The 144,179-nt window shown below is 37.6% G+C and overlaps 1 protein-coding gene across 3 annotated transcripts; it reads left to right on the top strand.

Moving 5' to 3' along the window:
• The first annotated feature begins 63,647 nt into the window (after positions 1–63,647).
• MAP3K7 (mitogen-activated protein kinase kinase kinase 7) lies at positions 63,648–127,099 on the top strand. Of its 3 annotated transcripts, XM_081095092.1 has the most exons (17): positions 63,648–63,946; positions 79,092–79,202; positions 82,100–82,165; positions 82,627–82,672; positions 83,757–83,895; positions 86,011–86,135; positions 88,627–88,755; positions 90,941–91,071; positions 93,852–93,933; positions 96,328–96,458; positions 97,062–97,191; positions 99,862–99,942; positions 103,729–103,793; positions 117,635–117,743; positions 122,740–122,801; positions 123,485–123,600; positions 125,376–127,099. In XM_081095092.1, exons 1-17 carry the CDS (start codon positions 63,827–63,829, stop codon positions 125,554–125,556), a joined length of 1,824 nt encoding a protein of 607 aa, XP_080951218.1. In that variant the 5' UTR covers positions 63,648–63,826; the 3' UTR covers positions 125,557–127,099. The 3 variants fall into 3 exon arrangements, with proteins under 3 accessions (XP_080951218.1, XP_080951219.1, XP_080951220.1); XM_081095093.1 differs by lacking the exon at positions 99,862–99,942; XM_081095094.1 differs by lacking the exons at positions 96,328–96,458; positions 97,062–97,191; positions 99,862–99,942.
• Positions 127,100–144,179: the final 17,080 nt, after the last annotated feature.

Here is a 144,179-nt window from a genome sequence, read left to right as displayed (position 1 = left end):
TCCCATAACAATAAAAACAAACAAACAAATAAACAAAAGAATTGCATCTATTCATTGCTATATTGGTTATCAAATCCTACAATTCCATTTCCAGCCTGGAGGCAGAGACAAAGAAAATGATAAGGACCAGAATAAAGGTCTGATGGACTTCAAGCTAGTGTGCTTAATAATCTTCCTTTGTTCTCACCACCATGACTGGAGAGCTGCCACACCCAATCATAGACCATCCTGACCAGCCCCTGCCAGTGTTCTAAATCTCATTCTTTTCATTTATTTGTTCTTACTTTTCCAATGTGTCACCAGAATCTAGTTCCAAAATTTACTGGATGCCACTTAAGGTCTTCATAAGTTCAAATAAATGTGATCCTAGATTTAAAACTAACTAAAAAATTTAACAGCTTTATTGAGATATAATTCACATGCCACACAATTCACCCATTTAAAGTATATATTTTAATAGCTTTTAGTATATTTACAGAGATGTACAACTATCATCACAATTTCAGAACATTTTCATATGAGCAGAATCATAATATGTGGTATTTTGTATCTGGCTTCTTTCATGTAGATATCATTTTCAAGGTTTATCTATGTGATAGCATGTCTCAGTACCAATTCCTTTATTTTTATTTTTAATTGTAAAATATACATAACATAAAATTTACCATTTAAACTATTAAAAAATCAATCAACTGCTCTAAGTTTCAAATTATTCATGAGTAAAATAACTCCTGCCCTACCTTCATCACAGGCTTGTCATAAGGATTGCATGTAACAATGTCTATGAAAGTATTTTGCAAACTCTAAAACATAAATCATATGATGGTGTCATTACCATTACAGTAGTTGCCCCATTATCCATGATTTCACTTTCCACACTTTCAGTTACCCATAGTCAACCACTTCAAAATATTAAAAGGAAAATTCTGTAAATTAACAATACATACATTTTAAATTGTGCATCATTCTAAGTAGTCACTTTATCTCATCACATAGGCATTGTATCATCTCACATCATCACAAGAAGGTGACTACAGTACAATAAGATATTTTGAGAAAGATAACCTTTATTACAGTATGTTTTTATAATGGTTCTATTTTATTATTATATATTGTTGTTAATCTCTTACTGAGCCTAATTTATTAAAAAACTAAACTTTAGCGTAGGTATGAACGCATGGTAAAAAAAAAAAAAAACAGTATATATATAAATAGAGTCTAGAATTATCCGCAGTTTCAGGCATCCATTAGGGGATCTTGTAACATAAACTCTGTGGATATGGGGACGGGGGGGGGGCTACTGTATATGACAAGTAGCTGTACAATCAGATTCAAATCACAGAAAAGCAGACTGCACTCAGTTAAAAATCCTATATAATAAAGAGCTAATATGCTAATTAGATCAAACAGCAGAACAACTGTCCTGACAAAGCCAGGGCTGTGAGGACCAGCTGGGGCTGTGAGGGTCAAGCCCCTTGCACAAATTTTGTGCATCAGGCCTCTAGTATATACATAATGCACATGCAGTGAATAGTAACCAAACACCAACAGGATGAGGGCAGGGAATAAAAACCAACTGAAATGTTTACCCAAGTTGTTCTTGAGCAGATGGAAACCACAAGGTCTCTGCCATACTTCATATTCTCTGGGTCTCCTATGTTTTAGGAGACAGCTTGGGCCCTTCCACTTTTCAATCCTTGATATGGTTTTCAACCACTTTTGCTACACTGAGAATCACTGTGTTAAAGTTTGCTGACATCCAGCTCTCAGGAGCCTAGACACTTGTGCAATCTTAGAAAACATAGAATATGAATCATGATTTTCTTTAGTGTCTGTGTTAGGCCCATAAAGGTTTACATTTAAATTCTAACTACAGGCTCGCCTGTGTTGGCCCTGTGGAACATTGTTAATCTGGGAGACTTGAAACTTTTTTGAAGGCAGTGGCGTGGCAAAATAAACTTTCTTATAAACAGGAGGTAGTAAAAAAAACCAGAGATATCAGGGAAAGTCATATGGAAATTAATATAGAATCACACAGTACTTCTAGAAAACACTTGTCATAATAATTAAAATTACTTCAAGGTGCCTTGCAATATATGAAAGTACTAAATAATAATTGCAAAACCGGGTAAGTGTTTGATGACAGATATGGAGAAAAGATGAAGTGTCACAGATAAGTTTTCTTTTATTTTAAAACCTAATGTAATAGAAATAAATTATGGATCCCAAAGAGGCATACAAATTCCAAAACTCAGCTAAATATTACCAAGAGACATAACAAAGTACTTTAGGGCCTATTCTGTGGCTGCTTTCTTTACAAAATTCATGGAATCTATTTTAACTCTAAACTGTTAAAACAATATATAACTTGAAATTGCACTAAATTTCTTCAGTAGTTAAAAGTGGTATCATTAAAACCAAAATGTTTTTATGATAGCATAGACAATTCAATTCCTAATTGCACAATTTTAAATGATGATACCTAAACCCATAATGCCCAAATTAGTGTTGTATGTAAATACCAAAAATAATTCAAGAGTTAATTTTATATTTAGTAGACTATTTAGTTTCTTCAATTACCCATGTCCATGCTGGTGTATAATTTTCTTAAGTCATCTTACAGGTTTTCCTTCCAACAGAGCTCTACCTTTGTTATTTTGTTTGGCTATGTCAAACATCGAGGTTATAGTCTGTTCCTTACCTTGAGAAATGTGTGTGCTACTGAAAGCTAAAATACCAACATGTATTTATAGTGTGTTAGGCTTCATACTCTGTTAGGCTGTGGTAGACACAGAAGATGGACGCCACACAAGATCAGTTGAAAATCAAGTCTATAGATAGCTAAATTGTGATACAGAATACAAATACTCTTGGAAATCTAAGGAAAGAAGAACACTAAGGAATGAAATAGTTAACTATAATCTCCCTGGAACAGAGGACTTGAGTTGATTTTTTTAAAGGTAGTGTGAAAAAAAATGAGCATAAAAGAAAAAAGAAAGATAACTCATGGCCATGGAAACAATGTGGTGATTGAGGAGGTGGGGGGAGGGGAGAGTTGTGAAAGAGGGCATGGAGAGAATAAATGGTAATGGGAGAAATGAAACAAAATAAAAAGATAGTGTAGGATTCAGAGGGAAAGGTACTAGATTTTCAAGTGGGGAAAGGACCATAATCAAATTTTTTAACGAAATCAGTCAGAAGTCTAAGCTGATGGGAGATAAGGGGTGATGTTATAAGGTAATGAAAGATAAGCCTGACTAAGTAGAAATCATTTTGTAGAATCTTGATAACTTGAAAAATAATTCAGACTTAATGCAATAGGCAAAGGGGAGCCATTAGGCTAGTTCTGAACAAGGATATAACATAAAAGATTAGTGATTAAGGAAGCTTCAAGTGATAATTATATGCATGGGGTTGAATGGGAATGACTTGAAAGCTATGACACCAGTCACCAGTCACTTATAATCTAAATGGTAGTATCAGAATCAGGAAGAAAAGATACCAGACTGAATACCTGTAAGAGAATTCACTGGCTGTCTAATTCAAAGCCCTCCTTTGTTCAGATGTGAAAACTGAGCCTTTGGAAGGTTGTACAAGTCAATCATCTTCCCAGTTAGCAGCAGAATCAGGTCTAAAACCTAGGTTTCTAGAAAATTTTTGAAGAAATTGCAGGACTTGGTAATAAGCAAGTTTGGCAACCCTATCTAATAATATATAAACATGGTAATTGACCATACCTTCGCTACGCTTCCCATTGGCTAATCAGGGTGATATGCAAATTAACTGCCAACAAATATGGCAGTTAATTTGCATACATAGGCGCAATGCTGGGAGGCGAAAGGGGAAGGACGTTAGAAGCCGTTTGCCACTGATGGTGATCAGAAACCCAGGCAGCAGACAAGAGCCCGGAGGCAGGGCAAAGGCAGCCCCTGGCCCGTAATCGGAGAACTGGGGCTGCCTTTGCTCACCCCCTGGCCAGTGATCAGAGAAGCTGGCGGTGATTGGTGATCGGAGAAGCTGAGCGGGGCAGGGCAGAGGCGGCTGCCGGCAGCCGCCTCTTCCCTGCCTCCCCCCAACCCCCCCGGCCGGTGTTCAGAGAAGTACCTGTATTTTTTTTTTTCAAAGTACCTATATTTTTAATAATTTCTTGACATGGTAAAAGAATTTTACATTATGATCCAAGGGTGGTGGGGTGAGAAGGAGCAGCAGAACAATCCAACAAACAAAAAGGGAAACAGAAATGCATGGGGGAAGGGATTTGAAGGGTGGGCAGGGGCATTGCCCAACTAAAATGCAATTGGTTTGTTAGTGAGTACTATTCATGGGAAGACAGCATCCTGACTCCTTCTCTATACAGCATATTGGGAGTAAAAATGATGCATCCAGGTGGAAATATGATTAGGGGTTGGAAGACAGACAGGGAAAGAAGAAGTCAGAAATAGACACTGAGAGAGTCACTGGCTGGCTGGCTGCAAATACTGACTCTCCAGTAGTGATAGAATAAAAAAGTGGGGGATATCTCTGGAAGATTCAAGAGATAGGGGGCAACTCTTCTATGGCTTTGACTTGCCCAGCAGATTTCCACATACACACATGTACATGCCTATGTTTGCATGCACACACATATACACATAACTGACTGCCCTCCCTGGAAGCACAGAAGAAGAAGCCGCCCACCCTTGGTCCAGGCACCAGCGCCTGCGGCTGGCTGCAGCCCAGAAGACGGACAAGCCACTCGCCCGAGATCCCAGGCTGCAGCCACCTGGAGAAGCTGCCAGCCCTGTGGTCCAGGGCACCAGCACCTGTGGCCAGGGAAATAGGTTCCCTCTTCTCCTACTGCAGTCATTACTTCAATATTCCCCTTCTGAATTGCTCTCCTGTGCTGCAACCCAACTCCACTTTTCATCGGAAGGATACGGAACAGAGAGAGCAGTGTTAAAAGCTTACATTTTTAAGCTGGTAAGGTTGGTACTTAAACATATAAATGGAAAACTAGAGTCCTTAAGGTAACAAAGGCTACAAAGGACAGGGACAGCACATGACCTATTATATCCAGCAATCCATATGGGGACTGAAAACTTTGCAATGATGACAATTAGTGAAGATATGAATCAAGTAAAATAGTTGACAGGGACAATTCTTCCATCTTTGAAAATATCTACATAAATCTGTTTAAATAGATTTTCATCTGCATAATATAACACATTCTGACAAGACCTCCAGCACTACCAATGTGGTCAGTGTTGTGCCGATAAATGTTTAATAACTGAGGGACCCCCCCCCCCTCCGAGTGCACATATTTTTGTGCACCAGGCTACTAGTAATAATAATAAAGATGAAAAGCACAAAGCTTACCTCTGTGACTTAGAGTCTAGAGGTGAGTGGTTTAACAGTGCCACAATTAACCTTGAGGGAGTTAAGAAAACTAGGTTGGGGGGAAAACTGATGACCAAGAATCTGATTATGAAGAATTGCAGGTGATTGTAGAATATCTAGGTAGACGTGTCCTGCAATAATTGGAAATAAGAAACTGCTGGGAGCTAGCAGCACAGTTCTACAGTTGCTGCCCAGACCTCTCTCCAGACATCTGGTTTCATCATATATCCAATCACTCATCTGACACTGGCACCTCCAATTTAAATTGGCCAAAACTGAATTAATTATATTAATTCTATACCTGGATTAGTACCATTATCCATGCTGTTCATTCACTGGACAAAGATTTATTGTCACTGACGTCACAAACATAGGATTCATTTTCATCTCCTTCTTTTACCTCATTGGCTCCAGCTGGTCAGTGACCAAATCCTAGTTGGTTTTGCCTCCTTTCTATCTGTTCATTCTTATTACTGCCATCTTGGTTTAGACGCCTGTCATCTCATGTCTGGTTTATGGCAATAGTCTCCTAACTGGTTTCCTGGATTCCATTTTAGCCTCCCTTCATATAATTAATAGAATTGTCTTCTAAAATGCAAATCAGATCATCATATTACTCCTGTACTTATAATTCTTTAATTACTATTCTTATAGTCTATATAGAGTTTGAGACCCTCACAATTTTATTCTTGTTTTCTAGAGCTCCAAGCAATGGAAATGTATGGAATTATTGAAATATTTCTATCCAGTTTACATCAGTATCTTTGATTGGGTAACTCTCTTCTTGGAATACCTTTCTCTCCAAATCTCCCCTATTCATAGTTTCCACCCCTTCTAACTGCTGAACAACTACCCCTATTTCAAAACTGAACTAAAAAAATGATCTTATCTATATAAACTTTTCTGATCTTCCCTCACCCATTAGAATCAAAGAGCCTCTCCTGTGTGTCTTCTTTGTACAGAACCCGTATTACTCCATTGCAAGTGAACTTGAATGTTTTATATCTTCTTATGGACTGGATGGTCTTTGAAAGCAGAAACTATATCCTATTCACCATTGTATTTCCTAAAAAAGAGCCTTGTTAACAGTGGGTATTTCCTAAAGGTCTGCATTTATGCATTGTATAGACACCTGAGATTGATCTGAATAAAGGTAACATTTGAAGGATACTAGACATGCAAAATTCCCAAAAGGGGTTGCTTCAGAGACCTAGATAACAGTTAAGGTTCAAGAATAGCTAAAGAAGTCATTGGGCGGGGGGGGGGGGGGGGGGGGGGGAGACAGAAAAAGAATGAAAAGTACTTTCTAAAAATCCAAGGAAGAAAAGCTTTTTAAAAATGAATGAGAGGCCAAAACCGGTTTGGCTCAGTGGATAGAGCGTCGGCCTGCGGACTGAAGGGTCCTGGGTTCGATTCCAGTCAAGGGCATGTACCTGGGTTGCGGGCACATCCCCAGTGGGAGATGTGCAGGAGGCAGCTGATCGATGTTTCTCTCTCATCGATGTTTCTAACTCTCTATCTCTCTCCCTTCCTCTCTGTAAAAAATCAATAAAAAATATATTAAAAAAAAAGGAATGAGAGAAAATCATTCAAAAAGAGTTAAAAAAATTAAAGATATTTATAATACCATTACTCTAACAATGAAAAACTGAAGACAATCCAAACCTCCAAAATAGGGCACATTCTGACATAGACTATAAGATGCCAATATAGGGTTAATTATAAAATATAGGCAAATCAGTACTCATGTAAAATAATGCTAAGTGAAAAAGTAGAAGATAATGTTGTACAACCCAATGATTACGATCTTCTTTTTTTTTTTAACCCTCACCCAAGGACATTTTTTCCATTGTTTTCTAGAGAGTGGAAGAAAGGGAGGAGGGGGAGAGTGAGAGAAACATCAAAGTTAGATAGACACATCGCGATTGGTTGCCTCCCCAATGCACCTCTACCCTGGGTAGGGAACCTGCAGCCAAGGTACATACCCTTGACCAGGAATTGAACCTGGGATCTTTTGGTCCATGGGCCGACACTCTAACTACTGAGCCAAATCAGCCAGGGCTACTTGTGATCTTATTTAAAAATACATGAGCTTAAATTAAAAAGCTGAAAAGGAATGAACATACTGTACTAAATAAAGGAATTAAATAGATTTTTTTCTGAAATATGTATGTTTCATTAAAATGTTAACTTTTTAAAATGCTGGGTGTTAGTATTAAATTCAATTTTAAAAAGGTCAAACAGTTATTTATAATCATGAATTACCTTGATAGTTACTACTAAAAAGTATATAGCATTGGTTCCTTTTACAAAGGAACTAAATAGTACATAACAAAAGCCATAAAGTCATGGCTTAGTAAGTTCAAATGTTTGTTTTGCGGGTTTTTTAAACAAAGCATACCTGCACTGATCAGCATGTGTTATTTTATGCTTGTGGTGGCCCTCTCTTTAAAACACATATAAGCATATATGGAAGACCTAATTTTAGGAGTAAAAGTGTTCAGAATACCAAGTCCCTTTATTTCTAACCAGACACCTATCCAAGGCATTACTGAGAAAAGCAATCATGAGATAAGATAAGGTTTGGGAGTAAATAACAGGTGGCACTAGAAGGAATATACCTCAGTGTAATAAATGTTATACAGACAAACCCACAGCCAAGATCATACTTAAAGGGGAAAAACTAAAAGTGTTTCCCTTAAGATCAGGAATAAGACAGGGATGTTTACTTTCACCACTCTTATTCATGGTATGGAAGTTCTAGCCATAGCAATCAAACAAGAAGAAGAAGAAAAAAAGGCATTCTAATTGGAAAGAAGTAGAGCTGTCATTATTTGCAGATGACATGATACTGTATATAGAGAACCCTAAAGATTCTACTAGAACTAATAAATAAATTCATTAAAATAGCAGGATGCAAAATAAATATCCAGAAATCAATTGCATTTCTATATACCAATAATGAACTATCAGAAAGGGAAACTAAGAAAACAATCCCGTTTACAATTGCATAAAAAAAAAACCGGTTAGGCTCAATGGATACAGCGTCGGCCTGCGGGCTCAAGGGTCCCAGGTTTGATTCCAGTCAAGGGCATGTACCTTGGTTGCAGGCACATACTCAGGAGGGAGTGTGCAGGAGGCAGCTGATTGATGTTTCTCACTCATTGATGTTTCTAACTCTCTATCCCTCTCCCTTCCTCTCTGTAAAAAATCAATAAAATATATTTTTTTAAAAAAACAACCTTGGAACAAAATAAACTAACAAAGTAGAGACAGACTCATGGATAAATAGAACAGACTGATAGCTGTCAGGGAGGAGGGAAGTAGGGGCTGGGTGAGATGGTTGAAGGGATTAAATAAAGAAAAAAAAGAAAGACTCCTAGATACATACAACAGTATAGTGATTGCCAGAGGGAAGGGGGTTGGGGAGGTAGAAGAAGGTAAAGGGGGATAAATGGTGATGGAAGGAGACTCCAAGTGGGATGGTGAACACAATATAATATACAGATGATATATTGTAGAATTGTATACTTGAAAACTATATAATTTTATTAACCAATGTCACTACAATAAATATAATTTTTTAAAAAAAGAAAGAGATGATAAAAATTAATAACATAAACCATGCTTATCACCCTGTCTGGTATATAAGAGGCACTCATTCATTACTTTATTCATTCTAAAAGCACATGCTGAACTTGCAGAGTACTCTTCCATGTGCTGGAATGTCTCCAGCCTCACAATGTTTATGTTGTGGAGATCAGTCAATAAGTATGTAACACAAAAATAGTGACATCCCTCACTATCTAAATCAAACCAATTACTGACAGTGTATTAGGTAGCAATTATTTTTAGGGGGAAGGAGTAGCAAATTTTCGATAATGAATTATTTTCACAAATACTATCAGAACTACTCAAACATCTATCTATTTAACAACATATCAAGGATATTTACACAATATTTAAAAATAGTTTGAAATAGCAGGGCAAAATTAAAACACCATAGACAGGCAAGGCAAATTAATGAATCAAATCAAGCTTGAGAGCACATGCTTGCCCATAAGAGAGCAGTAGCTACTCAACTCCATGACTGGTTGCTCTAAAGAAATACCAGCACAATGTTACTACAGCTTCACATTAAACAAGACAAGGAAGAAATACAGATTGAAATCATCCAATTTTAGGGCATTGGAAACTAAATAGAAAATAAACAAATGGGACTACATCAAAATAAAAAGTTTCTGCACAGCAAAAGAAACGATTAACAAAACAACAAGAAAGCCCACTACATGGGAGAACATATTTGCCAATGCTATCACTGATAAGGGTTTAACCTCCAACATTTATAGGGAACTCATACACCTCAACAAAAGGAAGATAAACAATCCAATCAAAAAATGGGCAAAGGACCTAAATAGACACCTTTCAAAAGAGGACATTCAGAAAGCCAAGAGACATATGAAAACATGCTCAAAGTCGCTAATCATCTGAGAGATGCAAATCAAAACAACAATGAGGTACCATCTCACACCTGTCAGAATGACTATCATCAACAAATCAACAAACGACCAGTGCTGGAGAGGATGTGGAGAAAAAGGAACACTCGTGCACTGCTGGTGGGAATGCAGACTGGTGCAGCCACTATGGAAGACAGTATGGAGTTTCCTCAAAAAACTAAAAATGGAACTCCCATTTGACCCAGTGATCCCACTTCTAGGAATATATCCCAAGAAACTAGAAACACCAATCAGAAAGGATATATGTACCTCTATGTTCATAGCAGCACAATTCACCATAGCTAAGATCTGGAAACAGCCTAAGTGCCCAACTGTAGATGAATGGATTAGAAAACTGTGGTACATCTACACGATGGACTACTATGCTGCTGTAAAAAAGAAAGAACTCTTACCATTTGCAACAGCATGGATGGAACTGGAGAGCATTATGCTTAGTGAAATAAGCCAGTCAATGAAGGAAAAATACCACATGAACTCACTCATTTATGGATAATAAAGAACATTATAAACTTATGAACAAAAATAGATACAGAGGCAGAGCTGCCTCGAACAGACTGTCAAACTACAGCAGGAAGGCCGGGGAGGGTGGGGGAGGGCAGGAAGAGGGGCGATAAGAGATCAACTGAAGGACTTGTATGCATGCATATAAGCATAAACAATGGACATGAGACATTGGGGGGTAGGGGAGGCCAGGGGATTGTCAAGGGCGGGGGGGAAAAAAAGGAGACATATGCAATACTCTTTGTAATACTTTAAGCAATAAAAAAAAATCATCCAATTTTACATGTCTATTGAATGAATGAGGGGACTAGTGAATAATTGGGGCCTATAGCCCCAGCTGGGCCTAATAACCACAGGTCACACATGAAGGTCATAGCTTGGAGATAGGTTTTATTTCACTTATGCTGTGTTTTGTTTTGTTTTTAATATGTTTTAATGATTTCTGAGAGCAAGGGAGAAGGAGAGATAGAAACATCGATAAGAAACATCATTGATCAGCTGCCTCCTGCACATCCCCTGCTGAAGATCAAGCCTGCAACCCAGGCATGTGCCCTGACCAGGAAGTGAACCGTGATTTCCTGCCTGGTTCATAGGTTGACGCTCAACCACTGAGTCACCATTGCTGGGCTCTTATGCAGTGCTTTTGAAAATGTTGAGCTTCTGCTTCATTCTAGGCACTGAGCTAGGCAAAAGATTAGTAAGAATTTAAGATACATCGCTCTGGTCATACCCCTGAATAAAGTTCACAGAGAAAACTGGAGAGGCCTCATGAGAAAACCAAAAGGAGGACTAGGGTGTGCCATGGCATAGAAGTCAAGGGACCATAGAATTCCAGTAGTATAAGGACTGAACAATATTGTTAGAATTGAAAACAATATTGTTAGGAAGTTATAGGTGACATTGGGGAAAGATATTTTGGGTAAGTGCTGGTGACACAGGTGCAAGAGCATAGAGACATAAAGTGGAGAAGAAGAATTAAAGGCACCAAATATGGATTACTCTTTTGAGGAGTTTAAATAAAAAGGAAAGGAAGCATTGTATAGTAGTATAGCATAACATGAGGGAAGAATTTATTTTAAGAATTTTTAATGATGATAAAAACTTGAGTAGGTTTGCAGTCTAAGGGACAGCCAATCAGAAGACCTTTTCCCTGGAAAAGAGACTAGGGCATAACATATCTATTTGAAATAGTTCACTTCAAAATATCTTCCAAGATAAAGTCTTCCAGCTCGAGAGGATAATGACAGTTACCTAAATCCAATCCACTCCACATATGCTCTTTAAAAACAAAACCATAACAATACATGAAATCAACGAGACATAAATAAAATCACACATGACCCTTCAACATTCCTAAGAGAGAGAATATTCTGAATATTAAATTGCCATTAATAGAGAAATAAACATGATATTCCAAAAAATTTCTAGAATTACTGAAAGCTTGTGGAATTAAAGTATGGGAAAAGGGACTCTGTGAAAAAGAGGAGTGTAAAACAGAGGACAGAGGCTAGACACAAACAAAAATATCCCCAGAAGAAGAAAGTCCAACACTAAGTGCCAAAATCCTGAAAACAGGACTTAGTAGTTCATAGCACCAGCTATGGAAGGGGCTAAAATGGAAGAAGGATAGAAAGTAACAACCTTCAAGAAGCACTGTTTCTGGGGAAGAATCATGCTAGAGAAAGAATGGTACCTGTGGGAGACATAGCATCCTACTTCTTAAAGTGAAATAAAAAAGAAAACTTTTAAAGTTCTACAAAAAAAAAAAAGAAACACCAATATCATCTATAATAATACAAGTATAATATGCTAATTAGACCAGACGTCCTTCTGAACATCCATCCAGATAACCTTCCAGACAAAGCCAGGGCTGCAAGGGAAGCCCGGGTCCCAGGTGCCTGCCAGCGGCCAGAGGGAAGCCCAGGTCCTGAGTGCCTGCCGGCAGCCAGAGGGAAGCTAATGCCAGCAGCCGGGGAAAGGAAGGCCTACTCTTGCACAAATTTCATGCATCGGGCCTCTAGTCCTATATAATAAAAGCCTAATATGCTAAGTGTCCAGTCGTCCAGTCAGCCATTCAACCAATCAAAACGTAATATGCTAATGATATGCTAAGGCCACTCAACTGCTCGCTATGATGTGCCTTGACCACCGGGGGACAGTCGACCAGTCACTATGACATGCACTGACCACCAGGAGGTAGATGCGCTGAGCGGTAGGTTAACTTGCTGCTTGGTTCCAGCTGATCGGGACTGATCATGCACCAGTGGGGTCCCTCAGCCTGGCCTAAGCCCTCTCACAATCTAGGACCCCTTGGGGGATGTCAGAGAGCTGGTTTTGGCCTGATCCTGCACTGCAGGCCAGGGCGAAGGACCCACAAATTCATGCACCAGGCCTTCAGTTGGTTAATAAGACTGAACGTCATTATACTTCAGGAAATAGTGCTCTTAAATTAAAAACCCTATCTAAAAAGTGCCTAGAAGTAGGAAAAATTAGTTCCATATAAAGTTGATATACAAAATTGTATTTCAGTTGATGAAAATTCTCTTGCTCCAAAAAAAATTATTTGACACAAGAAAACTACCATTCTCTCCTAACTAAATTAAATAACATCAAGTGAATATTTTGAAAATTAAGAGAAAATTAGATTTAGAAATTCAAAAAATAAGGATTTTCTTTTAAACTGAAAAAATAAGCATGGATGTTCATTAAATAGAAAAATTGATGTAAAGGACAAACCATCCCAATAAAGAAAAATAAATAATAAGTTGCCCAGGACACAACAAATTTAAATGAACATTTAATAAAGAATGATTACAAGGCAAAATAACAACCAAGAAAATTAAAATAAGATTTAAAAAAAAAACAACAGAGGAAGTTAAGAAGATCAGAGAAAAATACTTAAAATGGAAAACAGGAAAAGAGGGTCCAACATACTTATAGTAATTGGAATCCCAACAGAAGAAACACAAAATAATACACCAGAACTAAAATTTAATCAAAAAAATTTTTCTGAAAATGAGATAAAAAAATTTTACATATATAAAGGTATAACTGTATACATGAGAAAACTAAATAAAGCAGTCCCAGAAAAACTACTGTACTTCACAAACAAAGAAAAATTCTCAGTACCTCAGACAAAAACATCAAATTAGTTATAAACTACTTTTGCACACTGGCTAGAGAGTAAAAGAATTGCAAACAAATCTGGAACTCATCTTAATAGGTTTATTTTTGTGGTTGTAAAGGTATATGAATTCTTAAACTATTTTATGTGCATTGAAGGAATAAGCAAATAAGTAAATGTGTTGATGTTGCCAGAAGCCAGAGAAACACAAAAGAGACACACAAATATGGAATGGAGAAAGGCAAGTAAAGGCAACTATTTTTCCTAATTTGTCATCTTCCTTTTAATAAACAGACACTTTTTATTTTTAAAAACTCCTCCTAACAGTATATGCACATTAAGAAAAATACCTACGGTGTTATATTCCCTCAAACATATTCCTGAACTTTTCCTCACAAATATAAAATGTACACACCCCTACCCAAACCCTAGAAGGCACTGCTCATGCCAAAATGGAAGAGAGAAGGAAAGTAACAGAAAAGAAGGAGACTTCAATGAATTGTGAGGGTTAGTGAGAGAAGAGTCATACTCCCTCTGTTGTGTCTTAAACCAGTGGTCGGCGAACCGTGGCTCATGAGCCACATGCGGCTCTTTGGCCCCTTGAGTGTGGCTCTTCCACAAAATACCACATGCAGGCGCACACGTACAGTGCGATTGAAACTTTGTGGCCCATGCGCAGAAGTTGGTTTTCAGCCTGGGCGAGTCTATTTTGAAGAGGTGGCGTTAGTGTCATGATTTAATTTTATGGATATTGTAGGTAAATTGTAAGGAATTTAATTTTATCAATAAATAATATCATTATTAAGTATGATATCAAGTTTTATTCAATGTACCTATAGTTTAACTAAGACTTAAAACTTTAAATTTATTAAGTTAATTTTAGGGACCGTTGTGGAGTGAAAGAAGATGTAGTGTCGAGGATTGAGAAAGGTATGTTGAGATGGGTTGGACATATAGAGAGGATGAACGAAAGGAGATAGACGAAACAAGTATACAAGACGAGTGTGGATGGGAGAGTTGGAAGGGGTCAACCTCAGCGAATGTACCTCAATCAGGTTGAGGACGTTTTTAGCAAAGGCCAGCTTAGGAGTACCCTAATTAAGTTAATAACAATGTACCTACCTATATAGTTTAAGTTTAAAAAATTTGGCTCTCTCGCCAGCACCGGTTTTGCTCAGTGGATAGAGTGTCGGCCTGCAGACTGAAGGGTCCCAGGTTCGATTCCGGTCAAGGGCAAGTACCTTGGTTCCAGGCACATCCCCAGTGGGGGGTGTGCAGGAGGCAGCTGATCGATGTTTCTCTCTCATCGATGTTTCTAACTCTCTATTCCTCTCCCTTCCTCTCTGTAAAAAATCAATAAAACATATTTTTTTAAAAATTTGGCTCTCAAAAGAAATGTTAATCATTGTACTGTTGATATTTGGATCTGTTGACTAATGAGTTTGCCGACCACTGCCTTAAACCATACAATTGCAGTAGGAAAGGACATCAGAAGAGAGAAATATGATCCTCCTCCATGAAAAAATTAAGTATTTTCTTAGGTTTAAAAACTTTTCAATGAAAAAATGTCCTGTTGCCCAGAAGCACCTTTCTAATTAATGATCTTTAGTTTCTCAGTTAGCTTATGCTGCACAAATCCCATCTCAGTTTATAAGGAAAGGGGCATTTAAGCTGTGAACTGCAGGCTCAAAGAACAGGAAAGTTACAAGCAGGATATGAGCTGACAGCCGGAGTCCGTGGGGCCCACTCATGCTTGGGCTACAAGGATCTTTGCTCCTTGGATTGGTGGAGAGGAGTGTGTGCTGACTCAAGGTTCTAGCACTTTCTTGAAAAAAATCACTGCACAGTTACCTTTTAAATTACTGAGAATAATTGTAGGGATCAATAGAAAACACCAACCTCTAAAGTAACTTCCTATAGCATAATATGAAGAAGTAGAATACATGAAGCAGTGATGCACAGAAAATCAGGTCTCATCACTAGCTTTCTCTCTCAAGAAAATTAGTTCATCAGTTAAAGGACCAATTTGAAACATAGTTGGTTTACAAATTTTCATTTGTGGTGAAAAAAATTACAGATGGATATATTCAAACCAACATTCTAAGTAAAACTGAGACTGATTAATTACTGACAGTTAATAAAATTACAATGGAAAATTGATTTTTCACTAGTAGTTAAAAGCTATTTGCCGCATGTCAGAATGAAGACCGCCTAGGAAGCAGAAAAACATAAAACACCCACTAGAGCACCTCATTTAATCCTAAAAAGAGGAAAGAAGTTTAATACTATGTCCCCAGAAACATAACTTCTTCCCTTAACCTTTGATTTTTAACATTTACTTGCAACAACTCAATAAATGCTTGCCTCATGATTAGCCATTAATCTGACTAGCAAAACAACTTTTTCTTTTATAGCTCAATCCTGCTTGACCTAGAGATGCCACAAAACTCTATAATGTATGTGTGTGTGTGTGTGTGTGTGTGTGTGTGTGTGTGTGTGTGTTCAAGTAAATAGTTTAGAGGCCATTTCCTATCTATGGAAATTCCTGATTAACCTTCATCCCAAATGCACCCATCTCATTTCATTTTTGTATGTGTGGTTCAACTGTTCACACTGATGTGATGTCTGAATTACTGAATTACAGTGCCCTGAGCAAAATGCTATTCTTTTAAATAGAAATAAGAAAATAAACTCTCCTTGAGCAGATCAATTGGACCATGATTTTCCTCACTCAAAGGGATACACCTTTATAGAAATAGACAGCTAGGGTGCTAGCCAGCCCATCATCTTTCTTTAAAGGAAAGTCACACCTTCGGTCCTGAGTGATTGGTTTGACCAATCATTATTCTATCATCATCCTTCCCAGGTACAGACTCAAAATGTGGTAAAATTTAGATCAATTTCCTTTTATTTCATTTTTCCTATATGCCCAGGTCACATCCTCTAAATAATTCATTCATATTATCTTAAATTTTCACCTCTATATTTGCAAAATTAAAATTCAGATCCACTGTTCAATTGTCCTTCTTTTCTGTTTCTGAATAGAAATAGCTTCTGTAGTTTCTCATTTGTGTGAGACAAATTAGGTATTACCTATGTTATATTTTGCTAAATTTTAATACTTATTGTAATAAAATATGTAAAAACAAACACAGAGAAAAAATGAGTAAATAAAAGTTGTAAATACATGTTAAGACCAACTAAATATCATCAAGAGTATACAATTGTATTCTAAAGCCATATGAAGGTTTTCCTGCTAAACATTAGGCAAATTGAAATCCTCTGTCCTGTTTATTAGATAATTACATATATTTAATGTAGAAGAATTAGGAAAACACAGATATAGCTATAGAAAATTAAAATATCCCATAATTCTAGTGCCTGAGATAACCGTTAACATTTAGTTCTTTCCTATTTTAACTCTGTCCTTTTCAATTTTTCCCATTTTTATACATGTTGTTTTTTCTTACAGTAGTTGGCTTTATACTGTGTAGCCTGTTTTATAATGTACTTTCTATGTCAATAAATATAGATCAAAACATCTTTCTTTATGGCTGCATTTTATGAATTTTATGGATATCTTATTTGGATTATCCAAACCTTAAAAGATTTTTAGGTACTATTGTTTGCACATAAGTTTGACTTAATGATTGCTTTGTAATAGTTAATGCATACTGTTCAGGCTCCACTTAAAGCCTACTATTGTATAAAAACATCAGCAATAATGTTTAGCTCTTCTAGGAAACCATGCATAATAATGTAAATTCCCGCTAAATACATTTTCTTATTGAACTACAGAATTTAGTTCCTCAGGCTCGTCTTCTATCAATTAGAGTGATAAGCAGGCACTCAAAAGCTAGCTTTTCAATTATATTTTCTACCTTTCAACTGAAATGTTCCTGTCATTGCATATCGTGTAGTAATTTTGAAAAGGCTTCATCTTAGCAACCAAGTGATAACTTTAAAACCAAGAATCTGAACCAATTAATTCCTAACATTAATTACTTCTTTTAAAACAAAGGCACTTTAAAGTAAGTGACTGCAAATATACTTTTTATTCCATTATCAGTCCTTATCTCTTTTTCCCCCAGCTCACAGTTCTGTTGACAACTCATGCTCAGACTCAAATCATCATTCAAATCATAATTAAAGCATAACTCTGAACTCTGTGTGTACATGCTAATTCCATAACCACCAGATGTAAAAGCCACAGAGAGATTCCTATAGAGTATTATTAGCTGGCAAAGAGCAGAATTAAGATGCATAGAAGTATCTTCTATAGCAAGTAAATATTTTGGTTTTAATTACATTATTACCTAGTTTTATGCTACTAATTACTACAATTTATTCTATAATTGACTCTCAGAAAAAAATATTACCAGAGCAGTTCTGCAATCTTAAACTGAAGATAATATATTCTTGTGATTTTGCCTAACTCCTCAGTTTCCTTAAAAATATAATGCAATTTTTTGTAGTAGGTTTGATAAATCTTGTTCCTGTTCTTTCATTAATATATAAAGTTTTCATATAGTACTATCATTATTTGCTGATTTATTTCTCAGAAACTTTTAAAATTGTATTTTCAAGCCAAAGACAATGTATTAATTCATCTTTACTGCCCAGCACCCAGTCCAGAACTTGAAATTTAGTAGGAACTCAATTAATTTTATCAAATAAATTAATGAATTAATTCTTTAAAGTAGTCCTTTAACTTAACATCGTAAGAGCATTATTGTTAAATACTAGTAAGTATCTATTTCAGTCTTTACAGATTAAAAACCTGAAGCCTTTAGAGCAAAAGACTGAACATTAGAAACAATAACAGTTTGCCTTAGATTGAAAACAAATGAACTAATTCTGAGACTCAGCAGTCATTCATAAGCCACTTGAGCTGCCTGCCTTCTTGCAGTTTATGACCTCAGTGAAGCCTTTCTAGTGAAATAAAGCCTTGTGTTCACTCTGGGGCCATCTATTGTTCTCTTTGTAATTTGTAACAAATTTTAAAGGTTATAAATGTTTGTGCTGAAGCATAGTTGCTGAGCTGCATACATTCACACATAGGTGCCCCCCCCCCCTTTTTTTTAACTACAAGACCAGGGACTGGCATTTACTTACTTCATAACAACTTAATTGTACGTACCTTTGAACTCAGGATGTTCTTCAAATGCCATGATTTATGTCCTCCTTAGTCACATAGTAGTCAACCTCATCAAATCCAACTAGGCCAACCTCATTCTCCTAGGAGTAGTAGCTAGCAACAAAAAGTAAAAAGTTATTTCTTAATGAAACTATAGCTGGACAAACAATGGGTTACAGTTTTTCTTATAATATTAGCTGGTACCCCAAATTCTATTGCTCCCCCCTTTCAAAACTATATATACTTGAATCTTTTCAAAATAAAAAATAAAAAACCCTGATAAATTGTTGCAAATGACAGTGAAATGAGGGAAAACAATCATAAATATACAAATTTTATCTACCACTTTTAAGCCTATTCCCTTTTTCTTGCTGTGGTTTGTCTTTAATTTCTCTTGAACTAATGTGCCCTCTTATGGCTAAAATAAAAATATAATCAGAACCATAAAAGAGTGCAAACATATTAACTGCAAGAAATATTTTTATTTAAAAGGTATTTATTTGACTCAAACCTATGCCTTCAAGATTAAAATGGAAATGTCTTTAATAAATAACAAGAATATGCATTTTATCTGTTCTGTATGGTAGACAATGCAAATAAGGTGCAGCAAACAGACCTTTATCAATAGATTTGTGCTAGTTCCTATTTTAAAAAGTGTTTAATATTTGTTATTTTGTTATTAATTATGTCTATAATTAAGTCTTGCATGTATTGAAGTTGAAATATAGATTGAGATTATTCCTATTTGAATATTATAATTCAAGCATTTAATTTAAGAAAGCTATTACTGAAAAATAGATTATTTTGATTTTTTCTTCATTTTTATTTCTTTAACCTGAAATGAAAGTCTACCCCTAACCTCTAAAAACATATAAACATATGTATACAAAAAAATTAAACAGCTATGCTATTTATTTGTTCACAATTTACTCTCAGTGATCTCTTATTTTTGGCTCAATTGAAACATCAGAAAGTAATAAAGATTCAGAAATTACCCAGTTAATGTCACCTATACCAATAGTCCACTGAGCTAAGATAGGGGTTTAGGGAGAAATTGCATGGGTGTTTAAGCTTGGTTTACTAAGTCCAGGAAAGTTAGTATAGTTCTACAATACAATATTTTTAACAGGAATTTGATCAAGAAATAAAAACGTATATATACAGGAAATATAGTTAATTCTGTCTATCTAGAAGACTAGAATGAAAATCAAAGCCATAAACAGAAAATCGGGGCTGGCGCCAGGTACTGGCAGCAGGTGCAAGTGGGGCTGGCCCCGGGGTGGGACTATGGAACATGGGAGCAAAGAATTTTCAGTAACCATCAGAGGCTCGCCCAGATGACCGATGCCCCATCTTGGTCTGGGGCCCCCCGCTCACCTGCTCCACCATCCCACTACAGCCAACGCCCGCCATATTCCATGCTCTGCCACCTGCTGCTGACACCCACCATGTTCTGCATGCGCCCTCTGGTGGTCAGCGCACATCATAGCGACCGGTTGTTTGGTTGTTCGGTTATTCCACCATTCGGTTTATTTGCATATTAGGGTTTTATATATATAGATAGTCTATATTCTATACACAGTAGGTCCTTAGGTTACATCGGAGATCTGTTCCTATGGTGCAACATAATGTGATTTTCGCCATAAGTCGGAACCCACCTACATAAGTACCTACGTCACTCACACGGAGCACATACACATCAGTAATAAAGTGAAACAGTAAAAAAAAATTTAAAAGATAATTCCTGACCTTTACTTGTGGTAAATAAATAGTAAAAAACATAAAGCACATATGTACAATACGTCGAAATGACAGAACTTTTTTTTTTTTTATAAATAAATGGGAGATGGCGATGTAACCACGAAACGACATATATCGAGTCTGACGTAACCTGAGGACTGTCTGTATATGATGTTAATTTTTTATTTTAAGTGAACACAGAGTATTGAAAGGGCTGCAAGCTAGAGGCAGGAAACCTGGATCCCAGTTCTGTTTGTACTCCCAAGCAAACTTGAGCAAGCCATGAAATACTCTGATTCTTGATTGCTCGCCCTATAAAGGAGTGAATTAGATAACTTCAGATCTCCTTTCTAATTTAAAACTAAACATGCTCAAAGTCACTAATCATCCGAGAGATGCAAATCAAAATGACAATGAGGTACCATCTCACACCTGCCAGATGGCTATCATCAACAAATCAACAAATGACAAGTGCTGGCGAGGATGCAGAGAAAGAGGAACCCTTGTGCACTGCTGGTGGGAATGCAGACAACTGCAGCCACCGTGGAGAACAGTATGGAGTCTCCTCAAAAAACTAAAAATGGAACTCCCATTTGACCCAGTGATCCCACTTCTAGGAATATATCCCAAGAAACTAGAAACACCAATCAGAAAGGATATATGCACCCCTATGTTCATAGCAGCACAATTCACCATAGCTAAGATTTGGAAACAGCCTAAGGGCCCATCAGCAGGTGAATGGATTAGAAAACTGTGGTACATCTACACAAAGGAATACTATGCTGTTTGTAAAAAGGAAGGAACTCCTACCATTTGCAATAGCACGGATGGAACTCGAGAGCATTATGCTAAGTGAAATAAGCCAGTCAGAGAAAGATAAATACCACATGATCTCACTCATTTTGTGGAATATAATGAACAACATAAACTGATGAACAAAAACAGATCCAGAGACAGAGAAGCATGGATCAGACTGTCAAACCTCAGAGGGAAGGCAGGGGAGGGTGGGGGGAAGGGGGAGAGATCAACCAAAGGATTCGTATGCATGCATATAAGCATAACCAATGGACACAGACACTAAGAGGGTGAGGGCTCAAGTGGGGGGGAAGGGGGAGGGGGCCAGTGGGGGGATAAGGACACATATGTAATACCTTAGTCAATAAAGAAAAAAATAAAAATAAATAAAAATTAAAGGGCTTTTTAATAGTATATATGGCCCTAGCCTGTTTGGCTCAGTGGACAGAGCATCGGCCTACAGGCTGGAGGGTCCTGGGTTTGATTCTGGTCAAGGGCACATGCCTGGGTTGCAGGCTCGATCCCCAGTAGGGGGCCTGTAGGAGGCAACGGATCAATGTTTTTCTCTCATTATTAATGTTTCTATCTCCCTCTCCCTCTCCCTACCTCTCTGAAATCAATAAAAATATTTTTTTAAAAATAGTACATATGAAAAAAATATACAAGTATTTTATAAATGTAATCCAAAATTACAAGTTGTTAGCTTTTTAAGATAATACTTTTTTATATTTTAACACTGTATTTGACTATTTTGCAAAAATACTCAATAATATTCAGACAAATTAGGTTAGGATAAAATATCTGGTGAATGCACTTTTACACTATAATCATTGAGAATTACTGTAATTTCCATTATCATTTTCCTACTATTTATGTTACTTTTGATTAAATTATTTATCTTTTATTTTGTTTTGCTTCTTGTTATATTTTTTTACTTCTATATTTTGAAGATGGGAATTATTTTCTCCCCATAGTACCAATATTCAATAAAAGGTCCTCAATAAGATTGACCAACACAATCAAGATTGAGATTGCCAGTTTAAGAAATGCAAGCAATTAAGACCCAGGTGAATGAGTATGTTCTCATACTAAAGAAAAACTTAGACACAATATATTAAAGGGTTTAAAAGTATATGTAATAGATGTATGTTTACACCAAAGTCAATCTAATGATAAATTATTGTAATTAAAGATATCTTTGTTGATAAGGATGGAAATAACTGCCTAAAAGACCAATAGAACATACATTAGAATTGGCAGTATATTGCTCCCAGTTCTTGAATGTCATAATTCCCCACTACACAGAGAGCTAAAAATCAAGAAATGATCAGTCCAGTGGTTCCTCAGTGATTTCTCAGCATAGCCTCAGCATGGTAGAACCTCTGTTAAGGTCTCCAACAGGTTAGTGGTAGCCAGGACTGCAGCCTGTGCCAAGAAGCCACAGTGCATTGACTAGAAAAACCTCCCTTTGTCCCCATTGCTACCAGCTCTTTTTCATCCTAGTCTTCCCTGGAAGCAAGAGCAAGACTTTCTCTTCTACTATAAAAAATTGCAACCAAGGTAGAGTTCATAGGTGATCAAGTAAATGGTCAGGAAACTCCATTCCCTATCTTTACTCCCCACCTCAGTCAGATGCTCCTTTTGCCTCAGACTGCTCATGCTGGGCTCACCGCCTGGATATCACTCCTTGAAGCCACATGTAAGACCCACACCTTAGCAAGCACAATGAAGGGCACCCATAAGTGCAGCTTCATTCTGTCATTCCTGATTTGTAATACCAGATATTTTACATTGATCTCTAAGTATCTACTTCAGAACCTCCTACCTTGTACTTCCAATTTTTTATGACTCCTAGGATTGCAAACCTCTGAGATCTGCTCAGCCCTTCAAATACCACTGCTATTCTAGGCCTGCCTCCACAACCATCAGTGCTAGCAGCATGAGGAGCAGAATGGGGAATGGCTAAGACGCAGGAACCAAAATACTTGGCTTTGGACCCCAGCTTGTTTACAGTGTACTTACTAGCTTTGTGGCTTTGGATAAGAAATTTAACCTCTCTAGAAATCAGTTATCTATAAAATTGGGATGAGTAACAATCTTACATAGATGAAAATTAATCATGTTTTTACAAATAAAATACTCAGAATAATGCCTGGTACATAATAAGTTATTTAAAATGTTAGCTATTATTAGAATGGCCAATTTAACTTTATTTAAATTAACATTATTAGAATGGCAGAAGACCTAAAAAAAAGCAATTAAATTAATTTTAATGACTCAACCATCTGGTAATCTTAGTTTCTATTTTTTTAAATTAAGGTGCTCATATATCCTAGCTTCCCGGTTTAACCTTGTTGTCCTGGGGTAATTATTAGAACAACCTATTTTGTTTTAGTGTCCAGATTTGGACAATAAAGTATGTAATCACCCTAATTATGATATAGAATTCTCAGTTGTTCTCCCGTACAATTAGGAGAATGAATTAGATGGACTCTGAAATCATGTAAAACATAAGGGTTTGTGTTAAAATAGATAGTATTTTGTTAAAATACAAATGTATTTTGAACTTTGTTAAAATACAAATGAAAAGAAGAAATATATGAATGTTTTATAAATATAGTCTAAAATATTATAAAGTTCTATTAGGTTTTGTTAAGATGACATAACTTGATGGCTTTTTAAATTTTAAATAAGAAGAGTTTGAACTTACATGTGGAGATCTTTTAGTTCACTTGTTCAAAATGCGTGAGAGTCTCTCTGGAACTGTGCCCTCACTCTCCTTCAGTTCTTCCTCTCCTAGTTGCTTTCACTCCCTCTTCTTTCCCCTAGATGTGTGGTTGAGTGAGGGGTGGTCAAGAAGAGGGAGAGCGTCTTCCTCTCCTTAAACTCAACCTTCAAATCAGGGTTTTCACCCAAAAAACTGGCCAGTTTCCAATTCCAGCCTGGAGAGCAATCATTCCGATACAAATATTATCTGAACTTTTTAAATGTAGGGAAGAAAAAATGGATTTTTGCAAAGTCTTTTGTCACTGTGTGATATCTACAGAATGACAATATAAAACCTGAGAAGTGCTAACATGTTCATTTAGATCATTACTAACATTTTAAGTACTTAAAGCCAGAAATAGCTTTTGGAGGATGACAGAAATTTTTAAAGATTAGATTTAAATACACCACATGAGAACAGTTTTTATTCCTTATTTCTTTTCCCATCACACAGAATAGTTTCTCCAATTTGAATATTATACTATTTCTGTCCACCTTCAAATTAATTACATTGCTTCATTATAAATCATGGATTGATAAAACTTATAAAATTTAGACCAAATAGGTATTACTTATAAAGTATATATTGCAATCAATGCTACTTACTTAAAAAGTTGATTAATTATATAAACATAGTTCACAATTATGAAAAAGTACTTTTATATACTTCAGTAGACATGCAAAATGTAATCTTAAATATGAATCACACTATAATTGCTTGATTGTTGCAATGAGATGAAAGGAAAAAAACAACAAGAATCCTGCAGAGAACAAGAAACTGTGAAAGTAATCATAGAGGGAAATAATTGTTACATTTATGATTCTTTCGATTATGGATTATGGAGACGACTTCTTAGCAACCTCTTCCATTTCAAGACAGCATGATGTTTTATATAATAAGGCTCTGAATAAAGCAACTATTATCAATAGTGTTTGCAACTTAATTGGCTACCTTTGAAGTTAAAAGGGTCTTTTTGCTTTCTAACTTTGATTCACAGATGTATTTTAAAACATTGCCATTCTGTCCAGCTGTTTAACCTCCATTTATGTTCTTAGAGTCTCTGGAGGATAAGTGCATATATGTTTTATTAGAGCTGAGAAACATTTTCACAAGGGAGGAATAAGTGCAAATTCTATTAAACATCTGTTAGTTTATGTGTTTATCTAACATGTCTACACTGCACCCCTATCCTATTAAAATTACATTTAACATTAAAAAGAACTTCACTTTAAACCACAAGCAGAATTTCGTTAAGTTCTTAACCAAGGCTAGCCTCTAATGCCTAGCCCATTTACCAGAAATAGTACTAAGAAGGACGCATTCCCTCTTTAAAGGTTTGTCTGGAAGAAGTGTTGGTGAAGGCTGATGTTCTCAAAGGTATCTACCCCAACAAAAACACCAGTTAATGAAGATGGCTGACTGAGAAATGAATTTCACTGCCCTGGTTTAGCCAACCAAAAAGAGAGGAAGATTTGGTGTAACCAAAAAAAAGGGGGAGACTTACTAATATTAATACTGTAAAGAGGAAAGGAAAGAAGGTAAAAATGTATACCTCATTATTAAAAGGGGAGATCAAGAATTACACGACCTAAAAATCTTGTAAGGTTAAATTTGGGGGAAGGAAATACCCATCTCAGGCTAATCTCAATGATCTGTTTCACTTGATTTTCCTGCAGTGAGGTCTTCACTATAATATGACAACATCCTCTTTAATTAATGCCATAGAAAATAAGTGTTTATTTGATGCCTGTTAAGTATCATTTGATCAGTAATACCAACATAGAAAGTGTAAGAGAGTGTATTATTAGATACAACAATATTTAAAGAGCAATCCACTGATCACAAAGTGATTTTTCCCACTGTGATATCACTTCAAGTGACTTGGTGTTTTGATTGATTTCTGTTTTTTCCTGGATGATTTACGCTTATATAAAACTATTTGTAAGGAAATAAATGCAGTTGCAGGCAGTGAGGTCCAGTCTTAGATCTCACTTCATCATTCCCTGTAGGGAAGGAGTCCTTCTGTCCCTCAGCCAGTTCCTCCTGCTGCTGGCTCTACTCCCTGCTGGCCCTAAAGAAAGGTATGTTATAATCTCAGAGACATTGAAAGGCTCCCAAAAAAATCTCTCCATGGAATCCAATACTGACAAATTCCCCCTTTTATGGCTTGTCCTGCACCTCAAGGAATTGACTCCAGAAAGCCCATATTAAAATACAAATATGTTACTGGAAAATCTAATACTTTATCACCCATTATGATAGCAACACCAACTTTGTAACTTCCTCAGCTCTTTGTTAGAAAAGGCATTAAAAAATGAAGTTAGTTTTCATTCATTCAAATATATATTGTCAGCCTACCACAGCTAGACTAAATGCTGAGAATCTCAAAATAAATAAAACAGTGTCCTATCTTCAGGAAGTTTACTGTCTGGTGGGGAAGTTGGACATATATACAATCATTTTGTTGCATGTACTAGATAGGTATTAATAAGAAATAATTTGAAAACAAGAAACAGAAACACTTTGAAAACCTGGAAAAAATGAATAAATTACTAGAAGCACACAGTCTTCCAAACAGGAACAATTAGAAAACCTGAATAAACTTATGACAACTAATGAAATTGAAGTAGTAATTAAAAATATCCCAGCAAACAAAATTCCTGGGCCAGGTGTCTTCACAGGCAAATTTTACCAAACACTCAAAGAAGAAATAACACCTATCTTTATCAAAAACACCTATTCCCAAAAATTCAAGAGGTAAGACTCCCAAGCTCATTTTATGAGGCCATCATTCTAATCCCATTATCCTAATTCTTTAGATAAAGATGCTACAAAGAAAAAAAATTATAGGCCAGTATCCCTAATGAACATGGATGCTAAAATTTTCAACAAGGTATTAACAAACTGGTTCCAGCAATACATTAAAGAGATCATGCACCATGATCAAGCGGAATTTATTCTGGGGATAGAAGGTTGGTACAATATTTGAAAATTAATAAATGTGATACACCGCATAAACAAAATGAAGGATAAAAACCACATGATAATATCAATAGATGCAGAAAAAACATTTGATAAAATCCAGCACCTATTTATGATAAAAACCCTCAGCAAAGTGGGAACATATTTCAACATAAAAAAGGCCATACTAATATATGATAAACCCACAGCCAACATCATACTGAATGGGCAAAAACTAAGTGTTCCCCTTAAGATCAGGAACAAGACAGGGATGACCACTTTCACCACTCTTAGTACTAGAAATTCTAGCCACAGCAATCAGACAAGAAAAACAAATAAAAGGAATCCAAATTGGAAAGGAAGAAGTAAATTTGTCATTATTTGCAGATGACATGATTCTGTATACAGAAAACCTAATGGCTCCACCAAAAAACTACCAGAATTTATAAATGAATTCAGTAAAGTAGCAGGATACAAAATTAATATTCAGAAAATGGTGCATTTTTTAAAATATATTTTTATTGATTTCAGAGAGAAAGGGAGAGGGAGATAGAAACATCAATGATGAGAGAGAATCATTGATCAGCTGCTTTTCACACGCCCCCTACTGTGGACGGAGCCCACAACTTGGGCATGTGCCCTAACCAGGAATTGACTTCCTGGTTCGTGGGCCGATGCTCAACCTCTAAGCCACACTAGCCAGGCTCAGTGACATTTTTAAACACCAATAATGAACTATCAGAAAGAGAAACTAAGAAAATAATCCAATGTACCACCCAGGGCCATGTAATTCACTCTATCCCCATATCAATTTCTTTGAAAGAGAATCTGAAATAACTGTCACTTGAATACAATAAAGGTAGTTTCAAGATGAGCCTTGAAGAAAAGGTAAACATCTTCCAGGGGAAAATGCAACCCAAGCAGACAGAATGTCATACTCAAAGGTATGGATGGAGCAAAGTAGCCTATATAAAGATCTCTGGCCATGAAGCAATTGATTATGCTAGGAAGACAGTCAAGGACCAAATGACCAAGTACTTTTTATGCTCTGCTAAAAAGTATGGTTTTTATCCAATAATTTATAGAAGTGGGGTGTCAAATTTTTTAACCAGAGGAGGGACAAGTGCAGACTTGTGTTTTAGAAAAAAACAAAAAACTCTGACAGCAGGCAGAAGGATGAACTACAAGGAGAGTAGACTGAATGCTCCACTCAATAAGCTATTGCAATAATTCATACAAGAGATGGAGCCGTCTCAAAATAAGACCGTGACAAAAGGGATATAGAGGAAAGGAAGGATTAAAGAATATTATGAAAACAATCTAAAATATAATTAAGTCAGTTCAAAAAAACCTAAGAACCATAAGCTTCAATATGGGAAGAGAAGGAAAGTCTAAACTAAGGCCAAGGCAGATGCTAAGGGGTGCACCAGACATAGGAAGAAGAACACACTGGCAGAGAAGAGCACAAAAGATACACTTTGCATTCTTTCCGATCTTTCCTTGGGGCAGACTTTCCTATGGTCTCTGAATATTTTAACCGAAATAAAGGCAGACTCCAAATCTTCAGGATGTGAGCACCAGGGGCGGCAAAATAATTGGTAATCAAACCTTTATCAAAGGTTTACTCTAGTTATCCTGCCATTTTATTAAAATGAGTGTCAATTAGGCCTACCACAGAAAAGGACAAGAATTCATTCCTGGTGAAGCCTTAACTTGCAGGTGCCAGGCCTTGTTTCATTATGTATTTAATTAGAAGTTTTTGTGTTATGGTTTTCCCTTGAATTCCAAGAATAAAAATTTTAAAAATGAGAAATGTGAACTTCTCTGATGATCCTATGACTTTGAAGCTACATATCTGAATATATGATCTTTTGCTTTTGCATTTAGAAGCCCTGGGGAGTAACATTATCAAACTGATTAAGAATGTGTAAATTTTCGTAAGAATATTCAATCTTGGCCAGCTCAGCACAGGACACTGAAGTGACTAAGTATCAAATTAAAGATTATTCATTTTTGTGTGGAATTCACTCCAGCAAGAAATTGAACAAGGGGATTTAAAATCCAAAAACAGTAGGACCACCTCCTGAGACATTATTAATTATTAGTGGGCCTCGGTCTTTCAGTTTCTTATCTCCCTATACACCCAATACTCCCATTGCTTTAAATTATTATCATTATTTGCTAAATGCCTTCAATGTACTTGGTACCCTGGCAGGCATAGGAAAAGGTATCATACCTGCCCAGGGGTTTTTCTGCTGAAATTGCACAGATATAATTTAAGTTTGAAAATGGTCCATAGTTGTCAGTTACAGTCTTTTCTACAGGCATGGAAGCAATAGAACAAAACTAAAAGTATGTAAGTTCGTACACCTTCTTTTTTCCCCTTGGGTCTTCTTTATATTCCACAGCCTGGCCTACTACCCAGAAAACAATATCACAGAAATATGCCACAGGTCAGCCAAACCGGTTTGGCTCAGTGGATAGAGCGTCAGCCTGTGAACTGAAGGGTCCCGGGTTCGATTCCGGTCAAGGGCATGTGCCTTGGTTGCGGGCACATCCCCAGTGGGAGGTGTGCAGGAGGCAGCTGGACTATGTTTCTCTCTCATCGATGTTTCTGACTCTCTGTCCCTCTCCCTTCCTCTCTGTAAAGAATCAATAAAATATATTAAAAATAAATAAATAAATAAAAAAGAAATATGCCACAGGTCAGTAATGAGAGGCCATCAAGAGCTCAGAGTAAATGATGAACACTTAGAAATAATCCTGCATCTCACTTCTCACCCTGCTCCCTGCTGTGTGTGCTGGAGCAGGGGGTCTGTGTTCAGAAGCAATGGCAAGTGAGGAGAGTTGAGTGTAGGGTAAAGTCCCAGAGCTGACTTCCTCTTCCCTGTCCCTACCCCAACCAGTCCAAGCCATGACATTGCCAGCAATATCCACACCCTATTCAGATCTTCACATTCTCTCAGAAACCCTGTTCTTCCCAGATATATATATATATATATATATATATATATATATATATATATATATATTTCAACTCCTGTCACAAATGTCTAGAGAGAGAAGTGGAGTCTGAAACATAGCCTCTGATTTAGGTCTTTCTGTATACATTTGTGTTTCCATAACTATCTAAGTGTATAAAAGAAAGGAATAATGGAAGTAGCCTTTCAACTCTATTTGTTCCTCCAACCCTGTTATTACTAATAAAAAAATTATTTTTAAAAACTAAAACTGTTGTGTTTGTTTACCTCAAGGTCAGATAAGTGATGGGGCAAAAGCAGTGTTCAGAGCTCTATTCTACTATAGGATAAAGAAAACTCCAGGCTAAAACCACAGGAGACTAGTGTAGAAAGGAAAGCAGGAAGACCAACCCTTGGACCAATGAAGAAAATAAGAGTTGGGAGACTGGTGGAATGGGGAGGAGCTATTGGGAAATGGCCTAAGGCTGGAGAGAATCACGGGGGGGGGGGGGGGGGGGGGCAGGTATTGTTTACTCTACAGAAAGTTACCCTTGGTACATAACCCCACTGCCACTGCAACCACACAAACCATCAACAGCCCCTATAGGTCCCACCCCAGCCTCCACCAGTGGCCTTGGGATCCACCAATGGTTTATAACTCGGGTATTCCCTGCTTCCTCTGTCCAGCAGAGAAGAAGAAAGGGAGTTCTTTCTGATGGCACAAAAGAGAACCATGAGGTAGATCCAGAAATTCAATCACTGAAAGCCAGTCCCTTATACAACATCATTACACATAATGAATTATCTGAATATGAGCACATATGTTTTTTCCTTTGAAATACATACTCTTTGAAGGCAAAGCTCTTATCTGAGCATGAATACAATGAACAGTGCATATGGATATATTTCCAGAGGTAAGTACTTACATATCTACTGCATTATTGCTGACCGGCTTTACCATATGTTTTAATTCCCACTAAGCCAGCTCTTCACTCACTGCAACCCAGGAAGGCACTACCAACTATGCCCAATTCCACAACTAGCAATATCCAACTTTGCCACCTCCTCTGGTCTTCTCTTTTCAGTCTCCTCTCTGTATTCATTCTATCCTTCATGTGTTACACACACGTATTTATTACTGATGTAAGGATTATTTACTGAGTGTCTATTATGTACAAGACATTGTGCTGAGTATAGGCACAGTTAAGTTAGGAGTCCCTGGAGTTTTAGCATTCCATTCATGTCTACTCTAACCTACCAATTTCTAAAATGTCAACTAGGTCTTAGTCCACTGAAGCAATATGAATCTAAGTTCTTATTCCTCATACTCCTGACATTTGTCTAGATTCTTGAATGCATGCATAGTTCTTTTCTTACTGATCTTTTACAGTATTATTGTTTGAACCACCAAAATCCTAGCCTATTTTCTCAGAATGAACCCCAATTGTTCAATCAAATAATTTGCCTTCAATAGATAGCTCAGTGAAATTGTTTTTTTACAGAGATTATATAAAAATAACTTTAAAATGGTTATGTCCAGAGATAATTGAGAAGATAAAAAAAGAAAAAGGAGATGGAAATTATAATAAAAGTAAAATAACTAAAATCCTCAAAGTAAGAGGTACAACTGTGTCATGCTTGGTGAAAAAAAAAAAAAAACTTTTCAGGGGTAAATGAGGCAGAGGCAAGCGTTCCCTTGATCAAAAGATTTACAGCATCACCTTGCGATCTGAATAAAGTATGGTTCAGGCTATAAAAATAGAATATACATACTTCTTTACTGATTATATAGATATAGCACATCTGTAGTATTTGTACACTAATCATGCAAAATAAGTTTGTTAAATAACAGATGCTCATTTCTCAAATTTTAGCCCCATTTCATCTTTAAAACCTTGCCAAATACCTATAAAAATAAGAATAACCAGGAGGGAAGCATATTTTAAGAATAGGTTAAATGATTTACGAATGGATCAGTCCTCTCCTTTCTCTTATCCACCCAGACAAAAGCTAATATATGATTGTCAGATCTGGAATCCCTAAACGTCATAAACACAAAAGCTGGATAATCTATATATCAGGTTGGGATGTGGGGCACAGAAGGCAAGGGAGAGAGAGGCAGAGAGATTACATTTAAAGAAAACATTTCATATTACATAGTTTCTAAATGTTGGTTAAAGGAATCGTTTAATCTTACTGAAATATATTTTTTCCTAGTTTCTGTACTGCCTTAATTCTTTCTGTCCGAATTACTACTTAATTGTTATTCTTCCTTGTCAGTAAATATCCTATTTTTCCATCTTTTCTAAAGATATTTTATTCTTATATTTCTCCAGTTTTTTTCATTCTTGCCTCTTCTCCCCTTTTCATTTGTTTGTGTAATCTATTCCTCTCTCAACCACTTCATTTTTTATAAATTGTATCTTAAATCTGGTTTGTACGCAGTCAGGTTTATAGATAACAGTGGTAGTAATACAGGATGCTAAAAACAAGCATAAGAACAATAGATACATCATCCTATTTTTAAATTTTTAAATATCAGCTTTTTGTTTTTCTCAAGGAGGTTGCTACCTTACTTTCTTTTTATTGTTATAGCATGTTTACTCAGTTAAAGGTATACGCGTGAATCAACGTTTCCAACAAGAACCCAAACTCCAAGCAGGAAGCCCAGAGAATCCAGGGTCTATAGAAACTTGTCCGGCCTCCACTTTTCAATAAGAATAGATTTGGGTCTGGATGAAGTCACCCATGTGCCTCTGAAGAAACAAATGTCAGAGCGACCTATTAAAATCAACCCGGAGCTAGGTAGCAACAATGAGCTGGGGATTAGCACTGACAGCTCCCTTAATGTGATTCTTTGGGACAGGGATTAATTTAACGTGTTGCTGTCAAATGAAACAAAAAAACGAGATGGATTTACTAATGACTCTATTCTATACCACACACACTTTTCCACCCCTGATCTATGTCAGAAGGAATCTGACAGCAAAAGAAAATAATTTTTTAAATGGAAGGAAGAAGGCATTGCCTTGTCGACAAACTTTCAGGAAGAGAGTTTTCACTGGGCTCACAGGAGGATGAGCATAGGATTCGGGGCCACGTGGCGGGAGGTCTCCCTGTAGTGGAGCAGTCTGGCCACCACTACAGGGTCCCCGTCTTGGGCACAAACTTCCACGATGGCCTTCACTTCTCCAGGCCTCCTTTGGCTCCTGGTTGAAAGTAAAAGTTAGGAGGCTTCTACATTTCCCAGCTCTAAATTGCTAATCGCTCAAACTGGAGGCCCCCAAACCTGCTGGGAGTTGCAAAGAAAACTCTGCAGTGAGGCTGTGACAGAGAGGGGGCGAGTCAAAGAGCTAAGGTTGATCTTCAGCAACAGTTAAACGCTAAAGCCTCCTTAAAATAATTTGGATTCTTCTTTGTTCTCCCTAACAAAGAAACTTTAATTTGCAGCTCTCTGCGAAGAAAGACAATGCAGACAAGCCATTTTCAGGTGAAAGGTGTCTCGTCAATTAATGATCATTAAGCAATCACTAAGGATTGGCAGGAGCTATTCATCGAATAGAATGCTCATAACATGAAACTGCATGGATTTGCGATATCGACTGTGTGGGGCATTGTTCCTGGTGATTGCTTTGTTTTTACCTCCCGGGAGGTGCACACCTCCCTAGTCTTAAGTATTTGTGTACATTCATGTAGGTTCCCCTGAGGTTAGTAAACACCCCCGGTCTCCTCTGGTCGGAGTCTGGTCTCCTTGACAGGGATCGCTGTCCTCGCCCGGCGCCTGAGCCCTGAGCCTGTGGCTAAATCGGCACCCGTCAGGTGCAGCCCTCAGGGGGCATTGTTGGGTCCGATCGGCCCGAGAAGGGGGCACCCCGCGATGCCGCCGTGGCTGTGAAAACTGGCTGCGACCCAGGAAGAACCTGAAAATGACCGGGAGCGGAGAGATGTGGCCTCTCTCGCCTTTCAGCTCGCGCCTCACTCCTCGGCCCAGACAAGGGAGGGGACCTCTGAAGACGCCCCCGGGCCGCGCCCCGAAAAGTGCTCTTGCTTGGGAAGGCAATGACGGCTCCCCGCCCGGCCGGCTCCGCTGCGATCTCCTGGGGCATGAGCTCCGGTCCCGCGCGGGTCCTGGCTTCGCCCGCCCCGCGCGTCCCTTCCCCAGGCGGATCGCGGGTGTGGAGCCGAGAATCCTGGCTCTGGCACTGGTGACCTTGAGCAGTTACCCCGCCTCTTAAAATCCATGTTTATCCACCGGGTAAGCGAGACCAAAGATGCCGGCTCCGTCTTCGTTGGATACCGTTTCCTTTTCTCTGTTCTACCTTCTCTCTTCTCTGGCTTATGCTGTCACTTTCGATCCTGTGTTTTCCCTTGATTTTGTCTCTCCAATTTCTCGGAATCCTTTTTCTTTTCTTCTTTCACTTCTCTTCTCCCCACCCCCCCCCTTTCCCCCCACAATGTTCATTATTGTAGTCAGCAAATTTAACAAAGATTTGTTTCCACTTCCTGGATTCTGAGCTCTCCAAAGCAAATCTTAATCTCTGTCCGCCCCCTTCCCTGGGCCACCCCAAATAATAGGGCAGTCAAGAAAGAACTCTACAAGACACATGTCCCGTTGCCTTCCGGCCCACCCCCCAGTTCCAACCATTAAATTTCTATAATGCGGGACCCCTAACACCATCGCTGCCCTGAGGTCAGAGGCCGCTGTGACCCAGAAATCTATGCAAGGGCTCAAGCGACCAGCGTGCCGAACCGGGAAGCTGAAACCAGAACCCAGTCTTGCAATTATTCGTCTTGTTTCATACAGAGAAAAACAAGCTTGTATATGATGTTCCATACTCATGTATGAACATATTTTTAATCTTTGAATAAGCTGAAATATGCAGTATAAGAAAAAACAGCACAAGATCTACTCAAGGTTTTTTTGAAGCATGTCTGTAAAGTTTACCTATATAACTGAGGTTTATTTCAAATCAAGTTCTTAATTATTGAGGTTGGTTAGAAGAGAGAGAAAATTTAATTGCCTAAAACTTGAATTGCCTAAAAACGAAGAGCTGCATTTATACTCACTTATGGAAACATTTTAAAAGATGTCTGATAATGTCATTTCTTTACAATAACAAAAAACTACATATACATTATCATAGTACATATAGTATAAATAAAATACTGTATAGGCAAAGTTAGTATAAGAATTTCTTTTAAAGAAGCAAAAAGCTAAGGAGAGAAAAACTCTTAAAGAAGGCTAAATAGAGAATTTTTAGTTGCTTGCCAGTTACCTCAAACCTAAAAGTATCAAGTTTCCTTTGAAATTTTTCTCAGTTTTATTAGAATCTAATTGAAGATCACCTGTAAATGTTGGAGGAAGGAAGACAAGTAGGAAAATATAAATTCAACACTTAGTTTTTGAAAGAGTAAAAGAACCACAGTACCACCTTGTGGAGAAGAGGGTTTTTTTTTCATCTTCTATATTCTGGTTGTTTTATTTCCCTCTATTTCTGGCACATAGACCTACACAAATTTTAAATAAAAATTAATAAAGCTATTTAAGGCATAGGACAAAAACTTGGGTCTATATGAATAAATTATGTTAATATCATCCCTACTATTTTAAACACACTAACATGTTTATATCAAAATAAATTATAAGTTTTATCAACAAGTTAAACATAATATATGGTATTAAGAAATTGTGCTCCTACCTGGGCTGGGTGGTTCAGTTGGTTGGAGCATCGTCCCCTATACTGATGTTTCATACTCCCTACCTCTCTCTCTGAAATCAATGAAAACATATCCTTGGATGAGGTTAAAAAAAAAAAAATTGGGCTCCTAAATTACAAATAATGCCAGAAATTAAATGTTAGGCATGAAACAGTAAAAATAAAATTATGTGTACCTTTTAAAAGAAGAATAATTATTTTTAAAATTAGTTTAAATTTCACTATTAAATACTATTTATGCTTTTTAAATACGTATATTTTGTTCGGTTGTTAGGACCTGGAAAAGGCATATTCTTAGATAAAATACAAAAAAATGTTCTATTTTTAAAGTTGTTTGTCTCATTACATTTAAGATTGGCAGAGCAACAAGACATTTATAGAACCTATATTTGTTAGTTTAACAAAACTGTCCTAGTCACTATGAGGATATAAAAAGGGCATAAATCATAAAGCTTGGATTTTAAGAAATGCAAAATAAAAAGTGTTTCTCTACTCTGGTACATCTGGAAATATCTTACATGACACAAATGTTTCCTGTCCTAAATATGTTTTCTGTAAGGCATGAGAGAATTCCACGGTTACCTGTAGGCATTCTTTATTCTCTGTGCTTTAGAATCAGAGAGCTTGTATATCCCTCTGACCTTCAGGAAGGACTAAATCAAAAGCATCCTGGGAAGAGACCAGTGTATTTCAAATTGTGTTCAGCAGAGCCCTGGGGGTTGTCAAAAGATTATAAGAGGAGAAGAACATGGAGAGAGGGCCCTCACTCCCAGCTTCTACCAACTGGCTCTGCTTTTATCATTTTATATAAATCCAGTAAAGAACTGGTATAAGAAACGTCCTGATGCTTCCTGCACATTTATTAACAAATGCACTTTAAGAGCAGTCCACCAGGCTTCCACATGCCGCATTCTTTTTTTTCTTTAAAAAAAATAGTTCATTACAAAATGTATACAAGTTGATTGTTTTAAACACACACACACACTCAATTAAAAACAGAAGTATATTAAGTTAAAAATCTCTGTATCACAATTCCAACCATTCATTTCCCAATGTTAAAATAGCAGTTAACATTTTGGTTGATACCCTCCCAGAAATGTTATCTCTGTGGGCAAAGATACAGGTGTGTGAGTGCTCCCTCTCTCTCTCTCTCTCTCTCTCTCTCTCTCTCTCTCTCTCTCTCTCTCACACACACACACACACACAGATTATTTGTTTTAAGAAAACAGGATTATATCACCTTTGTTTTCTTCCTCAATCATATAATAGAAATATCTTTCTGTGTCATTACATACAGAACCTCCTAATTCTTTGTAATGACTCTATAATATTATCCAAAGTATAATTTATTTAATCTCACATCTATTGTTGAATAGTTGGATTTCTGCTTTTATATCATGTTCTTCCCCTACCAAAAATACATTTCCTACACTCTACTGCAGCGGTTCTCAACCTGTGGGTCGCGACCCCTTTGGGGGTCGAACGACCCTTTCACAGGTTCGCCTAAGACCATCAGAAAACACATATATAATTACATATTGGTTTTTTTTATTATGCTTTGATTATGCTCAATTTGTAACAATGAAATTGGGGGTCACCACAACATGAGGAACTGTATTAAAGGGTCGCGGCATTAGGAAGGTTGAGAACCACTGCTCTACTGGCTAACGTCTACACACACACAAGTTTCTGTTTTTTATGTTACTTCAAAGTAACCACACTGGAAACCTATGAGAAGCAACAATTTCAAAAATGTAAAACATAATTTCTCAATACAATATACTTCTCTACCCAAACATTTTAAACACAATAAAACAGGATTGGTGTTAATTTCTTTTCAATAAAACAACAAACATACATCCGTTTGAGATTGCTGCAATGCCTCAAGAATGGGATTTATGCTTTGTAGAGCAATTTGGCTATGTCTATCAATACTTAAAATGTGCATATCTTTCAACCTAATACCACAGTAGCTTTTCTATAGGACTATTCATACAAATTCATTAATTCATTCAACATTTTTTTTTTTTTTTTTTTTTTTTTTACAGAGAGGAAGGAAGAGGGATAGAGAGTTAGAAACATTGATGAGAGAGAAACATTGACCAGCTGCCTCCTGCACACTCCCTACTGGGGATATGCCTGCAACCAAGGTACATGCCCTTGACCGGAATCGAACCTGGGACCCTTCAGTCCGCAGGCCAGCGCTCTATCCACCAAGCCAAACCGGCTAGGGCGTCATTCAACATATTTATTGAGCCAATCTAAATGCTAGTAATTTTGCTAGATTCTCATGGGAGAGTGGTTAAAAAAAAGAAAAAAAAACCTCAGGGATGTATTTATCAGTAGGATAAATCTACACTGAATAAATAATTACATAGTATATGTGTCATTAATTGCAATAAATAGCAATAGAAAAATTATAATAAACTATTTTAACATTGGGGTTTTTTTTCTCAAAGAGCTACAAACTGTTATACAATCTCTCATTATACTTTACCTCTTAAACCCATCTTTGATAGTATATTTCTAAAGCATTCCGCGTATGTCCTTTCATTTTTTAAAAATACACCGCAATATACAGACAAACAAGCCACTTAAGTCTGATGAACCTTTGATTGACCTTGGTAAATCACTGCTTTCAGCTCACTTAATAATTGTAATCTTTGTCCCAAGTTCATTGTTAAGATACTTAGGCCTTTATGTCTTACCATCCCCTTCATTTTTCTATTAGGAATTCATTTTTACAATAAGTATAAAATAGGATTTTCAAATATTTAATAAATACTGTGCCTAAATAAAACCAAGAAAGGTAAAGCTAAATTTTTGTCTGCCAGTCAGTGCCAAACCTGCACTATTTCAAAATCATTGATGATAAGATGGTTTAGAAGAGTCCAAATTCAGTTTGGATGTACCATTGTTTAATGGATTCAAGTCTGCAGTTTAATACATGAAAAAGAATGTATGAAAGCTAACATCCAACATAAAATATAAAGTATTTGTATTGGAGGAATAAGACCTAGAAAAAAGATGTGTCCCTTATCAACAGTTTAGTTTTCAAAGATGTCATTTGGAATAGTAGCAACAGATACCAAGATGAACCCACAGAAAATGTCTGAATATATCGAGAGGACAAGTGAGATTTGGCCACTACAGGTCTATTTCTATCAGACCAAGGATGCTCCTGGGAAGTAACTCATCTTTAGGTTAGCAGCCACTTTAGGAGTACCAGTGAGGTACCAAGTGTAACAAGCTAATGTCAACACTAAGGGATACTTTTAGCCACGTTAGCAAGCTTATGTGAGATGTGTGGAGACTTCCTGAAAGCACTGGTAAGAATTTAAGAGGCCAGCATGATCTCAGAGTGGGGCCTGGGGGTTTGAGGGGAATAAGAAGGGTGGAAATGGAGGGGAGAGCATAACCAGAGAAATATTATTTTGTTTATCTTAGTGTGACCCTGTGACCCTTGGCCCTGGTGCACCCTAAGGAATGTAAGTTAAATAACATAACACAATGCCCTAACTGGGAAAAGTCATTAGGAAGTTGACACTGTGCCAAGTTCTTTCTTTCAAGTTTGGGTTGATTTTAAATTTTGGAAGCAGAGTTCTTTTCTATTTGAATCATGAGAAGAACAGATCACTAGAGAAAGATTATTTGAGGGCTCATTAATGACACTAACTGGTGTAAATCAATGTCTTGAAACTATGATGGGGGTGGGGAGGAAGAAACCTTGGCCTCTGGAGTTTGAGATAGGAATTTACAGGGAAAGGGGCATGAGGAAACTTACTAGAATGGTAGTAATGTTTTATATCTTGATTATATAGGTGCATTTATTTGTCAAAACTCAGCAAAAGTACACTAAAGAGCTGTGCATTTATTACGTATAAATTTTACCTCAAAAGAAAAAATTTAAAAAATATTGAACTCTTGTTAATGATATGAATGCTGAAGTATTTAAGGGAAAATGTACCAATGTCTGCAATTTACTTTCATCAGTGAATACATCAAAAACTAAATGCAGCCGGTTTGGCTCACTGGATAGAGCAGGCGTGGGCAAACTACGGCCCGCGGGCCGGATCCGGCCCGTTTGAAATGAATAAAACTATTCAAAAAAAAGACCGTACCCTTTTATGTAATGATGTTTACTTTGAATTTATATTAGTTCACACAAACACTCCATCCATGCTTTTGTTCCAGCCCTCCGGTCCAGTTTAAGAACCCATTGTGGCCCTCAAGTAAAAAAGTTTGCCCACCCCTGGGATAGAGCATCGGCCTGGGGACTAATGAGTCCCAGGTTTGATTCTGGTCAAGGGCATGTACCTTGGTTGCAGGCATACCCCTAGTAGGAGGTGTCCAGAGGCAGCTCATTGATGCTTCTCTCTCATCGATGTTTCTAACTCTCTGTCCCTCTCCCTTCCTCTCTGTAAAAAATCAACAAAATATATTTTTTTAAAAAAGAAAACTAAATGCATTGCCCTAGCCCAGTGGTCGGCAAACCGCGGCTCTTTGGCCCCTTGAGTGTGGCTCTTCCACAAAATACCACGTCACGTGCAGGCATGCACAAACAGTGCGATTGAAACTTTGTGGCCCATGCACAGAAGTCAGTTTTCAGCCTGGGTGAGTCTATTTTGAAGAAGTTTTATTCAACGTACCTATAGTTTAACTAAGACTTAAAACTTTAAGTAAAGTTTATTAAGTTAATTTTAGGGACCGTTGTGGAGTGAAAGAAGATGTAGTGTCGAGGATTGAGAAAGGTATGTTGAGATGGTTTGGATATATAGAGAGGATGAACGAAAGGAGATAGATAAAACAAGTATACAAGACGAGTATGGATGGGAGAGTTGGAAGGGGTCGACCTCAGCGAACGTACCTCAATCAGATTGAGGACGTTTTTAGCAAAGGCCAGCTTAGGAGTACCCTAATTAAGTTAATAACAGTGTACCTACCTATATAGTTTAAGTTTAAAAAATTTGGCTCTCAAAAGAAATTTCAATTGTTGTACTGTTGATATTTGGCTCTGTTGACTAATGAGTTTGCCGACCACTGCCATAGCTGGTCTGGCTCAGTGGATAGAGTGTGGGCCTGCGGATTGAAGGTTGTGGGCTCGGTCCCCAGGGGCGGGGGTGCAGGAGGCAGCCGATCAATGATTCTCACTCATCATTGATGTTTCTATCTGTCTCTTCCTTTTCCTTCCTCTCTGGGATAAATAAAAATATACTTTTAAAAATAAAATATTGAGGAGAAAAATTAATTCCTTGGATACAAGATTTTAAGTTTAAAAGAGGCCACAGTAGGCTAAGATTTAGTGTTTACATCCCATCTAAAACCAACAAAGAACCAGAATGAGATGGGACTGGGGAAGATCAGTCTGTCAGCTATCTCACTGCTCCAGCCTGACTTCCCCAGCACCCCAGGTTATACTGATTCTCCCACCTGGAGGGTCAATCTTTGCCTGTTTATCCAGCCATTCCATTTGCAGTTAATATGGAAACATAAACAGCTGTCCACTTTATAACCATCCCCGACTGACACACACATCGCCCTCCAAACAAAGAAGCTTAGAAGCTGACACACTTGTCCATATCTCCAGTCTTATCACTGGCTTCCATGTGGCTTCCTGAGCCTCTTCTGCCCACAGTCAGGCTTCAGATTCAACACCCCTGTGATTTCTGGGAATACTCTGGCCCTTTTAATTCCAGCTCTGGGAAACTAGTTGTAAGGGTGGAGTTTCTGTTTTGGTTCTTGTTATCTCATCAGGTTTCTGTAGTCATTCTCCCAGTTTGGTGTCTGAGGCCCAGACTATCACATAAATAGATGATGACTGCTGTACCAGAATGACCCCAGGACAGGCGGCTAAAGGAGGCTAAAAAGGGTCCTTGACTTGGAAGGCATGAGGCTCACAAAAGGGTTGAGATGATAAAAGCTACATCTAAAGAGGCAGAGATCAAGCCCCTTAGTTATGCAGCAAATATATTTAAGTTCCTACAATGTGCTAGGCACTATGCCAATCACTGAGTAATTCGGTGGTGAACAAAACAAATATAGTCTCTGACCTCACAGAGCTTACAGTGGTGAACAGGAAGTAAATAAACACTAAATAACAAATACATATACACATTATAAAAACTGCAAAAATAGGGTTCTTTGTCAGAATATTGAGGAGATCCACTTTAGAATGGGTGGGGAGTAATGTCTCTCTGAAGAAGTGTCATTTAAGCTGTGACCATGTGAGGTGTCAGGGGGAAGAACTTATCAAAATGAAAAGGAGAAGATACAAAAGTTTATGAGACAGATTAATGTTAGAGGAAAGGGAAGAAAATTTATTTGACTGGAGCAGCATGAGTAAGTGGGTATGAGTTCTTGGATATGGTTTCAGACAAGTGAGCATGGGCCAGTTCCTGGTGAAGGCCTTTGGATTTTATTTAAGTACTAGAGGCCTGGTGCATGAATTCGTGCATGGGTGGGGTCCAGTTGGCCCATCCCAATCAGGCCAGTTGGCCAGCTGCATGCATAGTGACTGGTTGTTCCGGTCACTTGGCTTTTATATATATAGATAATGGGAAACCACTGGTTTTTAGACACTGAAATGAAGTCTTCCTGAGTATTATCTGCTCCAGAAATGGCTCCAGTGCTGGGTACCAAGGCTTCTGAAATAATATAAGAATGTCAGTTCTAAGCAATCAGGAATTTTTATCTATGTTGCTCACTGCTCTAGTTCCATGCCCAAAGTAGTAGGTAAACATTTGTTGAATAAACAGTATATCTTTAAAGATAACAGATCTGCTATATGATTGTAGATTTAGGTCATACTTAGAGTTCCAATGGTTCTGTTCTCCTTTAGCATCTAACTATGGTTTTTACACCACAGACACCTCTTCTTGCTTTACAGGAAAGAAAAGGTAACTCTCTAGCACATACCCTAAGAGCAGAAAGGCTTTTAAAGGAGAAGACTATTTATTTGGTGTTTTGATCACAAGTCTTATTGGGAAAGGGAGAGTCTCCCTTACAGTTTCATATAGTCTATACAGTAAGCACTAGGAAACCTACAGTTGCGAGTAAGAAAAAAATGTAAACTGTAAAGGGTGATGGGAGAGTGTTGGTGGGACAATTGGAACTCAATGGTTCATGTAAGTAAGAATCCAGAGAAGGATACCCAGGCACCACTGAACCCAGATGCTCAGGCCTCGTCATAGGATGCTAGTTCCCTCCATCCAAGCTACAATTCACTTTACAGGCTTTGTTCTCAAGCAAGTCTTCCTAAGTGGCCAAAAGAACAGTTACTAGTAGCTCCAGATAGGCAAACTACCAGTCTAGCAATCCTAGCAAAAAGAGAATGCCACTTTCCCACAGTGCTAGCTGAAGTCTATTGGCTCTGATTCCCTGGCTTGATTTACATATTTGCCGAAGCCTTTTGCAGCAAGGGTCAAGGATCTGGAGAAGGGGCTGCACATAAATGGGTACACTAGACAAGAAATATAAATTTAGAAGGCATGGGGGAAAGTCAGGCGGAGATCTCACCCTCTAGTGGAGTGGCCCCCTGAATCTCTGGACCCATCAGCTTTTACTAGAACATACATTTGCCCTTTAGGAAAGCAAACACACATATCAAAGGTAAGGTTTGGTAAACAGTTAAAAATTATCAGGTTAGGAGATTGCCTTCAGCCATCATTGTCTCAACAGAACAATCAGTGCATAGCTTTAGCCCTAGCTAAAAGCCCAAGGTCCATCAGCCTTCTAAAGGACTTCTTGCATAATTATGACCAGCTGGTCTTAGCCTCCAGCACATATCCACTCCTGAACCAATCACTGTGGCCAAAAGAATGCACTATTTTTCATGGCCACACCTAGCTGGTGTTCCCACCACTGAAGTGGGGGAACAGTCAATTTCGCCTAGAACCCAAGTACAGAGAGGGGTCATTCTCCAAAGGAAAACGAAGATGCTTATGCCAGAAGAAGGGAAAGTGAATGTTGGGTGGACCAATAAAAAGCCAACTAAAGACTAATAAGAATCATTTCTATGTGCAAAGAATATTAAAGGCAGAGAATGACTAATAAACAATTGTGTATTTTTTTTCCAAAGGAACACATACGAGGGCAAATCTTCAAATAACAGAATCTATGTATATAAACTTTCTGCTGTTTCCTCCAGGTTTGGATGAGTGCAAATTTCAAATAAACACTCCAATCCAATACATGAACATGAAAAAAAAAAAAAAACCCTAGCTCTTAAATTATAAATGTTTACCCTGACATATGTCAGGAATACAGGAACCATTTATAAGAATTTTGTGCATTTCTAAAGAAGTTTTAACTTAATATTTTATAAATTAAGCTGAAAATTGCTGCAATGTGGAAAGCTAAATGTGGTACTTATTTCAAACTGCTAGGTGCTATTCTGCATAACATTAAGGATAATTTGTGTGTTGTGAAAACATAATACCATATACAGATGAAGTATTATAGAACTGTATATCTGAAACCAATATGATTTTATTAACCAATGTCATCCCAATAAATTAAATGAAAAAGAAAAAAAAGAATCATTTGTCTTTTGGACCAGTTATTTCCATAATTTAAAATGTATTCTGTTTTGAGCATTTTATACTTAATCAAAAACTAAAAATCTTAAGTGTAAATATCATTGAACCAGACATGAGGACATTGAAAAATGCTGATCTCAATGAGACATTAGTGGAATAATAAAGTAGACCTTGAAACAAACAAATTATACAATAATGAAAAGTTATTTTTGAATAGAATTCTTGGAATAGAAGAATGACTGAAACTGAAGAGAGAAAAAAAGAATTAAGTAGACCTACCAAAAATGCAAAATCAGTTAACTATAATCAATAGGAAAAGCTTAACAGAGGAAATATACTACAACTCTAAATCTTGCAATATAAGTACTGGGGTGAAAATTAAACACATTGAGTAAAACCAATGACCTACTAACAACTATTAACATTTGCGAGACTAGCATACATTTGCAAGAACATCATGTAAACATAGCTGGGAACTTTAAGCTTCCATGAGTGTAGAGAGTTAAAACTAAATAATGATTATTCTTACTCATTGCTATATTTAGAAAGCCTAGCATAGTGCCTGACACATAGTAGGAATACAATAAGTTTTGTCCAATTAAAGAATATATATAAAGAGATAATATGCAAATTAGCCAGGACACCGTAATGTCACAACCGTTCAGGAGGCTGTGCGCGCAGGTGGGTAGGAGGGGACTGCGTGCACAGTGAGGCAAGCCACATATGGCGCAGGCCCGCAGAGAACACCACACACGCCGGCAGTCCCACCTCTGCACGTGAGCTGCAGAGGAAACACCTTTTCTGACCACTCATTGGCTAAGCTCCCTGTACACCACCACTGCAGTGTTCTTGGTAACTTGGGTAATAAGAATCCAAGAAGGTGATCTAGGGTTTTTACACCTCACTCCTGAAGGAAAAAACGAAGGTCTGCTGCTGGAGGGGCTAAGAAATGTCATATTCTGCCCTAGCTGGTTTGGCTCAATGGATAGAGCCTCGGCCTGCCGACCACAGGGTCCGGGTTTGATTCCGGTCAAGGGCATGTACCTAGGTTGCAGACTCCTCCCTGGCTGGGGCCCAGGTCAGGGCTCATGCAGGAGGCAACCAATCAAAGTGTCCCTCTCACATTGATGTTTCTCTCTGTCTTTCCCTCTCTCTTCCACGCTCTCTAAAAATCAATGGAAAAATATCCTCAGGTGAGGATAAAAAATAAGAAAGAAATGTCATATCCTATGAAAGAGATATCTTGAAAATGCCTAAAGAAAGTTGTCATTTTTTCGTGGTAAAGGGGCTGGAGTCCATGTTGATGAAAACACCTTGGCAACTACAGCAACCAGCAGTGGCAGCAGGAGCGGGGTGATGGGGGCAGCGCCTTACCCTGATCAGCCTGGTTGCCTCCTGCAGAGGGAGGCCAGACTGTGGCTAAGGGAGTGGGCCTAAGCCATCCATAGGACATCCCCTGAGGGCTCCCAGATTGGAGAGGGTGCAGGTCGGGCTGAGGGACCTCCCCGCCTCCCATGCACAAATTTCATGCACTGGACTTCTAGTCCTATATAATAAAAGCCTAATATGCAAATCGACAGAACGGCAGAATGACATGCACTGACCACCAGGGGGCAGACGCTCAATGCAGGAACTGCCCCCAACCCGCAGGCCCCAGGCTAGCCAAGGTGGGTGCCAGCAGGGGCCCCCCCAATTGCCCTGCCAGTAGCCCCACGGAGGGAGGCAACTGGTGGCAGCGGATGTGGGGCCGGCAAGCAGGTGGCACCAGGCCAGCCAAAGCAGGTGCCAGCAGGGGCCCCCTGATCGTCCTGCCGGTCACCCCACAGATTAGCCCTGCTCGCCAGCCAGGCCTGGGGACCCCACCTGTGCATGAATTCTGTACACGGAGCCTCTAGTGGCATATATAATCACTTAACCCAGTTATTTCCATTATTCAGTGGGCTATTTGATCTGGAATTGAAACTAGTTAATCCAATAAGGCATCTACATAAATGTAAATCTACAATCAAATATGCCACTCATATGTTGGGGTATGTTTTTCAGGCCTGAAAAAGAAACAAAACCCTGCCATCTGTAATTAGTAGAGTTGCACTGCCACAACCAAGATCCTTTTTGGAGTGTTTGCAGAATACCAAGGTCTTAGTTGGGTTTCCCTTAGAACAGTGGTTCTCAACCTTCCTAATGCCACAACCCTTTAATACAGTTCCTCATGTTGTGGTGACCCCCAACCAGAAAATTATTTTCGTTGCTACTTCATAACTGTAATTTTGCTAGTTATGAATGGTAATGTAAATATCTGATATGCAGGATGTATTTTCATTGTTACAAATTGAACATAATTAAAGCATAGTGATTAATCACAAAACAATATGTAATTATATATGTGTTTTCCGATGGTCTTGGCGACCCCTGTGAAAGGGTCGTTCAACCCCCAAAGGGGTAGCGACCCACAGGTTGAGAACCGCTGCCCTAGAAGCAAATCCTAAAACAAGGATTGAGTGCACTTGATTTATTTGGAGCAGTAACCCTGACAGAGGGGTGGGAAAGTAATAGAAAAAAAGAAAGGCATCCAACACAGGGACATTGTTAAAGCAACTACCCCAGTTGACACCACAAGAAAGCTCTAGAATTATTCCAGCAAAGGGGTGAAGAACCTGAGTATGTATACCAGTGATGGTGAACCTATGACACGCGTGTCAGAGGTGACACGCAAACTCATTTTTTTGGTTGATTTTTCTTTGTTAAATGGCATTTAAATATGTAAAATAAATATCAAAAATATAAATCTTTGTTTTACTATGGTTGCAAATATCAAAAAATTTCTATATGTGACACAGCACCAGAGTTAAGTTAGAGTTTTTCAAAATGCTGACACGCCAAGCTGAAAAGGTTTGCCATCATTGATTTATATCTTTACCCCATAGATCACTGGGTTAAGGGCCATCACCTGAGGGACATTAGTTTCCACATTTTTTTCAGCCTACCAAGCATGTGGACAAAGTGGATTAAAGTTAGCCCCTCAACAAAGATGTAGTTGCTGGGCCCTTGGAAGTCAAGCTGGGATGGATGGAAAATAGTAAGAGAATCTGAGAAGATATGGGTGAGACACTCATAGTGTCTGCTACACTAGGCAAGCAACAGTAATCTCTCTATATAAAACCCTAATATGCAAATAGACCGAACAGCGGAACAACCAAACAACCGGTCACTATGATGTGCGCTGACAACCAGGGGGCATGCGCGTGAAACATGGCGGGCACTGGTCACGGCGGGATGGTGAAGCAGGTCAGTGGGGGCCCAGACCAAGGCAGGTGGCTGGTCACTGTTATGAGGGTGAGCCTCTGATGGTTCCTGAAAATTCTTTGCTCCCGCACGAGGTGGTCCCACCTGGCGCTCGCACCTGCTGCAGGGACCAGCCCCGCTCGCACCCTCAGGGCTTCTGTACCTCCCCCTGCTCCTGAGGGGCGATCAGGGCTGGCAGCTGCCTCTCACACCTGCTACTGGCAATGGCCCTGCTCGCACCCGCTGCTGGCACCTGGCGCCGGTCCCAATCACTTGCTGCCATCAGCGGGTGTGAGCGGCAGCTGCCAGCCCCGAGGGGAAATTGGGGCAGCAGTTGCCACTCGCACCCGCTGCTGGTGCTGGCCCTGCTCACACCCGCTGCTGGCACCAGCCCCAATAGCTTTGCACCGTTAGCGTGAGGGAGTGCCAGCAGCGGGAGCAGGGCTGTTGGCAGACAGAGGACCAGGGGCAATGGTGGGAGGGGCCAGGCAGGGGCGCGGAGGATGGGCCAAGACCCACCCCTGTGTCCACTGCAGCCTCGTGGCCCACAGTTCCTTTCAGGGTGCACGAATTTGTGCTCTGGGCCCCTAGTTGTTACATAGCAGAAGAGGCCCTAGAGTAAAAAATAGGATATGATAATAAAATGATTCCACTTTGTTAGTTTAATAACAAAGATGGCTTATATTGATTAATTAAGCTTTGAATTATCTGGATGTATGAGGAGGGTAAAACTTACTCTCAGATGATCATGTATAACTTCTTAGCACCAAGCTAAATAGCTTTTAAGGGCACTATTGTTAGTGGCCTCTACTGTCTACACTCAGTAAATCACTGTTGCTTGATGAAGGAGTGAATAAATGATTTATGACTGAGCTATCAAGGAACACATATGCCAGAACACAACATGCAGTCATAGCAGCCCACTTGCTATGCATTTAAATTTTTTAAAATTCACTTTTGACAACAGGGATAACTTTGATGCAGGACTTTTTCTTCTGTGAGACAGCCATATACTGTTTTAGCCATACAGTATCAAGAATAAAAATAATAGCCCTAACCGGTTTGGCTCAGTGGATAGAGTGTCGGCCTGTGGACTGAGGGGTCCCAGGTTCGATTCTGGTCAAGGACACGTCCCCAGTGTGGGGGGTGCAGGAGGCAGCTGATTGATGTTTCTCTCATCGATGTTTCTAGCTCTCTGTCCCTCTCCCTTGCTCTCTCTAAAAAAATCAATAAAATATATTTTAAAAAAAGAATAAAAATAATATATTAAACCCCAATAATTTCCCCCTAATATAAACACAATTATAAAGTAAATTAAAAATCTAAAGTAAAAAAGCATCTTGAAAGACATACGGTTATTTAACTTCTTTTTCTCTGTATGTTCAATGTCCCACATTCTTTCTCAAGATCTAATGGCATTTGAAAGCTAAATTTTTAATATAGATTTTATGTCTTATCATAAACCTCCAGTTAAATTTTGTTGCTTTCAGAAATCGTCTGTATGCCTGTTCAGTATGCTTCAGTTGGAGGTGAATTATCATTTCTGGTCCGTATTTTTCTTTACAGATTAAGCTTAAGACACGGAAATAATGTATTCTTTGTTGTTCAAAGGGGATCGATTTGAGGGTTATTAAAGTTGATAATGAGTCCTTTAAAAAAAAGTAGAAATCAATTCTGAGCAAGAAAGTTAAGGTAAGCAATATTATAAGAAACTGAAACCAAAGATGACTTCATTTTTGTTAATTTAATAAGTATCATGTGTCAATTCGAATATTATTGTTTTCCTTTTAATGAAGATGGCTTATACCAATTAATTAAGTTTTGAATTATCTGGATATATGAGGAGGTATAAAACTTACTCTCATTTAGGCTGATCAAGAATTGCTTAATTTGATCTCAGAATGAAATTTCCCTTTAGGCTATGAATTTCATCCAGTATAGACCAGAATAATGATATACTTTAAGCAACTGCCATTTATCAAGAAAACCAGAAGTATTTACTAGAATAAATTTCTAAAGAAATTTAGAGATTTAAAACCCTAATATAAACTGATGATAATATTTAATATTTTTCAACCTCCCCAAATTACCAGTATCTCCTTAATGCCATGCAGCATAACAACATTACATTTAATGCACTCATTACTTTGAGTAAAACAATAAAATGGAGTTACTGAATTTATAAAACCAAAGATTACAGCCAAAATCAAGTTGTTCTCAGCAAGGTTAATTGTCCCATGGACCCTACTGTAAACAGTTTTCAACTTTAGTTAAAAGAAATATATTACAAATCAGAACAGAATCACTAACATCAACTTTCTTCTTTGAAACAATAGGAAAATGGGCCCTCTCCTGTTTGCTCAGTGTTTAGAGCGCTGGCCTCTACACCAAAGGGTCTAGATTTGACTCTCAGTGAAGGGCACATACCTCAGTTTCAGGTTAAACTCAATGTGCGTGATGCAGGAGGCAACCAAATGATGTGTCTCTCTCAAATCAATGTTTCTCTCCCCTCCCCCTCCTTCTTTCCTCCCACTCACTCTAAACATCAATGGGAAAACATCCTCTGGTGAGGATTAAAAAATATATATATATTAAACAATAGGAAAATGGGCCCCAAATTAAAATGATACCAATATATTTTAGTTCTTCAGAATGAATTAAAATTATTTATTAAATATATGCCAGTGCGTATATATGACATTAATGGTTCTGAACTCTGACTGAGCTATGAAATAGAAAGTAAGGCTGCCTCAGTCACATCTTAGACCTACTGTATCAGAATCTCAAGGAGTAATACTCACTAACTTATCTGCAGGCTGAGGCTAACTTGTCACAACATGTTATCCATTTCTGTTCTTCTATATAGAATTCATTCATATTAACATTTTCGGGCACCACATATTTTCCAGGCACTGTACTATATATTTTCACATACTACTTCAGATACATTAAGCCTTAGATAAAGACTGACATGTTAATAGTTAACAATATTGATATGATTCATATCCCTATTAACAACACAAGGTAATTTATTTATTTTTGTTAATCTACAACTGAGGATATATATTTTTTTCCATTGCTTTTCAAAGAAAGAGAGTGGGAGGAAGGAAGGGGGAGAGAGAGAGAGACATCGATTGGTTGCCTCCCACACAAGCCCCAACCAGAGATGGGAAATGAACCTGCAACCCTGGAACCTGTCCTCGATTGGGAATCGAACCCATGACCCTTTGGAGCACAAGCCAATGGTCTGACCACTGAACAACACTGGCCAGGGCCACAAAATATTTCAATGTTGATAGGAATATAGTATAATTCACATAGCATAACCCACTTAGCTCAATACTGACCTCACTGCTAGGTTTCAAATATTAAAAATCTACACTAATGCCGAAACCGGTTTGGCTCAGTGGATAGAGCGTCGGCCTGCGGACTGAAGGGTCCCAGGTTCGATTCTGGTCATGGGCATGTACCTGGGTTGCGGGCACATCCCCAGTAGGAGATGTGCAGGAGGCAGCTGATAGATGTTTCTCTCATCATCGATGTTTCTAACTCTCTATCACTCTCCCTTCCTCTCTGTAAAAAGTCAATAAAATATATTTTTAAAAAATCTACACTAATAAAAGACAAAGATGCTAATTGACCGTACCTTTGCTATGCCCAAGCCACACCCACCAGCCAATCAGAGCAACTATATGCAAATTAACCCAACCAAGATGGCAGCTGGCAGCCACAGAGCTGGAGCAAGCCAGAGGCTTGGCTGTCCTGGCGATGGAGGAACCAAGCTTCCTGCCTGCCCTGGCAGGCTGTGGCCTCTGCAAAAGGCAACAAAGTTTCAATTACAGAAGCTAAATAAATCCCAGATACCTGCTTCCAACTAGCCTCCACTGGGAGCTTGGGTGGCTGGGGTCTGTGGCCAGGCTGCAAACAGCCATCAGTCCCTCACCAGGGCTGGCCAGGCACCCCAGCAGGGACCCCCACCGTGATCCAGGACACCCTTCAGGGCAAACCAGCCAGCCCCCACCCATGCACCAGGCCTCTATCCTATATAATAAAAGGGTAATATGCAAATTGACCCTAACAGCAGAGTGACTGGGAATGACTGGTCACTATGACACACACTGACCACCAGTGGGCAGACGCTCAATGAAGGAGCTGCCCACTGGTGGTCAGTGTGCTCCCACAGGGGGAGCTCTACTCAGCCACAAGCCAGGCTGCCAGCTGCCAGTACAGCAGTGGTGGTGGGAGCTCTCCCGCCTCCTCAGCAGTGCTAAGGATGTCCGACTGCAGCTAGGCCTGCTCCCCGCTGGCAAGTGGACATCCCTCGAGGGCCCCAGGCTGCCAGAGGGATGTCTGACTGCCAGCTTAGGCCCAATCCCCCAGAGAGCGGGCCTAAGCCAGCAGGTGGTCATCCCCCAAGGGGTCCCAGACTGTGAGAGGGCACAGGCAGGGCTGAGGGACTCTCCCGAGTGCACAAATTTTTGTGCACCAGGCCTCTAGTTTATCACATTAGCCCTGGTCAGCATGGCTATTGGTTGGGCTGCATCCTGAGCACCAAAAGGTTGCTGGTTGGATTCCAGGTTGGGGCACATGCCCAGGGTTTCGGGCTTGATCCCCAGTGAGGGTCATGCAGGAGGCGGCCAATGGATGTTGAGCTCTCACAATAATCTCTCTCTCTCTCTCTAAATCAATAAAGATATATATTTTTTAAATTATCAGATTATTTCCTTGTTTAACAATGCAAGCTAAAACTACTAGTGTGGGTTTAATAATCCATGCTAATATTGTCTTCTGCAAGGAACAGTTGTCATAATTCATTTACTAAATGTCTTATAACACTTCTAATATTTCTTCAAATATCTGAGCACTAAATATTGATTTCCCAAACTTAGCTAGAACAAGTGAATATTAAAGATTAAACTAAAACCCCCTTTGATGACTTCCTGTTTAGACTATTTCCCTTAATGTTCTGAATGCCCCTGGGCATAACTGAAAGGCCCTGTTACTTTTCCTGTACCATTGTGTTAAAGTTTAAGTGAGTTACATCATTGACTCGATTAACAGTTTTTAGAAGATTAATTAGCATCCCAACAGAAATTTAACTGAACTTTTCATTAACACCTTAATCTTGATAGTATCAATTTTCCTCTCCGAACACTCTGAATTCCCAGAGACGGCTTCTAAATATGGAGCCTCTATTTACTTAATGGAGCTTTAAACCACTGAGAGCAGCTCTGTGGGGTGCTGGGGAGCTCAGAGGAAGATGTGAAATGGGCTGCTTACGAAAAAGAATGCAAACTAGGCCCTCTCAGCCTTGCAAATTTCAAGCACTATATATCCCTTACCCTGATTGCAACTTCAGCAAAGTGAAGTGGTTTGTTTATTGAAATAATGAATAGTAGATGGCATCCATTTTAGTGGAAAGTTTTAATTTGTGATTCCCTGAGGCTGTGTGAAATGAAGCACCCTTATTTATTCCTGTAAATGAAGCCAAATTACTTCTGGAATTTCTTCAGAGAAAGACCATCAAGAACACTGATTTGACACATTAGTTTCTCAAATAAAACATTTAATGAATGTGCTTTTGTAATGAAGAACACTGTTTCTATCAAGATTATTTTTATTCCTGAAGTATGTTATTAACTGATTAAGTTTCTACTTTCAAAAACTAATGCTGAGGACATAGTTTTTGATGTCCTCAGAAACTCAGAAAATAAAAACCTCTATTCTGTCTGATTTTACATTTATTTTAGTTAAAATATCAGTTATTTCTGAAAGCAATCATTAGCACCACAATAACATCTTATTATTAAACTTCAATGAGCAAACAATTCAAATGGATTAAATAGTAGTGAGTTTTTAGAAATACGAGACTAAACTTTACCCTTGCCAAATCTTAAAAGAGAACTACCTTAAAAATTCATAATTTTAAGAATGGAGAGATTTAAATTGCCTAGGAGAACAAAACAATTTCAAAACTCTCAAATACTTAAGAAATATCCATGATAGAGAGGAGAACCAAGATGGTGGTGTAGGCAAACGCTTGTACTCACTGCCTCCCACACCACATCAAAATTACAACTAAAATACAGAACAACCATCATCCAAAACCACTGGAAAGCTGGCTGAATGGAAGTCCTACAACTAGAGAAGTAAAGAAGAAAGCACATTGAGACTGGTGGGAGGTACAGACGTGTGCTGCTTAATCGGGAGGGAGATTGCCTCTGTGGAGGCTGCCCAGAAGAGCAAGCGGTCCAAGGTCCACACCAGATGCCCAGCCCAGAGTCCCAGACCTGGGAAAACAAGTCCCTACTAGCAGTAAGAACTACCAGCTGTAAAAACCAGTTCAGACGAACTGAGTGACACACATTCTGCTAGAGACCCAATTGCTCCTCTTAAAAGGCTGGCAGCACAAACTGAATTTACAAGTTCCTGCTTTCTCTGAGCTCCAGTGGCAGGTGAGGCTCTGGGGGACCCAGACACATATGAGGAGAAACTGGACTGTCTGGCATCAGGGCAGGAACTTGGGGGCGGCTTTCTTCTAGACAGAAATATTTGCAGGGATCATTGTTCCCCTGCTGGGACCTCCCTGGTGCAGGGCTGACTGGCAGCCATTTCTGTTTGCTCTGCCCTGGTGATTCCCTGAAACCCCACCCCACCCAATTTACAACCCCACCCAAGCTGTGTGCAGCAGCTTTTGCATATAAATGGCCTGTTCTTTCTCAGGTCTAAAAACCTGTCAAACAAGTTGCAGCTGGGTCAGGGAGCCTGAAACCTATCAATAAAAGGCCCAAGACCTGGCACCGGCACCAGCACCAGCCTGCCTTGCTTCACAGCTGGGCGTCATCTGGGCACTTCCAAACCCAATACAAAGAGGAGGAATCTGCAGATCACTCTGTAGCTCCTGCTGGGTGGCCCCAGACAGTAGCTGACTTTGCACCTCCCTGGAGACCCAAGGGCCAGTGTACCCAGTGGTCAGTGTCAGACCATGCCAGATTACAACTCTTCACAACTGTGTGCCGAGCCAGCTCAGCCAAGGGATCCACAAGCCTGAGTGAGGGCGGTGAAGGATGGAGAAATGACAAAGAGAATAAGCTGGGTCTAGGTGGATCTTCCTGTGCCTGGCTGAGACTACAGAGAGAGATCCAGAGGCAAGCTGAGCCTTTATTTTATAGCCAGAAGTAAACAAGGTAGTGGTCACCATAGTTACAATGTTATGAGTTTCACTTGTTTTGGCAGCACTTGCTGCATCTCCCTCAGCCCATTAGCTTCCCAGATAAGATCTAGGGAGTGTCATAAGGTCAAGCCTAATTATGCTAAGAGGACTGTGCCCTCTAAGCTGGGACTTGTTTGTGGCTTTGCCAACAGGTCAGTCTGAGGCTTAATCCTATAGTTGTGCCCTACAATCCATAAGAGACACACTCAAGGGGCAGACTCAGTGAGCAGCAAAGCCCCACTGACGCAAGTTCTGCTCCATATGGGTGGCTCCTGCATAGGAGCTCTCCCACTGTACTCAAAGCTGGTCCTCACAGCCAATTGGCCTGGAGGTCAATCCCTCCCAGTGACACCAACAGCAATCAAGTCTCAACTACAACAAACTGTGCTTACAGCCCACAAAGGGGTGCACCTAGAGCCTCCATCTCAGGTGACTGGAGAGGCTGAGCCAAAGGGCCCTATAGAACACCTACTACACAAGGCCACTCTACAAACTCAAGGAGACACAGCAGCTCTACCCAATACATAGAAACAAACACAGGGAAGCAGCCAAAATGTGGAGACAAAGAAACATGTCACAAATGAAATGAAATGAAAGAAATGGAAGAAAGCAAACCACTGGATATAGAGTTCAAAACCATGCTGGTAAGGTTACTCACAAATCTTCTAGAAATCTCCAAAAAAATGGAAAAGGACCAGTCAGAAATTAAACATACAATGACTGAAATAAAGAATAATATACAGGGATTCAACAGTAGAGTAGAGGATTCTGAGAATCAAATCAACAATTTGAAATATGAGGAAGCAAAAAACACCCAACCAGAAGAGCAAAATAAATAAATAAATAAATAATCCAAAAATATGAAGATAGTGTAAGGAGCCTCTGGGACAATTTCAAGCATACCAACATTCACATTATGGGGGTGCCAAAAGAAGAGAGAGCAAGATACTGAAAACCTATTTGAAGAAATAATGACAGAAAACTTCCCCAACCTGGTGAAAGAAATAGACTAACAAGTCCAGGAAGCACAGAGAGTCCCAAAAAAAAAGGAACCCAAAGAGGATCCCACCAAGACACATAATTAAAATGACAAGGTCTAAAGACAAAGAGAGAATCTTAAAAGCAGCAAGAGAAAAGCAATTAGTTACCTACAAGGGAATGCCCATATGACTGTCAGTTGATTTCTCAACAGAAACTATGCAGGCCAGAAGGGAATGGCAAAAAATATTCAAAGTGATGAATAGCAAGGACCTACAACCAAGATTACTCTACCCAGCAAAGCTATCATTTAGAATTAAAGGTCAGATAAAGAGCTTCACAGACAAGAAAAAGCTAAAGTATTTCATCACCAGTATTGTATGAAATGTTGAAGGTTATTCTTTAAGAAGAGTAAGAAGAAGAAAAAGAAAAAAAATATAAACAACAAAATGGCAACAAATACATGCCTATCAACAATTAAATATAAAAAATCAAAATAAACAAATAAGAAATCTAATGAACAGAATAAACTGGTGAATAAAATAGAATCAGAGACATGGAAATAGAATGGACTGACAATTCTCAGAGGGAAGGGAGTGTGGGGGTGGGAAGAGATTAAACAAAGATCTTACATGCATATATGCATTACCTATGGAGACAGACACTAGGGTGGAAAAGGCCTGGTGTGGGTTGGGACCCGAGTGGATGGGGGGCAATGGGGGAAAAAGAGGAACATCTGTAATAATCTCAACAATAAAGATTAAAAATAAATTTTACAAATGCCATTGCTTTCTCACACCATGTAATTTTAAAAAAATAAATACACAGTATTAGAGACAATATTAAACACTGAATTTGTATAAATATTAAATATATTTTTCAAATTTTTGGTAAAAATTTTAATAACCTTTTCTTCATAACTTTTAATATAAAAATGTTTCCTTGAAATGCCTACTATCAATTCCCGATCAAGACATTTTAAGAATGAGCTCTTTGAATTCTTGATTGTCATCATCAAAGAAAACTTTGTTCATACAAGTAAATAAAAAAAGTATAAATATTTTTATAATCATTTTAAAGTTTACAAAGGTTGAAATTATGTTAAAGACTAATTATCCTTTTCTTTAAATGGCAAATGTAATGTTCAAATTCTTGTGATAATATGAATAAATGAATTTTGAAACCAGTTGAAGTTTTCATGCCAAGTATTTCAAAGACAATGATATTTTATCTGCAGGACACAGGGGCACCACCAATGCAACTGCCTTGCAGCGAGCATGGTTGGAGGAGGGATAACATTAGCTACAAAGAGAAAGGCCAGCTATCTGTAATGCCAGAGCAAAGGCTGCCTTGAAGCTGCATCTACCAGAAGACTCTACCTTCACAGACATACTCTTACCAGCCACACAAACCCTTCTAGCAGCTCCATGGTTCTGTGAAAAACCTAGGATGAAGATGTGGGATAAACTTAAATATTAAAGAAATGCATAGATTTGGGGAGCTTCTTTCCAGCAGTGTCATTGAAATGCCATAGCTATCTTCTGTGTATTGCAGTTTAGAATACAGTGCAGCAGAAAACTACTTCTGAACTTCCTGAAAAGACTATTTGATCAAGTTGGACTAGTTTGGTTCTGGGAGAAGGAGTTAAAAGTAGCATTTTTTAGGCACAGAGCTCAGCCTAAATAGACTTATGAATAATGAACATTTGTTGGTTGCATACCATTCCCTCCTTTGCACCTCCTGAGAGTCTTCAGATTTTCCTCTGGTTAGCAGCTGCTCCTTCTCAAAGCCCATGCTTCCTTAAGTTCTGGATCTAAGCTAACTAAAATATTTGCAACCTCAAACCTCGTGGCCTCCATTCCTCATTCAAGGGTAAAGTTGCCAAGGGCTTTTTCTTTTTTAAATTTCCTTTTCTTTTTCTTTTTTTATTTCCATTGCTTTCCAGAGAGTGGAAGACAGGGAGGGGGGGAGAGATAAACATCAATGTGAGAGACACATAGATTGGTTGCCTCCTGCTCACACGCAGAAGACCAACTGGGGCTGGGATACATATATGCCCTTGACCAGGAATCAAACCCGAGACCCTTCAGTCCCTGGGCCTACACTCCAACCACTGAGCCAAACCAGCCAGGGCACCAAAGGCTTTTGAAAAAGAAAGTTCCTGCTCTTTTGAAATCGCTACCAAAGAGATTCTCTCTGTCATTACATTGGAAACTGCAGTATGTCAAATGAAAAATGACCCACAGGGATGAAAAATGGGGAAAGGAAAAAATCTTACTCTTTTTATGCATAACAGAAATATGCACATAGTACAAAAACAGATATATAGGATATCTGTGGTATTAACACTTTAGAGGGCATTAGAAAAAGTCTTAAAACACTCCTTAGGGGGGCAATCCTATATAATAAAAGCCAAGCGACCAAAACGACGAAATGTCCAGAATGACCAGAGACCAGAATGACCATGGGCCCTCACCCAGCCAGCCCCACCCCCCAGTGGGAACCCCCACCTCGATGGGGGGCATGGCCAGCCTGCAAACCCCCCCGCAGCCCCTCACCCCTGCCCCCCAGCGGGGACCCCACCCCGATCCAGGGCCCCCATCAGGGCAGGCTGGTCAGCCCCCACCCATGCACTGGGCCTCTATCCTATATCATACTATATAATACTATATAATATATATATATATATATACACACATATATATATATACACATATATATATACTATGTAATAAAAGGGTAATATGCAAATTGATCCTAACGGTGGAACAACCAGAACGCTCACTTGACCAGTCACTATCAGGTGCACTGACCACCTTTTGGTCTCTTTCCCTGGCCAGCAGGCTCTGATTGCCTGATGGTGAACCGTGAGCCAGGGGTGGGTAGCGGCCCACCAGTCGCCCCACAAACAGAGGGCAATCTGCGGTGGGGGCAGCGAGCAGGAGGGGACGGCTGACCTCTCCGTCCCTTCCCCCTGCCATCAGACTCCAATCACCTGATAGCAAATGGGGAACCGGGGTGGGTGGCGGTGGGTGGTGGGGCCGGCTGTGGGCAGCCAGGGAAGATGGCCCTGATCACAGGCCAGGCCTAGGGACCATACTTGCGCATGAATTTCATGTGCCAGGCCTCTAGTAATAAAAATAAAAAGGTTGAGAAACACTGTTCTAGGGCAATGGCAAATACCACAAAAGGCAGAAGACAGTAATGGAAACTCATTTTTTAAATATTTTTATTGATTTCAGAGAGGAAGTGAGAGGGAGAGAGAGAAAGAGAGAGAGAGAGAGAAACATCAGTGATCACTGATTGGCTGCCTCCTGCATGCCTCACACTGGGGATTGAACCCACACCTGGGCATGTGCCCTGACCAGGAATCAAACCATGATCTCCAGGTTCATAGGTCAACATTCAAAAACTGAGCCACACCAACTAGGCAGGAAACTCATTATTAATGCTAGCATTAAGTTTATGGATCAAATGACACCTGAAGCCCATTCTAGCTCTGGAACTTAGCCAATAAATCCACTTTTTTGTTTAAGCCATTTTGTGTTGAGTTTCCTATCATATATAACAAGTCATATTAACTGACAAAATATGGAACTCTGCATCTGATGTATTGTTATATATGCCAATACAACAGAACACTGAAGTGGAACTATTTTAGTCTGTTTCTGCTAAGCCTCCATGAAAACAGGTGCCAGATATCCTTAAATTCAAAATAAGCCCAATAAGATGAGAATCCCATTTAGAACATGCAAAAAGATGGTGGGAATGGATCTCAAAACTCTTTTGGCTCTCATCCCCTGGATAGTGTAAAAGGGTTAAAATTGAAGACAGAGTCCAAGGTCAGAGAGGAGTTATGAGGACACTGACATAAAGTTGGGTGGGGAGAGTGCTCAAACTGGGAGGGACTTGAAGGAGACCACTTAAATAGCTTGATATGTATCTTTGGAAATTTGTAGACACACAATAGACTAGTGAACCAAAGTTGGTGTGAAATTATGAAGTCCAAGTTTCCATCCTTAACTCAGTTAAAGGGAACGCAGTAAAAAAATTGAGGTTAATTAAGATGGGTTCAGCTCCCCTCCTTCATTTCTCTATACTGACCCTTGAACAACACAGGGGTTAAGGACATTGATCCCCGTCATGCAGTTGAAAATCCATATATAACTTTTGACTCCCCCAAAACTTAACTACCTTTGGTATCCAAGGGGAATTCATTCCAGGACCCCTCACAAATACCAAAATCTATGGATGCTCAAATACCCAATATAAAATTGTGAAGATCTATGCATACAGTTGGTCCTTCACATTCGCAGACTCCTAAACACAGATCAGAAACAACACAGATAATTACTGGGGGGAAAAAAGACACCCACAGTCCTAGCCAGTTTGTCTCAGTGGATAGAACATCAGCCCATGGACTGACAGGTTCCAGGTTCAATTCCAGTTCTGGGCATGTACCTCAGTTGCAGGCTCGATCCCAACCCTGGTCAGGGCTCATGTGGGAGACAACCAATCAATGTGTCTCTCTCACATCAATGTTTCTTTATCTCCATCTCTCTCTAAAAATCAATGGAAAATATCCTTGGGTGAGGATTAACAATAACAAAATAAAACAACACCCACAAATCTGCATATAAGAGAACCCACCCAATTCTAACCCATGTTGTTCAAGGGTCAACTGTGCTTAGGATTCTGATCACAAGTGACAAAAATACAACTTGAATTACCTTAAATGAAATATGGAAATTTATCAGTTCACATAATCAAGTCACAGAATGGAGAGGTAGATTGGACCTTGGGGATGACTGAATCCAGGGACAAAAACACTGGGACTTTCTTATTAGACACTAGTGAAAAGGTATCGATGTCAGGCAGACACCCTCCCCGCCCCCCACAAAAAAAAAAAAAAGACAAGATGGTCTGCAAGCAAATAGACATGAATTGATTTTAGACTAATATGAATATCAGAAGTCAAAATTGGTGGATAAGACACAGCAGCAGAAATATTGGGGTAGATGTTCAAAATCATGTAGAAAATTCACTTTAAAATGCATCCAACAACAACAAAAAAATAGAGCCTGGCCGTTGTTGCTCAGTGGTTGAGCATCAACCTATGAACCCAGAAGGTCACGAGGGTCATGGTTCATTTCCAGTCAGGGCACATGCCTGGTTTTCGTGCTCAATCCCCAGTAGGGGTCATACAGGAGGCAGCCAATCAATGATTCTTATCATTGATGTTTCTATCTCTCTCCTTCTCTCTCTCCTTTCCTTTCTGAAATCAATAAATATATATTTTTAAAAAGATAGATTCATTTATGTATGTATGTATGTACTGGACAGATGTGATAAATCAAGCACAATAAAATATTAATGGTAGCATCTTGGTAATAAATATGTCTTCACTGTAAATTTTTCTGTATGTTTGATATTCTTCATAACAAAATGTTGGGGGTAGGGGGTTACAGGCAGAACAGCAGAACAGCTTCATGGCTATATATAGTGATTAGTCCCTTGTCAGCAGAATTCTAGTCCTAAACCAAAGGTATAGAACACACCTCTTGCATTCTAAGGAAAGGGAGGACTGGCCAAAGCTATTCATTCATCTACAACATATAACAAATATTTCTTGAGTTCTCATTTGGTAGCATCCACTGTATTAAAATCAAGGTGTTAAACCAGATATGACCTGCAGAGTCAGAGCACAAGGTTAAGAGGTGACCATTCTAGCTTGGGAATTCGTATAGAAAAACTACAGGTAAAAAATGGTTATCTCATTGACTTAACCTGCTTCAAATTGGTTTTATTAGTGCAGTAAGCATCATTTTACATGTAGAAATAAAGCTGATTTCTCACTTGGACAACTGAGTAGATGATGGGATCCTCCATGGAGACAGAAAATGCACACAGAACAAGTATGTGGTATGTGATAACTTTTAAATTTGCTTTTGGAATCTTGAAATTTACATGTTACAGCTCAATAGAGATGTCCAATGGGTTCAGAATTCTGGAAAAAACCTGAGCTCTAGGAGAGATTGGGAGTCATCATCCTAACAGTGGTATAGGTCATCAAAACCCTGAGTAAAATCATCCAGAGTATCGTGAGAAGATACTATTCTTTCATTCTTTTATCCATTCACCAAGCTCTCATCAAGTGTTTCTAGAACTATGAAAAAAAAATGAGTATTTTCCAGGAATTCATAACTTCTCTTTCTTTTTTAATCTTCACCTGAGGATATGTTTTTATTGATTTTTAGAGAGAGAAAGGGAGAGAGAGAAACATCAGTCTCTTCTGAGAGAATTTTACATCCTTGGTCCTTAAATCTTCATCTCTAACTCCAATTTTCTCATTAGGCTTCAAGCCAAACTAATGAAATAAAGAATAACAGCTAGTTTAAAACAAAAAAGTTGTGTTGATTGCACAACACAGGCCCTACTTTCCGCCTTGGAGATACATTGACCTAGGACACTGATGGCGAACCTTTTGAGCACGGCGTGTCAGCATTTTGAAAAACCCTAACTTAACTCTGGTGCCGTGTCACATAGAAATTTTTTGATATTTGCAACCATAGTAAAACAAAGACTTATATTTTTGATATTTATTTTATATATTTAAATGCCATTTAACAAAGAAAAATCAACCAAAAAAATGAGTCCGCGTGTCATAGGTTCGCCACCACTGACTCTAGTTCCTCCTGGCTTGTGAGGACCACAGTTGTTTCACAAGGAGAAAAGTGGGATGCTCTAAATGACAGCCCCTGAAGAGCGAGACAGAACTGTTAGTGTGTTATGGCTGCTGCTCACCCTCCTTTATTGCTGGTTGGAGTTTGGGGTTCATATCCAGGTGACTATCTCCATAGATTATTTAAGCCAGGCACCACTTAACTCCAGGAGCCTCTGCTTGCTGTGGACACCTGGGCTCTCCAGAACGCTGCCCACAGCCAACACAGGAGCAGGCATTTCTTCACGTGGACCTAGAGCTGGTCTCACTTCACCTCCTCCCACCCGCCTGCTTACAGCGAATATACGTTGCTGATGTACAAAGATGTCTGCAAAACTCTACAGCTACACATGCTGTCTTTTCTACCCAACCATGCTTCTTGTGATTTGGACTCCATGTCCCAAGACTGGCCTTCTTTTTGGCTAGCATTCAGGCTCAATGAAACCTTACTTAAAAATACACTTCACTGTGGAAGTCAATTTTTTTGTTTAACATTTTAATCTTGGAGTCTATTTGCTCATGTCCCCAAGATGGCAAACATTTTTTTTTCAAGGCTATTGTTAATGGTTAATTATAAATGCACGGTGCTCCACACTCTATGTGTACTATTAATGCAACCCACAACTTCAGATAAACACAATACGTTATATCAAATTATAAATATCTACTTTACCTAATATTAACTTCCGTTCCTGCGCACTCAGCCTACGTATTGCTATTCAGGTTACAGGCGCTGGCTTGCTCTGTATTATTTGCTTTAGAATCTCTCATAGTCACGGGTTGGCTCAAAGTAACAGTAGTAACTGCTTCCTTGCCTATACATTGAGGGAAACACATTTTCCAAGGATTCTTTAAAAAAAAAATAGTGCAGCTTGGTTTAGAAGTAAAACTACAAAGTAAGTTTCGTCACAAAAACAGTCCAACACGACCCCGGCTGTCTGCAGGTCTCTGACAAAACGGGAGCGGGTCCATATCATACTTCAAGAACCAGAGTCGGAACCAGAGCTTTCAACTTTCCCGCTGGTTCCTACAGGGCCAACCGCACCGCCGCTCCGTCTTGCTCTGCGCCACTTCCGTTCGCGCATTTTAAGGACGTCAGAGCGTCAGCTCTCGCGGTATCATCTGTTGCTGGGGCCCTTTAACAAAGATCTCGCGAAGTTTGTTTTACAGATCCAAGTTGGCCTCTGACCCTCCCCCACCGCACCCTCAAAACTAGTCTTCCTTTCTCTGTCTCGGTTACAACATTCTTCCCTCCCTCAGCTCTCGTCCCACCTCCCGTTTCCGATTTCAAGCCGGAACCGGAAGTCTAGTGGGCGGGGCTCAGCGGCGGAAAGCGCAGAGGAGCCGGAGCGGGGACTCGGCTGTGGCCGCTGCCCCTGTCCCTTCCACGGATCGCCGTGGCTCCAGGCTGACGGCAGGTCCGGAGGCGGGTGGGCGCGGGTCTCCCCCGGAGTGTCCGGGCGGCGGCCTCCCCGGGCCCCCCGGGCCCCGCGAGAGATCATGTCTACAGCCTCCGCGGCTTCCTCCTCCTCCTCGTCTTCGGCCAGTGACATGATCGAAGCCCCCTCCCAAGTCCTCAACTTTGAAGAAATCGACTATAAAGAGATCGAGGTGGAAGAGGTGAGCGAGGCCCGGCTAGGCGGTGCGGGCCCCGGCCGGTCCCGCCTCTGCCTAGTCCCGACTCTTACGGCGTCTCTCTCTCTGTCCCTCTGATTTGCGGGGCCCGCGGGGTTCACCTGGGGTCCTCATCGCCCCACGGAGACCGGGTGTAGAGGAGCTCCACGCGCGCCGCTGCTCCGAGGTCGCGCTCTCTGGGCCTTCCTTAGGCTTTCTCGAGTTGGATTTGAGTCATCTCAAGGGGGAAGATGAACTGGTGAGACCGTCCATCGGTTAAGGCGTAAATTCATCCCAGACCGTGGCCGTTTGGAGCGTCATTGCACCAAGACGCGGCGCTCTTAAGGGCCAAGGCTTGTCCTCTCGCTCTGCCTGGCGCGTCCTGGGCGCTCGGTAAATGGTCAGTTAATGCATCTTCATGTATAACGAGGTGTTTCCCCGAGTGTGGAATGGCTTCTCTCGCCGATTCCTTAGAGCAGTCGTCAGAATGCTAAATGTTCCGCCTTCCATTGGACTAATTTAGATGCATTTCAGCCTCAGTAATACAGGCTGGCTACGATGAAAAGCTATTTCAAGGAGCATATTCTGAAGAGATAACTAATGATTTCCGTGATCAGACACCTCTGCTAGAAAATCCGAGTCCATTCTCTGTGCTGTCGTAATTTAAGTTTAGAGCAAGGTAATATCGTGTCTTTAGTACATTGCTTCTTTTCAGATTCACAGAGGAGTAGATTGGCTCTAAGGACCATCACGTTTAGAAAAGCAAAAACTGTACATATTTTAAAGACTCGCTTTTGTAAAGGGTTAAACTTTGGTTGAAAATACTATCAGATATTATTTGTGCATCATTTTAAAAATTAAGTACTTTGCATTACATATGCCGTGAAGAACCCTGTATGTCCTATATTATAGATTCTCAGTTTTCACTACTTTCAAATTCCAAAATTATTTTTAAGTAGTGGAACACTAGAAGTAGTGAGGTAATTTTCATTTAACAAACAAGTGATTTTCTATGCATGTTTTGGAAAAATAATGTATTAATCATATTTTTTATTTCATAAGGTAACCTTAGAGATCACTGAGAACAACCTTATTTTACAAGGTAGTTATAAGTGGGATGAGAAAGGCCTTTGGGGTTAGAGGAAGGTCCAGTATATCAGCCATACCACTTAATAGCTGTGTGATTCAGAGCAAGTTTCCTATCCCCTGTGAGATTTAGTTTTCTAGCTATAAAATAGGGGTAATTTCTATTTCATTTATTTGTATAACAGAGCCTACTAGGCAATATGCAAACCACCAAACACAGTGTCTGACACATATTACTAGGAAACTGAGTTCCAGAGAGGAAGTGACCTGCTTTAAGGTCACATGGCTAAAAGAAGGACCTGTATTTTGAAAAGAGGGGGGAATTTTTTTTCGTGTGTGTTTTGTTTTGTTTTGTTTTGTTTTTCATATTGATGCTATGATAAATTACTTTTTCAGAAGTGGGTAGTTGATCCAGCTTTCATGGCTAGCATTCTTGCTTTTTTAAGAATAAAAATTCAGTGAGTCAGTATAAAAGAATTGCAGTTTTTAAATAAACATTTACGTCTACTCTGGTGAACTGTCATACTTGTAGACTACAAATTGTTATATAATAATAACTTGTACTTCATGGTCAACCAAATGCTTTCACAGACTGACATCATTTGATCCTTACAACTTTAGTTTTTGCATACTACTTTCTAAAGCATTTTACATTCTTGCTTGGAGGAATGAAAGTTACTAAGAAAACATTTTGCTGCTCTTCTCCCAAAGCCATTTAACTTCTGATTAGGTTTTTATATTTCCAAAGACCCTTCTTTGAGTTTATATAATGTTTCAACCTTTTTTTGGTATATTTAGGACATTCCTGAGATCTAGATTTTTGTTTTTAAATGAAAATTTCTAATATTAGGCAGTCATTTAGTTTTTTTTAAATATCCAGTTTATTTGCACTTTAAGGTTGACTTTCAACCTTCCTGATGTTGAAGCCATTACATAATTTCCATCATATATTCTTCCTATGCACACATTAAAAAAGTGTTACGTGATCCAGGGTGTACCATGGGTTCTCAGTAACTATTTCATGAATAAGAGAATACAGAAAGATGACCAGAAACAAAAAGTATTTTATATTGCTTTCAATATTTTATATGTACACATAAATTGCCTATAAATAAAAGAAAATCATAATCTGTATTTCTCACATAACAATGTAATTGAATCAGAATTATGTCAATTCAATTAGAAACTGTTAGAAAAACATTCCAATTACAAGTCAAATAAATATGCAATCATTTAATAGGTGTATATGTTCCTGATATTGTGACTCAGTAATATCTGTGTGGCACTTCCTAAATTCAATTCTGACATCAAATTATATAAGGCTTTAGCCTTAGAAATCTACATAGGTACTTTTTTAAAAAAGTAATTTAGTTTTTACTATCTGTATCTAAGTGTAGAGAATAAATTATGAGGTATCTACTTTGGAAACTAGCTTGCAAGAAGTGGTTAAAGGCAGTGTGGTATGGTGACAAGTATACTGAGCTGGGTATTTAAAAATTTAGATGCCATACTGATTCTGCCATAATGTAGTAATTCAGTAAATTTTAACAAATCTTCTGGGTCTCTGATTTCTCACATGAAATGAGGGATTGGACAAGATCATTTAAGATCTCTTTCCATTCTAAAATGAAAACACATTTATTGTTTCCAGTATTTATGCTTTAAGGACAGTGATCATGATCTTCCATGGAATGTAGTTGGACCAACTAATCCAAATTAGACAAGTGATATCCCCATTTTATAGATGCTGACAAGTGATCATTGAGCTTGATTTGTCAGAAGCCTTACGCCTAAAATGGTAGAGTTAGGAATTGAATTTGAGATTTTCTGAGTCAGTTGCTCTTACCACTGGATGTTCCTTTAGTTCTTCCTAAAGTACAGTAGGTCCTCGGGGTTACGTGGGAGATCCATTCCTAGGACACGACGTAATGCGATTTTTGCCCTTAAGTCGGAACCCACCTACATAAGCAATTACGTCACTCATATGGAGCACATACACAGCAGTAATGAAGTGAAATAGTAAAAAAAATTTAAAAGAAAGATAACATTTCCTGACCTTTACTTGTGGTAAATAAATAATAAAAAACATAAAGCACATATGTACATACTTCGAAATGACGGAACTTTTTTTTTTTTTTAATAAATAAATGGGAGATGGCAACATAACCACGAAACAACGTATGTCGAGTCTGACATAACCCAAGGACTGTCTGTAATCTATAACCAGACCTTATTTTTTGAATGAGGAAACAAATACTGATTTCCTTGATAGTAAATGGTCCTGAGCACTTAATGAACCTTCTCCTCCCTGCACAGTACTGCTAAGGTATTGAGAAAAATGAATAGAAGAATCTTAGGATTCTCTCCTTTGAAATTGTCACTTGTGAAACAAGAATAAACACAGAACAGTTAACACATTTCGTACCGCTCAGGAGTTTTCTTGTGTTTCGCGCGCCATCTGTTAAAGACCACTCACGAGTGTTCTCGTTTTTCACGCCCATGGAAAAAGGAGCGAATCTAGATATTTATGTAAATTTTGTTTGGTCCCTCTTCATAGAGGAAAATGTTTTACGCAGTACCATACGTTAAAAAAGTACTAGGAACTTTAATTGTTTAACTGTTTTTATAAATAAAAATGTTATAATAATTGAAAAACAACACCTAAAGTGCATTATGATGATTTAAATAACGTGCAGTTTGCCCAAAAAGGTGCGGTCCCTGGCATATGTCTTAGAGATTTCTATGCGGTACACAATGTGTTAATAATTACATTTTTAGGACCGACCACAAGTTTAAGACTATGAATCCTATATAATAAAAGGCTAATATGCAAATCGACCAAACAGCAGAACGACTGGTAGCTATGATGCGTACTGACCACCAGGGGGCAGACACTCAACGCAGGAGCTGCCCCCTGTGGTCAGTGCGCTCCCATGGAAGGAGTGCCACTCAGCCAAAAGCTGGGCTCATGGCTGGCGAGTGCAGCAGCGGTGGTGCGAGCCTCTCCCGCCTCCACAGCAGCGCTAAGGATGGCCAACTGACGGATTAGGCCTTCTCCTTGCTCAGGCCAGCCAGCAAGTTGTGGGGAGTGGGCCTAAGCTAGCAGTCAGACATCCTCTGAGGACTCCTGGACTGTGAGAGGGTGCAGGCCAGCCAGGCTGAGGGATCCCCCTGCCGAGTGCACAAATTTTATGCACTGGGCCTCTAGTATAATATAAATTGAGCACTTAAGCTATAATTTGAAAGTAGGTTTAACCCCACAAGGCTTCATTGCGTGGAAAAGAGTTTAAAACTAGATTTTGAATAAAGTAAGCATCAAAGATTGAGAAAAGCACTAAGATGAATTTTTTGCAGTTGTTTCTCTGCCTGGAATGAATGCTCTTCCCCCCAGAACTTCAAGGGCTGGCTCCTTCTCACCATTCAAGTCCCACCTCAAATGTCACTTTCTTAAAAAGCTTTCCTGAGCAACCTACATCTTTGTCACTTCTATTTATCCTTATGGTGCTTCCCAGTAACCAAAATTGTGTATCCCCCAGCAAAATGTGAGGTGCCTTATTCATACCTATAATTCCAGTGCCTAACACCTAGAAGTTTTTCTATGAATATTATTTAAATGAGTAAATGAAGTTATTACAGCATACCCATGAACACTTAGTGACCATTTGGGTCTGTTATCTATGATAAAACTAGTGGTTAAGATTAGTTAGTGATTTGGCTAAGGCAGCCTTTATATTAGAAATGAAATTTGATTCTTTTTAAAATGTTGATTTCATAACACTCCATTATACCTAGCAAATACTTTTTGTTTATCAGGAGTCAGGTGCTGTGAATAAGCCCGGTATTGGTGCCTTTGATAAAATGCTAAATAGATCATATGTGGTGTAGTTGCTTTTTAAAAGGAAGACTCACAGTGTTCACCTCAATTGTAGCATACTAGTGGCCGGGTGGACGGATTCATGCACATTGAAAGGAAATTAATTAGAAGAAATATTTTAATATCGCTATTCACCCTTTCTCTATAATAGAAGTGTCAACTAAATTCATGATCAACAATGACACATCAAGACACATGCCTGCAATTGGCACCAGCGAGAGCTTTATATGTATCGTGCATGCATATAAAGTCATCTTAGCCTTTTATATATAGAATAAACTTGCTTAATTAGACCTGTTTTCTGAATTAGCTAAACTTTTTCCAGCCCAGTGAAGCACCCCAGCTTCTCTTTCAGGTAATTGTCAGCAGCACAGCAGTAAATATCAACACAAAGCAGATTATTATTGTAGATAACGCAGGGAGAACAAAGGGCAAGATATTTAACTGCAGCGGTGTTTGACTATATTCAGCACAGTGAGAAAATCTGAAGTCATTTTCAAGGTCCACCATTTCTTACTTCTTTTCAGTCGGGTCAAGTTTCTAAACTTTCTAAATCTCCTTTTTCCGGCGAATGAAAAGAAAATAGGATTCTACCAAGTCTCCTATCTACCTACTCCAGGACTTGTGTGAGGATCAAATGAGATGAGGCATGGGAAAACGCTTCACAGACATTTGGTTAAAGTGTAAAATGTTTGCACCTGGCTATAAAACAAGTCGCGTTCCTGGGCTGAAGAAACTGCAAGGAGGCTAGTTGCTAGGGAGAGGAAGCCAGGCATTGCTACATGACATCATTACCCAGCGCCCACAGCGACCATTTCAGGGCTAGGTTGGGCTGTGGGCCGCATTTGTGCCATGGGGTCTTGGCAGCGCTGGCTGCGATTTGGTGGGTTGTCACTCTGGAGTGCTGCTGGGCCTGTGTCCCACTTGGGGGAAGCGAGTGTTGCTTTGTTGGCGCCAGGTCCGTGGTGCTGTTTCTTTGTAAATGGCCAGTGCACGTCATAGCAGCTCCTGCGTTGAGTGTCTGCCCCCTGGTGGTCAGTGTGCATCATAGCGACTAGTCGGGTGGTCGGAGGGACACTTAGCATATTAGCCTTTTATATATATACTAGAGGCCCATTGCACGAAGAGATTCATGCAATAAGTCTTCCCCTGGCTGCCGGCACTGGTTTTCTTCCTGCACCCGGACCCAGGCCTTCGCTCTTGCTGGAGCCTTCAGTCTTCGCAGCTCCGGACGGAGCCTTCAATCTTCGCTCCGCTGCTTCGCCCTATGTATGCAAATTAACTGCCATCTTTGTTGGGTTAATTTGCATACTCTCCTGATTGGGTGGTGAGTGTAGTGGAGGGACAGTTAATTTAGATGTTTGTCTATTAGGTAAGATATATACAGATATGTAGATATATAGATGAGTGAGGCACATATAATTGCACCATTTATATGTTCTTAAGCTTTATTATAGAGACGTGCAAAGGCTTTGTTTTAAAGAGAAACATGTAAAGAACTTTGGAAGTGATGTATACTTTGTAGTTTTAGGTTATGAATATATGGGCAACTGATAATAGAGAAAAACCTAATTTAATAGTAGCCTAAAAAAACTGAGTCCATATAATAATTATGGATATCCAAAATTATTTAAAAATTCTTCTTTGTGAAACTTAATGATCCTTGGTTTCAGTAGATCTGGAATGTGATCACAGTGAAAAGGTAGCCCAATGATAACTTTTATGTTGTGCATATATAGTTTAAAAGATAACACAAATATATTATTTGAAAGAAAGGCCTATTAAATGGGTCAGATGTCTTATGGCAAGCTTTGAAGACTGCATGAAAATTTCGAAAATTAGTTTGAATAATTTTTTGTGTTATCAAGTGTTTTGTCAGCCCATGACAGTTGTACTCTGCCACAGTTAATTAATAGATTTTAAAGTTCTGAAATAGTTGGAAGCTCTGAGTTCTAATTAATAAATGAAAGATCTATGCTTGTTCTATCATGTTCCAGATTTCTGGCCAGTGTAGTGGCAGCATAGCTAGGGTCTGTTCACATAGTCCAGTGGTCGGCAAACTGCAGCTCGCAAGCCACATGCAGCTCTTTGGCCCCTTGAGTGTGGCTCTTCCACAAAATACCATGTGTGGGTGCGCACGTACAGTGCGATTGAAACTTTGTGGCCCATGCGCAGAAGTCGGTATTTTGTGGAAGAGCCACACTCAAGGGGCCAAACGAGCCGCAGTTTGCTGACCACTGACATAGTCCATAGAACAGGCCAAACCAAACTGACAGCTATAGTCACTGAACTAAAAATAACATGAACTTTGGACAATTAAGAATTATTTCATAGTAAATTCAAAGAACAAGTGCATACATCTTTTTTGATTTAGTTTTGTTTAGATATTTTTTCTTTTTAATAAACTGACTTGGGTGAAAGAATGGAGTAGTCTTCCATCCTAAGGAAATTAGTTTTTCAGGAGTTGCTTTTTTTATACACACACACACCAAATTCTGATTTTTATTATTGTGCTTTTTAAAGCTATTTGCCTGGAAATATCCTACATATCATCTCTCTTATTTTTCTGTTACATTTTTTATTAAGAAATTAAATTTAAGTCTGCTTTACTACATGAGACTAAAATTGTGGACTCCAAATCAAAAGACTAAACCGTGGGTGGTGGAGATGCATATCGTAAAAAAAAATATATTGATCTAAGAACATTTTAATTTGGAAAACATTCATAAAATTAGAAGAACATATTTCTAAATTGACTCTTTTAAAACCAAAGCCCTCTTTGCATTCCTCTGTTCTATTTTTACAGATGAGCAATTGTGAAAAATATCTGAAATATTATTTCTAAGTTCACCATTTTAGGTAGATGTTTATGATGGGGGAGATACTTGTAATTTGGATGTACACCCTTTTTTACATTCTCAGTGAAAATTGATCCTTAGAGAAAGTTGTCATTCAAAATAATTGTTATGATAATGTATCAAAGAAACTTGTTTTACTCATATATGAATGCAATCCAAAAAGCATATTTGATTTGTGAACTTGAATTAGAATTTTGGTAAAGTTTTGTAGTTTAAATTTAGTTTTTTCATTATTTATCTCAGTTGCCAGTGTGTGTCAGTTTGCTATCAATGCCACTTTTTTCTATGTGGCAAGAAAAACATTGGTTTGCTCACAAGAATTCTCCTTTTTCTTTCTTATGTCCAAGATGGAATCTCATTGCTCTGGAAAATTTCCATAAATAATATCAATAGCAGGGGAGGACTCTCTGGTTTATGTGATGGCTTGCACTGAAGTATCCTGTCTCAGTGTTAATTATGTTTTTAATATAACCTAATGCAGTGGTTCTCAAATATTAGAATCACCTGAAGGGCCTGTTTAAACACAGATTGCTAGGCCCAACCCTTGGACTAAGTAATTTGGAGTTGGAACCTGATAATTTATATTTCTCACAAATTTCCAGGTGATGTTGATGCTTCTGAACCAGAGACCATCCTTTGAGAGCCATTGGCTTATTGCTTTTGCTGTTTTTATATCTGCTTCTTGAAACTCTTCTCTAGGCTTCTTGTGACACTCCCCTGGTTTGCCTGTCTCCTTATTGACTGCTCTTTCTCAGTTTCTGCAGGTTCTTTCTCTGTTTGTGTTGTTTGAAGTCCTTCAAAGCTCACCTTTGGGACCCCAGTACTTACATATTGTTTTTTGGTGATCTCATCCAATTTATTGACTAGAAATACCAACTAAATGCTGATGACTGTCCCAAGTTCTTATCTCCTGCCTGACTTCTTCTTGACTCATGTTTCCACTTTATTTCTTGGTATTTCCACCCAGATATCTTGTAGGCATCTGAAACTTTGTATGACTGAAACAGAACTCTGTGTTATTTTTTAAAAATCTGCTTGCCGAATTGGTTTTTATCCTTTATGAACTGTGTGCCTAGTCTGCGTCTTCCTCTCCACCCATTTTGCCTACATCCAAACAATCAGCAAGCTCTTTTGACTTTACCTGTAAAATATAACCCAGATCTGCCCATTTTTCTGCACTACCATCCTCACAGCTACCCTCTCTTCCTTGGGCTGCTGTAATAGCCCTCCTACCTGATCTCTGTTTGTATATTCTAGCTTCCCTCCAATCTATTTTTCACATAAGAGCTAGAATGAATTTTTTTTTATGTGAAATTATATTACATCTTTTCTCAAGTCCCTCCAATTGCTTCCCCTTGCTCTTAGACTGAAATTCAGAGTCCTTATTATGGTGCAGAGACCCATTCAGGATCTAGACTCTGCCCATCTCTCCAGCCTTATTTTTCTTCACTCTTCCCTTTTCCAACTATGCATTGCCCACACTGAACACTATTTCTCCGGGTCATTATTAAAATGTCTTGTTTCTCAATGAGGCCTTTCAGGACTACTATGTTTAAAATTGGAGTGGGGAGAGTACATGTACATGTATATACACACAAATTACGCTCCTTTTCTTCTTAGTACACTTATCATTTTCTAAAAATTATATATTTTTCTTATATCTTATTCTTTGTCTCCATTAATGAGAACATAAACAGTAAGAGCAAAGATTTTGGTTTGTTTGTTTACTTCTGTGTCTTGAGTGCCTAGCCTATATAGATGGGTTCAAATATGGTCCAATAGGGAATGAGGGTGTTTTCCCCTTAGGGCTTTTACATTACTTATTTCTTCTTCTTTGGTTGGTTCCTTGTGCCATTCATTATAAAGTTAGTAATCCTCTATGCCTCTCCCATACTATCTTGCCCTAAGTTTCCACTAATGTCTTTGTCACATCATCCTATTTTTTCCTACATGGCATTTTTTTAGAATATATATTTTTTTTATTCATCTTTGTTTATTGACTGTCTTCTTTCCCTCCCCCTTTAATTGAAAGTATATTCCATGTAGATCAGGAACATTGTCATATTTACTGCTATATTTCTGATATCCCAGAGGTATTGAAGAAATATTGGTTTCAGGAGTAAACAAATGAGGTTCATTGTTCTCTTGACATAAGCCTCACTTTCACCTCTTGAAAGCAGACGACCTTATCCCATTTCTCCCTGCTTGCTGACTAGATCAGGGGTGGGCAAACTTTTTGACTCAAGGGCCACAATGGGTTCTTAAACTGGACCGGAGGGCCGGAACAAAAGCATGATGGAGTGTTTGTGTGAACTAATATAAATTCAAAGTAAACATCATTACATAAAAGGGTACGGTCTTTTTTTTTTTTTTAGTTTTATTCATTTCAAACGGGCCGGATATGGCCCGCGGGCCGTAGTTTGCCCACGGCTGGACTAGATCTTCCTCTTTGGCTTTTACTGATTGTCAAACTTTCTATATATCTACCATCCCACAGCTTCTGATATAGGTTCCAACACTGCCCAACAACAGCCTCCTTCCTGCAACCAGAAGATTCTTTAATTTTCAGTTACCTTGCTTTTCTCTTGGCAGGATTTTTTCTGTGTCATTTCCATGTCTGCTGGAGCTGAGCAAACCTGAGTAGGGCTTCCTTCCATCTGTCTGTCTCCCTTGCCATTCTTACTCATTTGTAGCTTCCCATGTTGGCAAAGCATATTCTATGAGGCTGCCTCCTCCAAAGGTTCTTAGTGAAAAGTAGGGAGATAAATCCTTTGTGCCCTCTAATCCCTCAGCTTGTTCCAGAAGGGGAAGGGGTGGTTCTTAGCTGCTGTCATGTACTCTCATTTTGGCTTTCTTCAGCTAGGGTTTAAAAAAGTGTTTTGTTGTTTTGTCTTTAATTTCTTCTCTAGCTCACTGTTATGCCATAAAGTCAGGGGTCAATTCTTTATATATTTTTTAATTTTCACCCTTAATATCTCTACATTTATGCCATTTTAAAAAATGAAGTCATTTTTTGATATTGCAACATGATGATTTATAAGAAATATATATTTGGTCTTTCAGATGACCAAAATAAAAATTATATATATATTTGGTCTTTGTTCAGGGTTCCAGGCTCACAGCTCCCCAAAACCTCAGAATTTCATAAATGAGGAGAGCCATAAGGATGTCTTTTGTTATGTTGATGTGGTTACTGTTGGACCACACCTGAGGAAGTGGGCTGGTTTCCAGGACAACCAACCTTATGATTAGACTTTTGGAACTTTAAGTCCCACCTCCCCGACCTCCATGGAGTGCCGATGAGTTGGAGGCTGAATTAGTAGCCAATAAGAAATGATTAAATAAACCATACCCATGTAATGAAGCCTCTATAAACACCCAAAAGGACAAAGTTCAGAGAGCTTCCAGGTTGATGAACATATGATTAGAGGAGATTGTCACACAGATTGGGTATGGGAAGTTCCCATACCTTGCTCTATGCATGCTCTCTGCTGTTCCGGAATTATATTATTTTATAATAAACTGCAATCTAGTAAGTAAAATATTTGTCTGAATAGCTGCTCTAGCAAATTAATTGAACCAAAGGAGAGTGTGGTTGGTCAGAAGCATAGTCTTATAGAATTGATCCTGTAACCTGTGAGATCTGTTGCTATCTCCAGGTAATGTCAGAATTGAGTTGAATTGTAAGACACCCAGCCAGTATCTGAGAATTGCTTGGTGGTGTGGATAAACTTCCCCACCACACATTGGAATTAGTGATAAGACAGGCCGACATTTAAATTCTTTAAACATTGACTCTATGTGTCTAACCTCACACCTTTGAAGTTACAGCAGTTATTTTTTCCTATCATGTAATTCACTTTATATGTACAACCTCGGTGGGCATCTTGGACTTTATTATCATTTTAAGATCTGTTGTTCCACCATACTTATAAAATAGCTTATGGCCTAACTTGAGTCAAGACTTTTTGAGGCATGGACTCTCATCTTACACGACTATGCCTATTTTGTATTTGAGTGTTCCAAAAAATTGCTTTCTTAAGCATTGTGTTCCCATAGTTTTAAGCTGAAAGCTCAGAGTCAGCCATCATCTCAGCACTAGGTGGCACTTGTGCATCACAGTTAGTCATACATTCCTAACACAGTTTCTGCAACAAGTGCATGATCCACAAATAAAATGTTTGGAGTCCCTATGTAGACATTCCTGAGAATAGGAAAATGAAACAAGAGGAGGCCTAATAAATACTAGTTGCTTTGATGTATTTGTAAGTACATGGTTGAAGAATATAGTAAATCACTGCATAATCATTATTACATAGTAATATCAAATAGGTAGGAGGGTCTGCATCCATACCTTCTTAGCCTATGTTGCCATAAAGTTTAAATTTCATTTAGGATCTGTTTGCTATTTATCAAGATCAGTTAGAGAAATGAGTAGTGCAGCACTGGTTCATACCCAACTCCAAGTACTTATTGTTCTTTTGTAGTATTTAAGAAATGCCTGGTTTTGATTTGTGAACCCAATAGATATTCACTGAGTAAAATGTCAGCATCTCTCTTTTACTGTTAAGAAAACAGGAGCTCAAAAACCAGCATCATAACTAATAGGTAAACAGAACCAATATTCAAACTCAAGTCTGTTGGGTTCTAGAGCCCAGACATGCTCTTCCTATTATTTTGATGGTGCCAGGTTTAGCCAATACCCATTTATGTTAAAGCAACTGAATGACAAGTGCAAATTACTGATGTTGGTTTCTTTCTCTTATGAGAGGTGTGGAGTAGAGCAAGAATCTAAAGAGCAGCAAGGACCTGAGCACCCTGGGCTAGAAAGGGAAAAAGGGAAAGTCACCAAAGGAAAGACTGGCTACCAAATGTGTTGGCTTACTTTTGCCTAGCGTCAGTCCAGTTTCCTTTAAATAAACCGATGACACACAGGAGCTGAATAGTGAATTGGTACTGTAGGCTTTAAATCCTGGTTTCTCTGAATACTTACTGACCATGTGATCTTGGGCAATTTGCAAACTTGTGACTTGGTTTAACTTACCTTTAAAATGGAGGATGATTAAATGTGTCATTTTATGAAGCACATAGACTGGTACCTGGCATATGGTAAACAATAAATGTTAACCATTTGAGTGGTTTCATATATTAAGCAACATGAGAAATGTCTATAATTACCCTAGCAACAGCCAACTTTGTTATAGAAGAGTTTTGTGTCCAGGAATTTGTTCATGTAATTTTGGCTCAAGAGAAGACTCCTCCTTCAAGGGAAGATATAGCTGCTACTTTCTGAGATATAATACAGATATATATGTACAAATTAGCATTCTTAACATTCTGGTGTTAGATTGCCTGGTATCAACCAGATTGCTATTTACTAACCATATAGCTTTGGGCAAGTTAGTAGGCACTTAGTTGCCTACTACATAGAAAGTACATCAAAAATGAGAACCATATAGGGAGGTAGATTTTTTACTTAAGGAAAAATAAATAGATCCATTGGAAGTTGAAAGATTGCAGTAAATGGCACTTAAAGTTCTTTACAATGATAGAATACCATGATGGTTCTATTTTGTTTAGTTGTTATTTTTATATTATGTCAAGTCTCAAACATTTATAAAAGTAGACTAGGTTGAGAGAGCAAAGAACCCATGAGGGACCTATCAGTTAACTTCAATAATGATATAATACATGACCAATCTTTATTTTATAATTTAAAAAAAATAACTTTAATGATGTATTTTACATGTCAAAATACATGCATTTAAAGTGTTACAGTGATATGTACAAATTACTGTGTAGCCATTACTATAATTCAGTTTTCAAACTTTTTTTTGCCTTGGTAGTATTCCTCCTCCTCATTTACAGTTAATCCCTATTTCCGTGCTCAGCCCCAGGCAAACTACTAGTTTACTTTGTATCTCTATGGATTTGCCTTTGTTGGACATCTACACTAATAAAAGACAAAGATGCTAATTGACCATACCTTCGCTACACCCATCAGCCAATCAGAAGAGCATGCAAATTAACCCAACAAAGATGGCCGTTAAATTTGCATACTGCAGGTGGGGTGGGCAGCGCCCGATGCTGGTCACGGATCCGTGACCCAGAGAGGCGGGGTCGGCAGCGCCCAATGCTGCCTGTGGGATCGGGCCTGCTGTGGGCGACCCGGGGCGCCCGGCGCGGCAGGGTGGGACAGCGACATCCGTTGCTTGCCCCACTTCGGGATCGGGCCTGCCATGAGCAACCTGGGGAGGTGGGGCAGGCACCGTGGGATAGGGCCTGCCATCTGCCACCCGGGGAGTGGGCCTAAGCCAGCAGGTGGTTATCTCCTGAGGGATCCCAGACTGTGAGAGGGCACAGGTCGGGCTGAGGGACATACCCCCTCCCCGCCAGTGCACAAATTTTTGTGCACCGGGCCTCTAGTCCTATATAATAAAAGGCTAATATGCAAATCGATTATGCTATGGTGCACACTGACCACCAGGGGGCAAACGCTCAACGCAGGAGCTGTGGTCAGTGCGCTCCCACAGGGGGAGTGATGCTTAGCCAGAAGCTGGGCTTACGACTGGCAAGCACAGTGGCAGTGGTGGGAGCCTCTCCTGCCTCTGCGGGAGCGCGAAGGATGTCCGACTGACCGCTTTGGCCCGCTCTCCGTGGGGAGCGGGCTGAAGCCATCAGTTGGACATCCCCCAAGGGCTCCTGGACTGCGAGAGGGTGCAGGCCAGACTGAGGGACTCTCCCCCTCCCCTGCCGAGTGCACGAATTTCATGCACCGGGCCTCTAGTTTCATAGAAATGGAATCGTATAATATGTGGTCTCTCATATTGGCTTCTTTCACTTAGTGTAATATTTTTTAAGTTCATTTATGTGTTAGCATGTCTCAGCAGTGTTTCTTTTTCTTGACAAAACATTTTATTTTATACAGAATGCCACTTTTTGTCTGTCCTTCACAATGGCCAATCTTTTATCTACATTTTTATCCTTTTCCCCTCCCTGTCTAATGCTACTGAATTATTCAAAGCTCTTTTTAATTTCATAAATATGATAGCTTAAAACATTGATTATTTTTCTTTTTATTTTTTCAGACCATTTTCTCTCTCCTCCTCTTGTCTCTTTTATTTCCTGTCTTCAAGAATCTTTTTTGTTTGCTGTTTTGGTTTTACTTGAGAATGAAGAGATGTGTAGATCATAAACTTTCAAATATAGAGACAAATGTATTTCATTTATCCTCACTTTAATAAGTCTTTCAGATTGGCTTTAGTGTTATATGTTGGACTGGATTTGCTTGTTTCTAATTCTCATGGTGTGTGTTTTTTCTTTTTTAACTTAGGTTGTTGGAAGAGGAGCCTTTGGGGTAGTTTGCAAAGCTAAGTGGAGAGCAAAAGATGTTGCTATTAAACAAATAGAAAGTGAATCTGAGAGGAAAGCTTTTATTGTAGAGGTAAGATGAGATGTTATTTCTATTGTATAGTTTTTTTCACCTAAGATATTCTGAATTTAATTATGAAAAAATATTTCTCAATTGTCACTTCTCCATATACTTGAAAATCACTATTTGGATGACTAAAGGTAATGCCATAGGAACATTTTTTCATTCACAGTCTTCATTCTGATTAAAAATAAGGGGGAAAGGAGACTTAACTAAATGAATTCATCCCTGAATTAAAATATAATTCAGATCTATTTCAAGCCATCAAATTTAAATTTTAAAATAGAAAAGAAATACTATTCTCTCCCATTATCTAAAATTAAGATAGGAAATGCTTTCATTTTGACTGGATATTTTTAGAAATTTGAATGAGATTATTTTAAGGAAAAATAATTTTAAATTTGGTTTTTCTCATGTTGTGTGAACATTTACAACTCTGTTCTTTTATAGATATACTAGAGGCCCAGTGCACAAAAATTCATGCACTCAGGGGTGTCCCTTAGCTCAGCCTGTGCCCTCTTGCAGTCCGGGGGATGTCCACCTGTCGGCTTAGGCCCGATTCCCTGCAGTCGGACATCCCTCTGGCAGCCCGGGAGCCCTCGGGGAATGTCCACCTGCCAGGTTAGGCCCGATCCCCTGGGGAACAGGTCTAAGCCTCAGCCAGACATCCTTAGCACTTCGGAGGAGGCGCGAGAGACTCACAGCCATTAGCCCAGCTTGTGGCTGAGCGGAGCTCCCCATGTGGGAATGCATTGGGCGTCTGCCCCCTGGTGGTCAGTGCGCATCATAGCAACCGGTCATTCCCAGTTGTTCCATCGTTAGGTTCAATTTGCATATTACCCTTTTATTATATAGGATTGATAGAGAATTTAATAATCATGAGATTGTTAAATTATCAGACTTATTCTATATTAATTTTGTACATTAAATCATAGTGTTTCACTAAATCAGTGGTTCTATTGCTTTTTAACCTTATCAGCCAGTGGATAAGTAGTCTTTATAAACCTTCTGAATTCATATCAGTGACTTTATTTAATGATAATTTTTAAATATACTGCATGATATTTTTAAATGTGTAACATTGAGAAATGAGAACTTGGTTGTGATATGATGAATTGGATTTTGTAATTAATTGAAGTGAGTTGAGAAATACTAATGAATGGTTTGATAGTATCATAAAGAAAGATAATCTCCAGTAGTATGCTCCAGGAGTCTGGCCTCAGCCTTGCTTACTCATAATTTTTGTTTATAGTTTAGATTAGATCATTGATTATATACTCTTCTACTGACAATTTCACAAAACTAGGTAAAAGCATAGGTGTTAAATGCTAGGAAATGAGAGTCAAAAAGATTATAATAGCTTGGAGAAAAAAATTTAATCAAGGTTATACATATGTGTAATTTAAATTGTCGGTTCTCCGTATACTCTTACTAAAAAAATTCAGTTCCTTATACCTTCTATCAAGTTTTCTGCTTCTCAGAGGCAGCTACTTTGAGCTCATTTCTTAATTTTGTTTGGTGTCCCCAGTCCAGAGACTCTTTATTATACCTTCTCTAAAGTATCCACACCTCTAATCTTCGGGATGATAAAGAGCCACTAAGCTGTTTGAAGTCAGGGAAGGAGTTTTTTTGGGTCTAACTTTCAACCCATCTCTCTGTTCTTTTATTAGCATACTTGAATATGTATCTCATGCTACCACCACTGCCCAAACTTTAGGAGGTTTTGTGAGCTAAATCTGCTTACTTCTCATTTTTTCTCATTTCTTTTTAAGTCTGCTTTGTCAGTTATTGCTAGTCATTTGCTTTCCAACTTCCAAAATGTTTACAGTCTGTTCATCCTTCTGAGTTTATGCCTTAAAAAAAAACAAAACCTTTACTGTCTTAGTGGGATTTTGAGAGGGAGCAGGAATAAATGCTTGAATAATCTGCCAACTAAACCTGAGTGCTAAATGTTAACAAGATGGTATATAATAAATATGTGTTTATATGTAATAAATGAATATGTATAATAAATAGTGTTATCAATACTATTAGGACCAAAGTCGTAAATATTGGCTGTAGAAAAGTACAGCTTTCTAGTTGCATATCATAAAAAGGTTTACCTTAATGAACTTCATATGAGCCAACAGTATATTGTAGGTAATAGAGAAGGGAAGGATGAAGAGAGGGGGAAAGACAGAAAAGAGAGAAGGTAGAGAAGAAAGGCAGCAAGGAGCAGTTTGAGGGGACATATTAATAGAAGTTTTAGATGTAAACAAGAGAAATGAATACAGCCAAACCCCTCACTGACCTCAGTATGAATCATTGGATCAGGGAGGATTAAAACTGGAAGTAGGGAGACCAGCTAGGACAAAGCTGTAGTTGTCCTGGTTGCAGGGTATTTAGCAGCTCACTTAACCCTCTCTGAGCCTTATCTTAAAGATCCCTCATCTTGCAGAGTTATGAGAATTACACAATATCTATAAAGTGTCCACCAGGGCCCAGCATAGAGTAGATAGATTATTCAACCATAGCTATGAAGATGATGATGACAACCATAAGATGGCTTTTTCTGGCTTCAGTAACTCAGCCCAGTGCCATCTCTGGGATGCTGTCCTAACATTTCTGGGCAAGTTAATTTCTTCTTGTTTGTACTTGTTATGCCTGTCTATAACTCCTGTTATGACACTTTGCACATTGCTTTAATTATGTGTTTACATGTCTATTGCCCAACTAAACTGGGAGATCTTTAGGGCAGGGATTCTGTGCCATTCTAGGCAGGCACTTATGACCACAGTGCTGCTATGCTATGTAGTAAACAGTGATTGTTGAATGAGTAATGTTTTGTACAACCTTAAGATTTTAATGATGCTGTGAAATCAGTTCCTCAAAAGTTAGCACTTTTTAAAAGAAAGCTTAATTTGTTACAGCTTCGGCAGTTATCCCGTGTGAACCATCCAAATATTGTAAAGCTATATGGAGCCTGTTTGAATCCAGTAAGTTTGTCACCTTTCATTGTCAACAATATAAGAAATTACATGACAGATGTGTAGTTTGCTGTTATTTGGGGGGAGGAGAGGACTGTACTTTATATAATTTGTTTCTAGCCAGTATTATTGAAGGAGTTGTCTTAGGTGTTCTTATCCAGTAACCTCATCTTATGAGGCTTACGCTATTCTGTGATGGCACCTACTCATTAGCACTGGAGAAAGCCCCAAAGATCTTGTGATTATGTTTTTACATATCTCTCTACTCTTAGACAGTGGGTGCCTAGACTGACAAGGTTTAAGATCATAGATACCTTTTTTTCCCCTGAGTACACTAGTGCCATTTACGTAGGCGCCAAGAGAATGTCTTTTAATGCATTTATAAAATCAGAGGTTGAACTAAGTTTTCTTTCAAGTCTTCTGAGATAGCTGTAGCTCTGTGGTTAATTATTCTGGCATGTTTCCTTTAGGTGTGCCTTGTGATGGAATATGCTGAAGGGGGCTCTTTATATAATGGTGAGTGTCATTAGACCTGTCTGTATCTAGTAGAATTGAAAAGCTTTTAACATAAACTAAGGTTAATATTTTTCACATTTACCTTCAGAAATCCCAAAGGAGATAATTTTAAAAAAGAAATCTGCTAAAGATTAAAAATAAGAAGATAAAACACTACAACATTAGTATGTAAAATTTAGAAATGAAAGTATATGTACCTTTTAAATTGATGGTCCTTTTTATAATATTAGAAGCATTTAAGTAAAGTAAAATTTGCTTTTAAATAGGTTTTAAAATATCTTCTCACTTTTCTTTTTGCCACTCTTAACTTTGAGCCTTCCTATTTTAGAACTCTTTAACCATACTTCCATTTCAGTCTGCTTTATTTTGCTTTCTTTACAAAAAATAAAACTGTGAAAACTCATTTTGCAAAACATTTTAATTATAACAATGAAAGAAAAATGTATTATTAACTAGTTACCTTTATAGAACAGAACTCTTTCACTCTAAGAAACACCAACCATATATGTAAATGTATCATCTCTTGTTGAACCATTTATATAAAGTAAGTTGTTGCTTTTTATTTTTTAAATTAACATTATTTTATATAAATTTTTACTTATATTTACTGCCTATGTTTTCATCATTCTTAATGGGTATGTATACTCCATTGTTTTATTTGGTTAAACTATTTGTAGTCATTAACTATTATAGAAAGCATAATTGTAAACATTTTGATTCACATTTTGTCTCCTTCTGTACTACTGATCTCTCATAACAGTGTGCATCACTTTGCTTATAATTTATATAATTGTGTGAGATACTTTTATTAATATAAAAAAGTATGGTAATATATATTAATTTGACTTCAGTGTATGTATAATTTAATGGAAGTGCTATAAAATGTTAGGTGCTTATGTGGTAGTTATCCATTTGAAATTATTAGATGTTTCTATCTTTTTATTTAGAAAATAATTAAAAACAGGACTGGTAGGAGCCTGTATGAAAAAGTACCCAGTCATGTGTTCTGATAGTGCTTGCATTCATTTTGTATCTTTTGTTATATGCAATAAAGTTCTTTTTAGTTTGTGCTTTTCTTTTGCAGTGCTGCATGGTGCTGAACCATTGCCATATTACACTGCTGCCCATGCCATGAGTTGGTGTTTACAGTGTTCCCAAGGAGTGGCTTACCTTCACAGCATGCAGCCCAAAGCTCTAATTCACAGGGACCTGAAACCACCAAAGTAAGTGTCTCTCTCTGCCTCTCTCTCTATCTCTCTTCCTCTCCCTCTCCCTCTCCTCACTCCCTAATTCAAGCTATAGGTCACACATGAGCTTCTCTTCTTTCTTCCCTTTTGGCTGGCTTAAGAGTGTTTATTTTTACTCAGCATCAGTTAATAATTTATCTAAGCTTGCATTTTAAAATACATTTTTATTGATTTCAGAGAGGAATGGAGAGGGAGAGAGATAGAAACATCAGTGATGAGAGAGAATCATTGACTGGCTGCCTCCTGCACTCCCCCTACTGGGGATCGAGCCTGCAACTCTGGTATGTGCTCTGACCAGTAATTAAACCATGACCCTCTGATTCATAGGTCAATACTTACCATTGAGCCACACTGGTCAGGCTAAGCTTGCATTTTAGAATGTTGTCTTTAGTGGCATTTTTATTTTAGTTGAATTTTATTTTAGTTGAATTTTATTTTTAATAACTCCTACCTTATATTAGCATACTTAGAATCTTTTAGCCTATCTTATTTGTGCCTTCAATATATATTGTTGCCTCCAGACAGTTTCATGGGACTAGAGACAAGTCTATCTTGGTCCCTTGTGTATCCCTAGCAGCTAGCACAATGTCCACATATAGTAGGAAAATTTACAGAGTGGTTATCATTTACCCTTTCATAGGAAGGCAAAAGGGCAATTCTGGTATCTGGGTAGAATTTGAAAATATTCTGGATTTCTCCATTTTGAGGATTCTGGGACTTTGAAAGAACTTCAAAATTCCCTAAGTAGCCCTGACCAGTGGTGTTCAGTGGTTGGAGCATCAGCTAAAACACGGAAGGGTTGTGGGTTTGATTTCCGGTCAAGAGCATGTACCTGGGTTGCAGGTTCCATCCCCAGCCCTTGTCAGGGAGTGTGCAGGTGGCAACCGATCGGTGTCTCTCTCTCACATCAATGTGTTTCTGCCCCCCCCCCCCCAAAAAAAAAAATCAATGCAAAAAATGCCTTTGGATGAGGATTAAAACAACAAAAAATCCCTAATACTTTAAAAGGCTAAAACTTTTTGTGACAGAGGGAGAGAGTCCTCACGTGTCCTTCCCTCTCCCCCCCATCTCTGACCACCATAAAAGGTTTTCCCTAGAAAATCAGTCTCAAATATTCCATTCTCTTAATACTGTTTCAAAGTAGCAAAGCGTCCCTTCTGAGTATAACATGTCACTGTCGTGTCTAACCTGATATAGGTTCAGACTCTTGGAATCACTATTCTCACTAGTGTACTGTATTTCTACGCAGAGGCTTAAAGTGATTTCTTTCTCCCCAGGTCCCTGGTCAAATAATATTTAATCCCCAGATTCATGACACTTTTATTTTTTTAATTTGACTTCTGAGGCTGTTGGCAGTTGTCTCAGCTACCTATTTTGGCTAAGTGAAGAAGAAATCACTTAGCCACTTAGCTTTTTTCTTTTTTTGCTGGTTATGAAAATCGAGTCCTCCATCCCCCCTGTATTGAGTTGAATAGCAAAGCAAAATCAGGGAAATGATAGCTCTTTTCCAGCAACAAATTGATGATTCAAAGGATACAGACACAAAGCATCAGGCACAAAGTATCCTTTTCCTGGAAGAGCCAGAAACATCAGCTGCAAATCCCTGAAGTATTCCTTTCCTTCTGTATTAGAGCATGTTTTGGCTTTGTAATAACTGCGTTATTAAACAACATACATGAAAATATCTCACAAAAGGAAGGAAGTCGTTTCAGTTTTCTAACATTTTATATTTCATAATTACACAGCTTACATGACTACCTTCAATCTCTATCTACCCATATACCAAAAATCCATAAATTTTAGGATTTTAATTTTATTTTGGCCCAGAGAAAACTATAGTCAGGAAAGATTATGGAGAAAGAGATGGAGACATCAAAATGTGGTTCTAGCAATTTTCCTAAGAGATCAATTAATTTTTACTGATATTCCTCTGAACTCTTAAGTTGTCATAGTGACCAGGTAACATTTCACAGAAGTTGAATGGTGACATTTTGCTTAACCCTTTCTATTTAATATACCACAGACGTCTCTTCTTGTAGAATCAAACATGAGTATTGCAACCTATGATTTTATTTTATTTTTTTTTAACAGTTTGCTGCTGGTCGCAGGGGGGACAGTTTTAAAAATCTGTGATTTTGGTACAGCCTGTGATATTCAGACACACATGACCAATAACAAGGGGAGTGCTGCCTGGATGGCACCTGAAGTCTTTGAAGGTAAAATGACAAGCATGATATGATTAGTAATCTGTCTTATTACCAATATGTTCATGATCTTGCCCATTGTTTTATTTTGATATGGTATGTAATTATAAAGTATATTCTCTAAAGTCTAAGGAGGTATTAAGTAAACATAGCCTTAGATCTTAAATCTCATAGCAAGATTTAAGTTGTCTAGCACCTTCTATGCAAGTTCAAGCATATGTGCAGTTGATCCTCATTCTCAGATTCCCTACTTGTAAAATTACCTGTGTGAAACCTTCAAATCAGTACTCATGGTGCTTTCATGGTTATTCACTGGCATGCATGGAGCAGGGAAAATTTTTGAGTTCCCCAAAACACATGATTCCTACTAAGGTCAAACAAAGCAGCACTTGCCTTTAGCTCTCATACTGTGACATTTTTTCATCTCTTTAGTGCCATGTTTTTGTTCTGGGGTGTGTGTGTGTGTGTGTGTGTGTGCGTCTGCTTTTTGTTAGTGATTTCACTGTTTTAAATGGCCTCCAAGAATAGTATTGAATCACTTTCTAGTGTTCTTAAGTATAAGAAGGTTATCATGTGTCTGGCAGAGATGTACTAGCTAATCTTCATTCAGGTGTGAGTTATAGTGCTGTTGGTGATGAGTTCAATATTAATGAATCAACAAGCATATTCAATAAAGTGTCTTAAACAGAAACATACATATTATGTGTTGGTCAGTTGACAAATCTGTTATGAAGAGGCTCACAGGAAACTACCCCTATATTTCCACTAGGAGAAAGTGATTCAGGGTTCACTAATTCAATGTTCACAGCAACTTTATTGAACATAAATACCAGGAATAATGGGAATTAACTGCTTTTGTATTGGTTTCCTAGGAATTAAAAATTGATCATCTAGCCGAAACCGGTTTGGCTCAGTGGATGGAGCATCGGCCTGCGGACTGAAGGGTCCCGGGTTCGATTCCGGTCAGGGGCATGTGCCTGGGTTGCGGGCACATCCCCAGTGGGAGATGTGCAGGAGGCAGCTGATCGGTGTTTCTCTCTCATCGATGTTTCTGACTCTCTATCTCTCTCCATTCCTCTCTGTAAAAAAATCAATAAAATATATTTAAAAAAAAAAATTGATCATCTAAATGAGCATGCCTTAGGAAGAATGCAAGTAATTGGGTAAAAATACAGTAGTAAGAGTAACAAGTAAAGGATAAGCTTATGTTTACTTTCTTTTACATCTCTATATTTTACTCAAGTTCTAAAAAAGTGATCCATAAATTTCATATTAGGTTTCTCTATAAAAACATCAAGTCGTTTAAATATGAAAAGTTTAACTAAAGATGTATGATTTGTATGTTAGGACACAAGAATGCCCATAAAATTCAAATACGTTCAGTAATCAGATTCTGATTAAGGTTTATTCTTTTATTTTTTATGAATTTGAAGGGGATTTTTTGTTTTGTTTTTAGCCACCCGCCTGAGAGAAAGAAATTTGCTATGCAAATGGTCATTTGAGTGGAACCATTTTGCCATAAAATTCAATTTGAAAGTTAGTGAACAAGCGAGTATGAAATTATACAAAGTTAAATAATGCCTCATAATAATAATGTTTTCAAGTTCAAATACAGAGTGCATATAATTAGCATTGTTTAAAAATCATGTATTTAATACACCTTTCTGTGAGTTAAAATAACAGCATTCCTGTAGTATGGAGACCAAAAATATTTGTTTATACAAAAAAAAGAGAAATAAAAGTTATTGTTAATTGTTTAGAGCAACAAAGCTCAGACTGTTAGGCCATGCAGATTTTTTTATTTCTGAAAGATGTCTTTAGCCCAAATTAGATTCTAACGTCATTGTAATGCTTACAATGCACTGCTAAATGCATGTGTAGTGCGTATGGTACGCTAAGTACATGAAGAGCTGCTATTACAATAATTGTTCATTCTTATAGTGGGTTGCTTGAGGTTTGGGTTTGCGGGGGGGGGGGGGGTGTTTATTGTAATGATTTATCCACCAACTTAAATTTTGCTGCAAAATCTGCCAACTGTAAATTTGTTATTCATAATATTCACTGTTTACAACTCATTTTTTTAGTTTTCAAATTAAGAATTCTATCTTACCATATATTGAAAAGAAAATCTTAACACTAAATTAGATATTTGTTCTGCTTCAATAGTAGCAAAGTGCTTTTCATCAAGAGAATGGGAGAAGAAAATTTAAGATTAAAAAATTATAGAAAGGAATGTACAAGTATTTCATTCTCTGCCCCAAATGAAAAGGTAGAACATAACTAACTTTCTAAAGTAGATTTTCTAGTTTATTATTAACACTTAATTCATTAAAAAGTGTATTTTTTGCAAAGATTTAAGGAACTTCAGAAAGAGTAATTTCTCAGCTCTGCATGTGGGCTCCTCTTGTTTGTACAGGATGTTCATTCTTAAAATTTATGAAAACAATTGTTTCTTTAAGTCATGAGGAAAAAAGTCTTGAAATTGTACCACATTTTTTTGTAGGTAGCAATTACAGTGAAAAATGTGACGTCTTCAGCTGGGGTATTATCCTTTGGGAAGTGATAACGCGTCGGAAACCCTTTGATGAAATTGGTGGCCCAGCTTTTCGTATCATGTGGGCTGTTCATAACGGTTTGTGAACCAACATTTTAAAAAATATATTTGTATATTCCCTGTATGGAAAATTGTTTCTCCTCCAAAGAAGACCATTTATCTTTAACATCTTTGGTACCAGAATACTTTTCTGCCATCAGTATCCCACCATCCCCACAACCCAAAATCAGGCAGGGCAGGGCTTAGAGTGGTCCTGGCCTTTGTACAAGGCTGAGGGGTTCTGCTGGCTGTGCTGATTTGAGCAAGGTTATCAGTAGTCAGCGGGAACCAACTAACTACTTAGGGCCGTGGTCGGCAAACAGCAGCTCGTGAGCCACATGCGGCTCTTTGGCCCCTTCAGTGTGGCTCTTCCACAAAATACCACGTGCAGGAGCGCACATACAGTGTGATTGAAACTTCGTGGCCCATGTGTAGAAGTTGGTATTTTGTGGAAGAGCCACACTGAAGGGGCCAAAGAGCCGCAGTTTGCTGAGCCACAGTTTGCGACCACTGATTAGGGGATAGAGAAGCATCGGCCTGGACTCTGTGGAGGAAATAAATTTAAAAATTAAGTTAATAAGTATATAAAATCTTTCACATCATTAAGATCATTGGGGCGCTATAGCTTTTTCTCCTGAGGAAGCACAAGGATCTCACTGGAGAGATTAAAGCAAAGAATAATAATAAGAGTTGTTACTTAAGCTATGCAGACAGGCAAAACATAAAGTGTTTTTTTCTTCATCCTTATGAGGTGAATACTATGATTGCCTCATTTTACAGTTTTACAGATTAGGAAACTGAGACCTAGAGAGGTTCAGTACCTTGCCCAAGGTCACATACAAGATTAATTGCTGGTGCCCCAGCCAGGTGGCTCGGTTGGTTGGAGCGTCATCCCATACCCAAAAGGTTGTGGATTTGATTCCTAGTCAGAGCACATGCCTAGGTTTTGGGTTTGGTCCCTGGTAGGGGCAAATACAGGAGGAAACGGATCGATGTTTCTCTCTCCCTCTCTCTTTTCCCCTTCAAATCAATAAACATATCCTTGGGTGAGGATTTAAAGAAAGATTATAACTGGTATTTCTGGGATTCAGTCTATAGTTTTCTGACTCCAATCCTCACATTTTTAAGTTATGTTGATTTATGGATTCAATGTCCTTACATCCCTTCTATTCATTTTATATTTCTAATTAGAATGTTTTTAACGACCCATGGTTTGAGAATTCACCTTCTTCATTAATCAAGTTACTTCACATTTGCTTTGGGGAAATAAACTCTTCATGAAGGAAAATTGCTTAACCTTCCTAACTTTTAACATCATTGTCTGTTATTTAATTTCTGTCACTTGATTATAATCATTCTGATTACTGGCATTTTAATACACTATTTCACAAGTGATGCACAGATATCTGCCTAACTATTTAGGTCATTTGTAGACCTATCAAACAGTACTATCATCTGAGTAATCTTAACACTTTACCAGTTTCCTGTACCACCTATCATTCTACTTCCTTTAATGTCATTGTAGAGAATACCAGAGCATTGACCAAGACTTTCCCCCTCTCCCCCTCTGTCAGTTGTCAGTAAATAATTGAATGTCAATGAAGTAAGGGATAAAAGAACTAATTTATTAATTGGCAAAATTACAAGGATTTCATTGTATTTGAGGCCTTCTTTAAGTTGGAGACTTTACTTACAATATTAAAGTTTGGCAATTACAAGAAATTGTCCGTTTTCAGCTTATGAAATGATTGATTCACAGCAGCCAAAAGGACTCCTTCCCACAAAAGAGTCATTTGGAGATAAGTTTTTAGGAATGGAAGTTGATTTTTCAAACACATTTGAAATTTTTGCAATGAATCTGAAAATATAGTTCAAGTAAGATTACCCCAAGCTACCATTTTATTTTTCTTAATAAGACACAAATTAAGCCATTATTATTTGTTAAAAGAATATTTGTAACAGGTGAAATATTATTCTCAGGCTTACTATTACCATATTGAATGTAAACTTTTTCATTTAACTTTTTGAAAAGTGTAGCTTATCCCCTTTATGAAAATACAGTGTTAACCTAAAAGACAAAAAAACAACAACCCTACTTTTATTACTCCAAAAAAAATCTTAAATTACAGGTCCATAAAATAAATATTGTTTTAGAAATACATATAAAAAGCTGACAACATTCTTTGGGTAAACTCTTTCCCCCTCCTTTAATTTTTATTCATAGGTACTCGACCACCACTGATCAAAAATTTACCTAAGCCCATTGAGAGCCTGATGACTCGCTGTTGGTCTAAAGATCCTTCTCTACGCCCTTCAATGGAAGAAATTGTGAAAATAATGACTCACTTGATGCGGGTATAATCCTTCTTTTGAGGGGCTTTGTGTTTAGGGGCATGTGATGTGTACTGAGTTTTAATGGAGTTTTAAAGTAAAAGAACATTATTTTTAATTTCTGCTTTATATTTTTATGTATTTTCCAAGTTACAAAGGACATTTATTACTCAATAATCAGAGGATGAAACACTATTATAAGGGGGAAAATTAGTTATTTATAATGAAAAGGGGCTAGACTACGTTTTGGGACTTGCTTTTTCCTCCTGCTTAACTTAGTGGGTAAATGTGTTTGTTTCTGGGCCTGTTGCCTCATTTGCAATTAGGTGGTCTCTAGGGCCTTTACAGGACCTAGGTATTTTATGACTTTTAACACTTGCTAAACTAACTTTTTTATTTTCTTTATCAAGCAGTCACTTATGCAGGGCAATAGAGAGATTGCATTCGTAGACACAAGTGATTTTTTACCTTTTGTTTTTTCATTGCATATTTTCTGCCTTTTATTTGCCATTAAAAAGTTAAATTCTCTTCTAGAATTTATAGAATTTTTAAATTTAGAACAACCTTTTTAAATGATTATCAGAATTTCCTACTCTATAAATCAGACACTTTGAGAATTATTTGAATAATTTTAGGACTCTGTTTTTGGGGCACTAACAAAATCTATCAAGCGGTACCTTGACTTTAAAAAGTTAACATTCTATAAAAGTACCTGAATTTCAAAACAATTTGCTCAGTAGAAGAATCTTCAAATATCCTTAAATATAGCTAAGTGATTTCCTAAATGGCCAAAGATTTAGTTTGTTCATTCTGTTGAAAATAATTTAGACAAATCAGCTTGAACTAATCTGATTAAAACTAACCATCATATAACCGAAGGACTTGTATGCATGCATATAAGCATAACCAATGGACATAAGACACTGGGGGGTAGGGGAGGCCAGGGGATTGTCAAGGGCGGGGGGAAAAAAGGGACACATATGTAATACCCTTTGTAATACTTTAAGCAATAAAAAAAAAAAAAAGACATAATGTAATACCTGGTACACAGTAGGTACTTTAAAAGAGCTTGTTGAATTCGAAATAAAGCTTCTAGCACAATGCCCAGCATATAGTAGGTATAATTCCCTTCCACACTGTTTCACAAGTTTATCTGGTCATGCCATCTCTAATCAATGACTAAACACAAACAAGTTTGATACTTTAATAAAAGGGGACATCACTTGGGAGATTTCCCAATGCTTTTCTCAGGCATGGAAATGATAACCCTGCAAGAGGACGCAGTCCTCCCTGGTAGAGACCTTTATTTCTGACATGTTTCTCAACCTCTTTGGTGACACACATTGGAGACAGTCATAAGCTCACTGACTCATTCCCAAGAGAAGACAAATCACACTCCCAAAGGGCATGATTTCTGATCTTGGCTGAACAAAAGCCGAGTAACACAGATCTAGATCTTTAAAAAAATAAAAAAAATAAAACTAACCATCATATTTGGGTAGCAGCTACATACATATATAGAATTCTAGGCCGTAAAGATATGTTCTTAAGAAAACAACTTAGTCTCTAGAGTCACATACCTTAAAACATTGGGTTATATAAATTGGTCAAATTGTAATTGTGCTTAATATACGTTTTGTTTAATTTGGGAAGAAAATTTTTTTCTCTTAAATTCTAATTTTTTGTGCACTAAATGTTTCTACTATTACATGTTCAGGTCATAGAGGGATATACATAACCTTTTCCTTTTGTTTAAAGTATTAGTTCTAACCATCATTCTATGGCACACCAATCTCAGTTATCAGACTAACAATCATTTCAACAATTTGGAAGTTTATATCACTACTTTGAGAACATAAATATGTTTCATATAACTATGAGGAATGATACTATTGAATGTCATATGATCCCTTAGAGGATATTTGCTGTTTTCTTCAAGATTCTGGTCTCTGCATTATTTAATACACTAGAGCTTTGGTTGGCAAACTGTGGCTCGCAAGCCACATGTGGCTCATGAGCCACAAAATACCACGTGTGGGCGCGTACATACAGTGCGATTGAAACTTCGTGGCCCATGCGCAGAAGTCAGTATTTTGTGGAAGAGCCACACTCAAGGGCCCAAGGAGCCGCATGTGGCTTGCAAGCCGCAGTTTGCCTACCACTGCACTAGAGGCCCGGTGCAGGAATTCCTGCACCAGCAGGGTCCCTCGGCCTGGCCTGTGGGATCAGGCCAAAACTGGCTCTCTGACATCCCCTGAGGGGTCCTGGATTGTGAGAGGGCGCAGGCCAAGCCAAGGGACCCCATCGGGGCCGGGGAGGGACACAGGAGGTTGGCCAGCTGGGGAGGGGCCATGGGAGGGCTCCAGGGCATGTCTGGCCCATCTCACTCAGTCCCAATCGGCCAGACCCCAGCAGCAAGCTAACCTACCCGTCGGAGCGTATTCCCCCTGGTGGTCAGTGCACGTCATAGCGAGCAGTTGAGCAGCCTTAGCATATCATTAGCACATTATGCTTTGATTGGTTGAATGGCCGACCGAACACTTAGCATATTAGGCTTTTATTATATGGCATGGCATTGATCACAATTAAAATTCAGAAAAGGAGCATGTTGTTTTCATCTTTATAAATATCAAAAAATTAGATATCTACAAATTCACTCTGTGCCTTAAGGAAAATAAAGCAGTATCTTTGCTGTGTTCAAGTCCCATGATAGCAAAATAATTAGGATGTACTTTTCAAGTTAACTGTATAGGATTTCGTTTGTATGAAAGGAATTTTAAGTTAGATTTGCTTTTTATCTGCAGTACTTTCCAGGAGCAGATGAGCCCCTGCAGTATCCCTGTCAGTACTCGGATGAGGGACAGAGCAACTCGGCCACCAGTACAGGTAAGCAGAGATCGGAAGAATAATCATCTAATTTTTTTTGTATCTTTCCCAAAAAATTATAATCTCCATTTGCAGTTTAATTTCTTCATTTCACAAGACTGACTACAGTTTGAGTTTCCAGGTGCACCATTCGTCATGAAGGTCCAAGATTAAAGAGTTATTAAAGTTGTGCTTCCAAATCTTGGAATTCTTGTATAGTTATATATAAAACTATTGCATATTATATTACTGTGAATGCTATTCTTTCTTTGAAAGAGAGTTTATATATAGATACTGCTAGATCAAATACTATTAGAAATTATTGTAAATATATGTAACAACATTGTTCTTCATTATGCTCACCTTATTTTTTTTGCTCTTTATAGAAGAGTTTACAGAGACTCTTCTACAATTTTAGATCAGAGTTCCTCAGTTTTCTAAATATAATTCATAGATTATGGTCATCAAAAAAGATAGTAGAGTCCTGGCTGGTGTGGCTCATTTGGTTGAGCATCGATCCATGTACCAGAGGTCACTGGTTGTATCCCAGGTTGCGGACTCAACCCCCAGTAGGTGACATGCAGAAAGCAGCAGATTAATGTTTCTCTCTCATCGATGTTTCTATCTTTCTCTCTCTCTCAAATAAATAAGAACTTTAAAAAAATGATAGTAGAAATAATACTCTTAGAAAAATTGTACTATATATATATTTGGGAATACATTATGACATTTTATTATTAATTAAAATTAAAAAGTGTGTGTGTATATACTCAAAATTTTATTTTTATTGGCAAATATTTTCACTGACCTATAGCTCCCGCCTCAAAAATAATTATATTTATTTTAAGCTGGTTACTGTTTGGCTAGTTATTTCCAAATTTCAGTTTTACTGAAAATATTTTAGTTGTGCTAAACTTTAAAGTGAACGCTAAAATTCTGTTTTGTATTGTTTTTTGCTTCTGCTTTCAAACCCTCTCCCTGTTATTATACTTGACCCTTAACCCTTTGATCTTTTCACTGACCCTCAGTCCTCCTAGGTTCTTCCTTTTTTCCTCCATTTAATTCCAAGCAGTTTTTATAATTCCATTGGGAATAATTCTCAGCCTTCTAGCCCTTTACTCAAGCTTCCTTGGCTAAACCACAGGCCTGGTTAAATCTGACTCTCAGCTTACTCCACATATCAGTGCAGCTGAATGTGGCTGGAGATGACACACATTTATTTACTATCCTCAAATCTCTATTTAATGCTGCTGGACAGTTGTACTTTATTTTAGTCCATCTCGCCTCTCCTAGATGATTTAATTTTATATTTTAGCCTCTCTCCTCAAACTTTAAACTCTCCTCACTCTCAGCTGACCTTGTTTACTATTTCTCTGAAAAAAAATGGAGTAATCAGTAGATGGTTTCCACAAGCTCCTTCACTATATCTGCCTATCTACTCTGCATTTTCTTCTATTACTGTGGCTGAACTGCCCCTGCCTCTAGCCAAAGGCAAGCCTGTGAACTCGTGTATTAAATCCCATTCAGCAATCCTTCCCCCTATCTCTGGCATCATCAGTTTTAGCCTTTTTACTGGTATCATTCCCAGAGCATATACAGTCTATATTTGATTTTCCAGCTTCTCTTCCCATTTCTCTTGTGTCCTCGCCTCTTCAGGCTTTTATTATACCAATACTTCAGAATTGCTCTTCTCACGTTGTCACCAGTTATCTCCAGATTATTATATCTAAATAATTTTCAGTTCTCATCTTTTTTGACAATCAGTAGCATTTGATACAGTTCATTACACTCCTTCTTACAGGACTTTCTTCAGTTGGTCTCCAGGATCCCATACTAGCCTAGATTGTCTTATATCTCTGGCCACTATTCTGATGGTTTCCTATGCTGATTATTTCTTATCTTCCCAGGCTATATATGTTAGAGTGCCCAGGGCTCAGTAATTTGGACTCTTTGCTTATCTGTCTACACTTATTTCCTTGGTAATCTCGTTTAATATCATAGCTTTATGTACTATCTATTTGCCGATGTTTTGCTCCATCCCAGACCTGAACTCTACACTCATCCAACTACTTGCATGATATCTAATAGGAATTCAAACTTACCATTTTCTAAACTAAGCTCCTGGCACTCCTTTCAAACTCACTCCTACCTTGATCTTCCCCATCTTGATTAATAGGCACTTCATTCTACTAGTTCAGGCTAACAACTTTAAAGCATCTTTGACTATGAGAAGACTATTTAGGTATTTTGGTTCCCTTTTTGTGCTATTCTTAAATTTCACTTAAAAATTTTGGGGGAGGCTATCTCCATTAGCTTGGAAAGTCTATTTATGTCTTGCTAGTTTAGAAAAGAATTTACATTACATATTGATGAAGCATTTGTATTTATTATTCATAAATGTTTCTGCTTTCCTAGGCTCATTCATGGACATTGCTTCTACAAATACCAGTAATAAAAGTGACACTAATATGGAGCAAGTTCCTTCCACAAATGATACTATTAAACGCTTAGAATCAAAATTATTGAAAAATCAGGCAAAGCAACAGGTTTGTTTTGTTATTAAAGTGAAATCATATGGTAACCTTAGTAGTTATAATGTTATACCAACTGAAATGATTTGCCATCTTCCATTATACAAATTCTGAATCTTTTTTCTGAAACAGATAAGCTTAAGAGTAGAGACATATGAGAATCTCCTATTGCCAAATTGTTTTCCCTTCTGATGATTGCTGCTTTTGCCAACTGTGCAGTTCTCTCCCTATGGTGATTCCTAACTTTAATGGTTAATGTTTAAAAATGTCAAATGGCTATTTCTTGGCTGTACTATCCAGTTAAAGTTGTCCTAAATCTATCATTTCATGTTGTTCAGATATATTTTTGCTATTTAAGGTGTGATTTTATTCATCTTGCCTGAGGCATTTAGGTTAACTAATAATTGGGGCATTTAACTCCAGTGACCACCCTTCTCTGAAGGCCAGTATTACACCTTGATCTCCCTTAACCCTGTAGCTCCCTTTCCCTGAAAACTTCCCTTTTCTTTCAGAAACAGAACTCATAAGAATCCCAGTTGGTATTTTTCCTCCTTCTAGGCTGTCTAGGATTTTAAATCCAGAGTTTCAGTAATTCACATTGACCTGTAATTTTAACAGAGTGAATCTGGCCGTTTAAGCTTGGGAGCTTCCCGTGGGAACAGCGTAGAGAGCTTGCCCCCAACCTCCGAGGGCAAGAGGATGAGTGCTGACATGTCTGAAATAGAAGCCAGGATTGCTGCAACTACAGGTAAAGAGGAAATAAAAGTGTGAAGAGGAATGAAAATGATAGTTTCAGTTGTTTCAGTTATCAGGGATTTTTGTGTCTTAAAAATTCTTGAAGCAGGAAGTAGGCTTAAAAGTTACTTTCTAACTTTTAGCAATAATTTACACATTTCTCTCAAATTGCAATAAGGAAGATGATAGGACTTATGAAATTATTTGGACCATACACTATATGTTTCTATTTACAGATTTTATCAGATGTTATTCTTTCTGTGTAAACATGAGCAGAAAATAAATCTAAATGAGAAATTGAAATTTTACCAAAATCATGTTTTGCAAGTTTTTGAATATTTTAATTTTTTTAAGAGAGAGAGAGAGAGAAACATTGATGTGAGAGAAATACATTGGTTGTCTCCCACACGCACCCGACAGGAGATCGAACCCGCAACCCAGGTAAGTTTCCTTACTGGGAATCTATCCAGCGACCTTCTGGTGCATGGGAGAATACGCCAACTAACTGAGTCACAACAGCCAGGGCTGGAAGATTATGAGTGATTTTACTAGAATGTTGTGCTAAACTCAAAGAATAGCAAATATCTTGTTTTGAAATTAGCAAAAAAATGTATTCCAGATTCATATATGATTTGACCTTACTATCTGCTCCTCCTGCTCGTAGCAAAGGTAGTTAAGTTGGTTGTGGTTAATGCTTTTAATTATAAAATAAAAGATTATGTTAATTACATTTGATCTTGAAAACGCTAACATTTCCATTTTGTCAGTTCTTAAAATTATTAATTATGGAAGGACTGGTCACACACAAAAATTATATGTGGTGTTACCTGAGTAAGCATCTAACCATTTCTAGCCAGGTTTCATTTTAGTAATGGTGGTTTAATTTGCCTTCTTTCTGATTCCCCCAGGAGTGGAGGGAAGTCATTATACACCTAAATACATTTCTTTTGTGAAAAATGTGGAAATATAAACAAAAAATCAGTCTTTCATATTGTCCATTAGTTATATATGTATGTACATGTATATTAGCATATATGTATTTTAAAAATTAGCTAACCAGGTTTTTGTTTTGTTGGTTTTTAGATCTTTGTCATTCATTTGGTTTTTTTCTAAATTGAATATTCTCATTTTATGTGGAGTTATTTTCAGATAGAAGTTGTCCAGAAGACAATCATACTATACTTGACTTCAACTAATCATGATCAATGATTTTATTAGTCAGCATTAGAATCAGGTCGATATAACAGAGTGTCCAAAATAATAGTGTCTAACACATAAACTTTTATTGTTCACACTTAAACGAATCTGGAGGTAGGCTTCATTATCATTAGGCGACTAGATTCCTTCTGTCCCTCTGTGCCACAGTCCCTATTGTATGGCTTCCATCCTCATAGATACTTGGGTGCTCCAGATTGTTGTTACAGCTCCAATCATCACATCCACACAATCCAGACAGCAGGAAGGAAAAATTAGGAGAAGGCCAAAGGGCACATATCCAAGCTCTTCATGGAGCTTTTCCAGAGTAAAGTCAGGGCTCTGTTGCTAAGAAAAAGGGGAAAATAATGATTGGGAGGGCACCAGCAGTCTCTGCCATACAGATGGGTCTTCAGAAACAATCAAGTTGATGGGAGATCACTAGCCACTGATAAGCTCATCTGGTCTCTATGAGTCACAAGTGTTTCTGTGGAGGGGGGGGAGACTCACTGTAGTATCAGATAAGTAGGGATATGCCCTCACACTTTGGGGAATCTTTTCCATTTCAGGGATATCATTCAAGATAGGCCTGCCAAATAGTGATTTCCTCCTTAAAACAGGAAGTAGTGCTATAATAATTTTATATCTGCCGGTGTCAATATTCTAGTCAGGTACTGGTTTATAATTATTCTTTACAGAAATGATATTTCACTAGGTTAAAGATAACTATACGCATTTAAGTTACCCTGTCCTTTTTCTGCCTAAATGTAGAATAGTAGCTATTGAACAGTCATTGAATTCTACACAGTTCAGATGTTTTTAGTGAATTACCTTACTTTGAAAGGTTCATTTTCTCTAGCTTTTCAACACTATTCATATTTAGCAGGAATGTACCCTAAACTTTGAAACTACAATAAATAACTCAGTCTACTAGAAGTATATGTAAATATTTATAATTATAAAAGCATATACATTTTATACTTTGATGCAATAATTATCATTTAACCAATGAATTCTACTTTATAGCACACTTCAAAAAACACCTAACTTGAACATATATTCCTGTATTTTTATAATAAAACAAATATGGTAGCTTATTTCTTTTAACTCCTCTCTTCCTCCCCACTTTCATCCTAGCCCCTCCATTGTATATCAGTGGTTTCACTTAGGTAGATTGTCTCTATGAACATATTTGTATTTAGCTTCCTCATTACTCTGCAGCTTTGTTTGTCTCTGTCCCTTTTTTTTTCTTTTTTTTTTTCTTCTGCTAATTAAAGCCAGTGTGTGAAACATCTTGTATTGGTAGTTGTTTGCTCCTTAATCACGCCTTTTCTGAGCATGGATGAAAAGTCAGATAGTTCTGCATGCCTTTCTGCACGGAGTGTTATTAACATAACTATTTGAAAACTATTTCGTTTTTGTAATTTATTGTTTTCTGTGTTACTTTTGTGGTTGTTTGCATGTATACTGTGTATATGTGTTTTTGCAGCCTGTTCCAGGCCTAAACGGGGCCATCGTAAAACTGCTTCATTTGGCAACATTCTGGATGTCCCTGAGATCGTCATATCAGGTATCATAGGCCACCTGAGTTGGTCTAATAACTGTGGAACCGGAATAATGATCCCTGGTACTTACAAAATGCTTCTTGCTCCAATTTTTGTAGGACATGAAAATAGGTACCTTGCATGCAGTAATTAGGGAGACAGATTGAAAATGTATACATTTATCTACACTGAAGTGGGCTTGACAGGATACCTCAGATATCCAAAAATGAGGATAAAATAGAAGGCAAAGTAAACCTTTTCACAGAAGGGAGAATGCCTGCCCAGACTTTACCAACTTCCTCTCAGCTTTTAGGTGAGTAGATAAACTGAACCCAGACCTTTTTTGCACCCAGCAGAAAGAGGAAACAACTATTTAAAAAATATTTGTTTTCCTTGGCTCCTTTTCTTTCTTAGTTACTATTTTAGGGGTGTCCGCTAGGCTTTCTATCCCAGCCTCTTTCTGTTGGTAGCAAGTGAAATATGAAGTTGAGAAAAGAGGATTGCTAAATACCATTTTGCCTTAACTTAGAAAACAGAAAGTAAAATTAAATGAGATTTGCTGTTTTGCATGATATCTTGCCAAAGAATCATGTTCAATTCTGATTCTTGTGCATTATCAGGACAGTCTTCCCACAAATTACTTTTTATACCTAACATGGTACTTACAGTTCTAAATCACCATTTTTGATAGAAGCTTTAATGGCATGTGTGACCTTCAATATTGGTTAATATGTGTTATCCAAATTATCATTTCTTAATCCCTCTGCTTTAGGTTTTCCTCTGCCTCCTGCCCCCAAGTTTTGGTAAGGAAATTACAATTTCCCTTCCACACATTCACGGGTGTGCTTTGGGAGAGTTCTCTAGCACTCTGGTACTTGGCCTGTGACTGTGCTTTTAGCATACTATTGAATACCTAGTGGGTTTTTCTCCTCAAGGAAACTGAAAACTGAGGTAGAGACAGTGTCTTTGTTATTTATATTGATTGAATCAGAACTGGTCAATGTCTTTTACATAGTGCCTGTTTAACAGATTATCATTGAGGTTCAGTGGCCAGGAATTAGCATGCATACAGGATCCATATAAATTATAAATATGTATAAAATATAAATTATACAATTCCTAGGGGCCATTTTATGTATACAAAACCATTTTTTTTAGAGTAATTACTTTTCATTCTGGTTATCAAAGTAGTTTGTTTTATATCATCACTATTGCTGTTCAGAGAATAGAGTTAACCTATTTGTTACATTGTAATTTTATTTATTGAGTCATGGGTTGCTTTCAAAATTAACAAGTACTTGAGATCATTTTACTTCATGGTAAAAGGTACTATATGTTTAAGGGAATAATATTCTAACTAAAGTGGCAGCATTTTACACACATATTGCTGAACTGTGATTATATAAATGTTTGAGGGAATCAGGAAAATTTAGGCAAATGGTAGATCAATCTTAATCCAGGTCTTAGGGGTAAACACACACACACACACACACAGAGTGGGCAATACAGCCAATACTATACAAGATGAGGGAGAGAGAATAGGAGAAAATAATAGTCTCAGTGGTTCTCAGTCAGGGTGAATTTGCCCCCCTCTCCCCCTCCCAGGGCACATTTGGCAATGTCTGGAATCATTTTTGATTGTCGCAGTTGGCAGGTGCTGCTGACATATAGTAGGCAGAAGCTAGGGATCCTGCTAAACATCAACACTGTACCGGACAGCCTACCACAGCCAAGATTTGTCCAGCCTAAAATGTCAGTAGTGCCAGTGCTAAGAAAACCTGGTTAGATAGGCATCTTGCTCCTCTTTTCTACTTTTTGTTCTTTTATACTACCATGTGTAACATAGGTATTCACATATCAAGAAACCATTAACAAATGTAAAATAAGTGAGTTTCTAAATTAGTAGTTAGTTGAAAAAAATTCAGAATCAATCTAAATTTACTAAGAACACACGCAGTAATTTTCATTTTTAAAGATAGGTATTTGATATTTTTTTACATTCATATTTCTAAATTACAACCTAAAATTTAATATTGGAGCAACAAGTATTTGTTGATTGTAATCCTTTTCTGCTTTGTCTGAACTATTTGCCAGATGGTTTCTGCTTTGGTTATGCTAATTAAATACATTGCTTAATATTGCTTGCTTTGACTCATGCTGTAGCTTAAAAATTTTTCATTTTATGGCATTTGTGAACTGTCAGCTCTTCTTTACCCTATTTCCTTAAAAGTTTTTACTTCCCTTTTCTCTTAACCTTCACCTAGATTTGAGTTTGTTTTTGTTGTTATTGCAGTGGTGATGTAATGATTTTCAGACACATGTGCTGGGTGGTTCCCCAGGTTCACAAATGTTGCTTATCTGAAAAGAGAATTCCAGACACTTTTACAAGCCTGTCTCATGTAAGCTAATTTTAGAATGATTGTGTTGAATGAAATGTGCCTAAAATTGCTTATTAGTCATGACAGTAGTGGGGATCTTTTTTGTCTTCCAAAAACAGGGATAGTTAAAAGTTTTCATAAAAGTGTCTTAGTGTGCCTGATTCAATAAATGTGCAGTTTGTTGCTCTGTTAGTTTGTAATCAAAAGTTGGAACTGGAATAAAATGAAATTAAAAGTATATTTTTGAGTTATAATTACATAAAGAATTTTAAACATAGTTTAAAATGGAAAAGAGTGATGAGGTCTTACACTTTCAAGGGTGGCTATACATTTGAGCTTTTATATTCACTACACATTATTGCATCAAACATTATTTTATTGTAAGATCCTTTTAGTTTAAGTGTAAAGTAGTAATGGGGTCTAATGGATTAATGTGCTAAATTATATTGCTGGTTGGTTTAAAATAAGATACTTAGAATATGGAAGTGTAAATTTTAAGAATGAATTTTGCCTGCTGATCAGGGCACAGCTATTAGAGTACATGTTCCTGGGGCTGCCCACAGTTGAGAAATTGCATAATATAGCTTTCAGAGTCAAAAGAATTTCGAGTATTGTGTCAGCTGTTACTCATAATATTTCAGTGTTTCCTTTTAGACAGCTGATCTCTCATCCCAAATAAAAGTGCTGAGTGAAGCTAATGCTTAATTCATTCTCTTTTGTTGAAGACTTAAATTTATAGAATTCTTTCATGAATTGATTTTTAAATTATTACAGCATAGAAGTTCCTAAAGCAGGATTAACTCAATAGCCCATTTAAACAAGCTGTATATTTGAGAACAGAATGAGAGTCATTCATCTCCAGTAGGAAATTTAAGAGTTGTTGTTCACAACTAACAGATTACCTGAGACTGACAAAGACTAATGGGCTTAAGAAAGTGTGAGTAGGTTTAATCAATTTTAAGCCTAAGCATCCTTTTAGGCCCTGAAATGAAGAAGGTACTGCTGTTGGTTAAAGTCAGTCTTACAACCTGATAGCTGTCTTGCTGTAGAAGCTGTAACGTAAGGCCCTTGAAATAGATGCCGTCATCAGCCCCACCCCCCAAGCATTCATCTATTTAAATACATGACAGAAGATGGTGGGAGAGAGTTCAGCAGCTACTCGTGTGGTAGGAGTGGTTATTGTATTAGGACATGCTTTGTTGTAGGCCGGCAACTTTTGAGTTAAAACATTCCAGCTGTTTCTCTCCCCCCCCCCCTTTTTTTTTTTACACCTTTCTCTCTTTTTATTTTTTAAATAATAAATTCAGTTTTTTTCTCACAAACATTTTGTATAGATTCAAGGAGCAACAAATTTGAACTTCCTACTGTAGCAATCAAATCCTTATTGTATGTCTGAATAGATTTCGGTATTTTACTTCTTTTATTTTTTAAAAGGCAACGGACAGCCAAGACGTAGATCCATCCAAGACTTGACTGTTACTGGAACAGAACCTGGTCAGGTAAGACTTAACATTCAAATTCTCAGTCTTTGAAGAGGAATAATGGGCAGAAATAAAGAATTAACTGTAATATATACTCTGCAAAGTTATTTTATGAGTTGACTTAAAATTGTGATAGAGAAGTTTATTTATACATGAATTAAGTTCTTAGAAAAAAAATCTGGGTGCCATTATTAATTTAACTTGAAGGATAATTTAGGAAATAGCACTCTGCGCATGTTATGTGTTTTTTATGTATGCTTTAATAAGGAAGTATTTAGTCTTGTAATTTAATAATTTAGTAATTATCATTGTCCTCTAAAGGAAATCGTGAACTATTTCCTTAATAAGATGTCATTCCTCTGAAATCACATAGAACACTGACATACCTGGAGGACTCTTACCATCTTTTAATTTGTCATATTCACTGGATTTATAATTTTATGAAATACTAAGTTAAGACAATATTTACTAAGCAGATGGATAAATTCTAGAATAGCTTCTATCCCAGTGGTCAAGATTTTTATTCTTCATCTTTATATTTCTGGATGCTCTGCTAAACTCCTCTTATCTCTTTATCATTGCTTTTTTGTAGATGATCCAGACAGTGCTATAATTAAGCCATTACTGACTAGTACAGAGTTTTGACCCCCCCCCCCCCCAAGTATATAAAAGTTGCAGCTTAGTCATTGTTTTTTTATCTCTTATTCAAATTGTTAAACTTGATATATATAACATATATAAGTCATATTCTTAAAATGAATGAGAACTAATTATGAGGTGTTTGTTGATTCTTTTTTCAGTTGTGCAGAAAAAAGTAAATTTTGTGAGTATAGCATTTATTTGAATTAATAAAAATATCACATGGTCCATATTCATATAAAATTATAGGATTATATATTATAAACAATGTGATTTAAGCTAAGGGTAAAATGTATTAGTACTTTTTGTCCTAGAAAGATACTTCATTTTTATAACATACTTTTAATTTTGGAGATTCTTTGTAGTTGTTAATAAAAATTTGAAAGCCTTTATTGGCATCAACTTAACTAACAAAAATTACTAGAGATATTTAAATGGTAAATACCTTTGATCTTCATTTATATCTGGAAATATTTTTATTCTCACAGTACCTATACACACACACACACACACACTCATACTCACAGATATGTACATACATAGATAAAATATATATACACATATTACTTTATTATGTGTTTTATTATATTAAGTCACTCTAAATCTTGGTTTTATTTATTTAATAGCAGCTTTTTTCAATATATCTGCTTTTGTGAGACTCCAGAACTTCTGAATGAAGTTTTCCACTTTTCTCCCCCTCAAATACTTAAAGTATTAATGAGGGCATTTAGTAACAGATAGTTTAACATCTGGTATTTGCTTTGATTCTTTACAGGCTTGATGAGCTCAACCTTTTTAACTGTTTACTATTGCTCTTGATATTCCAGTTATGAGAAACTGTAGCCAAGTGTTCTCCTGTTGAGTAGGAATGAGAAGCTTGCCCTAGACAGTTCAGGAGCATCTGCTAGAACAAGTGCTTTTCTATGTCCTCTAATAAAGGCCTTGCTATAATTCAGCACTGACCTCACCACACCAAGCCTTGCTTATTTCCTCACAAGTTCTGTGTTACTTGAGATTATGATTATTACTCCTTTCATTACTTACTTCCTCACAAGTTCTGTGTTACTTGAGATTATGATTGTTATGCTTTTCATTTACTATATCTTCAAGTAGGAAAACACTGGAACTGAGGCAGACCATGATTGTGGGGCAGTCAGTTAGAATGAGTTGTCATGGATTACTCCAAAAGAGCTGGAGTGAGGGGCGTGTGACATGGCAGTAAAATGTATTCTAAAATAGGTGATGTATAGCCAGTTTTTAAAATTGATTCACTCTTTCAAAATTACTGAAGTATTAGAAACTTAAAATGCTTAATATCCAGATTGGGATGAGAATGGCAAACAGTAAGCCCAAAATGTACTAAAGTGTACTATGAAAACATTTTCCCCTAAAGCTGTTATGATAATTGACCATTAAATAATTTATATTACTCATGAAAATAACATTCATCATTTGAAGAAGAAAAGTATGCATAATATGGATTTTTAAAATTAAAGGTATAATTCTTTTCAAAGTCTGGCTAAGCAATGATTAAACATATGCACCAGGTTTGCTTGTTTGTTTTTTGTTAAGACCATGGTGATTGATGAAAATAATTTGCCCACCTAGTACAGTCATCAGAGGAAGAGAGAACCTACTAATGAAGTATAACATCTTATAGAGGAAGGTAAAATGACCAGAGTCTGTATTTTAGCTCTTGGTTCAATAAGATCACTTAGACTTTCCATCTGTAATAAAATTAAATTGGTTGTTTTTATACTGCCACTTCTTTTGAGAGGTATAGTGAACCAAGCAAGCTTCTTTATTAAAAGTAGTTGTGTAAGTATTTTTGTAGACTCAGTTTTAAATTAATTAATTAAATCAGGAAGCTTATTAAGCACATGTAATGGATCTGGCCTCCTAGATACTTTGAAAAGATACTGAGAAAAAGCAGCCGCTGATATCCAGGAATTGATCTGACACTGAGGCCTCAGTGTTGTTAGAACATAAACAGTTTCTCAGAACACCAGTAGACAAGGTTATGTTGAGACCATGGTAAGATGAGACAAAACAAGACGATTTTGAAATGTTGCCTAAGCACAGACAAAAACAAGGTCACTGTGTCACCAACGAAATGCCAAACTGCCTTCTCCCAGCTGATATGAGTGGCTGCTGCTACTTGTCCAGTTGTAGCTTTAGCCTCACTCTGGTCTGTCCTCCCTGTAGAATTGCCCTTGCTTTGTGGCAGTAGCCAATCTAGAGTGAACCTCCTTCCTTGGAGCTTCCCCAAATCACAAAACAAAATTCCAAATCCTATAATAAGCTCTTTATAAAGCCCTCTTACTGAGACACTCCACAATGCCCCATGGTGAGCTTTCTGGTTCTCTTCAACAAAAATTAAACCCAACTTCTCCTACTCCAGGTGTGTTCCTTTTGGTCTTTGGCTGCATGGGGCGGGGCGGGGGGTGGGGGGTGGTCAGGGGGGCATAGACTACCAAGAAGGCCCAGTCCCCAAGGAGCATATTTGAGCAGATATTTTTTTTTTATTGTCTAAAGCTTTACATATGTCTGCTTTTTCCCCATTGACACCCCCCTCCCCAAGCCATTCCCACCCCGGGCAAGCCCCCACCACCCCAGTGTCTGTGACCATTGGTTATACTAATATGCATGCATACAAGTCCTTTGGTTGCTCTCTAACTTCCCCCCTCCCCTACCATTTGTCTCTGGATCTATTCTTGTTCTTCAAATTATGTTGATCATTATATCCCACATATGAGTGAGATCATGTGATATTTATCTTTCTCTGACTGGCTTATTTCACTTAGCATAACGCTCTCCAGTTCCATCCATGCTGTGGCAAATGGTCAAAGTTCCTTCTTTTTTATAGCAGCATAGTATTCCATTGTGTAGATGTACCAAAGTTTTTTAATCCTCTCATCTGCTGATAGGCACTTAGGCTGTTTCTAAATCTTAGTAGCTATTGTAAATTGTGCTGCTATGAACATAGGGGTGCATATGTCCTTTCTGATTGGTGTTTCTGGTTTCTTGGGATATAGTTTGAGCAGATCTTATCTCCAGATCACTTAAAAGCTGTAACAATAACAGGTGCCATTTATTTGTGTACCAACTTTGTGCCAGTCAGGCCTTTAATATATGTTATTTAATCTTAACCCTATAAATTTGTATTGCTTATTTTCCTCATTTTGTTGATTGAGAAACTGAGGGTTAGAGAAACTTACCCAAGTCTCTTAACTTCCCTTACACCATCAGTAATTGCTATCACCAAGTTTTGTTTTTTTTCTTTTAATATATTTTTATTGATTTCAGAGAGGACAGGAGAGTTAGAAAGAGGTAGAAGCATCAACAGTGAGAGAGAACCATTGATCAGCAACCTCCTGCACGCCCCACACTGGGGATCAAGCCTGCAACCCTGCAACCCAGGCATGTGCCCTGACCAGGAATCGAACCTTGACTTCCTGGTTCATAGGTCCACGCTTAACCACTGAGCCATGCCTGGCTGGGATATCACCAAGTTTTAAATCCAGATCTGAATCCAAAGCACCCAAACTCTACACCGTATCATTCCATCGTGTATATAAAACTGAATAGTACACATGCTAAAGTAATCCTAGATTTCTTTAATGTCAAGTGTTTTGGCTTCCAATAGTCTGCATTGTCATTAATTATTTAAATAGTGATGTTGAATGTTCACTGTATCATATGATTGAGCAAGGCTAAACCACCTTGATAAAAAATTTCTACAGATGACTGCACAAATTTATGTTTTATACATCTGGGTGAGCCTTTCTACGTTTCACTAAAATTATACATTCTCATGTATACCTGCCTACCCCTTTCTGAGAATGCATATAATATAGATCTATTTTCAAGATTTCTTTTGGTGGGGGCTAATGTCAGTAAAAATCACAACTGGAAGACAATGCAATTATAATTATTTAGAAAGCTAGACATACTATACTTTTGTAGGGAGTTTAGAATCTACTTTTATTAGTCAAATAGGTGACTTTGGGCAATTTGCTTCCTTTCCCTAAACTTCAACAACCTCATCTCCCAGTGGGGACCATAATACCCATACCTCATGGTTCTTATAACATACTAGAGGCCCGGTGCATGAAATTTGTGCACTGGGGAGGGGGTGTCCCTCAGCCCAGCCTGCACCCTTTCCAATCTGCAACCCCTCGGGGATGTCCTACTGCCGGTTTAGGCCCAATACCATAGGGACATCCCTCTCACAATCCAGGACTGCTGACTCCCAACCACTCGCCTGCCTGCCTGATTGCCCCTAACCACTTCTGCCTGCCAGCCGGATCACCCCCTAACCACTTGCCTGCCAGCCTGATCAACGCCTAACTGCTCCCCTGCTGGCCCGATCACTCCAACTGCCCTCCCCTGCTGGCACGGTCGCCCCCAACTGCCCTCCCCTGCAGGCCTGGTCACCCCCAACTACCCTCACCTGCAGGCCTGGTTGCCCCCAACTGCCCTCCCCTGCTGGCCATATTGTGGTGGCCATCTTTTGACCACATGGGGGTGGCCATCTTTGATCAATTGGAGGCGGCCATCTTTGTGCGAGGGCATGACAGTCAATTTGCATATTTCCTCTTTATTATATAGGATGAAAATACCAGACACACAGTAGATGCTTAATATATGTTGTATGCCTACACCCCAGAGTGTGCCTTCCAGGGCTCTTACTATTTCCTTATTCTCACTATAGGGTATTACTATCCAGAAGTAAAGCACTTGGAAAGAAGTAAAACTTATTGGCATTCTGTTCTTTCTGTATCATAAGAGAAGCTTCTATAAGGGATTATGGAAAATATTTGCCTTAAAGGCCTTTAATCACATATTCAGAGATGTATTATCATACATTTTTTTCTTTAAGGGATATAATTTATGTCCATCTTCAACTGCACCTTCTTTGGTATAAATATTTTCTATGAAATTCTAAATCAGAAGCTTACATAATAGTTTTAAATAATTACTGGTTCATAGAACTTTTGTCTTTATATTAGAGAACTTAAAGACCATATAAGAATAATAAAATTCTAAAATTTTCTTATTGTGCACTATAGTGAAACCAGAATTAGATTGAACCTGTACCTTCAGATTAGAAAACAATGTTTTCAGTATACCCTGCCATGTATGGATTTAATTGAAGTATCTGTGAGTGTCATACTAGAGGAAGTGCCCTTATAAATCCAGATTACCAACTGAGGTCTATTTCTTTTTAATATTTATGTCATTCAAGTGTTCCTTTAGCAAGAATATCGTATAAATTGACATTTAATCTCTGTGTTTTGTGCTTGTATAATTTTAGCAACTAAGGTTTGTGAGGGTTTTAAATAACTTTAAAATGTCAGTCTAAATAGTTGCACTGGCCATAAATTCTTGCCTCATGAAAATATTTTCCCAGTCTTTCAGGTGAGACATAAAAAGAAGCAAAGCTTTATTTTTGTCTGTAAAATAACACCCAATTTCTTTTTATAAATATAGAGATAAAGTTCTGGTTCACATCCAATTCTTGTTCATGTCTATTGATGGTAATTTGTCCCTGCGGTTTAAATTTGGCTTCTTATTCTTTTGCTGCCTTAAATTGCTATGTGGGTATTTCTGTTTTTCATACCTACTTTCGTATCCAATTCTATTTTTTTTAATATATTTTATTGATTTTTTACAGAGAGGAAGGGTGAGAGATAGTTAGAAACAGCGATGAAAGAGAAACATCAATCAGCTGCCTCCTGCACACCCCCTACTGGGGATGTGCCCGCAACCAAGGTACATGCCCTTGACTGGAATCGAACCTGGGACTCTTCAGTCTGCAGACTGACGCTCTATCCACTGAGCCAAACCAATCAGGGCTGTATCCAATTCTTATTGTAATTCAGGTTTCTCTATATCTCTTAAATTTTGCAGTTCATGTAAGCATAAAAAAAAGTAATTGCAATGTCTTGAAGGAGCAACCTAAATAAGTTAAAAGTTTGAGAATGTTATGGCCATTGTAATTTTACCAGTGGTTTTTTAAAAATAGCTACTATAAAATAAGACATCTTCCATAGTAAGTTGTAATCAGTAACACAAATTGAGCCCACAAACTAGATTTTTTAAAAATTGTTAGGTATTACCTATACCTCTTATTTATGCCTTTTATTTTTCAGGTATTCAAAAAATACAGTTATGGCTTATTTAAAAATATTTAGTCTTTTTATATAAACACTAGAAGCCCATTGCCCAGAGATTCGCGCCATAGGCCTTCCTTCCCCTAGCCGCTGGCACCGGTTTTCCTCCGGCACCCGGGACCCAGGCCTTTGGTCCCCCCGCAGCGGAGAAGCCAAGCCTCTTCAGTCTTCAGTCTTCAATCTTCGCTCCATGCCTGCGTATGCAAATTAACCGCCATCTTTGTTGGGTTAATTTGCATACTCATCCTGATTGGCTGGTGGGCATAGTGGAGTGACACCAATTTGCATGTTTCTCTTTTATTAGTGTAGATATTAATATTATATTATTCATTGAGATATCAATTCCTCAAAATCTGAAGACTTTTGAGGGATTTATATGTAGCTCTTTAGAGCTTTTCTTGAAGCTTTAAAGAAACACTAGTTTTGAAACTTGACCTTAAAATATTAGCCTTTTTTTTTTAGTTTTATAGCTGTAGGAAATCTCAAGTAGGAAAAAAATGGCTGCACATGAGATGAAAAGAAATAAGTAACAAAGAATTCTCTTGGGAAAGATATTAAATTAAGGAATACTATAATTCATAGTAGGTCCAAATAGGATTTTTTGTCTTAATATGACAGATGTTCAGTGGCTTTTTTAGTATACAAAAATCTATTCTTGTATTTTGTAAGCCTAGTTATTAGTTGTATCTTATTTAATATCTTATAACTGATACTGAGTCTCACATGTCAGAAACACTTATATTTATTTCTCTTAAAATGTTAAAGTAAAACTATTAATATAAAATTAGGTTGACTATGAAACCCTCCTCTGCTAGCATTTTGAAAAAATGTTTTATAAATGTTTTACAGTACAAATTACAGTATAACTATGGTCAAATCATTGTACTCTTTTTAAATCACAAGACTTGCTTTCAGTAAAAGAGGTTAAAAAAAACTCAGCAATAATGTCATAATATCTGTACTTGTTGTACCAAGGGTAACAGCAATCTAAAAATAAGAGATATATTTCATCACTGGTTCTCTTTGGTGTGTATTCTTACTCTTCTTATGTATAAAAGGTAAATAAGCCTAAGCACTAGTATTATTTCTGAGTGCCAACAGCTTATGTTATCATTTTATTCAATGAGTATTGATTATGTGGTTATTATATAGTCAGTAATTTTCTGAATCCTGAGGACTGTAATACAAAAGTACACATGATCTCTGCCCTTAGGAGATTTTTATGCTTTTGCAAAATCACAGACTTGGAAAGTATAAAGCATTTGTGACTCAAGTTGAAGTTTACTAGTATGTAGGACAGGCTATGAATACAGCCAAAATTCAAGGAGAAAAATGTCTTTGTGATAGGGTTTAGTCACTGAATATGTTTTATATAAGAACTGTGATTTTTTTTTAATCTAGAGAGGGAATTGTTGGGTGCTACAAATTTCATATATTCCCATCTTTATGTCAAGACACTTCAAGTACATTATTTCATTTGATTTTTCACAACCTGATGAGATAGGTAATACTGTCTTCATTTTACTATTGAGTCTTAGAAGTTAAAGAGCTTACCCAAAGCCACAGTGCTCTAAATGGCAGACCAGAGACTCAGACTCTGGGTTGTATTGTCTCCAAGGCCTGACTTCTAACTATTGCTATTTGTCGTCCACACTTGATAAATGACGAGCCTACAGCTCAGAGAGGGTAAGTTACTTGTTCCAGTTTACACAGCTATAAATAGCAGAACTGCAATTTAAACCAGGTCTCCCAAGTATTAGACTAAATCAGTGAGAATTTTTAAAACATATAGTACCTGACTATTTAGTCAGGGGCACTGGCCTCTTTTTCCTTAGATTGTCAAATTAAAAAAATAACAACCAGCACAACAACTATCAGGTGTGAATAAATCAAAATTATACCTTTTTTTCAGGTTGGAAAAAAATATATTTTTTAGTGTGCCACAGAATTTTAGTAATTAGCTTATGTGTGCCATGAGATGAAAAAGGTTGAAAATCGCTGGGCTAAATCATGTGAATTTGCTGACATTTGATTGTTTTTGACCTATGAAAGTGGCAGTTATATTTATTTCCATTTCATATGTGCTCTTTGCACTATACCATATAATCCTTGAATGAATATAAGGTCAAGCTTAAAAGCAGGAAGGGAAACAGGATATAAGGAATTGTCAGAGGAGGCATGATCTGGATAAGTAAGATAAACTGCCTATGGAAGTTGAGGAAGATCAGGGTGAGAATTTCAGAACTGACCCAATAATAACCAGTAGACATTTTCTGTTCTGCACACTGCTAGGTACTCCTCTCTTGTTACACAGGTTCTGGCTTTGTGTACAAAGAACCAGGGATGTAGCAAGAATGAGCAAATCTGTTGAAGGGAAAATGAGCTGGGCCTTACATGATGGAGAAGAATTAGCAAGGAGAAAACAGAATGAGCATTGTGGTGCACAGGGCTCCTTTATAAGTGATATGAATGAACTAAGGTTTTGGAACTACCAGTCTGATACCAGGTTTTTAAATTGTTAATGGTATAGAAAAGCTTTTGGGAATTTCTGAAGCAATTTCAATAGGTACCCAGAAGAAAGTAACATTCCAACACTTTTTCTTTTCTTCCAAATTATTTTATGATTTAATCTCTTAAATTATTATGTGTGCCTTTCATTATTTAGTATCCCCAATCCACTATGGGTTTTCAGTGTTTAAACTCATAGAATTTTAGCACTGGAGGGAACACTGAAAGTCATCACATTCTTAACTCAGTCCCACCCCTTCTTCAGATAAGGAAAGCAAGACTTCTTGAGGTAAACTAAATCAGACATTACACCATAATTAGAACTCATATCTCATAATTTCTCCTGAAGGGTACTTTACACTACTGTGCAGCCTCTCATTTTTATTTGATGCAGTCTTTGAGTGTTCCTATGTTTACATACTGAAACTGGACAGAAAATCCTTTATGAATTTATTTTTTATGTTTGACTTCATATAAGTCCATATCCTATTGGGTATTTAATAACACCTCAAGAAAGAAAATTCTTATGAAATCCATTTTAGTTTATATGTCCTTGAGAGTTTTAAATATGATATATAAATACATAGACAAGAACACATGTAATATGTAAGCAATGAAACCTAATGATAAAATGACCACTTAGGAGCCCACCACCCAACATAAGAAAGGGAACATGATCAGTGCCCCTGAGTCTCCTGTGTATTCTTTACCTGTGACCTCCGTGTCATCCTCTCGCCAACCCACGATCCATTTTCTATTGTATATTCTGTTTCTGGACTTTTTATTAATAGCCTTTGGCTAAGAAATTCTCTTAAATGACATTTAAGTTCGTTAAATGTATTTTTATAAACGGATGTTAAATTTTCTGAAATACTTTTTATGTGTCTATTGAGGTTTTTCTTTAATTTTTTAATATAGTGAATTGCATGAATAGAATTCCTAATGTCAAGTGACCTGTTCATTTGTAGAATAACCTCAACTTTTATATATTTCTGTTGCTGAATGAGTCAGGAACTGTTTCTCATTCTTTCAAGAGTAATTTCTTTAAGATGAAAAATGTCTTCTTGGATATTTGGTAGAACTCACCAGTATAACCTTGCTATTTTCTATAAAGTATAGAAATTTTCATAATTTATGGATTGAGGGTTGTTTCTTTTTTTTTGTATTTCTCTATAATGTATAGAAATTTTGATAATTTATATGTTTTTTGGAATTAGTATTTCACTTTGGTTTGTTTTGTTTTTGTTTTTTATTTACTAACCACAAAATTTTTATAGTATTCTCTCATTCTTATTTTGTTTCTTTTGGGAAGCTTATAGCTTGGCTCATTTTTTAACTATGTAAGTTAAATCCTTAGCTTGTAAATTATCACTGCTTCTGACTTTTTCACATAAATATTTGAAATTAAATATTTTTCTCTAAGTGCTTCTTTAGTTGCATGCCACAGTTTTAGTGTGATTTGAGTTAAAATTCAGTTCAAATACTTTTTAATTTTCATTTTGTTTTTTTTTTGACCAGTGAGTTATTTAAAAGTGTTTTTAAATGTTTAAACATGAGTTTCTTTAAAGATTATGTACTGTGAATCAGTACAACAAGATATGGCTTATATGATACTAAATGTTTAAACTTTTTTGAGAACTATTTTATTGCCTACTGTATAACCAGATTTCATAAATGTTCCCTGGGTGCTTTAAAAAATTCATGTTCTCATTTCTCAGGCATAGGGTTCATAGAGTTCAGGTTGTACTGTGTACATGTTTGTTCCTTGGTCTGATTTTATGTATCATTTACAGAGGGGTTTTTTGTTGTTGTTAATCCTCTCCCGAGGATATTTTTCCATTGATTTTTGACTTTTTTTAGAGAGAATGGAAGGGATGGGGAGAGACAGAAAGAGAAACATGATATGAGAGAGACACATTGGTTGCCTCCCTCACATGCTTCGACCAGAGCTAGAGATCGAGCCTGCAGTCGAGATATGGCCCTTGAGCAGAATTGAACCCAGGACTCTTCAGCCCGCAGGCTGACTCTCTATCCACTTAACGAAATCAGCTAAGGCTACAGAGGATTAGTAAATATTGTATCTCATTATGATTGATCATGAATGTTTCTCAAAGTTTTATTGTTTTATCTCTTTGGAAGCTATGTATAGGTACAGCCTATATTGTAATAGGCACAGCATGTAAATTTTGAACTGTTATATTCTGAATCTCCCTAATAATTTTTTAAAAATATATTTTTATTGATTTCAGATAGGAAGGGAAAGAGATATAGAAACATCAATGATGAGAGGGAATCATTGATTGGCTGCCTCCTGCATGCCCCCTACTGGGGACCAAGCCTGCAACCAAGCATATGCCCTTGACCAGAATCGAACCTGAGACCCTTCAGTCTGCAGGCTGACACTGTCCACTGAGCCAAACTAGCTAGGGCCCTAGTAATTTTTTATGCTCTAAAATATATTCTCTGTGATATTAATATCTATAATAATAAAAGCATAATATGCTAATTAGACCAGACAGCTGAACGACCTTTCCGATGTCATTCTGGACGAAGCCGCCATGGCGGGGGCCAAGGCAGAGGCAGTTGGGGTGATCAGGCAGGCAGGTGAGCAGTTAGGGGCGATCAAGCAAGCAGGCAAGTCAGGCGAGCAGGCGAGTGGTTAGGGGCGACCAGGCAGGCAGGTAAAGGTGGTTAGGAGCAATCAGGCAGGCAGGAGAGCAGTTAGGGGAGATCAGGCAGGCAGACAGAGGGGTGATCAGGTAGGCAGGCGAGCGGGCCTAAACTGGCAGTTGGACATCCCCCAAGGGGTCCCAGATTGTGAGAGGGTGCAGGCCTGGCTTAGCGCGCGGCCCCCCCCCCCCCCATTCTGTGCACAAATTTTGTGCACCGGGCCTCTGGTAGCTATATAACCTTATTTGGGGTAGTTTTTGCCTAGTTATCTTGTTTTATTCTTTAACCTTTTGTTTTCTCTATCTCTGTGACTTAGATATGTGTGTTTACACAGCATTTAATCTAGCCTGATAATCTGATTTTTTAAATATCTAACTGGAGAATATAATTCATTTATATTTATTACTAGAGGCCTGGTGCTCAAAATTCATGCAACGGTAGGTCCCTAAGCCTGGCCGGCAATCAAGGCTGATCTGTGGGGCGATCGGGAGGCCCCCGCTGGCACCCGCCTTGGCTGGTGGCCTGGAACCGCCCGCTGGCCAGCCCTGCCCCCGCCTACCGGTCATTCGCAGGTGGTTCTGCCATTCGGTCGATTGGCATATTAGGGTTTTATATAGATAGATGATTACGGTTCTCTCATTTTGTGCTTTATTTTTTTTTATCTCCTTTTCTGTCATCTTTTGAATTCAATAAGTATATTTCTTATTCCATTCTTTCTCTCTGATTGGAGAGTTAGGTATATTATTACTTTTAGTAATTACCTGTGAAATTTTAACATTCATGCCCAACCTAAAGTTATCTTCACCCTCATCCTGAACAATATAAGTATGTTTAAATTTATGTTCCTCTTGCTGATGCTATTATTATTATTCAGATTTTAGTACCATATTATTTATTTATTTTGTATTTCTATAAATTAATCATTGTTTTCATTGTTTAATATTTTTGGTGTATGGATTCATACTTGTGTTTACCAATAATCCTCATTTCAATTTGGCCCTTCCATTAGGGAAACATTTTTCTTCTCCCTGAAGAACTTATGGAAAGAGTCTTATGGAAAGTTATAGAAAACTTATGGTAAGAGTCTATGAATGCTAGACTCTGTTTTTGCTCATCTGAGAATGTTATTCTGACCTTATTCTTCACATTTTTGTTGGCTAAGCAATTCTGGTTCTCAGTTATTTTTATTTTAGAATTTTGAAGATAATTCTAATTTCTTCTGGTTGCTATTAAGAATCTAACTGGTATTTTTTTTTATAGGTAATCTATCTTTTCTCTATGCTGCTTTTTACTCTTTTCTATTTGTCTTTGTTTTCTAGAACTTGATTATAATTTGCCCCATGTTTAACTCGGTATTGTAAATTTTCTCTTACGTTTTTCTCATGATTTGTTATGGTTGGGATTTGTTATATCTTCATCAATTCTGGAAACTTTTTGCAGATTCACAGTGAATACATTTTCTCCCCTACACCCAGAGCCACAAATTTGCTTATCTTCTTTCGTAGGATAGATTTATTTTTCCTAGTTCCTTCTTTCCCTGAGTGTGAAGCCTTTCTTGGCTTTTGGCTTTAAGCATGAAGGTTCTCCAGCTTTACTCCCACCCTACAAAGGCCCAAGATTTTACACCTGGTCCTCTGGGTGCAGCAGGCAGTCAAAACAAACACTTTAGGCCATTAGTGATCAAGTGTTCAGGATGTGTGTGTATATATATTGTGTGTGTAGAGGATTTGAGGTGTTTTTGGTTTTTTTTGCAAGAGTGTTTTGGGACCGCTACTGATAAAAATGCAATTCTGTCCTTTGCCTTATAATGGAAATTTTTTTCTTGTCATTTAAAAAAAAAAAATCTCCTGTAACTTTTTCCTATAGGTGAGCAGTAGGTCATCCAGTCCTAGCATCAGAATGATCACTACTACCTCAGGACCAACCTCAGAAAAGTCAGCTCGAAGTCATCCATGGACCCCTGATGATTCCACAGGTGACCAGTTTATTTTCTCATTTTAATTATGAAGTGGAATTTACCATGTTTATGTTCATTTAGTTGTGTCATTACTGTAATTGTAATGACACAACAGAAGGAAGGCAGGCATTATACAGTAGTTTAGATTTTCATATTAATAAAAAAATATTTAGTAATAAACTTAAAAATGTCTTTTTGAGTACTGAGACGGAGACCATTAGCCCTCGCATTTTTTTTCACCCAGATACTAAACATGTATTTTGAAGATGGTTTGTTTGGGGTTTTCCCAAATAGGAGATATCGTATTCTTGATACTTTAGTCTGTTATTGTCCTATTATGATCCATTCTACTGGGTGGTAGTAGTAAAGTCATTATCTTCTAAATCCCCAAATTCAGCAGAACGGTAAAAATAATCGTCTTCATCTCAGTCTTTTGTTTTAAAGATACCAGGTACCTTAGAAAAAATTTCTGATTGTGACCTTTTGAATCAATTTTAAATAATAGGGAAACTTCATTTTGGTCTGTTAAATGGGCCTTTAAAAGTCTGTTAGGAGTTATTAAAACGCCCTAACATGAATAACTTAACTGGTCAAAATATTAATATTAAAATCTAGTGATAGAATAGTTTCATTATGGGCAAGCAGAAAATTATATGTCATAGTGGAATTAACTTTTCCTCTGCACTAGAAGAATACCTTGATAAATACTCAGCAGTATGCTCCTATAAAAATTATTTATATGTTATGATGCCAGAGAACAAACAACAATCTCTTAGACCTTGGAAAATTAAACCATTTGGGATTTTATATAAAATCAACTATGTTATTAATAGTGGCAATTAAATTGAAATTAAAAAGTCAGCTCTCTGAATTTACAAACTAAAATACTGCTTATAAGTATTTATAAATATTTGGCTTGGTTTAGTCAAATTTATAATTTAAAAAATTAATTGGGTGGCCTTTCTCTGTGTCATGTAAGATAGAACTATGTTTAGCCAGGGGTGTACTCTCTAGTTTTAGTAAGTTTAAATTTAGCGGTAGCAAAAACTCTTCTAAGTTTCACCGCTAGCACAATCCAACCTAGGATTGCTCAAAACATTTACCACTACTCGGCACATGTGCAGAATTCATCATGACGTGCTTTTGCTCAGAGCCAGACAGGGAAATGCTCTTGACAGATTTGATCATTGACAGTTACATAATAGCTCTTTTTGGTTCCTAAATCCTCAGTGAGGGAGTACTCTCCCTGACATTACAGCATTTGCCTAAATCTGGGACTCCACATGGCAGGCCTCCTGACTTCAGACTGGACTAAACTCAACATGAGGATAAAATCAAATTCTCTTAGGTCCATCTCACTTAACTGCTGTGTTTCCATTTCATGTGCTCTCCCACCCTTCCAACCCCCATCTCTTTTTTTTCTTTTCTGGAACCTAAAGTACCACAAAATATCAATAGCTGGAAATCGTACTTAGGTCCAACTTGTTATATTAACTGATTTTTTTTCTTTGCCTTGAAATTATTACAAATGTGTGGTTATCATTTTTAAATAATGTTGAATGCAATTTTAGAAGGTGAGGCTCTGCTTTAAATTTATAATTAATGAAGTTCAGTTTTGCACAATTTCTAAGAAAAGTGTTGCTAACCAAGCTAATATAATAAATTACAGGGAAGAGGTAGCTAAACCCTTTTTCTTTGAAGGTTCAGTGATTCAGGAAAAAATTAGAAGTGCATACATAAGTTAAAACAACCTAATTAATTCTTTTATTATTATTATTTAAATGGGAAAGCGTTCTATGTATTTTCCAGGGAAAAATAAAGAGCAGAACGATTTAATAATCATCGTACATAATGAGTGCTTGTGGGTTTCTGGGTTTCTATTTATAACATAGTAGAGATTAAAAAAATAAAAAAAGATAAATGTATAGTGAGAGAGTTGCCTGGGCCTAGTAAAGGAAGCCACAGAACTTGGGAAAACTCACTGGAGAGTTTCTCCTGGGCTTAGGACTTGGCCAAGATAGAAGTATAAGACATGGCCCATTGTTACAATCTGATTAGAGTGTCATGATACAGACATATAAAAGTAAAGCAGTCATGACATGTAATAAACTACTAAATTTGTAGTGCCAGCTGAGAATTTTAATAGCTAAAATCAATTAGGTAAAACCCGGTGTCGTCTGCAACATTTTGTAAAATTGTGAGACTTATTCTTTAATCATAAAGCAGAAAGAAGACAATACTCCACATGAAGGGAACGCCTTCTTAGAGAATATGAGGTAGTTATAAATATTGTGTTTGAGGAGCCAGAAGATATATTTTGGCCTAATTTAACCAAAGAAATGTGAGTCTCCACATTCTGGAAACAAGATTAAATTTGATTAGCAATTGAAACATTAAAGAACAAACTCTCATGGAATATCTCTCATTGTCTTATAATCAGTTATTACTATTAGACACTAAAAACTAAAGTTCAGTTTGTGTATAAGTGAGAAAGTGAAATCGCACTTCTTGGTTTAGAGAAAAACTAATGTCTAACAAAGGACCTTAAGTTCCCACCATTGAAGGGCTTTAATTGTTTGAATAAATATTTGGACTTTTTTCCACTCCCAGAATATTGTGAAACATTGACATACTATACTTAATTCTGAAACACAGATACAGGGTACTGATTAATAAGATACATCAAGTATCAAAGATTTAAGAATGAGTAATAGGAGTGGAAGTGTTAAATTGAAAAACTTTCAAGACAGTTGTTCCTATAAAGTCAAGAGGAAATCATTTATTAATTTTTTAATTTATTTTTTAATTCTCACCCAGGGATATGTTTACTGATTTTAATATATATTGATTTCAGAAAGGAAGGTAGATGGATAGAGAGATAGAATGAGAGAGAATCATTAATCAGTTGCCTCCTGCACGTCCCCACTGGGGATCGAGCCCACAATCCAAGCATGTGCCCTTGACCGGAATCGAACCCAGGACCCTTTAGTCTGCAGGCCGATGCTCTATCCACTGAGCCAAACCAGCTAGGGCTTGTTTATTGATTTTAGAGAGAGAGACATCATTGCGAGAGTGCAACATAGATTGGTTGCCTCTCCTACTCATTCCGACCGGGTATTGAACCTGTGACCTTTCAGTATATAGGACGGCATTCCAACCACACTGGCCAGGGCAAGGAGAAATCATTTTTAACCAATTTGAACTTAGTGGCAAGTAGTGTTCCATGGGAGCCTAGTTTGAAACAGCTGTTGGGAACAGGGAGAGGGTTGGTCAGAAAGATAACAAATTAACTATACTTCTCATTTAGCCATTTCAGAAAAACTTTTATATTACTGTATGATTTTAGGGTAAATAAGGCTCTCCTAGGCAATACTGTTATTCTATCTTTAATAAACATTACTGTTCAATCTGAAATACAAACTTGAGTGTTTTAAAACGCCCTCTCTTCCTTATTCTCCATTTAGTATCAATAACAAGAATAATAACCACTATGTGTTGAGTGCTTATCATATGCCAGTATTGCGTGGTATTTCTTATATGCATTATATCATTTGGTCTGTTAGCTTAGCTTTTGGAGTTATTTGCAAGCACATTCTCAATAGTTTTTTTTTTTTTAAAAAAAAAAAAAACTACTAGAGTACCTGTCAACAATAAGTCAAGATGTTACTGAGCCATCAAACTCTTAAGTTTTTTCGTGCATTGGATGCAGAGTCTTGCTGCTACCCTGACCTTGCCTTTATCCACACTACTCTTTCAGTCAGTTGCTTGTCAGAAAAAGGGCTGAAGAACAGCTCACTTGTTTAGTTCATTTGTTCTCTACTAACAGTGGGAAAGCAGCTACTTCTGAAATAGAAAAGTCCATCTTACTTCACAGTTATCCTGCCTGCTTCTGGAATTGTATTTAAATATTAATGGCGGGAAGAGGCCATTCCATGCTTCTCAAGCAAGTAGTTAGGGCATTTTACCTCTATTAAAATACAAACAAAAGCTATCTGTTCAAACAGTTTGATAAAATTTGACTGGTTGTTTGAATTAACCCATTTAACAGTTTGAGCATGACTTTGAGCCACAATTTTCTTATGTGTGCTATACCCCAATCAATAATCTCATTTTCCACAGTGATTCTCATTAGGAGGGTTGGGGACTCACTAGAATCTATATACATTGGAGGTGACCCATTGGAAGAGAATGTGTCTCTTGCTTTCCCCTTTTCCCTATTAAGGAACACTAATGTTGCCAGAGTTGACATAGCCTTATAGTAAACCTAGCATGATCAGGGAAAGAAGCAGATGTGGGTTTGATTAGGTAAAGTCTGTGAAGACTGAATTGCAAATGTAAAGGGCATGATTCTGAATTATAATATAAAGGGTTCTGTATTCATGGTTCTGTATAACAAAAAAAGTGTTAAAACAGCAATGTAAATTTAAGTTCTAAATTAAGTCTGACAAAAGGACACAGATTTTCTTACTTTTAAAAGATCAGCACTTTAGTATATCCCTGTTTTTTGTTTTTAATTAAACAAGGGCTTATGAGCTTTAATATTATTTAACTTATAGCCAACTTAAATTGTAAGTATGAGAGTATGGTTGCATTCTAATTATCTGGTAATTGGATATCCTCTGTTTAGTTTACCTTTAGAATTCAGAACTAGACTCTTCATTACCAATAATAACTTTTTAAAAAATATTTTTATTTCAGAGAGGAAGGGAGAGGGGAAGAGAGATAGAAACATCAGTGATGAGAGAGAATCATTGATTGATTGTCTCCTTCACGTCCTTCACTGGGGATCAAGCCCGCAACCCGGGCATGTGCCCTGACCGGGAATTGAACTGTGACCTCCTGGTTCTTAGGTCAACGCTCAACCACTGAGCCACACCCACCGGGCCAGTAATAATTTTTATATGTTATTTACTTTAGGGGAAAAAAAACACCAATATTTCATGCATGCTTTCCTGCTTTTTTTTTTTAAAGAATTTATGACAGAAAATAAATAAAATCCATGCTTGAATTACAGATACCAATGGATCAGATAACTCTATCCCAATGGCCTATCTTACACTGGATCACCAACTACAGGTAAAGGAGTCCTGTACTTTCTCAGTCAGTGTTTACTTTGTCTTACAAAAAATTTAAAGAATTTATCTTTAAAGCTGACATTTGTGTTTCTGTCATTGTATATTCATTTATTTATGCTTTTAGCCTCCTTCGTCTTGTTAAAGTAAATGATTCAGTTAAGTTAATTAAATTTAAAATGAGCAAAATCATATGTTCTTATCCTAACAGTCATGTTAAAATACTCTCATATCTTTAAACTGCCAAGAATAACAATTTTTTGTTCTTTAATTTTAGTGCAATAAAATATAAAATTCATATAAGCTCATTTCTATGTAATAAATTTTGTGATATGTCGTCGTGTTCATAGTTGCTAAATATCTAAATAATACACTTTAGTGTCTCCATTATACCAGATGTTTTTTGGTATAATGCCTTTTGGCAACCTGAAATATAAAGCCTTGAGCCTAAGAGTACGCTTCATGGTTCTCGGGAACAACTGTTAAAACAGCAAGTGTAAATAAGTTTGAGTTAACTCTGACAAAAGGACACAGATTTTCTAGGGCATGGTTGAACACTTATTTTTAAACGATCATTACTTGAGTGCTATAAAGATAATACATCACAGTAACTGTTTTAACTCTCATCTTAGCTAGATAATGAGATTTGATTTAATTATGTTTTAACATTTTTTAATTTATTTTCAGCCTCTAGCACCATGCCCAAACTCCAAAGAATCTATGGCAGTGTTTGAACAGCATTGTAAAATGGCACAAGAATATATGAAAGTTCAAACAGAAATTGCATTGTTATTACAGAGAAAGTAAGTTATCTCTTATGAATAAAAATTAAAACTCAGTATTTTGACTTTGAAATATGTTAAGGTGCAATATTAAATAAAGACATGAAAACTTTATCATTTTTAGAATTAATCATTAAGCATGTTTCTAGCTTGGAGATTTTGTATATGTTTATATTTAAGCACCTTTGGCTATTTTTCATGCAAAACTCAATCCTTTTGACTATATCATATTATAGTAGTACAAAGGAAAGTAAACTGGTGGTACATAAACATGTTTTATGCTCTCAGAGTTATAAAGTTAAGCTATTTAGATTTGTTTTCTTAGACATAGGTAAAATAATTTGATTTACTAATAGTTGTGCTTTGTCTTAGAAACATAAAGTACAATTTTTACAGTACTTTATTTGCATTTCTTGTTTTAAAAAAAATCTTTACTTTGCATGAAATTCTATGCCTTTGAAGCTGATTTATGGTGGTAACTAAAATGAAATGTAGGGAAAAAATCATGGAAGCTATATATACACATGGTAACAGGATTCCCTCTATTAATTTTCATCAAACAAAAAATAATCTGGTTTTCTGAAGTAATCTTGGAAAGTTTTCTGTTTGTACTTCCAAGAAAAATAAAAAAATAGTTTCATCACAATTTACTGATAATAGTGGTTTAAGTGATTTCAACCTAATACAGTAAACCCTTGATTTTGCAGACTTCAATTTAACAGACTGATTTAATGGACAAAATTTCCTGTCCATATGTCATATGTGAAAATGAAAGCCCTGTTAATTTTTAAATGCTTTTAACCAAGATTTGCTTATAATTAAATTAACAGGTTTTTGGTGGGGTTTTTTTTTTTTTTTGGTGTTATTAATTCACTGTTATTTTTAACAAATTTTAGCGAGTAGGCCCTATGTTGGAAAAAAACACTAGTAATTTCACTAGCATAAACTGTATTTCTTATTTCACATGTTTAATCTATACTTTTTTCATACTTTAATCATTTGAAAGAGAAGTTCTGTGCTGGAAAAACCAAATAGTAGATTGAGGGATGTGAAAGCTGTGATAATTTTAGTAAATTTAAATACTTACTTTAACTGAGAAATATTACTCGGAAATCATTTTTAGGATTTTTCATTAATTATTGAGGTATATTCAGTAGCCTTGCTTCAGGAGCTAATACTTAATATCCCCCAAATAAAAGGGACTTTTAAGAGTTTATTAGGCTACTGAGGATCTTTCCTGAAAATGCAGACATGCAGTTTAAAAGTGGTACTTTATATTGTTCTCAGTTTTAAAATAGGTAAGAGATTTAAGTTGATAGCGTCTATTTTAAATAGTTTGCAAATGTTCTGCTGGCTCCCACTTCGCACTGTAGTTAAATAGAATTGTGACTTCAGAATATAAGTACATGAGTATAAAAGTGGAATGCGAACTATAAAATCTTTAAGTGTTATTTTCCTGTAGTCAGATGAAACCCTTCCCAGCTTTTTCCTCTTCCTTCCTTCACAAAAAGACTATCAAATGAAATGTTCTGAGACTTTTATTATTCCATATTATCTGTTTTCACTAATTATCTAAGTACATTACTTATTAAAAGAATTATGATATTTGTATGTTTATACCAGAAGAGGGATTGATAGTTTCGATTCCAGCCCATAAATCTATTTAAGTGGTATACCTAAGATGTGTAATGATAGACCCAGAATAAAAGTTATAATTCATTAAGCTTCCATCATTAGCTATAAAATATGAATTTTTCCATCATGTAGAATATCTTATTATTGGTATTTGTTTTTAGGCAAGAACTAGTTGCAGAACTGGACCAGGATGAAAAAGACCAGCAAAATACATCTCGTCTGGTACAGGAACATAAAAAGCTTTTAGATGAAAACAAAAGCCTTTCTACGTATTACCAGCAATGCAAAAAACAACTAGAGGTCATCAGAAGTCAGCAGCAAAAACGACAAGGCACTTCATGATTCTCTAGGACTGTTAAATTTTAAAATATGCAAAGAAAGACTTTTTTTTTTAAAAGAAACAAAAACCTTTATAATGACAATCATGAGTGTTAGCTTTTTGGCATGTTCTGAATGCCAACTGCCTATATTTGCTGCATTTGTTTCATCGTTTATTTTCCTTTTCTCCTGGTGGACATGCAGTTCAACTGTCTCCTTGCGTAACATGGGGGCATCCGTGACTTGAATAAGCAGCAGTTCTCAATCAACTTCCAAACAGATGCGTGAGCCGTGGCTATATATGCATGCTCTTTGTGTGAAGGCTAGCCTAACAAAACCAGGTGGTATCAATCTAGCTATGTGCAAAACACCTTTTTTTTTTTTTTTTTTTTTGAGTTGGAACCTCAAGAATGATGCTGTTCTTGTATCTCATCTCAAAAAAAATTGAATAAATTTTTTCCCCCAAAGGATGCTATATACGAAGTTAAAAACAGGGTATGGTAAATCTAGAATAATTGGTGCATTTTAGAAATGCAATACGTTGAGGGATAGTCAAAGTGAAGGCTTTGATGCCAACATCCTTGGATCAGTACTGAACTTAGTTTCATCCATAAAATATTTAAAGGTAAGTGGTGGCTACTGTATTTAATAAAAGCATATTTCATTAGATGAAAATTTTGACTAGGACACATTAAACAAAGTGGAACCCTTTATAAGGTATAAAGATTTTTAATTCTGTGGCATGTATGCGTGTTTAAATTGTAAAGCTTTTATGACTAATGTTAATATCTCTCCAATGAGATTAAAAGGTAAATGAACACTATCCAACTTAAATGATAATTCCTCCCTGTAATGATTATTGGATTGTTTTGCTATATATTTGAAAAACTGAAGAGAAATATGGAAAATGGAAATAATTGCTCCAGTGAAAAGCCTTGGACTTAGATACTTTTACAATATGATATGCATTAAAAACTAGAAAATCAGGAAATGTTAGTAAGAAGTTAAAGAAGTAATTATAAATTTATCAAGTATCTTATTTATCAATATTAGAATAATGATTTTCCTTGCAAGCCCACCCTAGAATGTCTGTTGCCTTTCAACACTTTTAAGGAAATTCCAACACTTAAAAAGAGAGAAAATTTATATTGTTAACAGTAACTTTGCTACCAATTTTGAAAATAAAAGTAATAATAAAACTTCATTGAAATAATAGGCTATATAAGATCTATTTTTTCAGTTGGTATTAAAATAAGTCATATTTTGATACCAGTACAAGGTGTCTTTTAAATAAGGATGTCATCAACCTCATTTTTATAGCATTAATGTTTTTTAAGAAAAAATTTAAAATGAAAGTATAATTGATGTGATTATTAGAACTATATTGTGATTGTACTGTAGTTTTGCTGTATTTCAGATTAGCAGGTTGATCTAAGTTACCAAAACTATTCTTAAAAATGCTAAAGCAGGTAACTTTTTCTTTCATTATTTTTTTCCTCCTTCCACTGAGTTTTATAATGTAATCTTTGTGTATACAGGCAATAAAGGCAAAGGACAGTTTGTACTAAACTGTGTCATTTTTTAGCTCTTCAAAATCTGTTAGTAAGTTTCTGATAAATGTCTACCATCACTTCATTTAAACAAAAGGAGGGTTATTATTTCCAAATAATATGATTACCTGGCTGGAAGTAATATTGGGCTTCAACATATTAATAGTAAAATAAAATTGGCACAGAAAATAACTGTAGACTAAGGAAAAGCATAACTCAACCATAGCATTGCTGTTTATATATATATATTTGTCACTCCTTCAAAAGGGCCCTAATCAGTGTTTAAGGATGTTTTTGATTATCAGAGAAGAGCATGAGCTATGCAAGTAGGCATACTAAGGTTTGACTTTTCCATTAGGATTTAGCATTATAGATTTTTTATTTCTTAGTCATTAATGTGTTTTTTCTCTACATTACATATGTAAAGGAGAAAGTTTTTGTTAGTATTTGTTACATGTAGTCACTTCATAAAAAATATCTGAATAGATAAATGGAAGTAAATAATAGTTTTAAGTATGATGCCAAATACAGAAAAGGCTTTTTGCACACTTGCCTGTTCGTTAACATTAAGCTCCTGGGATTTTCAGTACTGTAATCTTCCTGGACCCTGGGTGCAGTTCAGCCTTACTCGGTTTTTAAGTAGTTGTGTTGCCAAACTCATACTTTGTAAATCCTGATTATCTTCAATAATCAGAGAAAAGGATTTCAGTGATTATTAAAATCCACAGCCAGTTTCATCAGTGTCCTTAGCCATCAAACCTTCAAAGAGATGTTAACAATGAGCCAATTTTTTTATTCTGGTTTTAGTATTCTAATCCCTGGGGCTTTTTGTTTTTGTTTGTTTGTTTTTTGTTTAGTTTTGTTTTTTGGGGGGAAATAACAGACAAGTGGCTAAAAGCTCCCAATATAAGAAATTCATGAACAGTCTCTGAATAAGCCAGAATTATGTTTTGTTCTTACCTCCAGGAAAAGAAAGCAAAGCTTTAATCTAAAGGGAAGTACTCCTCAACCATAAAAACACTTAGTTCAGAATATTTACCTTAAACTTCAACAACATAAAAAAAGAAATGAAAACCATAAAAAAGAACCAGACAGAAATGAAGGATACAATAGCTAAAATGAAGAATAATTTACCGGGTTTCAACAGTAGAGTAGATGAAGCAGAGAATCAAGTCATCAATTTGGAATATAAAGAAGCAGAAAACACCCAATCAAAACAGCAAAGAGAAAAAAGACAAGTAAGGATAATGTAAGGAGTTTTTGGGACACCTTCAAGGGTAAAACATTCGTATCATTGGAGGTGCCAGAAGGAGAAAAGAGAGAGCAAGAAATTGAAAGCCTGTTTGAAAAAATGACAGAAAACTTCCCTAACCTGGTAAAGGGAATAACTATAAAAGTCCAGGAAGCACAGAGAGTCCTAAACAAGATGAACCCAAAAAAGCCCATTCGCATGATACATCTATAATTAAAATACCAAGGCTTAAAGACAAAGAGAAAATCTTAAAAGCAACAAGAGAAAAGCAGCCAGTTACCTACAAGGGAGCTCCCATAAGATTGTCAGCTGATTTCTCAACAGAAACTTTGCAGCCCAGAACAGATTGGAATGAAATATTCAAAGTGATGAAAAGCAAGGGCCTATAACCAAGATTATTCTACCCAGCAAAGCAATCGTTTAGAATCAAAGGATAGATAAAGATCTTCCCAGACAAGAAAAAGCTAAAGTTCATTACCACCAACCAGTTTTATAAAAAAAGGGCCTTCTTTAAGAGAAGACAAAAATGATCAAAAATATGAACAATAAATGGCCATTATAAAGAACAAAATCTTGGCCTGGCCAGTGGCTTGGTTGGTTGGAGCATCATCCCTGTGCAGATTCGATCCTGGTGGAGCACATAAGGGAGGCAACTGATCAATGTTTTTCTCTCACATTGATGTTTCTCTCTCTCTCTCTCTCTCTCTCTCTCTCTCTCTCTCTCTCTCTCTCTCTCTCATATCAGCGAAAACATCCTCAAATGATAATTAAACAGACAAACAAAATTTTACCATTTGGGACAGCATGGATGCACCTAGATATATTATGCTAAGTGAAATAAATCAAAGAAAGACAAATACCATATGATTTCACTTATATGTGGAATCTAAAGAGCGATGTAAACAAACAGAACAGAAACAGACTCATAGATACAGGGAACAGATTAATGGTTGCCAGAGGAGAGGGGAATTTGAGGAGTGGTTGTAAAAGGTGAAGAGAATGAGAAGTACAGATTGTTAGCTACAAAATAGTCATGGGGATGTAAAGTGCAGCATAGAAAATATAACCAATAATATTGTAATAGCTATGTATGGTGCCAGTTTGGTACTGGAAATGCTAGGGGAGCACTTTGTAAAGCATATGATTGTCTAACCACTATGCTGTACACCTAAAACTAATATAAAATAATATTGAGTATAAACTGTAATTGAGAAAATTTTAATTTAAATAAATAATGTTTAAAAATTTACCTTATAGCAGCATATTGAAGATATTTGTGTAAGTGTTGTTACAAATGTTTGACTATTTTTGCTGAAGTATTCTAGGGCAGCGGTCACCAACTGGTGATCTGCAGACCACTGGTGGTCCATGAGGTCCGAAAGGTTGGCGACCGCTGACTTAAGGAAACCTTTGGAGCAGCGGTTGCCAACTGGTAGTCCGCGGACCACTGGTAGTCCGTGAGGTCTGAAAGGTTAGCGACTGCTGTTCTAGGGTATTGAATGTCATTTTTTCTCCAAGTTTCTTCATTTGTTTTTTAAGAATAGTTTATTGATTTCTTCACAATCTCAGTGAATTCTTCTTTGCATGAAGTACAGAATGGCATGCACTGCTAAGTGATTCTTCTGATTAGAAAACTGATTTTTTGTAATTTATCTAAGTCACATTAAGTATTTTATTCCTTTACCAACCTACTAGACCCCCCCCAACCAACGTGTGTGGGTGCATGTGTCCACCTTCATTTTAGTAAATCCATTCATTCATTAACATGCCTGTAACAAATTTTTATTGAGCACCCACTATAAGCCAAGCTGCTATGGCTAATGCCAAGTTACATATCCATTTTAGCCGCATGGTAGTCAAATGATATTCCCATTTCACAGGTGGGAAAATAGGCTCCTTAAAGTTGAGACTTGTGCCCGAGTCTGTCTTTCCATCATCTCTTTTAAGCAGAATCTTATGGAAGTGGACTCTGGTCACTGTTAATCTATGATGTCAAGAAGAGCATAGGTTCACATCCATTTACCATGGCATGTCCCATGGCCATCCTGCCTCAGGGATGCAAGGAAATGTCTGTATAAGGAAGACATGTGCCTAACTTAGAGGTGGGATAAAAGCTAGGCCACTGTCTCCTCTGAATCATCTGCCCCCACTTTTTCATAATAAAAGGAGGAAAAGGAAAAGCTGGCCTCACAAGAATGTGAGGTAATTTCCGTTTCATTAGTATCAAAATCTGACCAATATGGTATACAGTACTTAAGATTTTGCTGTGTGTTTAACTGATGCAGCTTGGAAAAATAAAACTTCAAAATGTGAATTTGGAGCACTTTAGTTGGAACACTAGTTGGGAAGTAGACTTGAAGTGATTTAGGTATTCAATAACAGATAATTGACCTTAGAAAACAGCTTTCAATTGTATCTCAATTAAATGAATGAACTCAAAGTTACAGAGAACGAACTGACAGCTGTCAGTTGGGAGGGGGTTGGAGGGGGGGCTGGGTGAAAGAGGTCAAGGGATTAAGCAAAAAAGAAAGGAAGAAAGAAACTTTGGTAGAACAACCCATTATGAGAGAAAAAGCCATAAGAGGAAAAAAGTTTAATAAACTTAGAGATACTATTAGAAACAATGGAATTAACATTTACTAAGAGTATACTGTTTCAGGCATTTTTTTTTTCTTTACTAGTGCCCCAGTACACGGATTCATGCACATTGAAAGGAAATTAATTAGAAGGTGGCTGGCAGGGCAGGACTGGGCGAGATGGGCCAGACACGCCCTGGAGCCAACCTCCGCAATCCTTCCCCTGCCAGCTGCACCTGGGGCAGTGCCAGGGCTTGAAGGGCATCTGCGGAGTGAGCAGGGTCCCTTTAGTAGGTGGGGCCCATCGGCCTGGCCTGCGGAGATCTGGCCGAAACCGGCTCTCTGACATCCCCCGAGGGGCCCCAGATTGCGAGAGGGTGGTTCTGGGATGAACCACCCCAGAATCTGGCTCCCTCCTCTCTGGTTCTGAGAACTGCCACTGCCAAGTCACCGCAGCTTGGTAGCTTCTGTGTTGAGTGTCGCCCCCTGGTGGTCAGGGCACATCATAGCTACCGGTTGGAGCATCTGCCTCCAGTGGTAATCGTGTGTTGTAGCTACCGGCTGGATGGTCTCTTAGCCTTTTATATATATAGATTATTTAAAGTATTACGTATATCTTCTTCTCTCCCCATTGACCTCTCTCTGACCGTTCCCATCCCCTAGCACATGCCCTCAACCCCCTAGTGTCTGTGTCCATGGGTTATGCTTATATACATGCATAGAAATCCTTTGGTTGCTCTCTTACCCTCCCTTCCCTGATTTCCCTCTGAGATTGGATGGTCTGCTTGATGTTTCTATGTCTCTGGATCTATTTTTGTTCATCAGTTTATGCTGTTCATTATATTCCACAAATGAATGAAATCATGTGATATTTATCTTTATCCAACTGGCTTATTTCGCTTAGCATGATGCTCTCCAGGTCCATCCATGCTGTTGCAAATGGTAAGATTTCCTTTTTTTACAGCAGCATAGTATTCATTGTGTAGATGTACCACAGTTTTTTAATCCACTCATCTGATGGGCATTTAGGCTGTTTCCAAATTTTACTATCGTAAATTGTGCTGCTATGAACATAGGGGTGCATATATCCTTTCTGATTGGTGTTTCTGATTTCTTGGGATCACTGGGTCAAATGGGAGTTCCATTTTTAGTTTTTTGAGGAAACTCCATACTGTTCTCCATAGTGGCTGTACCAGTTTGCATTCTCACCAGCAGTGCATAGGGTTCCTTTTTCTCCGCAACCTTGCCAGCACTTGTCCTTTGTTGATTTGTTGATGATAGCCATTCTGACAGGTGTGAGATGGTACCTCATTGTCGTTTTGATTTGCATCTCTTGGATGATTAGTGACTTTGAGCATGTTTTCATATGTCTCTTGGCCTTCTGTATGTCTTCTTTAGAAAAAGTGTCTATTTAAGTCCTTTGCCCATTTTTTGATTGGGTTGTTTATCTTTTATCTTCCTTTTGTTAAGTTGTATGAGTTCCCTATAAATTTTGGAGATTAAACCCTTATCGGATATAACATCAGGCATTTCTTAAATGTTATCCTTGCTTTAGAGGTAAACTGAAGCCCAAAGATATTTGAAAACTTGCCCAGCTAGTACGGTAAATGACGGACTCCAGTTCAAACCCAGGTCTTAGCTTCAAGGCCTATAAAAATCTGTTTAGAACTGGTAATGTATTTTCTTGTAGACTTAACAAAGAGGAGGAGAGCTATGTCCCTAAGCCCATTCAAGAAAGTCTATTTGGTCTTTAATGGAAATGAGATACTAATGCCCCCGAATATTCCAACAAGGACTGAGAGAAAACAGAAAAATGAAGTGGATGTTGTTCAGATGTTGACATTGTGGTGATTTTACTCTTTTAAAAGTTCTTTCCCTTTTTATTGTATGCTTCCCAGTAAAATTAAAAACCAGGCGGGAAGACCACCTTACCCATAACTCTACCCATGTTTCTTTGGCAGGAGCCCAGGGCCCTTTGCCATGGCCACAATTGGAGCCCCTGCAAGAAAACTACAAGGGCAGGAACTTTCCCTCACTACTAGCCCCAACCTGGATCCCTGCAGGTAGGGCTGGGCTTGAGAGGCGGGGACTCCCAAGGTTCTCCCAGAAGATTTGATGAGGATAAGCACAGTCCCAACAAGAGGGGGGAACTGATTCAGAACTATAGTGGTTTTGAGTTTTTTGTTTTTTTTTAAATGCTCATTGTGGGGGGCCCAGCCTCAAATTCTGCTTCACAATGATAGGATATGACCCAGGGATAAATTTTTTGTCCCCAGTTTCCCAAGCAATTCTTTTGCACAGACAAACTTGAGAATACCTACACCATGAAGTGGATATAAAGAATAGCGGTTATAAATTTTTTAGATCCTAACACATCTAGCCCTTTGCGGTCATTTGTCTACTCTCAGCCACCAAAGCTTTTTTACCGTTCCGGTCGTATGTCTGCTCTCAGCCACCACAGCAAGGAACTGTACGAATCTTAACTCCATTCATGTATCAGTTCATAATTTCTCTGAAAGCTCTTAAGTGTCTAAGCGACCTTGTCAGGAACCAAAACATTGCCCCGACAAATCGGAGATACCGAAACTCAATATAAACAAACGCGGTCGTTCACACTCGCCATGCAAAACACCGTGGCGAGTCAGTCGCCTTTTGAGAGTGAAGAAATGGACAAGCTTCTGAGATACTTCGCAGAATTTCAAATAAAGCTTTACAAATTACGTTTAACTGTAATTAGGCATTCTCACTTGTTAAGATATTTCAAAATAATACTCCAAAATGGCAAAAAGAAAGTTACCAAAAGAAGTGTACTGCGTATCTGAAAGTAACGATGAAGAGTTTTATTTTGACACCTTGAATACTGACTCTGACATAGAAAGTGATAACGTTTGTAGTGATTCTACTAGTAGTGACGTAGTTCCAAAAAAGAATTAATAAATCTTGTTTATCCTTCATAATCTTGCTTGTTATGTATCACTGCTCTTTCAGTGGAAATTAATTCCGACCAGTACGACACCCATGTCCAAATTTAATATGGCCTCAAAGGGCTAGTATTGTGAAAGCTAAAAGGATGCATATGAAGTTATAATAAATATTTGGTCTTGTCCCCTGTTCCTGGCATACAACTCGAAAAACCCTCGGGATTTCCTAAGGGTGAGAGTAATAAAGGTGTCTTTTGTTCTGTTAATGAGGTGACTTTTTGGAAAGCCCACCCCCTCTCCCCCCACATAGTGCAGTGGTGGGGACTAGTTACCAGGGAACCAGCTACAGGTTAGAAAGTTGGAACTTTTAGTGCCTCCTCCAGACCTCAGGGGAGGGGAGAGGGGCTGGAGATTGAGTTCAGTCTCCAATGGCCAATGATTGAATGGATCCTATCTGTGTAATGGAGCCTCCATAAAAACCCCAAAAGGATGAGGTTAGGAGAGCTTCCAGGTCAGTGAACTCATAGAGGACCAGGGAGAGTGGTACAACAGGGAGCATGGAAGCTTCTTGCACTTTTTATACACCTTACTCTATGCATCTCTTCTTCCTGACTGTTCCTGAGTTACATCCTCTTATAATAAAAGGGTGATTTAGTAAGTAAAATGTTTCTCTGAGTGAGTTGCACTAGCAAATTAATTGAATCCAAGGAGGGGTCATTGGAACCTCTAATCCAGTGGTTCTCAACCTTCTGGCCCTTTCAATACAGTTCCTCACGTTGTGACCCCCAACCATAAAATTATTTTCGTTTCTACTTCATGACTGTAATTTTGCTACTGTTATGAATCATAATGTAAATATCTGATATGCAGGATGGTCTTAGGCAACCCCTGTGAAAGGGTTGTTCGACCCCCAAAGGGGTCTCGACCCACAGGTTGAGAACCGCTACAGCTGATCCATCAAAAAGAAGCACAGGTGACAACCTGGCTTTGTGCTTGATGTCTGAATTGGGGTGTGGGGGAGTGCAGTCCCTTGGGACTGAATCCATAACCTAAGGAATCTGATGTTATCTCTGAGTAGATAGTGTCAGAATTGAGTTGACTTGTAGGGCACCCAGCTGGTGTCTAAGAATTGCTCGGTTTAGGCAGGGAACCCACACTTCAGAATTGGAGTCAGAATCATTAATGAGAATCAGAGAAAGATAAAATCTGCCATACCCCTGGGATTCACACAAAATAGGAGCATGGAGGAAAGGATAACATTTGGAAAGATGCAGAGATAGGATTTTCAAAAACAATGGAAAACCAACTCAGAATGTTTTTAGATAAGTGCAGGGAGCGGGATGGAGAGAAAGCTGTCTTTCTATATAATAAGGTATACCTGAATATCAGAAAATCAAAAATTTTTGAGTATATGAACTTCGTCTTTCCCACCAAAGGAGGAAGCAAAGCAAGTAAAGGTGAAATTAGAAATTATTTTAGAGGTATACTATTCTACAATTGTGTTTATCATAACAATGAGCATAAAAAGGCAACCTAAATAGGAATTAGTCATCAGGGTTGAATTAGTAGAGCTATTCTATATAATACTATATAGCCATTAAAAAGTATGATATAGTTCTATCATAGCTGTATAAATCTGTCCAAATTGAGAGTGTCAAAATATTAAAAGATTGATACACCTAGAAGTAAAGTTTATAAGAAAAATGCAACATTCTTAAATCTCAGTGTAATTCATTATATAAACAATTTAAAGGAGCTGTACAGTTATATCAATAGATGCCTAAAGGACATTTGCTAATACTTACAAATAAAATAGAAGGATTAAAATGTAATTTTCCAAACTTAATAAAAGCCACTCATCTAAACCAATAGCATATTAAATCAATGACTGTCATTTTAATTAAATCTGCAACATTTTAATTAAATCTGAAACAAAACAGAGATGCACTATCTTCGTTCAACATTTTAAAGTTTTAATTAATGAAAAAAGGCCCCAAAGTAGAATAATTATTATAAACACTGGAAATTAAGAAACAAGACTATCTTTGTTTGCAGACTGTAAAATTGTATAGAAAGTTCTCAAGATTCTATTTAAATTCTACTGGAATTATAGAATTTGATAAAGTGATTGTGATATGTATTGAAATCAGTAGTTTTTCTCTATAAAATAATAATTAGAAGTAGGAGTGAGATTTTTTAAATTATACTGACAATTGCAATAAAACTATAAAGTACTGAAGAAAACATGTAACAGGAAATAAGAAGAATTAAAGAAACCAGTGTCTTCATGTATAATATAAAACAAGATTCTTAATTTAACATTTTCCTAAATAAGAAAACAATTCGATAAGATATTGTAGCTATATGTACGTGTAGATTATTTGTTTAATGTAATTTCAATAAAAAATCCAATGGAATTAGGAATGGGTTTGTTTTGAATGGGACCAATGATTTTAAAACAAATACTCAACAGTTGAAGTATAATTTACATATTGTACATATTTAGGTGTACAGTTTGTTAAGTTTTGGTAAAATGTATTCACCTGTGAAACCACCATATTCAAGATTCTGAGTCTTGCCAATTTTAAAAGTTTCTTTCTGTCCCTTGATAATTCAGTTTTTCTCCATTCACTCCCCAGACAACTACTGATCTGCTTTCTATAACTATAACTATAAGGTGCAGCTGGCAGGGGAAGGACTGCGGAGGTTGGCTCCAGGGCGTGTCCGGCCCATCTCGCCCAGTCCTGCCCTGCCAGCCACCTTCTAATCAATAGGTGACACTTGCCAACCACTAAGAGGCTTTCTATAACTAAATACATTTTCAAGTATTTAATCCTACAGAATATAGTCTCTTGTGGTCTGGCTTTTCACCCAGCATAATGATTTTGATGTTCACCCAAGTAGTTGTATGTATTAGTGGTTTGTTCCTTTATTATTTTTGAGCAGGGTTTTGTTGTATAGATTCAACAAATTTTGTTATTGATGGATATTTTGGGTTCCCAGGTTTTGGCTCTTACAAATAAAGCTCCTGTGAACATTTCTGTACAAGTCTTCATGTAGACATTTGTTTTCATTCCTTTGGGGTAAATACTTCAAAGTGGATTAGCTGAGTTTTATAATAGTTTTTTGTTTAACTTTTTAAGAAACTGCCAAACTTCTCCAAAGTGGTTGTACAATTCTGTATTCCCACCAGCAGTTATTAGAGTTCCGATTGCTCCACATCCTTGTCAGCCTTTGGTATGGTCGTTCTTTTTAATTTTATCCAGTAGGGGTGTAATGATGTCTGATTGTGGTTTTGATTTGCATTTCCCTAATAACTAATGATTTTGAGTGTCTTGTCATGTGCTTATTGGACTGTTATGTAACTAATTTTGTGCAGTGTCTGTTTGCCCACTTTTTAAATTAAGGTGTTTTTCCTCTTAATATTGAATTGTAAGATTTCTATATACTTTTGTTATAGTTCTTTCCCTGATATTTGTGCTGTGAATATTTTCTCCCAGCCTGTAGTTTGCTTCTTTCATTTCTCATTCATGCTTGTTAAAGAATCAAGACTTTAAATTTTGATGAAGTCTAACTTACCCATTTTAAAATTTTGTTTTATATTTCATGCTCTGTGTTCTGTCTAAAAATTTTTTGCAAAGATTTTTTTTCCCTATGTTTCTTCTAGAGAGTTCTCCAGTTTTAGCTTTTACATTAGGACTGTGACCCATTTTGAGTAATTATTGTGTTTGGTTGAAAATAAGGATCAATGTTTATTTTTTTCCATACAGCTATCCAGTTGTCTTTGTAAAGACTTTCCTTTCCCCCTATTGAGTTGCCTTAATCAGTAATGTAAGTTATATTACTTCTAGTAATATGTTATATTACTTATGAAATCAGTAATATGTTTTCCAACATTATTCTTTATTAAAATTCTTTTAGCAGCTTCCATATAAATTTTATTTTTTATTTTATTTTTTAATTTATCTTTATCATTGAAGATGTCCCCTTTGTTGTTTTTTTTCTCATTGACCCCCTCTACCCCACTACCCCTCTACCCCACACTTGCCCCTTCTAGGCCTTCACCACACTATTGTCTGTGTCCAAGGGCTAAACATATATGCATATAAGTTCCCCATTTAATCATTCCCCTCCCACACTCCCCACCCCGCCCAACCTCCCACCTTCCCTCTGAAATTCATCAGTCTGTTCCATGCTTCCATGTCTCTGGGTCTATTTTGTTCAGAAGTTTATTTTGTTCATTAGATTCTACATATGAGTGAGATCATGTGATAGGTGTCTTTCTCTGACTGGCTTATTTTGCTTAGTGTAATACTCTCCAGGTCCATACATGCTGTTGCAAATGGTAAGAGTTCCCTCTTTTTTATAGCTACATAGTATTCCATTGTGTATTATAAATTGCACTGCTATAAACATAGGGGTGCATATATTCTTTCTGATTGGTTTTTGGTTTTCTTAGGATATATTCTTAGAAATGGGATCAGATCACTGGGCCAAATGGGAGTCCCATTTTTAATTTTTTTGAGGAAACTCCATACTATTTTAGTATCAACTTGTTAAGTATTATTTTTAAAAAAAACCAGTTTGTTGGTATTTTGATTGGAATTTCCTTGAATCTATAGTTGGGGAGAATTGACATCTTAATAATACTGAATTTTCTAATCCATGAACATGGTGATTTTCTCCATTTATTTAGATAATTTCTGGTGTCTTGTGGCAATTTTTTTGTATTTTTAATGTACAGATTGTGGATATGTTTTGTTTTATTTATTCCAAAGTAGTATGTTAGCTTCTATTAAAAGTAAAATACTTTTAGACAGGGCTTCCCCACTCCGAGGAATCTACAAGATTAAGAACATCTGTATATAAGGACATGAAGTTACTTGAAACACTGCATAAAGGCCAAAAAATACTTTTTTAACTAAAAAAAAAAAAATACCCTGAACAATAAAAATATCAACAAGGAAAAGATTAAATTAATTATGGTAAATTATGTAGTATCTTAAAGGAAGAATTAGGTCTATGTATGTTGATCCAGATCAATGTCTATGACCTAGTGCTATGGAAATAGGACATTGTAGAACAGATGCAAGATGCTATTTTGGTCAAAAAAATTTTAAAAGCAAAACAAAAACTGTGTGTGTAATATGACACGCATATAATTATAGTGGAGAAGGATACTCCTAACAGTGGTTATCCCAGAAGGGGTAGATGGTGGTGGAGACATTATTACCTTTTTATATATTTCTGAATTGTTTGGTGTGTGTAATGTGAATGGCTAACTTGGTAACTTAAAAATCTAAGCAAATGTGCAGCAGTATGGCACCGATGTGGAGACGGGACTATGAGTGGTCATGTGTTAAAAGATGCAGTGGTATGTGGGGGCACAATTTGCTCTTGGAGGGTGGGAGTTAGGCGATTTGTATATTTTAAAAGATTCTACAACAAAATTGAATGCATTCTTTGATTTACAAATTGATTTCCATTTTGAAAATAATTTTATAATACTTTTGCAAGTTGTAGCAAAGGAATAGGATTTCATAAAATGCATTCTAGGCATTTATAGCAGATGCAGTGTAAACAACCCTGATGTATCCCTTCAAAGATAATTGTTTTTAGATAATCAAGAATAATTTTTTAATTGATCTGTGATTTCCTTAGTCTGCATGCAAACAGTGTCACAAAGACTCTAATAAATGAGGAGGGAAGTAAGAGAGGGCGGGAAAACAAAAGAGCACAGCATAATGACTTGGTCTATACCATCTAGAAGAGGACAAATTACAACCAGCAGTTTTTCAGGGTTCTTCCACAGCCACATATATATATGAATCATAAACCTCTCCACGCCTCAGTAAGGTTGGAAGCACACATGGAAAGCGTGTCTCCCCTGAGAAAGAAATGGAGGCAAATTCATAAATCAATGAGGAACAAATCCCTGTCTCTGCCTGAGACATACAGTTTATAGCATTACATGCAGACGTAACAACAGAATATACATGTGGACAGAAAACTTGAGTAAACAAAGGACCTTTGTGCCTAAAAGTAATCAGACATTGAAACCAGAAACCCAAGGAGCTCTCAGGAAGCAGTGCTCTCTCCGTGCTCACACACCTTCCCTAGCCATGAAATGTCCTTTTCCTTTAAGCAGATAAAGTAAAAGTTTCCTACTGTGCTTCTGTTGAGGTCCTGCCAATAGGTGACACTTGCCAACCACTAAGAGGACATGGCAAGAGACCAGAGAAAATACTGCAGAGAGATACCTTAGCTTCAAATCTATTGTAGCTTATTCTCACACTTAGGAGGAATCAGATGAGTCTACTTTCCCCAATACTAGCCATGCCAACAATCATACTTAAAACTACATGCCTCTAGCTTCAGTGACTATCTTAAAACTAACAGAAATCATGTACTCTTTGGGTAGGTCTGTAAATAAAAAAATACATATAGGAAATCTACGTTTATTTTTCTTTCTTGCCTAAGCAAGCTAGTACCTGGGCCGGTTTTGCTGTTTGAAATGTTTAAGCATTGCTATAATTATGCCTTAGAACTTCACTTAAGATCTGAATAATCTGCCATTTCCCTTAAATAACAACCTGTCACCATGACAAATGCGGAGGTGGTTAGTCCACAGTGCAAAAGTAGGCTGTGTTTCAGCTTACTGTTCAGTGGATGAGCAAGAGGCAGGCTCATTAAAAGGAAACAGTAAAATTTGCCCCTACCCAGACATAGGGCTTTGGTTATTTGGGTGGTAGAGGGATATCCTATTTTATACTCAAAGATAGCCATATGGGACCTAGAAGTATTAAGTATTGGTTGCTTAAAGGATTTCCTTTACCTTTGTTCCAGATTCTCTTATTCTGCTGGCTATTAGGATTGGGGTATTTTATTATCCATTAAAATGTGACCTTTTTTGTCTTGTTGGATTTATTGGGGTGACATTGGTTAATAAAATTATATAGGTTTCAGGTCTACAAGTCTATAAAACATCATCTGTGCAATGTATTGTGTGTTCACTGCCCCGGGCTCCATCACCATTTATGCCCCCTTTACCCCCTTTACTTCTCCCACCCCTTCTTTCTGGTAATCACCATACTGTTGTCTATGTCTGTGAGTTGTTTTTTGTTGTTGTTGTTGCTTCAGGGTGGTTTTTTTTCTGCTTAGTCCCTTCACCTTTTTCTCTAGCCCCCCAACCCATCTCCCTTCTGACAGCTGTCAGTCTGTTTTCTCTATATGAGTCTATTTTGTTTTTTAGTTTATTTTGTTCATTAGATTCCACATATAAGTGAAATCATATGGTACTTGTCTTTTTCTGACTTGCTTATTTCACTTAGCATAATGTTTACCAGGTCCATCCATGCTGTTGCAAAGGGTAAGATTTCCTTCTTTATCATGGCCGAGTAGTATTCCATTGTGTAAATTATCATAGCTTTTGTAAACACTCACCTACTAATGGGCACCTGGGCTGCTTACAAATCTTGGCTATTGTAAATAACCCTGCAATGAACATAGGGTGCATACGTTTCATTTCATAGGACTGTTTCCACAAATTAATTTCAAGAACACATGGATATGCTCCTTTAATTTTTTTCTTGGTGGATAACTATATATTTTTTTTTAGTAATTTTTTAATACATATAAAGAAAAGGAAAAAGTAAACTGTAATGATGGAGACAAGGACAGGCTATTCACTGACATGACAATCTCTAGTTTTTATTATTTGTAATTGTACGGTAAGCATGCCAACTCTGGATGTAATGGTAACAAGTACATTTCTGTCTTTGCTTACATCAGCATTCATCAGATTGCTCCTGAATGCAGGGAAGGCACTACAGTCATTAAAGGAGCTTTGCTTTGGAGCCTGAAACTGAGAGGCTTTTACTGACTGTGAGGAAATAGCACTTCCTGGAGGAAAAGACATGGGTGGTAGACCTGTTCTGGGCCTGGCTGGGTGCCACCTTGCGGTTGGGAGACTTGGTATAGTCTGGAGGCCTGGCCTCAGTTTCCTCATTAAGTAAACACAAGGAAGGCCTAGGTCCAATTCTCAATGCCTATAATCTCAATATTGTTAATGTTACCTCTTCCATCCTCCACTAAGGCAAATTCATTTCTTCTGTCACCTATACTAAAGGTGTTGATGATAAAATAAGAATGAACCAAAATGTTGTGGGGAAATAGAATGTGTATTTGTTTATTCCTCCTTTCAGAAGTGATTGTAAGTCCTCTCATTACAGTAACAACAATATTTTTTTATTATTTTTTATTTTTTAATTAAATCTTTATTGTTCAGATTATTACAGTTGTTCCGCTTTTTCCCCCCATAGCTCCCCTCCACCCAGTTCCCACCCCACCCTCTGCCCTTACCCCCTCCCTACTGTCCTCATCCATAGGTGTATGATTTTTTCCCAGTCTCTTCCCGCACCCCCCATACCCCTATCCCCCCAAGAATTGTCAGTCCACTCCCTTTCTATGCCGCTGATTCTGTTACATTCGCCAGTTTATTCTGTTCATCAGATTATTTATTCACTTGATTTTTAGATTCACTTGTTGATAGATATGTATTTGTTGTTCATAATTTGTATCTTTACTTTTTTCTTCTTCTTCCTCTTCTTAAAGGATACCTTTAGCATTTCATATAATACTGGTTTGGTGGTGATGAACTCCTTTAGCTTTTTCTTATCTGTGAAGCTCTTTATCTGACCTTCAATTCTGAATGATAGCTTTGCTGGGTAAAGTAATCTTGGTTGTAGGTTCTTGGCATTCATCACTTTGAATATTTCTTGCCACTCCCTTCTGGCCTGTATAGTTTCTATTGCGAAATCAGCTGACAGTCATATGGGTGCTCCCTTGTAGGTAACTGATTGTTTTTCTCTTGCTGCTTTTAAGATTCTCTCTTTGTCTTTTGCTCTTGGCATTTTAATTATGATGTGCCTTGGTGTGGTCCTCTTTGGATTCCTTTTGTTTGGGGTTCTCTGCACTTCCTGGACTTGTAAGTCTATTTCTTTCACCAGGTAGGGGAAGTTTTCTGTCATTATTTCTTCAAATAGGTTTTCAATATCTTGCTCTCTGTCTTCTTCTGGCACCCCTATAATTCGGATGTTGGTTCGCTTGAAGTTGTCCCAGAGGCTCCTTACACTATCTTCATATTTTTGGATTCTTTTTTCTTTTTGTTTTTCTGGTTGGGTGTTTTGTTTTTTGTTTTTTGCTTCTTCATATTTCAAATCATTGACTTGATTCTTGGGATCCTCTAGTCTGCTGTTTGGTCTCTGTATAATATTCTTTATTTCAGTCAGTGTATGCTTAATTTCTAGTTGGTCCTTTTTCATATCCTCGAGAGTCTCACTAGATTTATGGAGGGTCTCACTAAATTTATCGGCGGTTTCTAGAAGTTTCTTGAGTAACCTTATAACCATGGTTTTGAACTCTATATCCAGTAGTTTGCTTTCCTCCATTTCTTTCATTTGTGACCTTTTTTTTGTCTCCTCATTTTGACTGCTTCCTTGTGTTGACATAGTGACTTTCTGTGCTAGGTGTCCTATAGGGCCCAGTGGCTCAGCCTCCCCAGTTACCTGAGGTGGACACTCTTGGTGCACCCCTTTGTGGGCTTTATGCACAGTCTTGTTGTAGTTAAGCCTTGATTGTAGTTGGTATCACTGGAGGAATTGACCTCCAGGCCAATTGGCTGTGAGAATCGGCTGTGTCTATGGTGGGAGAACTTCTGTGCTGGAGACACCCTTATGGGGCAAGACTTGCTTCAGTGGGGCTTTGGTGCTCACTGAGTCTGCCCCCTCAGTGTGTCCCTTATGGATCTGAGGAGCTGTAATCTGGATGGTCCCACTCTGACCACTGGGTATACTGGCACTTGGATCTCTAAGGAGGTGCTAATTTAGCCTCTGCCTGAAGATACCCAGCAGGAGCTATGGAGAGATCTGTAGATTCTTCTTCTTTGTTTGGGGTTTGGAGGTGCCCAGATGAGGCCCAGCTGAGAAGCAATGCAAGCCGCTGTGGGGCCTTGGGCCTTCTTTTGGATGTTCTGGGTCTCTCTGAACCAGCTGCAGTTTGTTAGGTAATTTTAGATTGCAAAGGGCCAGGTCATTCATATGCAAAAGCCTCTGTGCACCGCTTGGGTGGGGCGGTGTCTCAGGGAATCAACAGGGCAGAGCAAACAGCTATGGCTGATCCTCAGTCCTACCCTAAGAGGCTCCGGGTCTCAGTGTCCCGCGGTAATCACTGCAAGCACCTCTGTGAGAAAGCCACCCTCAAGTTCCGACCGATGCCAGACAGTTCAGTTTCTCCCCGTATGAGTCTGGGTCCCCAGAGACTCGCCAGGAACTGGAGTTCAGAGCAGTCA

This window comes from Myotis nattereri (genome assembly GCF_964212035.1).
Source record: "Myotis nattereri genome assembly, chromosome: 6".
NCBI lineage: Eukaryota > Metazoa > Chordata > Mammalia > Chiroptera > Vespertilionidae > Myotis > Myotis nattereri.
The sequence above is the reverse complement of the archived record's forward strand: the minus strand, read 5'-3'. Positions and strand labels throughout refer to the sequence as shown.

Excerpts from the sequence above, each read along its gene's own strand:
- MAP3K7 (XM_081095092.1), top strand. The coding sequence starts at position 63,827 with ATGTCTACAGCCTCCGCGGCTTCCTCCTCCTCCTCGTCTTCGGCCAGT. Across the intron at positions 82,166-82,626 it reads ATGGAGCCTGTTTGAATCCA|GTGTGCCTTGTGATGGAATA; the intron begins GTAAGTTTGTCA and ends TGTTTCCTTTAG. Across the intron at positions 83,896-86,010 it reads AGGGACCTGAAACCACCAAA|TTTGCTGCTGGTCGCAGGGG; the intron begins GTAAGTGTCTCT and ends TTTTTTTAACAG.